The sequence below is a fragment of the Bufo bufo genome, chromosome 3, assembly GCF_905171765.1.
Source record: "Bufo bufo chromosome 3, aBufBuf1.1, whole genome shotgun sequence".
NCBI classification, from domain to species: Eukaryota; Metazoa; Chordata; class Amphibia; order Anura; family Bufonidae; genus Bufo; species Bufo bufo.
Window position 1 is genome coordinate 225,606,960 of NC_053391.1, and position 144,054 is coordinate 225,751,013.

Sequence of the window (144,054 nt, forward strand, 5' to 3'; positions counted from 1 at the left end):
AGCGTTTTACACCGCGTTCCTACGCGCTGTAAAACGCTCAACAGGCGAGAACCAATTATTCCCTATGGGAATGGTTCTCACCTGAGCGTTTTACAGCGCGTACGAACGCGCTGTAAAACGCCCTACGCCCCAAGAAGTACAGGAGCTTCTTTAGGGCGTAGTGTCGCGCGTTCCCGTATATAGACTTCCGGGAACGCGCGAGAATGGGTGTTCACTTACTTCCGGAGCCGCGTATGTGACGCCCGGAGAATCGCGCATACAGAGCGCTCAGGTCAGTACGCTGAGGTCTGAACCCAGCGTAACTGTCTGTGGACTGACTCAAGCTTTGTAGTCCTGGTGCCTTGAGCATGTGAAAACTGCTGATAAGCGGGAATGCCGATCTGATACTGATAACCTATCCTAAAGTTAGGTCCTCAATAAGGCTACTTTCACACTAGCATTTTTACTGGATCCGGCAGGGTTCAGCAAAAACACTTCCGTTACTGATAATACAACCCTCTGCATCTGTTATGAACGGATCCGGTTGTATTATCTTTAACATACTTCATGAACTCTATTGAAAGTCAATGGGGGACGTATCCGTTTTCTATTGTGTCAGAGAAAACTGATCCATCCCCATTGACTTGCATTGTTGGTCATAACGGATCCGTCTTGCTCCGCATCCCAGGACGGAAAGCAAACCGCAGCATGCTGCGGTTTGCTCTCCGTTATGAGATCGGAACTGTATGCATTTTGGGGCATTCCGTTCTGTTCAGTCACATTTTGTCCCCATTGACAATGAATGGGGACAAAACTGAAGCGTTTTTTTTCCGGTATTGAGACCCAATGACGGATCTCAATACCGGAAAATAATAGTGTGAAAGTAGCCTAAGTAAGTGCTAAAATCCCTTTAACGATTAATTTACAACTTCTTGGCTTGCTGTTTCACAACATCACATAAACAGAAGTGAACATATTGTTCTGGAGTTGTTAATATCATTGTCTTCACTTTTAAATTCCAGCATGTCCTTCTGCAATAGTAAGATGTAACATCCTTATACTACATTGTGCATCTTTGTACTGAATGTCACTTCTGTCTACATGGCCCATGTTGCAAATCCATTTTTCTTAGTCCCCTTACAAGAACACAAGCTAGTGTGGATAGCAGTTGCTATCTATTTCCTTTGTCTCTCAGCTGACCACAGCTGGTGACATGCTCATAGGACAAAGACTTTGATTATTGAAAAATTCCTTCTTGATCCGCACCTGAGCCTGACTGCAAAAGGAGTAACTCATGTTGCCAAGCAATGAACTCAGTACTTATGTAAACCTATGTTTTTTCACCGTGCTAACTTCTAAAATTGGTCAATGGGTAGGTGCCATGAATACTTTTTGGGCTGGATAATTGTAATGTGGGCATCCTTAATAAGGCATCATGCACACGGCCGTTGTTTGGGTCCGCATCCGAGCCGCCGCTATACTGTGGAGGAGATCACTGCTTGTAAATGCAGCGGTCTCCTTCGCTGACGAGCAGGCGATTGCCTGCTAAATTGTCCTGTGTATAGGGACCTTAAGGGAAGCCACTGGGGGAGAGGAGAGGGAAGAACTTTCTGAATGGAAGGTGAGCTGGGTGCAGCCAGGGTGCTTCTCTCCCCCTCAGTCAGCCACAGGGAGCCATGTCTGCGGCTCTAGTGACTGACTGGGGGTGAGAGAAGTCTCAGTGAGTTGCTGCATCTCACGCTCAGACAGCGCAGTGCTACTCTCTGAGTGTGAGCTACTGAAAGGGTGGACATCCTTGTGTCCGTCCAGGGAGCCAGAAAACCGGACGTCTGGCCACCCTACCTTAAGGAAGCTTAGGGTATGGCCACATGATGTTTTTTTTTTTAATGCAGTTTTTGAAGTTAAAACCCGGAGTGGATTAAAAAGGGGAAATAGTATCTCTCCTTAATACCGTTAGGATCCACACCTGATTTTGGCTTCAAAAACTGCATCAAAAAGCCTAAAATGTGGAAGCACCCTTAGGCAATTGCTTACTTCTCCTGCAGTAGCCACATGTAATAGTACATGGTGCCCATTTAAATAATGGGCAAGCACTTATAAAATGCTTGTGCTGCCTCCTCCAGAGCAGGAGCCATTGTTCATATTGCCTATGATGTCTATATAAATTAATCGAGGACATGGACTGGAGTTGTCATAATAGGACAACCCCATTAAGCTACATTGACATGCAGAAATAATTATGATCCAGCTCTGAGTATGGGTAGCGCATGAAAAGCATGGCATAAAGCAGACGCATGAATGCAATCTGAAAGTGAGCAGAGTATTGACATGATGCGAAAGCAGACACGTGAACACAGCTCTAGTAGTGAATGGAGTATAGGACAAGATGTAAAAGCAGACATGCGGACGCAGCTTTGGATGTGCACGGAATATTAACTTGATGTGACAGCAGACATGGAAAGCGGCTTTGGTGAGTGGGGTATATGACCTGGTGTAGCAGTAGAAGTGTGAACACAACTCTGGGTGTAAGCAGAGCATGTAATTTGGTATAACAGCAGCTCCGGTTGTGAACGGAGCATAACATAGATGTAACAGCGACATGAATGCAGTTCTTGAAATGGGCCTGGAAAGAACCTGTAGTAGCATAGGACGTGTGAACGCAGCTCTGGGTGCGAGTAGAGTAAACCTGATATACCGATAAACGTATGAATGCAACTCTGGTCGAGGGTGGAGTGCAAAAAATTATTTGACAGCGTAGTGTGAATGCACCTCTGGGTGTGGCCGAGAATGAAATTGGTAGAATAGAAGCTCTAAATGTGAGTGGAGCATAAACATGATGTAACAGTGAAAGTGAATGCAGCTCTGAAACAAGCCTAGTATGAACATGTTGTGACACCAAAAATAGGTCACAAACCCAGTGCTCTCACCACTTTCTGAGAAGGGGGCATGATGATGGTGGGCCAGTAGGGCCACCACATTTCTCTTCTTTTAGGTCAGTTCTCTGGCATAAATCAAGACTGAAATCTAAGGCAACTACAAGCTTCTGTAATCTTCTTTTTATGACAAGGATTGAGTCTCACCACTGAATTTTAACAAAGGCACAGGAAAGGAATCAATGTAGTGCAGCATCTCATGCATATGACAAGATGGTTTACTAACCCTAAAATCAAAGTGACCTAAACATTTGACACCTATTATACGCTCATTGACAAAAATAAATAATGCACCAAGGAGGAATTGTTGGAATTGAATGGAACTTTATATGTGTGAATATAAGGATGATTGTCACGGTGGGGAGTAGGGAAAACCCCCCACCGTACAATGTAAAGGGATAATGGGGAAGCAGCTAGGCCAGGACGCTGGAATCAGGGAGAAGGTCACCTCCTATTGCATCCCTAATCCTCACCCTATGAGCGGACCTGGATGGTAGGACTGCTCATACCAGGATACCTATGGCCCTGAGTCGCCCTGATAATCCCTCACATAGGAGCAGGGGAGAGATGACCAGTTCTTCCCAGACATGGATGAACAGGAGTCTCAAATGGCCTAGCAACAGGGAAAAGGGAAGCCCATACACAGCTAGAGGATTGGCAGGCAAGAACAACAAGACAACTCACTTACCTGCCGAAGCCTCCACAACTGGAACCCGTGCATAAGTACAGGAGCCCGAACACACAGCAGGTCACAGTACAAACAACCACACAGGAATCCAGCATACCAACTCTGCCAGAGCCCCCCATGCTCACACAGTGCATGGCAGCCCCAAGGAGCGCTGCATACAAGCTTATGGTTCACCCCTCCGGGAAACCAGACCCCACGCGGAGGTACAACACACACAGGGAAAACGTCTTGCACACATGCAGGGACAAACACCAACAACAGCCCAGACATGTAACAACAAACAAGACGTACAACAAACCCAGAACATAAACCCACACCAAACATACAACAAGTGAGGTTGGGTACATAGAGGATACAAAGGAGAAACTGGGAAGACTTTGATGACCACAAGGGTGGCCCTCACTGGACAGATGGTAAAGCCAGGAGCAGTGAACCACCAGCACACACCAAGCCTGGAGGAATGCTGAGCTACAGGCATCCAGCAGAAGCTAAATAGCCCAAAGCTCCCACACCCAATCAGGGAGTTAACCCTTACAGCAGCAGACAGGGGAAAGCTACAACTTAAAGGGGAAGTGCGAGACACTGCCACCACATGCCATAACAGCAACACGTTGCCACCGGCAACAGCATACATGGCAACCATGTCACGGCGCTCACAGCTAAAGCCGAGACACTGCCACCACATGCCATAACAGCAACACGTTGCCACCGGCAACAGCAAGCATGGCACAAGTGTCACGGCGCACACAGCAAAGGCTGTGACACTGATGTATGCATGTGATTGCAAAATTAGAGCAAAAGGATACGTTTATTGGGGAAAACTGTACAACATTGAGTGTTGTTATCTGCTGAGACATTTCCGTGTAACCCTTGCTGTGTGTGAATGAGCATTATCTGATGAAAAATGACAGTATGACAGTTGGATGCTCTGCAATGAGAGGCAACACAAGTGGCCGCAAGATATCCTGCACATATCGAAGAACTGTTAGTGTCCTCATATCACTACTAGGTGTGACTGACTGTAGTGTGTAATGGCTCCTCAGATCATCACACCAGCAGTTGGGACGATGTGTCACTCCTCAGCAAAGAAGGATTGAAACACTCACCATGAGGCCACCATGCTGGAACCCAACCATTGTTGGATCCCAAACAGAACCTGGATTTGTCACTAAAGATGATACATTCCAGTCCATAGAAGTCCAGGTTTCTAGTTTACAACACCACTGCAAACAAAGGCAAAGGTTGCTGGCTGCCAATGGCAGAACACATAATAGGTGCCGTGATACCAAATTACCTTCTGCTAAGCACCTGGAAATGGTCTGGGAAGACAGGAGTGTATAATGAAGGTGCCTCCTGTGTCTGGATGGTAGACAATAAATCTGTGGGAGCTGCTCATGCTTGGCAGATCAAACAATCATCTCTATTGGTCTCCAGACCCTGTGCACTGTGTGTGAATGCACTCAAAAAACACTGCTCCCAACCCCTCTCATCAGTTAGGTCAGAACGGCTTAGATGGCTGTCAATTCATCAAAACAACTGTGCTGTCTTCACTATTGCATACTGTTTATTTGTGTGCCTTCAGCACCATCTAGTGACCTTTATCTGTAAGTGCATCTTTTGCCTTGTTAAGTTATGCATATTCATTAGGTCACCTGACTTCCTGCTCACAGTGCTTTCTGGGAAAGAGACAGGCTCCTGCTTCCTTTTCTCCTCACCTCATGGAAGGAGCAGCTGCACATTGTGTGTCTCCTACTAAGCATCGTCGGTAAGGGATTAATTAATGTTTTTGTATTAGTTTTGTATACACTGTACTGTATATTCAGTTCTTGTATATTCGTTTTCTCATAGTTTACCTTATCTACTGCCGGTTAATAAAAACCACAGACTACAGAAACAAGTCTCATCTTATTAACTAGTAGAATGGTGATATCTGCCTGTTGAACTGCATACAGACCCCGGGGGTACATGTTGTGAGAACAGGACAACAACCATTCTGCTTCTTTCAGCCTGTCAACTGGGCAAATTGTCTTCAAGTGCGTTGTAGAGACATGTCAATGATTGTCTTTGAAGATAATGAACACAGAAATTTATGGCCTCAATACAGGGCGACACAGTTCTTCTAGGAATGGTTGATCAACTATATTGATACACATTAGCATCTAAGGTTGGTTCAGCAAACATAAACATTGCCCTTTCAGATTACTTGTCCAAGTGATGAAGAAAAATGATGGATACCAAAAGTAGTGTCTGATGGACTGTCCATATCATGCTCTTAAGGCCCCTTTACACTGTACAATGTAACAGTGTGTTCCTTCCCAGCAAGCGTCTGCTCATCAGTGAAGGAGACTGATGCATTTACATGCAGCAATTTCCTACACAGTATGGGGAGGAGCGGTCCCTAATGCCATTGCTCCTCCCCATACTGAATTATTGTTTTCCGGCAGCAGAGGCTCGTCACTCATTGGTTAATCCACTGCAGCTTTACACCAGTAGATAATCGCTATTGAGCGTTCCTACGAATGCTTGTTAGAGATTATCTGGCCAGTGTAAAGGGGCTTGTAGGGGCCATGAGATATAAATAGCTGGAATCAAGCATCCCTACCATATCTATGCTAATTAAAGGGGTTGGCCGGGTTCAGAACCCGGACATACCCATATTTTCACCCAGGCAGCTTCCCTGATGTTAGCATTGGAGCATCTCATGCTCCGATGCGCTCCCTGGCCCTGCGCTAGATCGCTCAGGGCAAGGGCTCTTTTGTTTACAATAACACACTGCCGGGCAAGTTTCCGCCCGGCTGTGTGTTCGGTGACATCCCCGGCTCTGATGGGCGTGCTTTAGCGCTGCCCTAGCCGTTTTACTGGCTACGGTAGTGCTAAAGCCCGCCCATGAGTGCCGGTGACGTCACCGGTCTTTCTGGCAGCCCCATGGAGAGCCCGGTTCGTCACCGGAACTCCTGAAAATGCCTTTGCCCTGCGCAATTTAGACACAAAGAAAAGGGAGCTAGGAGGACTACACCTGAGTATGTTGCATTGCCTGGGGGCAATAAGCACAAAAATACAACAAACCATCCGGGAATGAGGGAGAAAAAACTACTTATCGCAATACAACAATGATATATGCTTTCACAATATTTATGTCAATTGATATTGCATTTAAAAATGTTGGCATATGTACTATCATTTACATCCATCTTTTACTGGAAATATCCATCAGAATACACATTTAGCATAATAAATATCAGTTTTCCATTTTGGGCAGAAATTATTATATCAGATTTTGGCACATACCATATTTGCACTAACATTTGTGAAATTTTTGGAAAAAACAAACAGAAAAGAAGGCAAGGTTAGACAGGAGGGGTTGGACCACCATCAGTTTGTCAGATTTACTATAATTTACTCCAGAAATTTAGATAAATTATAGTGCATATCTATGTCTGCTGACAGCAGGTGTAGATGTCAATTCCTGGTGCACTGACCAAATTTATTATTAAACTTTTACCACTTGATAAATTGGTGCATTTTTAAGAATGGCATATGAAACTCCCGTCTTAGTAAATTTCAATGAAGGCTAGAATAGGTCGGAAAATTATACTAAGATAAAGATTTTAAAAACTAAATGAAAATACTACAGCATGAAAAATTCACCAGTACTGTATGCTGAATCCTGGGAGGCTTCCTCTGTAGATCACTGTAGTGTATATGGGAGACAGCGAGGCACTTGGGAGAAACAGCTTTTCCCCGGAGAACAAGACTTCGTAAGTCCATGCTGTGCGTAGTAAAGCATAATATATTTACAGCTCCTATCAGATCAACGTCAATAAGAATGTAACTAAGCAAATTTGTACTTTATCTTATCTTTTTTCATCTTTACTTTTTCTGCTGTTTGCTCTGTGACTACAGAACTTACATTAGGCGCCCTCATACAATACCAACCTAAAACAAGATAAACTGTGCTCCTACTACAAGCATGTCACTTTTAAAATACTGCTATGTTTTTTTTAAGAGTATTGAACTTAGTATTGCAGAATCTGTTGTAAGCTCTTCATATTCTCGTTTGCATATATTTGTACTGTCAATGTTTGTTAAGGTTTAATAATTGCAATAGGTCTGGACTAGGGGTGAGCCATCTTGGGACTGCGGAATGGTGCACGCAAAGAGGCTCTACTTCCGATACAAGAACAGCAACTACACATGTGCCACCATAAACCTTCAAAGAAAAACTTCCAGCACTTAGTAGGTAAAAAAGATTGCTTCGTCTTTATTCCATAGCACTGTCAACAATAAAAGTGCAGTGAACAAAACCTCCCGATACCTCCCGTCAGATCGACATGTTTCGAACCATAAGGTTCTGTAACGGCACCCCGGGCATAAAAGAGGGTAAACGCCGTTTAAGAGATATTCCCTTTCCAGATGCAAAGGCAGCTACTAAAGACACCAATTTCCCGAACTGGAAACCATATGAATGCTGCATACAGCCGAATAGGAAAAACCATATGGAACGTTTACACTCCTAGCAGTCGAACTGGAACAGCATACAATAAATCCCCCCCAAGAACGAGACATTGTGTTGAGGGTCAAGCAGTGGTCAGCCAGAGCTATGTGTTTATTGTTCTTATATACACATTCTTACACATTAGTACTACCCACAGGGTTTTGTAAAACAAACAGTAAGCCCATACAATACACTCAGACACTCCCACACAAAATCCTCCCCTCTGCCTGTGATACAATTAGGGTTAATGTAATTATCACAGGCAGGAGAATACACAGTTTTACACAAAGTCTTCTGTCCTGGAGACAATTGGGAAGTAATCCAATTTATCTCCAAGGACAGAGGCAGCAATGCAGGACACACAGACACAATACATCCCCACAATGCATCCTGGTTTCCTCCTCTCTGCCCTGGAGACAACCGAGAAGTAATTCAATTATCTCTCAGGACAAAGGGAAATTGCCCTTATACACGTGGGGACAACAGGACAAAAATCACTATTCAAATATACAATGTCACAATCATTACAGTAAACATAGACATTTAACATATCCCCAGATAGCTCAGGTCTGAGTGCATATTATTAGGTGAATGGCACTCAGACTACACGAATACAGTAGATGTCACGGCTGTATGTGAGCAACAATAGTATACACAGTAAAAGAGCTACTGACCGGACCCAAACTAGGGAGGATAAAGGGAGACCCCTGTCAGACCCTCAAAGCTCTCCCTATGCTGCTAAAGCACATGCCCGGATCCAAATGGCGGAACGAGGCATGCCCACGTACCTAAGACTGATGACCACTGTAACCCCTACAATAGTGGAAAGGGCACGGCCACCGGTGCCCTACTCAGTATATGGAGGGAACCGTGGCCACCTCAGATCCAGTCAGAAAATAATCAGGTACACAACAATGTCTGTACACTTAGCTGAAGGTGTTGCAGCCGCAGAGAAGACGGATCCAAGGACAGCTGGCAATATCCGGAGTGCTTGCTGCAGCAGAACACAGGTCCAGTGAACTGATAGCTACAAGTGAAGATACTAAAGCAAGAGCTACAAGTAGCTTAAGGCTGACTTGTCAGCCTGCATTTGTGGGAGGGGCGTAGGCGCGCTTAAAAGGAGGCACGCCCTCTCCTCATGTGCGTGCGTTTCCAGTGCCTTCCCGCCTTTGACGTCACGCCCTGTCCTGCCGTGCTGCTGTGCAGGTAAGTTGGTGGGGGTTCCCCTCCAACGCTCATCGCTCGGTCAAGCTGTCTGGGTAAGTCACCAACTGTCCTCCCGTACCCCTCTCCGGCGTGCTTCTCCCCCTCGGCCCGGTACGCTCGCTACCCACCTTCCACTCCAGGTGGTGCGGCCGGCACGTCCTCACTCCAGGCGCCGGCCTGGGCAAGTCACGTGGGATGCCGGGCAGCGCCTACGTTGCCTCGGCGACGGAGCCTGCGTCCCGGCCTGCCTCTGATGTCGGGCTCCCTCTCCCAGCTCCGGCCGCCGCAGCAGCTTGCCCCTTTCTTTTGCTGGTCCAGGCCCTGTCATTACGGGTGGGTCCGTCCAGACCCAGGGCCGCAACAGGGGTGCCGCTTCTCACTTCGACGCAGCTGCTGGCTGGCGGCCGGCTGCTGTCATTTTTCAATAAAGTTAAAAAAAAATTAAAAAAAATAGCTCTCATACGAATGCACGGTGCACACGGGAGCAGCGCAAATTCTAATCCACACTCATATCAAACACACACAGGAGCAATTTAGCTCATAGTAACTGCTACAGGGTCCCCACGTGCCCTCCTCTGTCATCCGGAGACACTGTCAGCTGGCGCAGGGAACCTTCCCCGCCCCCTTCCTCCCCTCATTCACTCCTTTGCTTCTGTCCACTCCAGCTAATAAAAAAAAAAAAAATATATATATATATATATATATATATGTGTATGTATATATATATGTGTATGTATATGTCTGTGTGTATGTATATATATATATATATATATATATATGCATGTGTATGTGTACATGAATAAATAAGTTTCAACACTTTCACGCTTCAGAGATAAGTCACTCCACAGGTCATCCCTTCACACCGCATGTTCAGCAATTCCCGCTACCCTCCACGTCAGGTCCCACAAACGCAGGGCATCCGCAGCCCACCAGAGTATTTCGTTAGATCACAGGGACGCATAAGGATCCCTGGGTTATGGGTCGGTAAATGGCGCAGTCTATCGACTACTCCGGGCCCTCCCCCCCCCTATGCCTGACTGTTGTTGCAGACCCTGGGTTTTCGGCCGTGCTAGCCATTTTTCGTCTGCCAAGGGTTTTCAGACAAATTCCGCCCGTGTCAACCACCGCCTGTTCCACTCTGCTACATCTGCGGACGTTTCGGTAAATACTTATTTTCAGTCACCGTTCTGTCACCAGTCACACGGCGGGTTTGCTTCCATGTCATCCCACCATGTTCGTTGCCGGGTTTTCTTCATGTTTCACGTATGTCATTTCATGCTCCAACATGTCTGTGGCCTGTTCCGTGTCAGGCTTACGCATTATTCATTACCATTTGTTGCCCATGTCGCCACGGGCTTACGTTTTTCCCAGACCATATCAGTTGCCAGTCACGCTTCAGGCTTACGTATTATTTGCCGTCAGTGCCGGTTCCAGGGTTATGTTTCTAATATATCATGTCTGTTGCCTGTTACGTTTCAGGCTTACGTTTTTCTTTTCTGTTGCCAGTTACGTTTCTGGCTTATGTTTCTAATCTATCATGTCTGCTGCCTGTCACGTTTCAGGCTTACGTTTTTCTTTCCTGTTGCCAGTTACGTTTCTGGCTTACGTTTCTTATCTATCATGTCTGCTGCCTGTTACATTTCAGGCTTACATTTTTCTTTTCTGTTGCCAGTTACGTTTCTGGCTTACGTTTCTAAATGTATCATGTTGCCTGTTACGCTTCAGGCTTACGTTTTTCTTTTATTTTTGTCGCCTGTTACGTTTCAGGCTTACGTATCCACTGTACCACGTCTGTTGCCTGTCACGTTTGTCAGGCTTACGTTTCTCTTATGTATTTATTCCCCGTTACGCTTCAGGTTTACGTTTTTCATCCATTACCGGTTACAGGCCAGGTTCATGCTGTTAATCACTATTCTTTGTCGCTATCATTTTTTATTCCAGATTCGATCAATATTATTTTCTACAGTACGACCCCAGTTTTGGTGTTCTTTTTCCAAAAAAAAAAAAAGGTTATTGTTGCAGACCCTGGGTACTCTGCCGTTAATCTTCAACCAGGGATCCATGCATCCTTACAGAGGTCATAAAATTCCCCACTCGGGGTTCAAACAGGTAGGTGCTGGGTTTTTAGTCCTTCTCACTCCAGTCACACCCAAAGTTTTATTCTCTCCACACAGTCAAGCAGCAGCATCGAAGTTTTAAAAAAAAAAAAAAAGATGGTTCCCTATGTCACGGTTGGGACGCATTGGCGCGTTCCGGCTGCGTAGTCTCCCCCTCACGTTGCCAATTATTTTTCAGTCCCCGGGTGCTGCGCCACTCTGGCTGCGCTCGTCAGCCAGGTTGCTCTCATTTGTCCCGTTTGTGCCGACCATCGCTTTCCACTCTCTACATCCACGGACATTTCCGGCAACTGCTTCATTTTCTACCACACATTTGCGGTCTTCCAGGCTACGCTGCTATGCAACTTCCTATTCCTTTGTCACCCGCGTCAGGGTCACGTCGTAGTCACCAGGTTGTCTCCAGTCACGTCTCAGGTCACTTCTTGTTCATGTCACCATGTTTTGTTTCTGTCATGCCTGTCCATGACAGGCTGTTGCTGTCACGTGTCAGGCCTATGTATCAATTGGCGGTCACGGCCAGGCTCACGCCTCGTGCCTCCCACGGCCTGTTCTGTCCAGGCGTCCGTTCCTTTCCCAATCATTGGCCTGTCACGTTTCAGACTCACGCTTTATTACCATTGCCACTTTTTGCGCTTCAGGCTCACGTGCACATCTCACCATGTCGGGTGCCTGCCCATCTGTTGCCTGTCACGTTCAAACGCACGTTTCAATCTGCCATCTTTTGCCATGTTTTATCTGTTGCCTGTCACGTTTCAGGCTCACGTTTTTCAATTCATCATCTGTTGCCTGTTACGCTTCAGGCTTACGTGTTATTTTCATTATCTGTTGCCTGTTACGTTTCAGGCTTACATTTTAATTCATCTCAGGTTGCCTGTCACGCTTCAGGCTTACGTGTTAGTTTCGTTATCTGTTGCCTGTTACGTTCAGGCTTACGTTTCTAATTTATCTTAGGTTGCCCATTACGCTTCAGGCTTACGTGTTATTTTCATTATCTGTTGCCTGTTACGTTTCAGGCTTACGTTTTCAATTTGTCATAGGTTTGGCTGTTACGCTTCAGACTTACGTTTCAATCAATCATCTGCTGCCTGATTGCGCTTCAGGCCCACGTGTTTTTTATTTTTCAGGTGTTGCCTGTCACGCTTCAGGCTTACGTTCATGTCACGCCGTGTCTGCCATCGGCTGCGCATCGATGTACGTTTCCAGTTTCCGTTGCCTCTTTCATTTAGGGTCCACGTTCGTCACTTCTCATGCCATGGTTATCGCGCTCAGGCGTACATAAGTGTCTGGATCACTCAAAGTCTTACGTGGTATCATTTATTTTCTGTTACCTGTCACTTCAGGTTCACACTGTTAATTTACTGTTTCTGTCGCCTGTCATGTTTTAGACTCGATTCGGTAGTCCTTTCTCCGGTACGATTTCAGGTTTGATGTTTGTTTTCTCTTTAGTTTTCTTTTTCCTGTCTGGGGCCAAGTACGGTTAGCCTTCTCACGTCATTTCACGCTTAGTCCATGGTCCCGCCGTTCAGAGCACTAGACACTCGCTAGTCCTCCTTTAACCACCATTCACGTCTCGGGTGTCGCTTGCAAGGTACGGGGCTTCCTGGTCAAATGTTATTTTCTATTTGTCACTTCGCAGCTGCAGTAGGTCGCATTTCCAACATCGAAGAAGGCCTATCTGTACCGGAAACACCCGCATCCAAGCGGCCCTAAGGAGTTGGTCAATTCCGAAGTTGGTTACGGAGCTTAACCGGAGAGGGTTCCATACCCTGCTTCCGCCGTAAAGCAGAGCTGTATAGGCTACTGATGGCTGAACCAGCAGCCCCGGACTTGGAGCAAGTCTCCATGTCCACCCTTCAGGTGTCCCTGGCGCAGCTACATGCCGGGATGAACTCCGTCGCCTCCTTGGTTTCGGACGTCCAGTCCAGCCTCCTGGCCGTCAAGTCCTACTGGGGGCTGCCACCTGTCCAGTCCACTCTAGCCTTGCCAATAACCTCCACCCTAGGGCCCGTTCCCCCAGGTAGGGTTCTGTACGCTACCGAGACTGCTCCCTCGCTTTTCATTCCCTGCCGCAGCCAAACTGCTTGTCATTACAACGAATGTAGGGCCCCTTCATGCATGTTTCAGGGCTCACCCCTAGCTGATGTGTCCTCAAGATCCAGGCCATCCTGTTCCACAACTATCCTTCAACACCATCAACGATATTTGGCCGAAGTCCAACTTTTCTCCATGTTGGAAGACCCCGAAAGTAGGTCGGGTTTTCTGTCTCAAACGGTTAGGGGGTGTTCAGAAGAGTAGTCACGCGGCTGTCCCGAGCAGGCAGGCTGTGTCAGGGGATTATTTAGAAGCTTTCCACCTCCCTAGTTGGTCTTCCTTTTGGGCTCCTTTCCAGCACTGTCTAAAGGCTGCCATGTACCTTAGTTCTGCAGGTTCTTAGGACACAGCGAATACACCCCCAGTTCAGCCAGGTCCAAGGGTTCAACCGGGGGTCAGCTGGTATGGCACGACGACCATTCCTCCTCACATCTTCTCACTTCCAACCTCACAGGTGGGTCCACCAGGGGAGGTGAAGTTATTCCAGTCCACTAACGCATGGTGCCGGTCCAGGTACTCAGGAGCTGGCTGGCGGCTCTGGGGGACTCCGCCCCTGGCCGCCCATTACTCCCGTTCCAGGCCTCGGCCCTCACGGCCTCGCAGTGCATCTCCCATGTTCGCACTCTGACGGCGGGCTTGGGTTTCAACCCCAAGACCATTTCAGGACACTCCTTCCATTTTGGAGCTGCATCCGCGGCTTCAAAGCACACGTCCCCGGCCACGTCATCCGCAAATGGGTCACTGACGCTCCTCAGGTTCTCACGTTACATTCCACTCTCAGGCCGAGATATCCCAGGCCTTCCACAGTTTGGTATTGTGACTTGGTCGGCTGCTTAAAGGTTTTTCTCTCCCTACTCTTATGTATTTTTGCCCCCTTTTAGGCTTACCCGCGGCATGGCTAAGGGCACCTCTCCAGCCATATTAGTTTAGGCAGGTTGGTTTCCTCTCTCAGGTCTCGGCACGTTCAGGGCACTCGCTCTCTGCCGTAGCCATGACCACAAGTAGCTTAAGGCTGACTTGTCAGCCTGCATTTGTGGGAGGGGCGTAGGCGCGCTTAAAAGGAGGCACGCCCTCTCCTCATGTGCGTGCGTTTCCAGATTTTATAAGGCCCAATAAACTTGGGACCCAATTTCCAGGAGGGAACCTTCAGTTTAATATTTCTTGAAGACAACCACACCAGATCACCCACATTCAGGTCCGGACCAGGCACACGTCTCTTATCAGCCACACGCCTATACCTCTCACTCATCTTTTTAAGATTACTCTGAATCTTTTGCCAAATGGTAGACAAAGACGAGGAAAATCTCTCCTCCTCAGGTAAACCAGAAAGAGCCCCTCCCGAGAATGTCCCAAACTGCGGATGGAACCTATATGCACCAAAGAATGGTGACTTATCAGAAGATTCCTGACGACGGTTGTTCAGAGCAAACTCAGCAAGAGGGAGAAATGAACACCAATCCTCCTGGTTCTCTGCCACAAAACAGCGCAAATATGTCTCCAGATTCTGATTGAGGCGCTCAGTCTGACCATTCGACTGCGGGTGAAAAGCAGAAGAGAAGGACAGCCGAACCCCCAGGCGAGAACAGAAAGCCTTCCAGAACCTGGACACAAACTGCATGCCTCTCTGAAGCGAACAAAATTCTCACTGCCCCCGGAGAACGTTTCCGGAAGTGAGACCTTTGGCTCGCAACAGACTCCATGAGCCGGAGCAGAGCCCAATGCTTGAAGCTGAGTCATAGATTGACGGAGATCCGCTACTTCCAAAGAAAGACCCTGCATGCGGTCAACCAGGCCAGAAAGCGGATCCATGTCAAAAAAAGACGGTTTTGGTGGATTATAATGTCACGGCTGTATGTGAGCAACAATAGTATACACAGTAAAAGAGCTACTGACCGGACCCAAACTAGGGAGGATAAAGGGAGACCTCTGTCAGACCCTCAAAGCTCTCCCTATGCTGCTAAAGCACATGCCCGGATCCAAATGGCGGAACGAGGCATGCCCACGTACCTAAGACTGATGACCACTGTAACCCCTACAATAGTGGAAGGGGCACGGCCACCGGTGCCCTACTCAGTATATGGAGGGAACCGTGGCCACCTCAGATCCAGTCAGAAAATAATCAGGTACACAACAATGTCTGTACACTTAGCTGAAGGTGTTGCAGCCGCAGAGAAGACGGATCCAAGGACAGCTGGCAATATCCGGAGTGCTTGCTGCAGCAGAACACAGGTCCAGTGAACTGATAGCTACAAGTGAAGATACTAAAGCAAGAGCTACAACTGAAATGAGAACTATAATCCACGCCCTACAATAGGAGGAGGGGTGATATAAAGAGAGGGAAATCAAAAGCATGAGGAACAGCTGGGAGGAAGGAAACCAAAAGTAAACAGAGCAGTGAGAACTCCTCCCAGCTCTAGTAGTGACATCATCACAGGGGTGGAGAAACAGAGCTGTGAGAACGTCCCAAAGCTCTGGTAGTGACAGTAGAATCGCCATGGAGCCAAAGTCTTTCACATAGTCTTTCGTTATCCGAATGGGCTCCATGGCATAGCTATCTGGGGTATCACTGTTCAAATAGGGCAAGTACCAAATGACCCGGCTTTCATGTCTTTGCAGGGGAAAATCAAGCGTTTCAACATGGGGCCATAGTCTAAAGGAAGCAGGCGGGCAACCAGGCTTCTCCAATGCAATGTGGCGAGATTGGTCATGTCACTGGTTCTTACTCATGATCTGATGACTAACTGAGTTTGAGTACCTTTATGGAGATCCACCCCCAATAAGATGCATAGGGAAGGGGAAGAGGGGGAGGGGAGGGAGAGGACGAAGGAAAAACACACAGGTGAAAGAAGGTTTAAAACCAAAAGAGTCCGAAACCAAAACAATCCCCACATTCAATATATACGGTATATATATAAAAATCACTATCACATAATAATCTCCAGTGCAATTAAAATCAAAGTTAGAGAACATACACAAAGAAAACAACATTGTACATGTATTGAACAATAAAATATCAACCAGGCTGTGTAATATAACATGGATTAAATCTCAAAAAAGGGTTAATGCACTTTTATTGATGCTGTGGAATATATTTATATTTATATAGTAGTTGTTTATTCGGGTGTGGGGGATCAGATAAAATATGCATGAGAGTTTTCCCCTCGATTTCATGCTTGGCAAGTTATCTCATTGAACTACATACACATCGTGCAGTTTATATAATTTCCAGTTTGATGTTATATTACACAGCCTGGTTGTCATGTCTTTGTGTATATTCTCTAACTTTGATTTTAATTGCACTGGAGATTATTATGTGATGGTGATTTTATATATATATATTGAACGTAGGGATTGTTTTGGTTTTGAGCACTTTTGGTTTTCCACCTTCTTTTACCAGTGTTTTTCCTTCATTCCCCTTTCCTATGCACCTGATTAGGGGTGGATCTCCATAAAGGTACTCAAACTCAGTTAGTCATCAGATCATGAGTAAGAACCTTATGGTTCGAAACATGTCAATCTGACGGGAGATATCGGGAGGTTTTGTTCACTGCACTTTTATTGTCGCGAGTGCTATGGAATAAAGACAAAGAAATCTTTTATACCTACTACGTGCTGGAAGTTTTTCTTTGAATGTTTATTACACAGAGCTGGCCTTGGCTTGTCCGTTGCACGGTGGATATCTGGTGAGCTGGACTTTTTCTGTTTATGTTTAGACTATTGTCAAGGTCGTCCGTGTCTCACCTTTCCGGCTATTTGTTGAGATTGCAAGTCGCACCATATTATATGATATAGCACTGGACTTCCTCCCTTTTTCCTCCTACTGCACTTGAACCCGACACATTATGGCTTCTGCAGCATCCGCGGACTGCAGATTAAAAGCGGACCGTGTATTTTCCACACAGGATCAACAAGTTTGTGATCATCTGGAGATGAAAAGAAAAGTGCAAGATCTTGAGAAATTGCTGGTACAGAAGTTGAGAATTTGGTGGGATCACACCACACTGGTCAAATATGTGGAGAAATCCATTAACCCCCATGGTCAGAGAATCCAAAAAATACCTACGACCATTTTGTACAGCGATGGAATGAGACACTAACACAGTGTTATTTACAATTGATGTCACTTATTATAGAACACGAAAATAGCAAGCTTGCACAGATTCAACTGGAAATAGAGGAAAATAAACATTTCCTGAAAAAATATTCCAATAGACCAGAATATGTGGCCTTGGAAGAGAATATGAGTTTGACCATTAAAGAAATGGAAGATAGCATTATGAATTTGAAACACAATAAATTTCAAAGAGATTTATTTGATTATTCCAATGACCAAGTTTATAAATTGGGTAGGTGGGAGAACCCTCACCGTACTCCTAAATCTATTTTGAAAAAATGGAATATCAACAAAAATAATAAAGCGCGAAGAGTTAGCTTTACATCTAATGATCTAGAGGATTCATGGATGACCAATGATTCACAGGATTCAGCCGAAGAGTTTCCTGACGAACCTCGGGAGACACCATTAACCCAGATCAAGCATTCATACTTTAAAAAGCCAAAAAACAAATCCAAATATGGCGATTCTACAAAAAACGAACAAGGCGTGGTGGACGTAAACATTCAAAAAAAACCTTATTCCATGACCACCAGAATTCACAAGGAATAGGTGCTCCTGTTTCACCGGACAAATCATTGGACATTATTAATTTAACGGATACTGTCATTAGGCTTGAATTTTGCTCCTTCCAATGATTTTGATTTGTTTAGTACTATTTTGGATGTTAACAAATTTATCGGGAATCTGGCACTGAGAAGACATTTTTCTGATATGATACATGTACAGAGCACCCCTCAGTCTAAGCCTCCCACTATTGAGAATGAATTAGCTGATTTATCCTTTTATGAACAGGTCTCTCTAGTTAATTTGATAGATTTACAAACATCGAGTGTAGGCCCCCAGGGAACTATTAAAAAACATGCATTTAAAACCAGCAATCCAAAATACTATCCAGTACAGTCACGAACACGCAGTATGGATATTTTCCACGAAACCCTGGAAAGGGAGCTTACATCTATTTATGTGAGGAATAGGAATTGCTCTAGTAAATATAAACATCACAATCTTAATGTAAAGCAACAGAATGCTCTTAAACATTTAAGTGACCGTTCCAACCTAATTATTAAAATAGCAGGTAAGGGAGGCTCAGTGGTGGTCATGGAGAAAGATGTCTATGGTCAGCAAATTTGTGACGTCTTGTACCTATAGAAAACTTGATTCTAACCCCTTACCAATATTCCAAAAAATATATATGTCCATTATGGACAAAGATAGGGTTTTTTTCAGCAGTGAGGAGTATGGGTTCCTGTGTGCTGAGTTGCCGGTAAAACCGACCATACATGCGCTGCCAAAGATTCATAAAAATTTTAATCCACCTCCCCTTCGCCCCATTGTCACCAGTTTTGGGTCCCTGACGGAACGACTGGGGGAGTGGCCTGATTCACTTCTCCAGCCTCTTGTCAGGAGACTCCCGGGATATATTAGGGATACCACAGATGTATTGAGGGCTTAATATTATAAATAATGGTGTAAAGAATATTCCTGGCTCACTTTGGATGTAGTCTCGCTCTATCCCTCCATTCCACATCAGGTGGCCATCTGGGCCCTTGAGTATCACCTCCATAGATACACCAGTCATACATCTGACTTTGTGGATTATGTCTCTGAAGTCACAACTTTTCTTTTGACTCATAACTATTTTTTATTTGACAGGAAATATTTCCTGCAAACGAAGGGTGTATCTATGGGGGCCAAATCCTCACCCTCCCTTGCAAACATTGTGATGGTGTATTGGGAGGAGCGCTACATTTTTTCTGCTGAAATCCCCTATGTTGGGGGTGTGGCTTAGTATGGCAGATAAATCGACGATTTGCTCCTTATATGGTGCGCAGATGTATCTGCCATACCTGATTTTGTGGAATATGTCAATGACAACCCCTACAATCTCAGATTCACACATCATGCAGATTCTCATACCATCTCTTACCTTGATCTCAGTTTAACTGGCATATATGGTTCAGATATCTGTACGCAAACATTTTGTAAAGAAACATCAGGAAACACCATATGTAAAGCCTCTAGTCACCACCCTTTACATACTATAAAGGCCATTCCGGTTGGTGAGTTCATCCGTGCACGCCGGAATTGCAGCACCGATGCTGCGTTTCTTATGGAGTGTACAACCATCCAGAATCGCCTTAGAACTAAGGGATATCCTTCCTGGATGTTGCAGAGAGCGTGCAATGTTGCCAGTAGCAAGGAAAGAGAGGCTCTGTTATTTAAAGGGATTCTGTCATGACATTTTAGGCCTATAACCTAAACATATGGCCAGGTCCGTACAAATAACATGAATCCGAAACTGTACTTATTAAATCTGCCTGTGGCTCTATTAGCACATAAAACAGGTTTTTATAACCTGTCATTCACCTACCTAAGGTGCCCAAGGGGACGTCGCTTCATACAGTGTGCCCGGCTGCACCCATCTCCGTCTGGTGCCCAGCGCCGCCTTCCCAGTTGAAATCGCCGCCCTCCCTGTCTATAGTGCCACCTTCCTCACCTCAGCGCCGCCTAGTGCCTAGTGCGCATGCGCGGGATCTGGCAGAAGCGGCGCTGAGGTGAGGTAGGTGAATGACAGGTTATAAAAACCTGTTTTATGTGCTAATAGAGCCACAGGCAGATTTAATAAGTACAGTTTCGGATTCATGTTATTTGTACGGACCTGGCCATATGTTTAGGTTATAGGCCTAAAATTTCATGACAGAATCCCTTTAAAACTAAAGGTAACATCAAACAGGATGCTTACAATAGCTATGACAAAAAAATAACGAACAAAAAAGATAAAAAATTGAAAGATAAAACCAAAGGTAAAGAAACGGCCACACCTACATTAGTTTTGACATACAGACGTCAGTTTTCAGAAATCCAGCAGTTAAAAGATGCCTTCCAATATTGTATGATGACAGTATTTTGTTTGATACCTTAAAACATGGTTGTCGTATAGTGTCCGGAGACCTAAGGTATTGGCCAATATCTTGTCTCCTTCATTTTTTTCTCGTGCTCCCACTATACATGGAGATACTTGGCTTAAGTTTATTGGTTTCACCAAATGTGGTGGTAACCCTTGAACATACTGAATGACCAGGTTATTCCATCAATTGATTTTTTCTTCCCTGATGGCACAGGCATATTCCAAGATGACAATGCCAGGATTCATCGGGCTCAAATTGTGAAAGAGTGGTTCAGGGAGCATGAGACATCATTTTCACACATGGATTGGCCACCACAGAGTCCAGACCTTAACCCCATTGAGAATCTTTGGGATGTGCTGGAAAAAGCTTTGCACAGCAGTCAGACTCTACCATCATCAATGCAAGACCTTGGTGAAAAATGAATGCAACACTGGATGGAAATAAATCTTGTGACATTGCAGAAGATTATCGAAACAATGCCACAGCAAATGCGTGCCGTAATCAAAGCTAAGGGCTTTTTTTTGGTGACGACTTTTGGACAGGCAGTGTATTTATATTTATATAGTAGTTGTTTGTTCGGGTGTGGGGGATCAGGTAAAATATGCATGAGAGATTTTCCCTCATGCTTTCCCCCCTCGTGCGGTTTTTTCCTCGTTTTCATGTTTGGCAAGTTATCTCATTGAACTACATACACATTGTGCGGTTTATATAATTTCCAGTTTGATGTTATATTACACAGCCTGGTTGTTATTTTATTGTTCAATACATGAACAATGTTGTTTTCTTTGTGTATGTTCTCTAACTTTGATTTTAATTGCACTGGAGATGATTATTTTACCGGTGTGTTTTTCCTTCTTCCGTCCGTCCCCTCCCCCTCTTCCCCTTCCCTATGCACCTGATTATGGGTGGATCTCCATAAAGGTACTCAAACTCAGTTAGTCATCAGATCATGAGTAAGAACCTTATGGTTCGAAACATGTCGATCTGACGGGAGATATCGAGAGGTTTTGTTCACTGCACTTTTATTGCCGCGAGTGCTATGGAATCTTTTATACCTACTTCGTGCTGGAAGTTTTTCTATGAAGGTTTATTACACAGAGCTGGCCTTGGATTGTCCGTTGCACTGTGGATATCTGGTGAGCTGGACTTTTTCTCTTTTTATGTTCCACCATACTCTTGTTGATAAGACTGATTGATTCTTGTGGACTGGTTCAGTCATCCCTAGTCTGGACCTTCTTAGTGGCCCTAACTCAATTGACGCTAACTATAGCAATGGCTATAAATCGAATTGCATTCTCTTAAAAAACAATAGATAGTGAATTACAAAATGCAGGTCCTAACAACGTGTAAGGATGTGGGGCAAGGGACCTTAAATGTATTACTCTGCATGTGTAAATTGTATAATTACTGCAATGTCTCACTTTGGTCAGTAGATGGCAGCAATGTGGTTATTCATATTACTCTTATAGGCAGCTCCATGTAGACTTTTAGCATGTTATCCTACAAGCGTTATAGCAGGCTGTATGTGCAAGTTTAACACTGCACTTAGCAAATGACTTGTTGCATCACACTCTCTCCCTGTGAAGGGGAGGAAGGGCCAAGAGGAGCAGGAAGTGAACAGATGGAGGCTGTGCTTGGTGCTGCTGGAGACCAAAAGAGATCTTCTCTGCAGATTCTGGAAGGGAATGGACCGTCTCACAGTGGAGACTGGCGACAGCACGAAGGGGAGGTATGCAGCGATGACCACAGGAGTGTAGTGTCTATAGGATCCAGTTCTGGAGTGGATCACAAAATAAGATAAATCACTAAGAACCTGCTCAAGGAACTGTAAGTGCGGCTGTGCCGCGTCACATTGCACCACACTGGTATAGTGGCATTTAGACAGACAATAAGGGACAGACATCATTTACCTATGGATTACAAATAGGTATGTCTGATTTAAAGAGACAGACATTTACCTGTGGATTACAAATAGTATTGTGCAATACTTAGGGTGCACCCCAACGAGGAACTTGTCCAGGAACATACAAGTGCAGCTAGGCTGCTTAATGGACTTTAGGGAAAACATCACATTTACTGGTTTATTGTTAGGCTATGTTAAATTCACTGTTGGTTTATTTTATGTGTACCAATTGTAGGATTTTACTAATTTATGACGTAAAGTCATGATTTTATGAAAGACACGGAGGCGAGTATTGCTTAACTCTTTCTTTACTTGATAATAGCAGCAAAGAAGATAATCTGAAAAAAACATTATCACAGAGGTAACATAAGCCCCTCCCCCTTAGTCCTCCATAAAGGGACCTCCTCAACATCTCGACTTCCTCTTTCTTTGGTAACGGATCTGCAAACCGAAACTGGAACCGCCGAGAACCAAGAACACCGGCGTGACTTCAAACGATGCCAAACAATGGAACAATCCCCAAACGAAATCCTGGTAAGACGTGACCACACTGGGGAACATCAATCACAGACTGCTGGGCCTTGTAATCAACCTGGAAAGAAACGTAAAAATAAATAGCAAGGAGCCGAGGAAGAGCTCCGAATAATCGTACCAATACAGTAATAGACAATGCAAAGGAAAAAATCATCAACTCTTAGTATTCAAAATAGTACAAACATATATAAATAAAGGGAGGGAGAAAGAGCGGGTGGGCAATACTCGCCTCCGTGTCTTTCATAAAATCATGACTTTACGTCATAAATTAGTAAAACCCTACAATTTTATATCAAGACACGGAGGCTTCATATTGCTAGTTTAAAGCCGACTCACAATGGAAGAAAACACATGCGGACCCGGTCTGAAGTAAAATTCCCTGAAAGTAGAAACTCGAGACCAGTCCGCCAGTCTCATGACGTCCTCCAATTTAGCTCCCGATAGGGTAAGGGACGTGGCTGCGGCACCCCGAACTGAATGCGCCGTGAAGATGGAGGTGTCAATGCCAGATAGGGATAGGATCCATTTAACCCAACGCAATAAAGTGACACTAGTGACCGGAAGGTGGGGCCGACGGAAAGAAATAAACAGCTGCGAACGAGAAGTAGTCCGCAGAGGCGAAGTCCGGGCTTCGTACTCTCTAAGACATGCAACTGGACATAGGATCAAGGATTCTGGAAAAGCCGGATAATCCACAGACTTAATACTGGTCCTAGTGCGACGTGAGATATTAAAAGTCACACCTTCCGGGGTGAACGAGCGAGCATCGTAGTCCAACGCCCGCACGTCCGACACCCTTTTACAGGAGACCAGACAAAATAAAGTAACTAACTTAGCCGAAAGCTGACGCAAAGAGAGGTCCGAATTGATCGGCCAAGACGACAGAAAGGATAAAACTATGGATACATCCCAAGAACTCGAAAAACGAGGACGGGGAGGACGGGTAAGGCGAGAGCCTCTAAGCAAACGACAAACAAGGGGATGACGCCCCGCTGGGCAGCCTTCGAACCCCCTATGGCCAGATGAAATAGCCGACCTAAACACATTGATGGTACGATAGGCCTTACCATCCTTGTACAAAGAAGACAGGAACAAGATAATATTATTCACCGAGGTTGTAGTGGGATCCAGATTCCTGAGCAGGCACCAACCAGACCAAGACTGCCATGCCGACTTGTAAGCTCTTCTGGTGCCGGGGGCCCATGCGCTCTCCAATAGGAATCTAGCCGTCTCCGAAACATCCGTGGGTGGATCGGGGTTCCCGAAATCCTGCAAGCCAGCAGGCGCAAGGAATCCGAGACTACAAGAGGGTGCGATTGATTCAACGGCCCCCGTAAAAGGGCCGCTGAGTGGGGCAATAGCAGGGGATAGTCCACCAACAGCTCCAGGAGCTGAGGGAACCACGATTGAGTGTTCCAAAACGGGATCACTAGGACCAATTCCGCCAATTGGTAACGCACCATGGCCAGGACCCGTGGAATCCGGGAGAAGGGTGGAAAAGCATACATCAGACTCCCTGACCACTGTTGTAAGAAGGCATCTACCGCCTCCGCGGACGGGTCCGGCCTCCAACTGAAGTACCTGGGGAGCTGGGCGTTCCAACGAGACGCGAAAAGGTCGATGGAAAAAGGACCCCAGAGGGATAACACAGAGGCGAAGATTTCCTCGTCCAATCTCCAATCGCTGGAGTCGGACATGAAACGAGAGCTCCAATCGGCCCGAGTATTGTGGAGCCCCGGTAAGTACTCCGCCACCACCAAAATGTTGTTGGAAAGGCAGAAGTCCCAAAACTCCTTGGCCAGATGAGTTAACATCCTGGAACGAGTGCCTCCCATGGAGTTGATATACCGGACCGCCGAGACGTTGTCCATCCGTAGACGTACACACGCCCTGGCTCTTCCGTTGGTAAAACTGCGGATCGCAAAGGATCCCGCTAGGAGCTCTAGGGCATTGATGTGCAGGGATGATTCCGAGGACGCCCAAAATATCGTCCAGATATACTATGAGCCTCACACCTCGGCTGCGGAGCCAGGCCATAGCCGGACGAAGTAACTTCGTGAAGCACCACGGGGCGGATGACAGGCCAAAGGGAAGGCACGTGAACCGCCACAGGGTGTTCCGCCAACGGAACTGCAACAGATCCCTTGAGGATGGAGCAATCGGTACCGTAAGGTACGCGTCCTTTAGGTCTAGTTTCACTAGCCAGTCCTGAGGCAGGAGCATATCCCGAAGGAGGTGGATGCCCTCCATCTTGAAATGACGGTATCTCACAAAGGAATTTAGTGCCTTTAGATTTATCACTGGTCGAAACTGACCCCCTTTTTTCTCCACGAGGAAGATACTGCTGATCACTCCCCGAGGGGTCCGGGAGGCTGGCTCTATGGCTCCTTTCAGGAGCAATTGATTCAATTCCTCGTCTATGAGGGATTGGGCCGACAGGGACGCCTGAGTGTGTGGGGAAGACCTTAGAAGATATGGGTTTGACACAAGTTCTATGTGGAAACCTAGTATCGTGGACAAAATCCAAGGATCCGAAGTGATAGTGGCCCACACATGGGAAAAGGAACGGAGTCTGCCCCCTATACATGGGTCCAAAAAAGGGAGAGGAAACCGTTGACTTACCGAAAGGGCGTCGAAGGTTCGGTTGTCCACGATAGGATCTGCCTCGTCCAAAAGAACCCCGCGCCGGGAAGAATGATGGAGGTTGCCTGGGGTCCTGACTGAAGGACCGGAAGGACGATGAAGAGGGACCTCGTCCCGAGCCTCGGGACTGGAAGGAGGAACAGCCGGCCAGACGGCCCCTAGAACTGCCAGCCCTGGAGGAAACCCGGTTACTGAAAACCTTGCGCATAGAGGTTATCAAGGGCAGTAAATGTGCCCACAAACTTTCCCAGCTCCTTAATAAAGGGATCACCAAAAAGGAGTCCCTGGGCGTCTTTGCCCGACTCAGTCAGGGCCATGTTGGCTAACTTAGGTTCCATCTTGATTAAGATGGCCTTCCTGCATTCTATGGCAATAGAGGTATTGGCGTTGCCCGCCAGGCATATGGCCCGGTGGACCCAGCCTCTGAGTTCCTCAGGGTCTACTAGCCTGCCCTCAGACTTAGCCGATTCCGCCAAATCAAAGATTTTGGCTAGTGGCCCCATAATGTCTAATAATTTGTCCTGGCACGCCCGAAGGGCTGAGTCCAGGCCTCTACGGGGACTAAATCCCGATTTCGACAAAAATTGTACGACCTTAGGGTCGACTGCGGGTGTTTCACATACCCTGTTCGGTATAGTCGGACGGGGGCACTCAGCCCGCAGTTTGTTTCTAGCCTCCTTGCTAAGAGGCTTGCGGGCCATGGACTCAATGTAGCCAGCGACATGGGGAGCCGGCAGCCACTCGGATGACCTGGGGTGATGGAGTGAGTCCGGGTCAAATAACGGGGCACCGGATGGATCCGTGAGGGGTGCCTGCGCGTCGGTCGTCGCAGACGACTTAGCAGTAGACGGCCGGGAAACCGGATCAGGTTGCCCCTCATCCAAGTCACACTCATCTCCCTCAGAGTTAACTGGGGAATGTATCTCAACCTCCTCCTCAGACTCCTGAGAGTCAGATTCTGGTTGCGGCTGGGCTCTAGCCGTTTTCCAGTTCCGTGCACATTCTGCCTTGCGCGGATAGGCTCTTTTGCGCGACCGGAGCGCGCTGTCAGATGATGGAACTAAGCCATCGGTCAAGGAGTTTCTGGAGGTGTTAGGTAAAGACACAGTAGTATCCTGTGTCAAGGTGACTGTCTGGGCACAGAGGACCTGTGACAGGGAGCTGGTGAGGGCTGAAGAAACAGAGCACATAGCAGACAAAATAGCGTCTGAAATGGACTGCTGTAAGGCCCTAGCTTGGGCATCCGCCATAGAGGGCATGGCTGCCCCAGAAGGGGGGGCACAGTCTGGGGAGCAGCATTATTACACTGCGTGCAGAATTATTAGGCAAATGAGTATTTTGACCACATCATCCTCTTTATGCATGTTGTCTTACTCCAAGCTGTATAGGCTCGAAAGCCTACTACCAATTAAGCATATTAGGTGATGTGCATCTCTGTAATGAGAAGGGGTGTGGTCTAATGACATCAACACCCTATATTAGGTGTGCATAATTATTAGGCAACTTCCTTTCCTTTGGCAAAATGGGTCAAAAGAAGGACTTGACAGGCTCAGAAAAGTCAAAAATAGTGAGATATCTTGCAGAGGGATGCAGCACTCTTAAAATTGCAAAGCTTCTGAAGCGTGATCATTGAACAATCAAGCGTTTCATTCAAAATAGTCAACAGGGTCGCAAGAAGCGTGTGGAAAAACCAAGGCGCAAAATAACTGCCCATGAACTGAGAAAAGTCAAGCGTGCAGCTGCCAAGATGCCACTTGCCACCAGTTTGGCCATATTTCAGAGCTGCAACATCACTGGAGTGCCCAAAAGCACAAGGTGTGCAATACTCAGAGACATGGCCAAGGTAAGAAAGGCTGAAAGACGACCACCACTGAACAAGACACACAAGCTGAAACGTCAAGACTGGGCCAAGAAATATCTCAAGACTGATTTTTCTAAGGTTTTATGGACTGATGAAATGAGAGTGAGTCTTGATGGGCCAGATGGATGGGCCCGTGGCTGGATTGGTAAAGGGCAGAGAGCTCCAGTCCGACTCAGACGCCAGCAAGGTGGAGGTGGAGTACTGGTTTGGGCTGGTATCATCAAAGATGAGCTTGTGGGGCCTTTTCGGGTTGAGGATGGAGTCAAGCTCAACTCCCAGTCCTACTGCTAGTTTCTGGAAGACACCTTCTTCAAGCAGTGGTACAGGAAGAAGTCTGCATCCTTCAAGAAAAACATGATTTTCATGCAGGACAATGCTCCATCACACGCGTCCAAGTACTCCACAGTGTGGCTGGCAAGAAAGGGTATAAAAGAAGAAAATCTAATGACATGGCCTCCTTGTTCACCTGATCTGAACCCCATTGAGAACCTGTGGTCCATCATCAAATGTGAGATTTACAAGGAGGGAAAACAGTACACCTCTCTGAACAGTGTCTGGGAGGCTGTGGTTGCTGCTGCACGCAATGTTGATGGTGAACAGATCAAAACACTGACAGAATCCATGGATGGCAGGCTTTTGAGTGTCATTGCAAAGAAAGGTGGCTATATTGGTCACTGATTTGTTTTTGTTTTGTTTTTGAATGTCAGAAATGTATATTTGTGAATGTTGAGATGTTATATTGGTTTCACTGGTAAAAATAAATAATTGAAATGGGTATATATTTGTTTTTTGTTAAGTTGCCTAATAATTATGCACAGTAATAGTCACCTGCACACACAGATATCCCCCTAAAATAGCTAAAACTAAAAACAAACTAAAAACTACTTCCAAAAATATTCAGCTTTGATATTAATGAGTTTTTTGGGTTCATTGAGAACATGGTTGTTGTTCAATAATAAAATGAATCCTCAAAAATACAACTTGCCTAATAATTCTGCACTCCCTGTAGAGTCCAGCAGGGGGCTGCTAATGACCTGAGATGGGGCTGGAACCAGGGACATGATGAGCGATATTAGCAGAGCAATGGGCAAACAACAGTACCTAAATTAAGGACCCTGAGGCAAGAATAAAGCGACCGGACAGGAGCGCGGCAAGCCTAAGTGACCGTTGGTGAGGTACTGACAAAACTTCCAAAATCTCGCGCGATCTCGGAGCAGGGAGGGCAGGAAGACAGCCGGAGAGTGCTCGCGCCCGAAATCCCGCAATCGCAAGATCTCGGGCGCACGCAAAATGGCCGCCGAAACCTCGCGATACTGCCAGACGCGCCAGAAGCGATGAAGAAGGAGGAAATGGCGCCCGGCAAACAACCGCTGAAGATAGCAGGAGACCCCTCAGTGGCCGGTAAGTAAACCAGAAGTCGCGGTGTGGTTAGCGACCACCGGAGGGCGAGAAATAAGCCTCACAGGAGAAAGTATGAGGGGGAACAAAGCGGAACGAGAGAACAAGAAAATCAAGAAACTACATAAAATATATATATATACAATTATGGGGAGAAACGCGACCCATAAAGTGCAAACCCTAAGGAAAAAACAGTTGCGGAACACAGGCAGTATAAATTAACAAAATCAATAATATAGATAAAATCCTTCACCCACAGCCCAGAGGACTGTGGAAGGGTACTTATCTGAATAGCAGCAGCAAAGAAAGAGGAAGTCGAGATGTTGAGGAGGTCCCTTTATGGAGGACTAAGGGGGAGGGGCTTATGTTACCTCTGTGATAATGTTTTTTTCAGATTATCTTCTTTGCTGCTATTATCAAGTAAAGAAAGAGTTAAGCAATATGAAGCCTCCGTGTCTTGATATAAAATCAGTTTTATATATTCTCAGCTTCTTGTTCACTATATTGTTCAGTAAACTCAACTGCTGGGAAAAAAACGTTGTCTGTGTCCGTGTGGCATCGTGTACCCTCTGTACTTGTGGGCCCAGGTACCTTTACATGCTAAAACGTTTGGTAATTGAATGAAACATGTTGTTAGGAACTCTATTTTGTAATTTATCTGTATTGGTCTTTTTTTGGGTTTTTTATTAATTGCAATAAATAAGATTTATATATGAGCCACTGCTATTTCCTTGGAGTTAGCGCCACTAAGAAGGTCCATAACTATTGCAATCATTGAATGCATCCATACCAGAGAAATAAAGGGAGATTTAAGAAAATGACCAGGCCTGCTGATTCTCATGACAATGAAGGCTTCATAACCACATTGACTGTGTTTTTTGATAAGGTGAATGTAGCCTCTGTACTCATCATCTCATCTTTTTTGTCCCGCACATAAAGTGCTCTCCTCCTAGAGTAATATTGTTTACTAAGTGGTTTGGATATGCAACAGTGGCAGCAATGGTCTAGAAATACAACAGTGCCAATAGAGGCCTGGATACAATAATTGTTCTGCCCAGCAGGGTTTGAATTTAATTCTATTTCACATCAGCCAGGGTTTACTAGTTCTGTGGTGATTAATGTGGTAATAGGATCTTGTTTTTTTGTTTCAAAGACTGCTGTATTGTGGGTGGTGCAAAGCATTCAGGGAGGGCAAAGAATCCTGGGAAAGAGAAGTCTCCAGGACACAGTACAAAGCTGTCCTCCTGCATATCTCCTTCTTAAACTCCTCCATCCTGGTAAAAGTATATCTGGTGAGAGATCTATCTTTGTTTCAGGGACATTATGTTATGCAGAGCTGTTTAGTCAGTTAACATTGTCTCAGGGAAGTTGTTAATTCTGCTAGCTAGTCATGTAATCTTTGTACAGGCAGCCATTTTGTGCAAATGTCACAGTACATGCTATGCTATATACTTATTCATGTTATTTGTATTCTTATAGTTTTACCAATCTCAAATACTCTTGTTTTGCCAATAAACAAGTTAGACTACAAAGAACAGTCCTCTTATTTGGAAGACAGGAATGATTTATGCTGAATGTCCAACTGCACACTGTATGAAAGTGTATGAAGACAGAACAATAATAGCAACAGCTGTCTAGGTATACAACAGTGCTAGCAGTATAGATACATAATAGTGGCAGCAGTGGCCTGAATATTTAATAGCAAAAGAAGTGGTCTAAACATACAACTGTGGCAGCAGTGGTCTAAATATAAAACAAAGGCAGCAGTGGTCTAGATGTACAGCAGTGGTCTAGATGTACAATAGCAACAACAGCGGTCTAGATGTACAATAGCAACAGCAGCAGTCTAAATATACAACAGCAGAAGTGGTCTATATAGAAACATAGAAACATAGAATGTGTCGGCAGATGAGAACCATTTGGCCCATCTAGTCTGCCCAATATACTAAATACTATGGATAGCCCCTGGCCCTATCTTATATGAAGGATGGCCTTATGCCTATCCCATGCATGCTTAAACTCCTCCACTGTATTTGCAGCTGCCACTTCTGCAGGAAGGCTATTCCATGCATCCACTACTCTCTCAGTAAAGTAATACTTCCTGATATTACTTTTAAACCTTTGTCCCTCTAATTTAAAACTATGTCCTCTTGTAGCAGTTTTTCTTCTTTTAAATATTCTTTCCTAGCATTGGTCTAGATGTACAACAGCAGCAGTATTGGTCTAGAGTCCTGCTCCATGACATCATCTGTGATGCACAGGCCACAGGACTTTTCTGGCCTGTGTTTCCTGCACAGGCAGTGGCGATTACTTCATTGTGACACCTGTGTTGACATGTCCTCTCATAGGTTTCAGACCTAGTTACCCAGTCTATGAGAGTGAACAGTGGAGATGGGTGCCATTGGCTCCCATACCATGCAACAGTATTCAACTTGTGACATAGCAAGGGGTTTTGCTTGGGAAGGCAGGTATTTTCCTCCCAACATGGGCGGCTGGGCTGATTTCCAGCCAGGTGAGATCAAATACCGGACTTGAGTTTAAGTGCCGGTTCGGGTTTTGGCAGCACCTGGCTGTCCTTCAAAGGGATTCTTTCACCAGGATTTACACCACAGAGATATTCATATGCGCCCATCAGTCTCCTTGTTTTGTATTAAATTATCCCACTCTTACTGCTCTGTGTGTCTTTTATTCGTCAAAAAAGCGATTATATTGCTATGTAAATTACCTTGATAAGGAGCCCAAGGGGTTGTCCCACGATCCGTTGGAGCCTGGCCGCGCCCATCGTTCCGGAGCCCAGAACCGCCTACCAGTTAATTTATTAACTGCACTTGCCCTGACGTCATTCCTTCCAAGTGCCGTAATCTCGCGTGCGCAGGGAGCCGGCGCATGCGCAGTTGGATCGAGCCACGGGCGCAGACTACTGTGTACATTGTGCCTGTGCGAGATTATGGCGCTTGGAATGAATGACGTCAGGGCAAGTGCAGGGAATAAATTAACTGGTAGGCGGTTCTGGGCTCCGGAACGATGGGCGTGGCCAGGCTCCATACAAAACAAGGAGACTGATGGGCACATATGAATATCTCTGTAGGGTAAATCCTGGTGACAGAATCCTTTCAACCACCTCCCGTCACACTAACGCCGATAGGCGTCAGGACGGTGGTGCTCTCAGGTCTCGATGACGCTAATAGGCGTCATCTCGTGAGACCCAAGATTTCCTATGAACGCGCGCGCGTTCATGTCAGAGCCATAGAAACAAGTTTAACTACAGCCTGCCGCCAGCGATCATTTGCTGGCAGGCTGTAGATTTTTAAAAGATCCAATGAAATTAGTATATCCGACGCTATTTTGTAAATAGCGTCTAATATACCTGCTACCTGGTCCTCTGGTGGTCCCTTTTGCTTGGATCGACCACAAGAGGACACAGGCAGCTCTGTAAGTAGCACCAATCACCACACATACACTACACACCCCCCCTGTCACTTATTAACCTCTTATTAACCCCTGATCACACCATATAGACTCTCTGATCACCCCCTGTCACCCTCCTGTCATTGATGACCCCCCTGTAAGGGTCCCTCATCACCGCCAGGTAGTTAGCTACCCCCCCCCACCGCAGTCACTGATTAGTCGCTGATTAGCGTCATCGCTGTCGCTAATCAGCACTAGTACTATATAGTATCTGTAAATGATCAAGACTGATCGCAATCAGATCTATATAAGTACAAATCGGATTCCAAAAAATTCTAATATTTAGAGAGGGCTCACCTGCTACTCAAGAATGATATGGGTGCACCTGCAAAAAGGATTCACCCAATCCTCTAAAATAATTAAGGAAAAAAATTTAAATAGTAGGGCACACCACCACTTGATACCACACGGAGAGTTGGTATAAAGATATTTATTTATTAAATCGTTATAACATATAATGTTTGTGACATATAATGTTAAAATTTACTAAAACACATAGACTAAAATTATTACTATAAAATTCCTAAAACACAGTCATCAATAGTGTAATCTGCTGGGTTATAAACAAAATCTTTTATGCAACAGTCTCTCCTAAGGGTTAATTGACCCAAATGGTATCCCAGGAGGGGATAATGTACATGGAAGACTCAATCCGATGATCGGATATAGTATTTAAAAAATAGTCACTTGTATTTTTTGTGGTTTAGTTGCCACTTCTCCTGAATCGCAGTAATACCGCAAATAAGTCGCTGCCTAGTTGCAGAAATAAACCAGAATTTTTTTTACTCACTGTAATTTTTACCATACGCGTTTCAGAGTGGGCTACGACTCCTTCTTCAGTGGAAGAAGGAGTCGTAGGCCACTCCAAAACGCGTATGGTAATTAATCCCATGAGATAAAAGTACAGAACCGGAGGAGAATAAGCGCTTCAAGAAAGGGATCGGTGAATTTGTGTTTCGTTATAAAGAAAAGCTGGATACCTGTCATTCCTCGCTGAGATCTATCTTCCTGGTGAAAACCAACCCTGCGTATTACGAACAAACAGCGCAGAAGGTATCTGTCTCCAGGTGATCTCCAAGACAGCACAGCTACATATAATCACTGAGGATCCCGAAAGTTTTTTCACCATTTCTGCAGCAAGTTAAAACCGCACCATACTGCAGCCTATAAAAGATCTTCACTACACGTGGGACGCCACGAGTGATATAATAAAACCGGCATTACCCAAAAACAGTGAGTAAAAATTATTCCGGTTTATTTCTGCAACTAGGCAGCGACTTATTTGAGGTATTACTGCGATTCAGGAGAAGTGGCAACTAAACCACAAAAAATACAAGTGACTATTTTTTAAATACTATATCCGATCATCGGATTGAGTCTTCCATGTACATTATCCCCTCCTGGGATACCATTTGGGTCAATTAACCCTTAGGAGAGACTGTTGCACATAAGATTTCGTTTATAACCCAGCAGATTACACTATTGATGACTGTGTTTTAGGAATTTTATAGTAATAATTTTAGTCTATGTGTTTTAGTAAATTTTAACATTATATGTCACAAACATTATATGTTATAACGATTTAATAAATAAATATCTTTATACCAACTCTCCGTGTGGTATCAAGTGGTGGTGTGCCCTAAATTTAAAATTTTTTCCTTACGGATTCCCAAAAAGTTGGGACACTAAACAAATTGTGAATAAAAACTAAATGCAATGATGTGGAGATGGCAAATGTCAATATTTTATTTGTAATAGAACGTAGATGACAGATCAAACGTTTAATCCGAGTAAATGTATAATTTTAAAGGAAAAATACGTTGATTCCAATTTTCACGGTGTCAACAAATCCCCAAAAAGTTGGGACAAGTAGCAATAAGAGGCTGGAAAAAGTACATTTGAGCATAAAGAAGAGCTGGAAGACCAATTAACACTAATTAGGTCAATTGGCAACATGATTGGGTATAAAAAGAGCTTATCAGAGTGGCAGTGTCTCTCAGAAGCCAAGATGGGTAGAGGATCACCAATTCCCACAATGTTGCGCATAAAGATAGTGGAGCAATATCAGAAAGGTGTTACCCAGCGAAACATTGCAAAGACTTTGCATCTATCATCATCAACTGTGCATAACATCATTCGAAGATTCAGAGAATCTGGAACAATCTCTGTGCTTAAGGGTCAAGGCCGTAAAACCATACTGGATGCCCGTGAACTCCGGCCCTTAAACGACACTGCACCACAAACAGGAATGCTACTGTAAAGGAAATCACAGAATGGGCTCAGGAATACTTCCAGAAACCATTGTCAGTGAACACAATCCACCGTGCCATCCGCCGTTGCCAGCTGAAACTCTACAGTGCAAAGAAGAAGCCATTTCTAAGCAAGATCCACAAGCTCAGGCGTTTTCACTGGGCCAGGGATCATTTAAAATGGAGTGTGGCAAAATGGAAGACTGTTCTGTGGTCAGATGAGTCACGATTCGAAGTTCTTTTTGGAAATCTGGGACGCCATGTCATCCGGACCAAAGAGGACAAGGACAACCCAAGTTGTTATCAACGCTCAGTTCAGAAGCCTGCATCTCTGATGGTATGGGGTTGCATGAGTGCGTGTGGCATGGGCAGCTTGCATGTCTGGAAAGGCCCCATCAATGCAGAAAAATATATTCAGGTTCTAGAACAACATATGCTCCCATCCAGACGTCATCTCTTTCAGGGAAGACCCTGCATTTTTCAACAAGATAATGCCAGACCACATTCTGCATCAATCACAACATCATGGCTGCGTAGGAGAAGGATCCGGGTACTGAAATGGCAAGTCTGCAGTCCAGATCTTTCACCTATAGAGAACATTTGGCGCATCATAAAGAGGAAGGTGCAACAAAGAAGGCCCAAGACGATTGAACAGTTAGAGGCCTGTATTAGACAAGAATGGGAGAGCATTCCTATTTCTAAACTTGAGAAACTGGTCTCCTCGGTCCCCAGACGTCTGTTGAGTGTTGTAAGAAGAAGGGGAGATGCCACACAGTGGTGAAAATGGCCTTGTCCCAACTTTTTGGGGATTTGTTGACACCATGAAATTCTGATTCAACATATTTTTCCCTTAAAATGGTACATTTTCTCAGTTTAAACTTTTGTTCCGTGATTTATGTTCTATTCTGAATAAAATATTAGAAGTTGGCACCTCCACATCATTGCATTCAGTTTTTATTCACGATTTGTATAGTGTCCCAACTTTTTTGGAATCCGGTTTGTACATTAGGGTCACCTTAGGCTCTACAAAAAACGCAGTGTTCGCCCGATCAGGCCTGATCTTGTGCGCACACTTGCGTTCAGTCCGCTCCACCGCAGTGACAGAATTTTTTTTTTCTGATCACTGCAAAAACACTGTAAAATCGCTGTGCCGCTATAAAGATCACTTTTGAGCTTTTTGGATCTTTATTAGCGATCGCAGCTTTACTTCGCAAGCACTCCTTTTTACTAGGCAGGTGTGCTCTTTTTTCTGGGTAGTCTCAGAGGTTAGTCCAAAATGGCAAAAAAGGGGTATTCCACTGAAGAGGCCTACAGGATTCTGGCCCTGATGGATGAAAGCGATGGGGACGCCTCACCCGCTGAATCCAGTGGTTCAGAATATGAACCTGTAGACAGCAGTGGCACTCTAACCGCTAGTGAAGATGACGAGGTTGAGGTCCCTGCTACGGTCAGGCGTACCTGACCCCATATCAGTGTTCTGCCTACCCCGCATGATGAGCCTCATTTGCAGCAGAGTGGTGCTAGTGCTGATCTTGTTTATGGTGCGGCATACACCAGCAGCGCAGCACATCCTGGACCTTCTACCAGCACTGCCGTATTCCCTGGTGAAGTGGCGAGCACCAGAAGGGCAGTTCAAGCTGGTACGGTGGCACGTGCATTAACTCCCCCGTCGCAGCCACCACGTTCACAGGCCCGTAGAGCCCTTAGTATCCAGAGGTGCTGGCAAACCCAAATTGGCAATCCCCTGCTTCCGCCGCACCCGTATTGCCCCCTTTCACCGCCCAGTCTGGAGTTCACATGGAGACAGCTCATTTAGGATTGGCCCTTGAGTTTTTTGAGCTGTTCTTCACCGCGGATCTCTGTGACTTAGTTGTGGCAGAAACCAACCGCTACGCCACAGACTATATAACCGCCAATCCGGAAAGCTTCTATGCCCAGCCTTACCGGTGGAAACCAGTCACAGTTTCCGAATTTAAAATATTTTTGGGCCTTATCCTCAGCATGGGTCTAAGTAAAAAAAAATGTATTGCTGTCCTATTGGTCTAAAGACCCAATACATTACATGCCCATGTTCTCTGCTGCAATGCCCAGGACACGTTTTGAGGTCCTCATGCGCTTTATGCATTTCGCTGACAATAAAACCTGTCATCCAAGAGGTTATGACCGGCTCCACAAAATTCGGCCCCTCATAGACCATTTGTCATCCAGATTTGCAGATGCGTATACCCCCAATCAGAACATCTGCATAGACGAGTCCCTTATACATTTTACTGGGCGCCTTGGCATCAAACAGTACATCCCCAGCAAGCTCGCACGGTATGGGGTCAAACTGTATAAGCTCTGTGAAAGGGCCACAGGCTATACATATCGTTTTAGGGTCTATGAGGGAAAAGACTCAAAACTGGAGCCGGTCGGATGCCCTGACTACCTGGGGAGCAGTGGCAAGATTGTCTGGGACTTGGTGTCACCCTTACTCGACAAGGGGTACCACTTATACGTGGACAATTTTTACACAAGTGTGGCCCTCTTTCGGCACTTACATCTAGTCGGAATTCAATGCTGTGGCACCGCGCGACCTAGTCGCCGGGGCTTCCCCCAACGGCTCATTAATACCCGACTTGCACAGGGGGAGAGGGCTGCCTTGTGTGACCAAGAACTGCTCGCGGTGAAGTGGAGGGACAAGAGGGACGTTTACCTTCTGTCCACCATTCACGCAGACACGACAGTAGAAATTGAAAGGGCAACTGGAGTCATTGAGAAACCCCTCTCTGTCCACGACTATAACCTTCACATGGGAGGGGTGGACTTCAATGACCAGATGTTGACTCCCTATTTAGTGTCCCGCCGCACCAGACGCTGGTATAAGAAGGTGTCTGTTTATTTAATTCAATTGGCTGTCTATAATAGTTTTGTTCTCTACAGTAAGGCTGGGAGAACAGGATCCTTCCTAAAATTCCAGGAAGAGATCATTTCGGAACTCCTGTATCCAGGAGGGTCCGTGCCGCAAGTCCCTGATGTAGTGAGCCGGCTACATGCCAGACACTTCCCGAGTGTCTATCCTTTTACCCCAACTCACCGTTCCCCAAGAAAAAGATGTCGTGTCTGTAGCAGGGCTGGGATAAGGCGTGACACCACCATTTTTTGTCCTGACTGTCCTGACCAGCCTGCCCTATGCATAGTGGAGTGTTTCCGCAAGTACCACACACAGGTACACTATTAGTGTAGGGATTGCGTGACACAGGACAGGCATACAGGGGTCTTAGGGCCCTTTCACACAGAGCTGCCACAAACCTCTCCTTTCACCTGGGACAAAGTGCATAATGTACTTCACCACATCTCTGGGCGATTTGCGCTTTGCACATTGTCCCATGGGGAAGGAGAGGTTTATCCTCTAAAGGTAAAAAAATATATATCACAGGTAAGCAAAAAAGTTAATGTTCTGTTTCAAATGTTCAATAAAGTTTATAAAAGTTAATGTTCTGTTTTAAATGTTATATAAAGTTAATGTTAATAAATTTATTGCCTGTTTGCAATAAATTTATTGATACGTTTGCCGAGGCTTATGAGCTGAGGGGCGGCATTCATATGCCTTGGCAAACACTTTGTATAAAAAAAATTATAATAATTCTGGCAATGATTTATTCATCCACATCGATTGATGTGAATGGAGAAATCGGGTTTGCCAGGGCATACGAGCTGAGTAGGTTTGGATGTTGGGCGGAGCCCCTATGTCCTGGCAGACGCCTTTCCCACATTGATCGATGCGAATGAAGAAATCTGTGCCGTTCATTTTTTCTTTCAGCCCAGAGGCTGAACGGGAAAAAAAATCTCATTACCCGTATGCTCAATATAAGGAGAATAGCAGAAACTCCTAATGCTGGCCATACATGTAATGATTGTGGAGACCCTCAAATGCCAGGGCAGTACAAACACCCCACAAATGACCCCATTTTGGAAAGAAGACACCCCAAGGTATTCGCTGAGGGCATATTGAGTCCATGAAAGATTGAACTTTTTGTCCCAAGTTAGTGGAAAGGGAGACTTTGTGAGGAAAAAAAAATAAAAAATTTCTGCTAACTTGTGCCCAAAAAAATAATCTTCTATGAACTCGCCATGCCCCTCACGGAATACCTTGGGGTGTCTTCTTTCCAAAATGGGATCACATGTGGGGTATTTATACTGCCCTGGCATTTTAGGGGCCCTAAAGCTTGAGAAGAAGTTTGGAATCCAAATGCGTAAAAAATGCCCTGTGAAATCCTAAAGGTACTCATTGGAATTTGGGCCCCTTTGTGCACCTAGGCTGCAAAAAAGAGTCACGCATGTGGTATCGCCATACTCAGAAGAGGTAGGGTAATGTGTTTTGGGGTGTATTTTTACATATACCCATGCTGGGTGAGAGAAAAATCTCTGTAAATTGACAACTTTGTAGAAAAAAAAAAAGGGAAAAGTTGTCATTTACAGAGATATTTCTCACACACAGTATGGGTATATGTAAAAATACACCCCAAAACACATTGCCCTACTTCTTCTGAGTACGGCGATACCACATGTGTGACACTTTTTTGCAGCCTAGGTGCGTAAAGGGGCCGAAAGTCCAACGAGTACCATTAGGCTTTACAGGGTTGCTCACAATTTAGCCCCGCCCAAAATGCCAGAACAGTAAACACACCCACAAATGACCCCATTTGGGAAAGTAGATGCCCCAAGGTATTCACTGAGGGGCATAGTGAGTCCGTGGGAGATTTATTTATTTTTTTGCCAGAAGTTAGCAGAAATGGAAACTTTATTTATTTATTTTTTTCTCAGAAAGTGTCATTTTCCGCTAACTTGTGAAAAAAAATTAAATCATACATAAACTCACCATGCCCCTCCGCAAATACTTTGGGGTGTCTTCTTTCTAAAATGGGGTCATTTGGGGGGTATTTATACTATCCTGGCATTCTAGCACCTCAAGAATCATGACAGGTGCTCAGAAAGTCAGAGCTGCTTCAAAATGGGGAAATTCACATTTTTGTACCATAGTTTGTAAACGCTATAACTTTTGCGCAAACCAATAAATATACACTTATTGGATTTTTTTTTATCAAAGACATTTAGCACAATAAATTCTGACACAAACTTGTATAGAAATGTAATTATATTTGAACAATTTAACCAGAGAAAGTTAAAAATACACTTTTTTTTAGAAAATTGCGGTCTATTTTGATTAATATCAGAAAAACTAAAAATCTCAGCAGCAATCAAATACCACCAAAAGAAAGCTGTATTTGTGAGAAGAAAAGGAGGTAAAATTCATTTGGGTACCAAGTTGCATGACCGAGCAATAAACCGTAAAAGTTGTGAAGTTCCGATTTGTAAAAAAGGGCCTGGTCACTAGGGGGGTATAAACCTGTGGTCCTAAAGTGGTTAAATAGGCAGTTGGGCTCAGAATCTGAGTCTCTGTTTTGGGATCTGAAGCAGGGTGCTGTGCTGGAGGGTTCAGAGCCGCATGAGGGCTGTATGCTGGGAAACAGGCCCCTAAAGCCTGCTGTGGACTGCCGGGGATAAAACGGCTAGCAAGGTGACGTGTCTGTTCTATGGACTTTTCATTGTGTGAATTAACACCAAGCCTGTTATGAGTTGTTTTTCTTTTGCCTTTTGTGTGAATAAACACTGACATTTTGATTTACGAACTTGTTTTGCCTCTGTACTGCGTCTACAGAGCAAATCCTCACAAACTGTATCTACATCCTGCGAATTACATTACAGTTGTTGACGTGGTGGCCTCTACTTTGGGGCATTGTGTTTAAAGGGGCCTTTAGACTGGTTAGGTTGTCAATTTCCTAATGCTAAATGGAATAACTGCTTCTGAGCTACATGCACTGTGAATACCTTCACTTATCATTCCCATGCTTTAACACTATATCCTTGAATCTGAATTTCCATGTACCTAAAGGTTCTGGACAACTTGAGATCATTCTTAAAGTGTTATCTTATTTTTAACTTCAAAACATAGAAAGCTACAGGATGCCAACAGTGGAACTTGATTTGGTCAAAAATCTGCCGTGAAGATTGTTCAGGAGAGGAGAGAGATTGGCTGGAGATCAAGCCATCAGACAGTCGGTGTAACAGATTTGCCCATGAACAGCATTCTGCAGCTTGCTAGGTAATTTAACAGATGCAAGCTCCAGAAGCCAATTGGCGCAACATTTGTAACAGAAAACTAGTACAAAAATAATTTTAGCCCACAATAAGTTATTTATAAAAAATAAAAAAAAGAGAGCCCAAAGCCTTTAAGTCTTGTCCATAGATAAAGGAAGATTAATCATGGTGAATTACTTTACCGTAGGTGTGTAGTCCAGGGTCTGAATTAAGGGCTCAGGCACACGACCGTATGTATTTTGCAGTCCACAAAAAACAGATCCGCAAAAAATAAGGATGACGTCCGTGTGCATTCCGTATTTTACACAACAGCTGGCCCCTAATAGAACCGTCCTATCCTTATCCGTAATGCGGATGATAATATGACATGTTCTATTATTTTGCGGAATGGACATGCGGAAACGGAATGCACATGGAGTAAGCTCGTTTTTTTTTTGCGGACCCATTGAAATGAATGTTTCCGCTTATGGTCCACGCCAAAAAAACGGAACGGACACAGAAAGAAAATACGTTCGTGTGCATGAGCCCTAAAGAGGTTATTCTCTGTACACCGCTGATGCATGGAAATGAACAGTATATAGTGTGACGGAAAAATTAATCCAGCCAGCAAAGGAGGCAATATGGACAATCACAATACATTAGTAAGTGCCTTGTATTAACTTTCTCTACATGATAAATGCCACCTGCTGAAGTGAGACAACCCCTTTAAGGCTACTTTCACACCTGCGTTCAGTTGTCCACTCGTGAGCTCCGTTTGAAGGGGCTCACGAGCGGTCCTGAACGCAGCCGTCCGGCCCCAATGCATTCTCAGTGGAGGCGGATCCACTGAGAATGCATCCGCCTGCCAGCGCTCAGCCTCCGCTCCGCTCAGTGAGCGGACACCTGAACGCTGCTTGCAGCGTTCGGGTGTCCGCCTGGCCGTGCGGAGGCGAGCGGATCCGTCCAGACTTATAATGGAAGTCAATGGGGACGGATCCGCTTGAAGATGACACCATATGGCTCAATCTTCAAGCGGATCCGTTCCCCATTGACTTTCAATGTAAAGTCTGGACGGATCCGCTCAGGCTACTTTCAGACTTAGAAAATTTTCTAAGTAATAATGCAGACGGATCCGTTCTGAACGGATGCAAACGTCTGCATTATAGGAGCGGATCTGTCTGATGAAACATCAGACGGATCCGCTCCGAACGCTAGTGTGAAAGTAGCCTAAGCCTTCTCAGCAGTATTACTGTTTGGATCAAGTGACACAAATGCATTATGCTTTTTTTGGTTGTTATTCCTTGCTATATCATGGTTTGGATTATCTCTGTTGTGTGACATCACTGTACGTGTTATCACTGTGCTGTCACTTCTTTGTGCACATTATTTCACTACTATGACATCACTGTGTGCATTATTACTGCACATTATAGAGAAATAAACATAAATCAAAAGCTTTTCATGTTCTGAACTTGCTGCTAAAGGTGGTCATGGTGTAGCGGGACATCAATCCGAGTCTTGCTTTGGGGTCCCCAGGCTACTTGCTATGATGTATAGAGAAAATGTAATCCAGCACCAGATTTTGGAGTCATCAAACAGATCACTGCATGGATTCAAGGCTTGTTCATGTCCTTAGCAATAAGTGATTTGAAGGCAGAAATTGAATGCTGCGTGATGTCAATAAAAATCAGTCCTTTATTATGATAAATCGCATAAAAAATGGTCTATGATTAAGACCGCTTGTTGGTCAAACTCGTCAGATGACAGCGGGGACGTGCGTTTTTTATGCAATTTATCATAATAAAGGATTGATTTTTATTTGCAACTCGCTGGATTTCTTTTCTACCTTCAAATCGCTACTTCTTATGTCCCTGGTCATGACAATTGTAACTTAAAGGGCTGAATAAAATAATAATATAGTAAAACATTTCTTCACTATATAATACACGATGTGATGGATTAATAATGCCATAAATTACAGCAGAGCAATAACAATAATGAATCTCATATTACATTTCGCCATTTCAGCCAGTATGACCTTTACCCCCTTATGCTTAGCATCACAGCTCCTGTCCTTGTTGAGGTTTGGGAACAATTTTTGTTACGTTGATACTGAGAACCAAGCAGGGGCACAGTGTGGGAAAGTATCATGCAGCCAGTGAGAAGCAGCCCTAGCTTCTTGACATGAGGTTTAAACTCTTAAATCTTCAGTGTTCAAGACGTGATGGGAAGGAGAGGACAGAAGGGTGCAGACAGGTCTGCGAAGCGAAACGGTTTCACACAGAATGCAGGTCACAGCAAGTTGCCAGTGACTGCAATAGGAAAGTGAACTCTTCAATGTCCCTTTAAAAAAAAATCTAAATATTGTATATATAAAAAATAAAGTAGCAACCTAATTATTATTAAAGGGGGGCCCCAGCTTAATGTGAATAAAGCTTAATTACTATAAATTTAAAAAAAGTTCTACAAGTTTCTAATGTACTTAAGGTTTCAATTTCTCACAATTTTCAAGACTTGCTGTCAGAGAGAGTCAGCAAACTCTACATACAGATGTAGCAGGGGTAACACACACACTCTTAACTCAAATTTCTTAACTCATGGCGTTATCTAGAAACAAAAGCCATTGAAAAGCAATTGCTTAACGCATTTAGTTGCATTTAGTTTAGATAACATGTCTCATAAAGCATTTGTGTTAACCCTGTTACAGCCGTACCTAACACTGTTTCCAGTTGAGAAGCGGAAACCATTGTATAAAGTTTAGGCAATGCTCTGTGAGCCTTAACACTCTGGACTCACACATTGAGGATTTACTAATACTGTCTTATACAGTGTAAAACTAGGAGGTAATTGCACCAGAAAAGTGTGGTGTTTTTATCTATTTTTGACGATGGAGCAGGGGCATGTTTGCAACATTTAAGGGGTAATATATTAAAATGCAACTTTTTGCAATGTTTTGGAGCGTATGCTTGATTCGAAGACAAATTGGGGACAAATTAGCAAAATGGCATTGTTATATTTGTTGCATTCAAAGCAGTTAGACTATCTCAGACATTGATGTCATATCACTATAATATGCCATCAGTGTCAGATAGGTGTGAGTCTCCCCTCTCTGACCCGTGCCTATCTCCAGAATGGGGCCCTCAAAGTGAAAAAGAGCACAGTGTGCATGTGTGAGATCGGTAAACAGCTCTCATTGTCTGAACAAAATTAAGTTAAATGATCTGGACTGACATTCTGCTGTTTAGCCACAAGATGCCGCTGTTTCCTAAAAATCAGCTAACAGACTGCATATTTACATATTCATGAGCGGTGGTGTTATAGAGCCTGGAAAGGAAGTAAAGGATTCTCCATCTTAGGCTACTTTCACACCAGCGTTTTTACTGGATCCGTCATGGATCAGCAAAAACGCTTCCGTTCTGATAATACAACCGCATGCATTCGTTATCAATAGATCCGGTTGTATTATCTTTAACATAGCCAAGACGGATCCGTGATGAACTCCATTGAAAGTCAATGGGGGACGGATCTGTTTTCTATTGTGTCAGATTTAGACAGATCCGACTTGCTCGGCACCACATCGCGGACAGAAAAAAGCTGCTTGCAGCGTTATTCTGTCCGCGATGGGGACGAAACCAAACGGAACGAAATGCATTCTGGTGCACTCCATTTCCTTCAGTTCAGTTTTGTCCCCATTGACATTGAATGGGGACAAAACAGGAGCGTTTTCCTCTGCTATTGAGATCCTATGACGGATCTCAATAGCGGAAAGCGCAAGTGTGAAAGTAGCCTTAGAGGGAAGCTGAGAGAGACACTGAGGACAGAATCCATCAACATCTAGGTGTGGGAGCATCCTTCTGTGACCAGAGCTGCAGCCAAGTGAAGCTGATCATGTCCAAGACCCTGATCCTGTCCAGAGAAAGGAGGATTGCTTCCAGGAACACTGATGAGAGCTGAGGAGCAAAGCAACATAAACTGCAGTACTGCATGCTTGTTGGAGAAGCCTTTGTTCAATTCACAGTCACCAGCTGATGCAGAGCAGACCCGGGTCGGTAAGATCGTGCACGCACCTCATTACAGTGTTGGCGCCAAGGATTCTAGTTGCTGACACCAGGCCTCTAGTTAGTTAGTTAGGAATTCTGTGTCAGACCACAAGGATTGTCAACTGTTCATTACAAGGACTTCACAGTTAAAATTACAGTTCAAACCGGAGATCTGATAAGCTGCACCAAATACCGCTTTTACCTTCATAATCCACCAGAGGGCGCCACTCTGTGCAGCACAAGGCTATCAGCCATCTGGCTGGGTGTATGTAAATTTATTGTAGGTTGCCAGCATTTTTAGTCGTGTTTGTTACCAAGTTAAAGTAAAACACTGTTTTGGCAAAGTGGGTGTTGGAGTTTCTTTCCTTGTTCGTGACTTCGCTGGATCCCGGGGAGCCCACCCCGGTACATGGCTTAAACATGAATTGCATACTCTACATTCATTGTTATGGGACTTCCGAAAATAGCCAAGAGAGTGGCCACTCATGCATGGCTGCTTTCTGTTCTCTTCAGGGGCCACATTCTGCAGATAGGAGTGGGTCACAGAGGTGGCACATCCTAGTAATATGCCATGAATGCCTGAGATGGTCCAACCCTTTTAATACCTATGGATGTTACAGTCTAAAATCTAATGTTTATCACAAAGGCTCCATCAGTTTGTACTCCACCAGGGGATTAGAGTACATGTGGCTAGTTTTGTAAAATCTGGCTGAAACGTAGCTTTGCCCACAAAACATCTGTTCGCTACTTAGTTAATGCAAAAATGCTGGGCATGGCTTAAACTTCCCTAAAAATGGTTCAAATATGTCATAAAATTGGCACTAACGTCTACTCTATTGACAAAACAGGCAATATCACTCCGACACAGTGCACTTGATATATTACCATAGTTTGCAACAATCCCAGCATTTTGTGTTTGCCAATGCTTGTACAGATGTTTTGCTGATAGAGTTAAATTTTTAGCCATATCTATCACTTGCAATATTTTGAAATGACATAAAAAAGGTGTAAGTTTACTGCAGTCCACTGGTGACGTCAAAATTGATGGCATCATTTCAAGATATAGGGCTCCAAATTAAAAACTGGCAGGAAACATTTCTCAGATTTGGTGCAACAAAAATTACACAGCTGACACTCCAAAAAATTGACTCCAAATATTATAGTCAATTACCCCCAAAGTCTAGACAAGCTAAAACTGTGGCAAATTTATCACAGTGGCTGATGCTGGATGAAAAATGTGTTGCACCTATAGACTATATAGTCAAACTTTACACCACCTATAAGTTGATTTACTTTACACAAGAATCGTTTGACAAAATTTGGGTGTTTTTTTTTTTTTTTTTGTGCATCTTAAGCCATGACCTTTTTATGGCAATCAACATCCCTTCCTGTTTGTCATATGAGTCAGAAAAAGCCTCTAAATATGTATAGTACACTTAAGCAAATGTGTCACAGATTTTTTTTCCCTTTCTGCCAGTTATAAACAGATAGTGAGATATCTTTTATTTTTTTCTAATCGGTTTTAGTTTTATGATTGCAGATCATTTTTATGCTATTTCCTGCACATGATTATGGGGGCTGCCATATTGCCTGACCTCACTGACTTCTATGGGAGAGTTTTCTATGCATGTTCTGTGACCTGTGATGAGGTCAGGAGAAACTAGATAAGATGTGACCATCTCCTATTGTGAACGATGGATCCTGTGTTTTTTGTATATAGAGGAGCTGTCATTCTAATCCTGCCTGTAATGATAAGGAGATAACTGCAGTAAAGTCATCTGTATAGATCACGAAGTAACGCCTATTATTAAGCTTAGTGGCCAGTGCGAAAACTGAAGGATTTTATGTTTTGTTTTGTCTTTAAATAAAAACATTGAGATATTGACACGGAAAATGAAATAATAAGATATATAGTTTGGAGGGCACTCAGTTATCTGATGTTGCACAGAATCATCCAATACGTGATCATGCTTATATCATTTATTCTAAAATTAACAAATAGAAAATCAATATAAAACCAATATAAAATATAGAAAAATGCATAAAAAATGCATATAATGTGGACTCTATCTGAATGCAACTATAGCAAAAAGGAAATCAGTATAGCATGATTGTATCTCAAAATTATGATGGTTGGATATTCGATGAGTAAAACACTTCAATTGATATTTAACCGGCTGATAATAGTGGTGATTGATGAATAAATGTCCAATATTATACATATGACACCTTTTGTAAAGTTTGTAGTTCCACTATTATATACACTCACCTAAAGAATTATTAGGAACACCTGTTCTATTTCTCATTAATGCAATTATCTAGTCAACCAATCACATGGCAGTTGCTTCAATGCTTTTAGGGGTGTGGTCCTGGTGAAGACAATCTCCTGAACTCCAAACTGAATGTCAGAATGGGAAAGAAAGGTGATTTAAGCAATTTTGAGCGTGGCATGGTTGTTGGTGCCAGACGGGTCGGTCTGAGTATTTCACAATCTGCTCAGTTACTGGGATTTTCACGCACAACTATTTCTAGGGTTTACAAAGAATGGTGTGAAAAGGGAAAAACATTCAGTATGCGGAGGTCCTGTGGGCAAAAATGCCTTGTGGATGCTAAAGGTCAGAGGAGAATGGGCTTCAAGCTGATAGAAGAGCAACTTTGACTGAAAAAACCACTCGTTACAACCGAGGTATGCAGCAAAGCATTTGTGAAGCCACAACACGCACAACCTTGAGGCGGATGGGCTACAACAGCAGAAGACCCCACCGGGCACCACTCATCTCCACTACAAATAGGAAAAAGAGGCTACAATTTGCACGAGCTCACCAAAATTGGACTGTTGAAGACTGGAAAAATGTTGCCTGGTCTGATGAGTCTCGATTTCTGTTGAGACAGTCAAATGGTAGAGTTTGGCGTAAACAGAATGAGAACATGTATCCATCCTCTGATGGCTACTTCCAGCAGGATAATGCACCATGTCACAAAGCTCGAATCATTTCAAATTGGTTTCTTGAACATGACAATGAGTTCACTGTACTAAAATGGCCCCCACAGTCACCAGATCTCAACCCAATAGAGCATCTTTGGGATGTGGTGGAACGGGAGCTTCATGCCCTGGATGTGCATCCCTCAAATCTCCATCAACTGCAAGATGCTATCCTATCAATATGGGCCAACATTTCTAAAGAATGCTATCAGCACCTTGTTGAATCAATGCCACGTAGAATTAAGGCAGTTCTGAAGGCAAAAGGGGGTCCAACACCGTATTAGTATGGTGTTCCTAATAATTCTTTAGGTGAGTGTATATGGATACTGTATCAGAGATAATTACTGTCTCCTCTGTAAATAAATGTCCAATTTAGCTCTTATGACACCTTTTAGAATTTAAAGTTCCACTGATATAAGTATCAAAACTGTGTTAATTGTAACGGTCACGTTCACACACACAGGGGGAGGGATAGTGACCACTGCACTCCACCCTCACCCCTGGCCCTGCCTACTTGCCTCACGAGTCCTGATGACAGGGGACAACTGGACGACAGTCCCTAACTTAGGATACGTGCAGGGAAGACAGACAAGACAAAATACGGAACATGAATGGACCGGGTCAGAACCAAGAGAGCTACGCAGTATAAAGGGTTAAGCAAAGAATGGTCAGGAGAAGCTGGGGTCAAATACCAGGAGAGCAGAGAAGTACAAGAGGAGTCCAAAGAGAGTAGTCAGGTGGGAGCCGAGGTCACAATACCAGGACGGATCCGCAGTACAGGAGGAGCAGGCAAAGGATCGTCAGGGAACGGAATCAGGTGAGTCTTCAGTAGTCCAACAAATAGCCAGGAACCTAGAAATTAACAGGCAACCTGTGACAAGCAGGCTGCCTGTATTTATAGTGGGGAGTGAGGGTCATGTGACGTGGCCAGCGTCACATGACCGACAGACCAACCAGTTGAGCACCGAGTGATCAGCTCGGCGCTCAAGGCAGACTTAAGAGCAGGGAGTCACCCAGCAGTAAAGCCACCCTGGGAATGAGGTCAAACACAGATCCTCATTCCCAAAGCTAAGCAACAGGTCTGCGGGTAATGGGGGACCGAGTGCACCTTCGGAACCCCGTTACAGTACCCCCCCTTTTACGAGGGGCCACCGGACCCAAGACTTCAGGCGATGGCTTTTCAGGGTGTTCTAAATAAAATTTACGAACCAGTCTAGGAGTATGAACCTCCCTGGCAGGTACCCAAGATCTCTCTTCAAGTCCATACCCCTTCCAGTGAATCAGGTACTGCAAGGAATTACGCACCTTCCTGACATCCACTATTTTACACACGACATACTCGACAGCATCATTAACAAGAACCGGCGGAGGCGAGGCTTTCGATGGTACTACCGGTTCAAAATATTTTTTAAGTAGAGATTTATGGAACACATTATGAATGTGGAATGACTCGGGCAGCTCCAACCTAAATGATACCGGGTTAATCACCTCCGTGATCTTATATGGTCCAATAAAACGAGGAGCAAATTTTCTAGAAGCTACCTTGAGAGATAGATTCTTGGAGGACAACCATACTTTATCCCCAACCTGAAAGTTCACCCCCCTTGAACGTCTCCTATCGGCCTTGAGTTTTTGAGAACTTTGAGCCTTTTCTAGGTTCGATTGAACCCGGGCCCAGACTGTGCACAGTTCGGAGGAGAATTTATCAGCTTCAGGGTTAGAGGAGGAGACGGACGACCCAGAATGAAAACGGGGATGAAAACCATGGTTACAAAAGAAAGGGGAGACCCCAGCAGAAGAATTGACACGGTTATTCAAAGCAAATTCAGCCAACGGAAGGAATTTGACCCATAATTGCTGGTAATCAGCAACATACAACCTCAGGAATTGTTCCACAGACTGATTAAGGCGTTCAGTCTGCCCATTACTCTCAGGATGGTAGGCGGAAGAAAAAGACAACAAAATTTTACATCTTTGACAGAAGGCCCTCCAGAATTTGGACACAATCTGCACACCCCTGTCAGAAACAATATTTTCCAGGATGCCATGTAAACGAACAATCTCTCTCACAAAAATAGACGCCAGGGTTTTAGCATTCGGAAGTTTAGACAGGGGAATGAAATGAACCATCTTGCTAAACCTATCGACCACTACCCAAACCACAGTCTTACCCTCCGCCAGCGGTAGGTCAGTTATAAAGTCCATCAAGATATGGGACCAGGGTCTACTGGGAATGGGTAGGGGTCATAGGTTACCAGCAGGGCGAGTCCTAGGTGTCTTAGACCTGGCACAAACCTCACAGGCTGACACGTAGGACTTGACATCCCTGGTCAGAGTGGGCCACCAATAAGATATAGAAACCAGATCCTTAGTGCCCTCAACACCCGGATGTCCACAAAAGGCAGAATCGTGACACTCACCCAACAGCTGGAGACGAAATTGTACGGGGACAAACAACTTATCTGTTGGGGTGGATGCTGTGGCCAGATGTTGTTCAGCCTTAATGCGAGCCGAGAAATCCTGGGTTAGAGCCGCTAAGAAGATGTTTGCTGGTAGGATGGATTCAGGCGGCGTCTCAGTGGGTTGAAAAGCATGGAAGCTCCGAGATAATGCGTCTGCCTTCACATTTTTACTTCCCGGCCTGAACGTAATGGAGAAATCAAAACGGGTAAAAAACAGAGCCCATCGGGCTTGTCGGGGATTCAACCTCTTAGCCGACTCGAGAAACATTAGGTTTTTATGATCAGTGACAACAGTTACTCGATGCCTTGCCCCCTCCAAAAAATGCCTCCACTCCTCAAATGCCCATTTAATAGCCAGCAGCTCCCTATTCCCTACGTCGTAGTTTCTCTCCGTGGGAGAGAATTTCCTAGAGAAGAAGGCACACGGTCTCAGGTTAGTGAGGGTAGCAGGACCTTGTGAAAGGACTGCTCCTGCGCCGTCCTCGGACGCATCCACCTCCACAATAAAGGGTCTCTCCTGATCAGGCTGAATCAGAATGGGAGCGCTACTAAATGCCTTTTTTAATGTTTCAAATGAAGAAATGGCCTTGGTAGACCAATTCTCCAAATCCGCCCCTTTCTTAGTAAGGTCGGTCAATGGCTTAGCAATTACAGAAAAATTCATGATAAATTTACGGTAGTAATTAGCGAAACCCAAAAACCGTTGTAAAGCCTTTAAGGATGAATGCCTTACCCATTCCTTAATTGCTAAAACCTTACCAGGATCCATCTTAAAGGCGTGAGGAGTCAAAACGTGCCCTAGAAACAGTATCTCCTGTACACCAAAGACACATTTCTCTTGCTTAGCGGATAGCTGGTTCTCCCGCAACACCTCTAATACTTGTTTGACATGAGACACATGAGATTCGAAATCAGGAGAGAATATCAAAATGTCGTCCAGATAGACAATAATAAATTTACCTAAGAACTCCCTAAGAATATAGTTCATTAAGTTTTGGAACACAGCTGGGGCATTGCTGAGTCCAAAAGGCATCACCTGATATTTAAAGTGTCCTATCGGAGTATTGAATGCTGTCTTCCATTCATCTCCCTCCTTGATTCGGATTAGATTGTATGCACCTTTCAGGTCAATCTTGGAAAACCAGGTTGCCCCCAAAACCTGGTTAAAGAAATCCGGAATCAATGGGAGAGAGTATCTATTTTGGACAGTGATTTTATTTAATCTCCGGTAATCAATACAAGGCCTAAGACCACCATCCTTCTTTTTAACAAAGAAAAACCTTGCTCCCATAGGAGAGACTGAAGGTCTAATATGCCCTTTAGCAAGGCTCTCCTTAATATAATCTTCCATAGCCTTGCGTTCGGGCCCTGAAAGATTATAAATTCGCCCTTTAGGAAATTCGGCACCCTCTATTAGCTCTATGGCGCAATCATAAGGTCTATGGGGGGGTTGAACCTCTGGAGTAGGGGACGAGAACACATATGAATATTCTTTAATAACAGAGGGTAATGTATTAGACCTTACTGAAACCCCAGCCTGGACCACGGACAAGCATGAGTCACACTTAGGTCCCCATTTCACCAACTCTCCTTTGGACCAATCAATTGTGGGGTTATGTAAACGGAGCCAAGGCAACCCTAGTACCACCTCAACCGGTAGGTTGTCCAGGACTAGAAGAGAACATCTCTCAGAGTGGCACACACTCACGGTTAGAGAAATTTCAGAGGTACATGACCTCACCATACCACCAATCAGGGGAGTAGCATCAATAGCCATGACATGGATAGGTGTAGGTAAAGCAAACATTGGAATACCCAATTTACTAGCAAACTCAAAGTCAATAAAGCTGGCTGCTGAACCGGAATCAATAAAGGCCTTACCCGGCCACTTATTAACCCCCAGAGAAATTGTTATGGGTACCAAAAGCTTACATTTAGAAAAATCAGGGTGTACCTGGTCTTTAGGTTGTCTTGCCTTAGGAGACTTGTCAGAGAGGACCCTTTTAGGACACTTGTTGATCCAATGGCCAGGATCTCCACAGTAGAAGCACTCTCCGCGTCTGCGACGAAGATTACCCCGGGTCATGCCAACCTGCATGGGTTCCTCGGTGGAGACCTCAGTGTTGTCCCTGGAAAAGGCCTCTGGCTGGACCACCATCTGAGAACAGAACTGTTGTTCTTGTCGTCTCTCTCTAACTCGTCTGTCAAGTCGGACAACTAGGGTCATCATCTCCTCTAAGGTCTCAGGAATTTGATAATTGACTAATAGATCTTTTAAATTATCAGATAGACCAGACCTAAACTGACTCTTCAGGGCTGGTTCATTCCATCTTGAGGGGACACACCACCGTCTGAATTGGGTGCAATACTCCTCCGCAGGGAGATGGCCCTGAACCAGTGCCCTAAGAGCCATCTCGGCTACCAGGGCCCTGTCTGGTTCGTCATAGAGGGTACCCAGGGCCTGAAAAAACCCCTCCACAGAAGTTAGACAATTGGCCCCAGGAGGTAACGAAAATGCCCAGTCCTGGGGATCACCCTGTAGTAGAGAAATAATAATCCCCACGCATTGGCTCTCGGGACCGGAGGACACGGGGCGCAAACGGAAGTAGAGTTTGCAACTCTCCTTAAAGGAGAGAAACCTCTTCCGATCTCCAGAAAAGGGTTCTGGGAGCTTGATCTGGGGTTCAAAATGTGGACTGGAGGGCAGAGGAGTGGAAGAACCTTGCCCTAACTCAAAAGAACGGAGTTTCCCTCCTAGCTCCTGCACCATCTGTGTCAAGTTAGAGACATGGTCAGTCAGGGTAGTAAGAGGATTCATGATACAGTGGTTATTGGGCCTGTTAATCTGTAACGGTCACGTCCACACACACACACAGGGGGAGGGATAGTGACCACTGCGCTCCACCCTCACCCCTGGCCCTGCCTACTTGCCTCACGAGTCCTGATGACAGGGGACAACTGGACGACAGTCCCTAACTTAGGATACGTGCAGGGAAGACAGACAAGACAAAATACGGAACATGAACGGACCGGGTCAGAACCAAGAGAGCTACGCAGTACAAAGGGTTAAGCAAAGAATGGTCATGAGAAGCCTGGGTCAAATACCAGGAGAGCAGAGAAGTACAAGAGGAGTCCTAAGAGAGTAGTCAGGTGGGAGCCGAGGTCACAATACCAGGACGGATGCGCAGTACAGGAGGAGCAGGCAAAGGATCGTCAGGGAACGGAATCAGGTGAGTTTTCAGTAGTCCAACAAATAGCCAGGAACCTAGAAATTAACAGGCAACCTGTGACTAGCAGGCTGCCTGTATTTATAGTGGGGAGTGAGGGTCATGTGACGTGGCCAGCGTCACATGACCGACAGACCAACCAGTTGAGTACCGAGTGATCAGCTCGGCGCTCAAAGCAGACTTAGGAGCAGGGAGTCACCCAGCAGTAAAGCCGCCCTGGGAATGAGGTGAGACGTTCTCACAGCTCTGTTTCTCCACCCCTGTGATGAAGTCTTTACTTTCTGTTTCCTTCCTCCCAGCTGTTCCTCCTACGGTTGATTTCCCTGCCTTTAAATCACCCCTCCTCCTATTGTAGGGCGTGGATTATATTTCTCATTTCAGTTGTAGCTCTTGCTTGAGTATCTTCACTTGTAGCTTTCAGTTCACTGGACCTGTGTTCTGCTGCAGCAAGCACTCCGGATATTGCCAGCTGTCCTTGGATCCATCTTCTCTGCGGCTGCAGCACCTTAAGCTAAGTGTGCAGACATTGTTGTGTACCTGGTTATTTTCTGACTGGATCTGAGGTGGCCACGGTTCCCTCCATATACTGAGCAGGGCACCGGTGGCCGTGCCCCTTCCACTATTGTAGGGGTTACAGTGGTCATCAGTCTTAGGTACGCGGGCATGCCTCGTTCCGCCATTTGGATCCGGGCATGGGCTTTAGCAGCATAGGGAGAGCTTTGAGGGTCTGACATGGGTCACCCTTTATCCTCCCTAGTTTGGGTCCGGTCAGTAGCTCTTTTTACTGTGTATACTCTTGTTGCTCACATACAGCCGTGACAGCAGCAGGTCTGCGGGTAATGGGGGACCGGGTGCACCTTCGGAACCCCGTTACATTAATTATGTCTCCTCTATGACGATAACATAGTATGGTTTATATATTCATAACAAATGTTGATCACTATGCAGCAGTTGTAACACCTTGGCGGTTTACGTTACCGATCCTTGTAGTTATAGACCGCCTCGGCTGCCGGGGTAGAGCTGTATTGGAATGGCCGCTGACCCTAGCCAACTTTACTTCTCTGGCGTCCCACGTGGCCTTCCACGTGTTCGGGAGTTGTGGCTTTGATCAGCCGCGGAGAGCCAGCGTACATGCACCTTGGCGTGAGTACTTAACCCCAGGAAACCAGCGTGGGCATAGTTGGTATAAATTGCTCCTCTTCCGCAGAGGTAGTTAATTATATAAAGGCAAAAGTTCGATCCCAACAATGTGGAAGACTGCAGTCAATTGATAGCTGCTCTCGTGTTCTGTCATGAACTCCACTGAAAGTCAATGGGAGATGGATCCGTTTTCTATTGTGCCAGATTGTGTCAGAGAAAACAAATCTGTCCCCATTGACTTACATTGTGTGCCAGGACAGATCCGTTTGGCTCAGTTTCATCAAGCGGACAGCAAAATGCTGCAGGCAGCGTTTTGGTGTCCGCTTCCAGAGCAGAATGGAGACTGATCGGATGCAAACTGATGCATTCTGAGCGGATTCTTTTCCATTCAGAATGCATTAGGGCAAAACTGATCCGTTTTGGACCGCTTGTGAAAGCCCATGGCGGATCTCACAAACGGAAAGCCAAAACGCCAGTGTAAAAGTAGCCTAAGTGGTCATTCACCTTAATGTCCCACATAGCAGTCAAAATAAAACATAAATATACCATACACACAACTGTGGATTTAGTGGAGCTTCTAATTTAAATAGTTTGAATGCAATGAACTGCTGTACAAGTTTATCAAAACATAATAAAAAAAATCGAAATCACAAAAAAAGACACAAACCCTGCCACACAAAAAACGCACCTGCATTATAGTGCTTTTTTAATGCGTTTCTTGCATTTACGCTACTTATAGGTAGCTAGAGGGATTTCCCTAATCCTATTCATAATTTAATACATATTAAGGTGTCACTCTATAAAATAATTCATGATCACGAATTTTGAACATGATGATCATAATTTCCTAATGGGAAAAGAGTCATTCCTCAAATAATGGCATATAAGTTCTTCAAATACCCCTACAAGTATCTAGGTAGTTCTATATACTTAATATAAGCATATTATGATATTATTCCTCCTCTATCCTTTTTTCTTTTTACTTTTTCATTTGTATTTTTTTCTTTTTTCTTTTTTCTATCTTTCCTTCTTTTTCAGATGCTTTTTCGACATATGGAAATACTAACTGAAATGGAGAGGGAGAAAGAAGAAAGAGGGGATGGGGGCCTACCCAGGAGGGGAGATCAAAGTGCTGGTAAAACAGCCGGACTTCGATGTCCCGTCCCAGATTGGCACACATCCCAGATCTACAAGAAACCGATTCTTTAGTGTACGTTTCGTTCTTCCTATATATTGTTTGTGGCATGGGCATTTCAATATGTATATTACATCGGTTGAGTCGCAGGTGAGATGATCTTTAATCTTAAAATGGCAAGTATTGTGTATTGATCGTATTTCCGTGTTTTTTTAGGAAAATTGGTAATTTTGCAATTACTGCATCTACCGCATCTATGAAAGCCTTTTAAAGATAACCCATTGGATTTTGTCCCACATATTTTTCTTTTTATGGTTGGTGCAATTTTTAAACCCAGGTTTGGAGCTTTAGTATATGTTATTTGGGGAGTAGTAGTTAATATAGATCCTATAACTTTATCTTTTAAAACGTGGTGCCAATGTTTATTGATTATTTTCTCAATCACCCTATATTGTGCATTAAAGGGTAAAATAGTACGAAAATTGTCACTGTTTTTTTTTTCGTTTTTAGTGGTCATAAAAAAACTCTCTCTGTTCATAGCTTTAACTTTTTCCGAAGATATATCAACTACCTTATAGGGGTAATTTTTTGCTATAAACCGTTGTTTTACTTCTATAGCCTCATACTTGAACTGTTCGTTATTTGTACAATTACGTTTGATTCTCCAGAATTGACTAGTTGGAATATTCATGAGCCACCTAGGAAGGTGACAGCTTAAATATTGAATATAACTATTTTTCATAACTGGTTTATGGTATGTGCTACATATCAATTTATGGTTATCAATTTTAATAATTAGGTCTAGGAACTCAACTTGTGTTTTACTTATATTAGCTGTAAAACTGAGATTTCTCTTATTAACATTAATTTCTTGAAGGAAGGTGTTTAAATTGTCCTCTGTATCTTGCCAAATAAAAATAAATTAAATAAAAAATAATTTCATCAATCTAACGACGCCAGAGTACCAGACTGGTCCCCAGCCTAGACCAAACCACATCCTCCTCCCACTGGGCCATGAAGAGGTTGGCATAGCTGGGGAAAAATCTAGTACCGATGGCTGTTCCCCTTTCCTGAACATAAAATTCAGATTCATATGTAAAATAATTAAGAGTGAGTATATATTCAACCACTTCTAATATAAATGCAATTTAATCCTTATGTAATGAACTATTTGTTTCAAATTGTTTTTTCAGAGCTTCCATACCCATATTGTGTTCTATAATCGTATACAATGAATTGATATCCATTGTACCGAGAAACCAATAGTCCTGAAATTCTAGTTTTTCTACTATTGATATAATGTCTGTTGAATCTTTTACGTATGATAGTATTTGTTTAACAACAGGTTGCAATATTTTATCTATATATAGTGATAAGTTTGAGGTCACAGAGCCAATACGGGAGATAATGGGTCTTCTGGGGGGGTTATTGCAATTTTTATGTATTTTGGGAATACAATAAAAGACCGGTAGTCTTTTTTGAGTCCCAACCATATATTTATTTTCTCGTTCTAGAAGAATTCCTTTATTGAGTCCCCTATTACAATTGTGTGCCAGGACAGATCCGTTTGGCTCAGTTTCCTCAAGCGGACAGCAAAATGCTGCAGGCAGCGTTTTGGTGTCCGCCTCCAGAGCAGAATGGAGACTGATCGGATGCAAACTGATGCATTCTGAGCGGATTCTTTTCCATTCAGAATGCATTAGGGCAAAACTGATCAGTTTTGGACCGCTTGTGAAAGCCCATGGCGGATCTCACAAACGGAAAGCCAATATTGGATTAATTCTTTATGATATTCATTAGTGGGTTCATATTTTAATTTGTGGATTGATTTAATAATTGTCATGTAAATAAAATAACCACCCACATTTTTTTAAATTATGTTTAACATAAAAACATGATTTAAACAATAGGTAATTTTCTAACTAATAAATGTGGTGTAAGGCATGTATGCAAAATTTTTGTTGAAAATTGCTTCAGATAAACTCATGCTACGGAGTTAAATTTTATGATTTACTGGTAAAGTACTTTTTGGACTATCTTTGGGCGTATTTTCTAGACTATAAGACGCATTCCAGGTTTAAAGAATAGAAAATTAGAAAAAAATATATTTTCTACTTATTAAACCTTCCATGGTGGTTTAATGAAATGAAGGGGTCAAGGTCACTAACTTTACACTCTGCTGCATGCACAGCTGATGTATAGATGTGCACACACAGCTCTGCTGTATATACACCTGACAAACACAGCCATACTACACAGCTGACATCTACATACACACACCACTGCTGCATGCACTCCTGACAAACACAGTTTTGCAACAGAGGTGACATATACTGTATACATACACACAGCTCTATGGAATATATACCTAACAAACACAGCCTGTATATATACACACACAGCACTGCTACACACACCCTAACACAGTCTACTACATAGCTGACACAGCTAGTTTCACATCTGTGGAAGAGTCTTTAGCAGGGCTGTTCTGGTACAGAACAGCTTGCTGGAGTTCTCTTGATCCGGATACTTTGCCCGATACTGCTGTCTGCCCGCTGGACCCCATTAACTATAGATCTGGCAAAGTTTTGCTGCCTGCACTGCCCTCAGACATGTTTTATGAATTAGCACAAACTCTGTCTGCTCTGACCTCGGCCTGTGCCTAAGTACTGTTTTACCTTATTGCTCGGTGCTCTACATTGGTGTCTCTGATCCCCCTGGGTCAGCTGTCAACCACATCGTAACTACTCCTGGAGGTAGTGGCATGGTGGCTCCCCAGCAGCAAAGTCCAGATCCTTATATAAGGGTTAAAGAGTGATTACCAGGGGACTGCCAGGATAACGCCCTTAGGTTTAGCCCAAAGTCAAACCGGTTGGTTGACACACCCATGGACTGTTACAATAAACACTAATAGTACTGTACTGTGCCTGTTGAACACTGAAGCTGATCAGCAGAGGTGCAAGGAATCAGACCCTCACCAATATGTTATTGATGGCCTATCCTAAAACCCGGAAGTCTTGGAAAAAATATTTCAATGTAAATGATGTCTTACTGTTGTTTGTATATAAGTTTGCTTCAAATATGATTTTGATAGTGTTCCATCACAGAAATATCAATCTGATTTATATGCTTTTAATTAAAAATATCTTTTACATCAAACTGATGACGTTTGTCACTTCTGCTATGTTTGCTTGCGTACTGTATTGATAATGACAATGATTAATAGGGCTACTGGGGCTTCCCTCAACCTTTGGCTGCTTGGTTGCAATTTCCATTTCCTCTCCTACCATTTGAATCTCTTTGTGTGTTTTCCCACGGGGGTGATATTTTGACGTATGTTTTAATGGTGGGTAAAGACCTTAGATTGGATAAACAGCAGGAACAGTCAGATCCCACCAATCCCATGCAATTAGTTAAAACCATTCACTCGTATATAAGAGAGCAGTGTGGACAAGAAAATTCAAAGAGGTTAGATAGAAATAGATAGATAGATGTGACCGGTTAGTGCAGACTGAAGGATAGTTAGAAAAACCTAGTGAGATACAAAGAAAAGCAACCACGATTAATAGCACAGCCAGAAGAGAGAGCACAGAAACTCAAGAAGAAGAAGGAAAATATACAGCTAGAAACCAGCGTGAGATATCCAAGTGTCTCAAGAAAATTCCTGGAAGACCAATGCCAGCAATTGCCATGAGAGTATTCTTATTTGCTTTCTTCGTGGTATCCTGTGATGGACTCAGAAGGTAAGCCCATTTTTAAATGTTATAGTTTCTTTTTTTTTCTGGTTTCTTGTTGATTTGGATGCTACTGTCCTGCAAATTATGAAAAAAAGTGATATCTAATGCTCTGTTCACAAGGGGCAAGGGGTATTATGCCATACGCTCTAGAGTTCTGGCTTCAGTAGGTGGCAATAGATCCAACTTTTGGACTTTCTTGTGCAAAAAGTTTGTGACATTTTGCATATTCACTCCAGTTTTGAAAAGTTGGGTGGAAAAGTTGCCATAGTTAGCCTGTTGAGATGATTTAAAGTAATTGTCCAGCCTTTACTAAGTGATTGCTTATCATCAGGATAGGTCATCACTAGCTGACTGGTTTCAGTGCAAGCAGCGCTGTAGTACCACTCTCCCTCCACTAAATGGTTAATGTTGCTCTATAGTTCTAGCGTGGACTTCTGGCAACCACAGAACAGCTGATGGGCAGGGGTGTGGGATATCAGACCCTGCCGATCAGCCAGCGGAGACCTATCTTGAAGAAAGGCCATCACTTAGTAAAGGCTGGACAACCCCTTTAAGCCAGATTTTTAAAAGTTACAAAAATTGATGCAATTTTACTCCAGTAATAAAGGGATGGTGTAGAAAATGGTGTAAACTCTTCAGACAGAAGTGTTAGACTTAGGCCTCTTTCACACTTGCGTTGTTGGGATCCGGCATGCACTTCCGTTGCCGGAGGTGACCGCCGTATCCGGAAAAACGCAAGTGTACTGAAAGCATTTGAAGACAGAACCGTCTTCCAAATGCTTTCAGTGTTACTATGGCACCCAGGACGCTATTAAAGTCCTGGTTGCCATAGTAGGAGCGGGGAGCGGGGGAGCGGTATACTTACAGTCCGTGCGGCTCCCGGGGCGCTCCAGAATGACGTCAGAGCACCCCATGCGCATGGATGACGTGATCCATGTGATCACGTGATCCATGCGCTTGGGGCGCCCTGACGTCACTCTGGAGCGCCCGGGGAGCCGCACGGACGGTAAGTACACTGCTCCCCCGCTCCCCACTACACTTACCATGGCTGCCAGGACTTTAGCGTCCCGGCAGCCATGGTAACCATTCAGAAAAAGCTAAATGTCGGCTCCGGCAATGCGCCGAAACGACGTTTAGCTTAAGGCCGGATCCGGATCAATGCCTTCCAATGGGCATTAATTCCGGATCCGGCCTTGCGGCAAGTGTTCCGGATTTTTGGCCGGAGCAAAAAGCGCAGCATGCTGTGGTATTTTCTCCGGCCAAAAAACGTTCCGTTCCGGAACTGAAGACATCCTGATGCATCCTGAACGGATTTCTCTCCATTCAGAATGCATTAGGATAATCCTGATCAGGATTCTTCCGGCATAGAGCCCCGACGACGGAACTCTATGCCGGAAGACAATAACGCAGGTGTGAAAGAGCCCTAAGCTGCAATATACATGATAAATTTATTAAATATGTCAGCACCCGGCATACCTGGGCAAGTGCCGGGGCCCACAGCTCCTGCAGGGGCCCACCGCACAGCTGCCAGAGGCCAGTAGCAATGAGCGCTTCCATCAATACAGATGGAAGCACTCATTGCTGGAGTGCTGGGAGCTGGGTCCTGTCACTCACCGCTCAGCTCCCCGCGCTCCTCCCCTCCTTCAGGCTTCTCCCTGCTCAACCATTAAAGAGGACCTTTAATCTGTTTAGCCCTAGTCTAATTAAGGTCTTACCTTATAGAGCGTCCCCCACTGATTCATAGCACTTATTTTTTTTCAAAGACCCCTGTTGCCCCCATTAATTTCGGCACCTTATATTCTAATGAGCCGACTTGGTTATACTAGGCGGAGACTGTAGCGGTTCACTTCTCCCTAGCGCATCCAATCAGAGTGCACCACTCATAGCCAGGGAGGAGCTCATTCTCCCTGGCTATGAGCCGTGCGCTCTGATTGGATGCGCTCACAGCCAGGGAGAAGAGAACCAGTCCAGTCTCAGCCTAGTATAACCAAGTCAGCTAATTAGAATATAAGGTGCCGAAATCAACGGAAAAGTGCGATGACATCAGTGGGGGGCCGCCCTATATGGTAAGACCCTAATTAGACTAGGGTTAAACAGATGAAAGGTCCTCTAAGCCTGCAGACACAGATTGCTCTGCCGGCCTGTGTGGGCGGAGGCTGCAGCCCGGTAATCTGCATAAGCCCCGCCCACACAGTGCTGCAGAGTGATCTGTGCCTGCAGGGAAGAGAGGACTGTGAGCTTGCTTCAGGAATGGGACAAGGTGAGTAGTTACTGTGTTTTTTTTGTTTTTTTTTAATACAGAGGGGTCACAGAGAACTTTATTACTATGGAGGGGGCACAGAGGACTTTATTACTATGGAGGGGGCACAGAGGTATTTATTACTATGGAGAGGGCACAGAGGGCATTTCTATTATGTAGGGGGCTCAGAGGGGATTACTACTCTGGAGGGGCCACAGAGGGCATTACTACAATGAAGGGGGCACAGTGGGCATTATTACTGTGAAGGGGGCACAGTGGGCATTATTACTATGAAGAGGGCACAATGGGGATTATTACTGCGAAGGTGGCACAATGGGGATTATTACTATGAAGGGGGCACAATGGGGATTATTACTGTGAAGGGGGCACAGATAGGGCATTACAACTGTGACAGGGGCACAGAGAGGGCATAAGTACTGTGAGAGGGCACAATGTGGGCATAACTACTGTGAGGGGGCACACATCTGTACAAAACTACTGTGAAGGTTGTACAGTGAGGGCAATACTACTGTAAGGGGGTACAATTTTTTAAAAAACATTGGGGGGGGGGGGGATGCCAGAGAAAGGACCCAGCCTGGCCCGCCCCTCTACATAACTTTGGCGGATCCACAGACAGTGCAGGGCCTTATTAAGACCGGTGTCTAAAATGTGCCCCTATATTTCCTACAAAATAATATACTCGTAACAATCTGCTCAGCTCCTCCTACTCTGCAGCCCAGACACCATGTTCCTTGTGACAGATGTCCTTTAAATATTACATTAAGGGATTGTGGTATTAAAAGGTCTCAGTCATGCTGTGAGTGCATTCCTATCTACAGTTCAAGCAATATGTTATAGAGCAGGGGGAGCCGAGCAGATTGATATATAGTTTTATGGGAAATGTAAATTAATAAATTACAAGCAAAGGCCGTAGACGGCCCTGGCTAATAGGAAGAAAGACGGGAGCCGGCATACAGCTGATCGGCGGGGGTGTCGGGTGTCGGACCCCCGCCGATCTGATATTGATGACCTATCCTGAGGATAGGTCATCAATGGTAAAAGCCCGGACAACCCCTTTAAACATGAACTTGAACTGCCCCTAAGCAGGAAGCAGGACCAGCCCACTCCTACCAAGAGGGAGTAACGAACTATACCTTGTCATGTTGGTGTAGATTCATAACATAGCAAAATGTAACATAGCAATTGCAGATACCCTCAGGTGTGGGGTATTGCACTTGGGGTATGAGGATTTTACTTGAGTAAAGAGAGAAGTTTATTCTTTAACTTCTGTCCTGGTTTTCTGACTCTTATATCATATGGTGGCATTGCACTCACCGTGGCCTGCCTTGCACCCACACAGACACTTAACAGCACAGGCACCCCAAATACCATCAGGCAAGAGCCCCAGAACCAGGGTGTTTCCCCTGAGGACAGAAAGGGTTTGCCCTCCTTTCACTGCATGGCCCTAGGGAGCAATGGTGTGAGGAAAGGCATTATGATTGACAGCCAGAGCCAATAGCATCCTCCGCTCCAGCTCCTACCAGGCTGTGGAAATAGTACATAATAAAAGGCCATCTAAGGCTACTTTAACACTAGCATTTAAGTTTTCCGGTATTGAGTTCCGTCATAGGGGCTCAATACCGGAAAAAAATTCATTCATTGTCAATGGGGACAAAACTGAACAGAATGCTCCAAAATGCATTCCGTTCCATTTAGTTGCTTTCCCAGACCAGAGAGCAAACTGCAACATGTTGTATTTTGCTTTCCGTCCTGGCATGTGGAGCAAGATGGATCCGGCATGACCCCCAATGCAAGTCAATCGAGATGGATCCGTTTTCTCTGCCAGAATAGAAAACGGATCCGTCCCCCATTGACTTTTAATGGATTTCATGACGGATCTGTCTTGGCAATGTTAAAGATAATACAACCGGATCCGTTCATAACGGATGCAGATGGTTGTATTACCAGTAACTGAAGCGTTTTTGCTGAACCCTGCCGGATCCAGTAAAAACACTAGTGTGAAAGTAGCCTAAAACCTTGAACTTTTGTATTATTCTTGGGACTGATCTCAATAAAGATAAGTATCTGAATGTTCTGATGATGTCTGGACAGAGCACACTGTTTCTACTCTCCAAACAGAACAATAACATTGACTCAGTGGAAAAAAAGCAGAGATGTCACCACTGTCCTAACATTTTTTCAAAAATTTACATAGAAAAATACACAAGCTAGGATATTCGATTCCTCACGTAATGAGGCAAAAATGGTGAATGAGTAAATTTCTTTACTGAGAATTTTCAAATAAATAACATAGCAATTACATAAGGCAGCACAGAACGCTAGACACAAATCACACACATATAACACATTATATTTAAAAGGGTATTATGGTTTAAGCAAAAAAATTATAATTACAAGTTATACATTATATTTTTGGATAAATTCCTTACAGTCTTTAATATTTCTACTTAAAGTCATTTAATAGGAACCTTCAATATTTACTTAAAGTGAATATAAATGTGTCCTGACTATGTGAACATGACATGACCATAACAGGTTTTTATCCACTGTGGGGTTTCGCTCTGGTAGATAGGGTAAGCGGAAGCAGTCCAGAGGGAAAAGACAAGTTCTTAACGCAAAATGTCAGTGTTTTATTCACACAAAACAATGCATTACTTTGCAGTCTTGGTGTTTACTTCACACACAATGGAAAGTACATCTTGGTGTTACTTCACACAAATTGGAAAGTTCATATAAGACAAGTCACCTTGATGTCAGTTCTGCCTCCAGCAGTCCACAGCAGGCTTTAGGGGGCCTGTTTCCTTGGCCCATGGGTCTCAGCCCTCCAACCTGGCACTAAGCCTCTGATCCCAACACAGAGATCCTGCTGCTTAGCCCAGCTGCCTATTTAAGGACAGCCAGGTGCTGCCAAAAACCCAGACCGGCAATTAAAATCCAGTCCGGTATTTGACCCCAACAGGCTGCAAATCAGCCCAGCAGAACACGCTGGTAGGAAAATAACTGTTTTTCCAAACCATTCCACTCACTGTTTCACATACCACCCCCCCCTTTGTTTAACCCTGAGGGGTGAACACTTGCCAGACAATGTACTCGGGACAGGGCATCCGCGTTTCCCTGCAACTGGCCTGCCCTGTGTTCCACTATAAATTTAAAGTTCTGTAGGGAAAGGAACCATCTGGTGACCCGGGCATTTCTGTCTTTGGCCTGGCTCATCCACTTGAGAGGGGAGTGGTCGGTTACCAGATGGAATTTTCTCCCCAACAAATGATAACGGAGAGACTCAAGTGCCCACTTAACAGCCAGGCACTCTCTCTCCACTATACTGTACCTGGTCTCGGCTGGGGTGAGCTTACGGCTGAGGAAGACAACGGGATGCTCCTCCCCGTTGATTTCCTAAGACAGTACAGCACCGAGGCCTACTTCTGAGACATCGGTCTGTACTATAAATTCCTTTTTTACTAGGGTCACCAGGCGTCACCAAAACCAGGGACCCGCACAGGGCCGACTTTAAAATGGAGAAAGCTCCTTCCGCCTGATGATCCCAGCGAACCATCACCGCCCTGCGTCCCTTCAAGAGCCCTGTCAATGGCGCGGCCACCGTAGCAAAGTGGGGGACAAACCTCATGTAATAGCCCACCATTCCTAAGAACGGCTTTATTTGCCTAGTAGTGACAGGTCAGGGCCAATTTCCGTATCGCCTCTATTTTGTTCACTTGGGGTTTGATGACTCTGTGCCCAATGACATACCCTAGGTATTTAGTCTCCTCTAACCCTATCGCACATTTTTTTTGGGTTAGCGGTTAGTCCAGCCTTCCGAAGGGAGTCCACTACGGCCTGCACTTTGGGTAGGTGACATTCCCAGTCGGTACTGTGGATAACAATATCGTCCAGGTAAGCCGAAGCGTACCGACGATGTGGACGAAGCACAATGTCCATAAGTCATTGGCAGGGCAGGGGCGCCATGCAGACCAAAGGGTAACACCTTATATTGGTACAGCCCCTCTGATGTGATGAAGGCAGTTTTCTCTTTCACAGCCTCTGTCAAGGGTGTCTGCCAGTACCCTTTGGTGAGGTCCAAAATAGAAAAATACTGAGCTTGTCCTAACCTCTCGATAAGCTCATCCACCCGGGGCATGGGATACGCATCGAATTTGGAAATTTTGTTTAGTTTATGAAAATCGGTACAGAACTGTAACGTCCCGTCCGGTTTGGGTATTAAAACTATAGGACTGGCCCACTCATTTTTAGACTCCTCTATAACATCTAGTTGCAGCATTAGCTGCACTTCCTCCGAGATGGCTTGTCGCCGAGCCTTGGGCACCCGGTATGGTTTTAATCAGACTTTTGCCTGAGGCCATGTCATGCTGGATTATGGAAGTGCGTCCAGGGAGGTCCGAGAACTCATCCGTGTTCCGACTAACGAACTCCCTGGTGTCCTGAGTCTGTTTAGAGGAGAGGCTGTCAGCAATTTTTACTGTGGCAGCCTCCTCTCTTGCATCAGACAGGGGGGCCGGTACCTCTTCTCCTAGAAAACCCGGCCGCGGGCTGTCTTCTGTACAGGTTTCCCTATCTTTCCATGGTTTGAGTAAATTCACATGGTAAACCTGCTCCGGCTTTCCCGCCCTGGCTGGTGTACCTTGTAGTTTACACCTCCAATTTTCTCGAGTACCTGGTAGGGCCCCTGCCACCTAGCCAGGAACTTACTGTCCACGGTCGGCACCAGAACCAAAACTCGATCACCCGGGTTAAAGATCCGGACCCAAGCCTGCTGATTATAAACCCGACTCTGGGCTCGCTGAGCTGCCTCCATCTCCTCCCTAACAAGAGGCAACATTGTCTCTATCCGATCTTGCATCTGGGTAACGTACTCAATGACACTTTTATATGGGGTGTGTTGTTGCTCCCACGCCTCTTTGGCTATGTCCAACAGACCACGAGGATGTCTGCTATATAGCAGTTCGAAGGGCGAGAACCCAGTAGAGGCTGGTGCTCTTCTTGCACTGCGAACATAAGGTAGGGCAAAAGGAGGTCCCAGTCCTTCCCATCCCTGGACACCACTCTTTTTAACATGTTTTTTAATGTTTGGTTAAACCTTTCTACCAGGCCGTCAGTTTGCGGATGATAAACGGACGTCTGTAGCTGTTTGATGTGCAGCAACTTACAGAGTTCCCTCATGACCTTGGACATAAAAGGGGTCCTCTGGTCAGTCAGAACCTCTTTAGGTAGCCCCACTTGGGAAAACATCTCCATTAACTCTTTATCTATAAGTTTGGCCGATGTATATCGCAGTGGCACCGCCTCCGGATACGGAGTGGCGTAATCTAGGACGACCAAGATGTGTTGGTGTCCTCTAGCGCAGTGGTCCCCAACCTTTTTTGCACCAAGGATCAGTTTCATGCAAGACAATTTTCCCAGGGACCGGGTGGGGGAGAAGGGGGTGGGGGTTCTGGGGTGGGGCTTAGGGGGTAGGTGGGGCTTAGGGGGTGCTAGTCAGCGCTGACTGATTCACGCGCATAACAAAAAACAAGGTGCATATTAAAATATATAACACTATATAACGACTATATAAACTGACTAGGGTCTCTGCTGCACCTGGTCTCTGCTGCACCTGGTCTCTGCTGCACTGGTCTCTGCTGCACTGGTCTCTGCTGCACTGTACCGTATTTTTCGCCCTATAAGACGCAGGTTTTAGAGTAGAACAATAAGAAAAAAAAAATTTCATTACACCTCAGGTCAGACCAGCAATCAGACCCCCAATGTTAATCAGACCTCAGATCAGACCCCCAATGCCTCAGATCAACCCCCCAACCTTTAGCCATCTATCAGCCCCTTATGTCAGCCATCAGCCCCTTATGTCAGCCATCAGTCCCTTATGTCAGCCATCAGCCCCTTATGTGAGCCATCAGCCCCCAGCCCCCCATGTCAGCCATCAGCCCCTTATGTGAGCCATCAGCCCCCAGCCCCCCATGTCAGCCATCAGCCCCTTATGTCAGCCATATGTGAGCCATAAGCCCTTATGTCAGCCCCCAGGGCAAATTAAAAAAAAAACCACTTACCTCTCGTCCGCTCTTGTAGATAGGGTAGGCGGACGCAGTACAAAGGCAAAACACGAGTTCTTAACACAAAACTTCAGTGTTTTATTCACACACAATGGAAAGTACATCTTGGTGTTACTTCACACAAATTGGAAAGTTCATATAAGACAAGTCACCTTGATGTCAGTTCTGCCTCCAGCAGTCCACAGCAGGCTTTAGGGGGCCTGTTTCCTCGGCCCATGGGTCTCAGCCCTCCAACCTGGCACCAAGCCTCAGATCCCAACACAGAGATACTGCTAATTAAGGACAGCCAGGTGCTGCCAAAAACCCGGACCGGCAATTAAAATCTAGTCCGGTATTTGACCCCAACTGGCTGCAAATCAACCCAGCAGCACACGCTTTGAGGAAAATACCGGTTTTCCCAAACCATTCCCCTCACACCACTGATCTGCCAAAATGTTAATACTTCACATTCAAGTAACTGTGGAAGTTTTGGAAGTGTGGGACTATAAAGTACCATAAGTTACTGTAAACTAAAGGGGTTGTCCGAGTTACAGATTTTAATGACCTATCCTGAGGATAGGTCATCAATATCAGATCGGTGGTGTTCTGACTCTCAGCACCCTTATTGATCATCTTTTTTAAGGGTGTCACAGCGCTTGTGTGTGTCCTCTTCAATGTTTACCTGCATTTTGTCAAGACTGTAGTGGGGGTGCAGGTCATCAATATCTGTAGCCCGGATAACCCCTTTAAGAAAATTTGAAAATGTTTACATATTATAATTTTCTTGTCTGTCAAAGGGGTTGCCTCACCTCAGTAAGTTACATTTATCATGTAGAGGAAGTTAATACAAGCCACTTACTAATGTATTGTTATTATCCATATTGCTTCCTTTGCTGGCTGGATTAATTTTTCCATCGCATTATACACTGCTCATTTCCATGGTTACGACCACCCTGTAATCCAGCAACGAAGGCCGTGTCTGCACACTATAGGAAAAAGCGCTGGCCTCCCTGGTGTCCAGGATCATGTGAGCTCACATAGGCTAGTGCTTTTTCCTATAGTGTGCAAGTACGACCACCACTCATGGATTGCAGGGTGGTCGTAACCATGGAAGTGAGCAGTGTATAATGTTATGGAAAAATGAATCCAGCCAGCAAAGGAAGCAATATGGATACTAACAATACATTAGTAAGTGCCTTGTATTAACTTCCTCTAAATAATAAAAATGCTATTTGCTGAAGTGAGACAACCCTTAATTTAATTTATCTCTCCAGGTACATTAAAATGGTTTTCCAGGATTGTTATACTGATGACCTATCCTTTGGATAAGCCATCAGTATCTGATCAGTGCCAATCAGCTATTTTGAGAAGGCACTGGCACTACTTCTCGTAGCTTGCCAAGAACAGCACCGTACATAGTATAGCGGCTGTGCTTGGTATCGCGCTCATCTGGGGTTGATCTGCTCCTAGGCCACGTGAATGATGAATGTGACGTCACTAGCTTAAGAAAAGCAGAGAGAAGCCTACTGCCTTCTCAAATAGCAAGGGGTGAGCGAATCGACTTCGGATGATACATCCGAAGTCGATTCACATAAAACTTTGTTCTAATACTGTATGGAGCAGGAGCTCTGTACAGTATTAGAATGTATTGGCTCTGATGAGCCAAAGTTATTGCTTTGTTTAGTCTTGCGAGACTTCGCGCAATAACTTCATTAATTAATTTGTACTGCAAAAAAACATTTCCTGAACTCGGGTTCAGTTCCAAGGTACCACTTGGAACCAAACCCAAGTTCGGGAAATGTTTTTTTTACAGTAGAAATTAATTTGTGAAGGTATTGCGAGACTTCACGAAGCAATAACTTTGGCTCATCGGAGCCAATACATTCCAATACTGCACGGAGCTCCTGCTCCATACAGTATTAGAACGAAGTTTTATGCGAATCGGCTTCGGATGTTTCATCCGAAGTCGATTCGCTCATTCCTACTGATGACCTATCCTGAGGATAAGTCATCATTATTAAAACCCCTTTAAAAAAAAATGAAAATATATTAGAAAAGTTGCTATGCTGTCAAATCCCCATAAGAAAAAAGTGTTCCTTGAATGAGACGACTAGTTAGTGTACATCTGGCTTGGGTTATTCAAACAGTTGTTTGAAGTCACATACTGCAAAGCAAGAAGTGTGCATTTGTAAATCTAGATTCTGGATCTAAATGAGCACCTTGCATCAGTAAGGGTGTGGACACACAGCACAGCCATGGTATGGTTCTGACATGGGCTCCTTGCGGACAAGTACCATTGTACATTCAGTCTGTCACATGTGCGACCGGCCGCTCCGGTCATTACAGGGATGCTGAATGGGGTATGGGACCCCCGTTCTCATGATCGGTGGGGCTCTCAGCGGACCCCCAACAATCTAATCGTTATGCCCAACTGGAATACCCCTTTAAGTATGCTGCGGTCTTTGTCTGGCCACCTCTCTGCATATTTGCCATGCTGCAGTCGCATTTCCCGCCCGTCCCCATTATAGTGAATTACTATGGATCCGGCAGGCTGTTCCCCTGCTGGACAAGCCTAACGCTAGTGTGAAAGAAGCCTAAGTTAGTGGGTGTAACGTGAAAAAATGTGGAAAAGTTCAAGGGATATAAATTCTTTTGAGATATAATGTGAGAAATAGGGGACATTGGGGAGCAGACAGTGTGAGAAAGAGAGCGGCTTGGGGAGGAGTCTGTGTTAGAAAGAGGGGTCATAACCAGGGGCGGATTGGCCATAGATCTTACATGGAAATTTCCCAGTGGGCCGATGCCCAGGGGCCCACCTAGGGCCTCCTCATGGCCGGCCAGTGGAAGTTTTTGGGGATGTATTTTGTGCTGCTGGCAGTATTTTGTGATGGACTGTGGTATTTGGTTCTGTTGGGATACTAAAATGTGCCACAGTAAGGTATTTCTGGCCCTGCCTTCCATCAATTTGGACCCTACTACAAAACGGGGCCACATTTAGTGTTTTTTCCAGGGCCACTTTAAGTTCCCAGTCCGCCCCTGGTCATAGGGGAACTGTCACTGACAGAAGTAGGGGTCATTGGTGATAACTTCTGTCCTATAACTCACACTGTAGAGTGTCAGTGTATTCTATAATGTGGCTTCAGTCTGTCTCCGCTGTCTCCACTTTCTGATAGCTTTCTCACTATCGGCTCTTACAAGATGGAGGAGAACAGTGTTAAGCAGTACTACATAGAAATGATGTGAAGATTCTGCACACAGCACACATAAATATGTAGTGCGAATCCGAGGAGTTGTATAACTCTTCAGTTAATTATTGTAGGGATTCACGTACTAAATCGCCAAACTCCTGCTTTCTTAGATATCTTCAGCAGCACTTTATACACGCAAGGATATACAGAGGAACAAGGAGATGGGTAGGCAGAGGTGGTGTCTGATTGCTGTCAGGAAGTATTTGATAGGAGATAATGCAATTCTGTGGATCACAGGAAGTCAGCCACACAGGAGAGACAGCATCTTGTCTACACAGCAAGTTCAGGAATGGAGGTCAGACTGGATATCATATGAGCAGGCACCAATAATAAAAATGTATGGATGCAACTGAACAAGAATTAAAAAAAAGATACTAGTAGAATATTAGCGCTGTAGAGCCAGATTACTGTGGACTTTTTTAAACTGCTTTTAAATATTTATATATGTTTTATTTCCATCTACAGCCAACTTTATACACATCAGCGATATATTTGTTCAGTTTTCTTTTAGACTTTAAGCCAGTGTCGGACAGAGGTTCACTGGGTCAACAAACTAGACCCTACAGGCAAGTAATTAGCTCCAAAGGCAGCAAATGTTTCTTATTCTCCTGGGCCTTTGGGGCTCACTATATTGTCAAAGCCTGAGCCCAACAGAGGATTCTCTGGCACTCTGGTGGGCCAGTCCTACTCTACCTATATTAACAAGAGAATATACTTATGAGTAAATCATTTTGTTTAATATCAGGAATGTATGGAGGACCTGAAACAAGTTTATGAGATAGGCTCCAAGGGTTGAACTAGGTGCCTGTTTAGAAAATAAAATGGAGGCGTACATATAGAGGCGAGTAGCAATCACCCCTAGATCCTACTGCCCAAGGGGTCATAAGAACACTTCAGTATTTTAAATGACACAATAGACAAGACCCTGCTTCAGATTTAGCACTGAGCCAAGACATTTCAGGTTTCACCTCTTAATGGCCTCCAATCTACCAGAAAAGTCAAGAACCAGATTTGTATGTTATAGAAACCTTTCCTAGTGACAATTAGTGCTTCTCCAGTATCCCACAGTACTTTGCTCTAAGGTTTTTGCCTTTTTTATTCCAAGGAGTACATATTTTAACCAGAAACTTGTACACAGAGTTGTACAGTGTGAAGTGCCTCCTAATGAAAGGCTTTCTAAATGTAACTTTGCTTCCTTTGATTCTGAGGTTTTACAAGTGCCCGTGGTATAAAAAGAAAAAAAAAAGAAATAATGGCGCACAATTATTCACAGGTTCTTTGCAGCGATACATTTTGTTAAAGACTAGTGTTGATCGAGCACCAAAGTGCTCGGGTGCTCGAGTAGAACACTTTGGTATGCTCGGGTGCTCTACAGAGCACCCGAGCGCAATGAAAGTCAATGGGAGAACCCGAGCAGGGTGTCTGGTTCATAGGAAAAGGTCAGAAATTGATGGAAACACCACTGAAATGGTTCTGGAACAGCATGGAGAGGATGTCTGGATGCATCCTGGACTCCCAGGTCGCTTCTGGGAACGATGTTGTCCGAAAAGTACGCCACTTTTACAGACTGACAATAATACGCACAAAACCGAAGATAAAATCGATTTTAGAGGAAAAATTGTTCGGAAACATTCTTTCCTGTATATTTAATTGTATATAAAGTGCAAGTGCTGCCAAAAATTACAAGGAAGAGGCACTCCGATACAACCTGTATATCACATAAAGGAGGGCCTCATTGTTCAGGTAGTGGGACTCCTACACTCATAAAGCCTATGCACTAAGTGAAAGGGCTGCCAAAAATTACAAGGAACCGGAACTCCAATACACCATTTATTACACATAAAGGAGGGCATCATAGACACCCTTGAAAAATTATGATTAATGGCCTGCTGGTGACCCTCAAAAACATTAGGCCTTGGAGAGTTTTGCTCTGCCTCTGTTGGAACTGCTGTGTGTTCCCCTCTTCTCCCCTCCTCGGTTGCCGAAGGATATACGTACTCTGCCGGCAGCAATGTCAGCTGGAAATTTTGGAGGCAATTTTTCCACAAGGACCTTCTGGTATTCCACCATTTTTCTAGTCCTCTCCACCACAGGAATGAGAGATGAGAAGTTCTCTTTGTAGCGGGGGTCGAGAAGGGTGAACAACCAGTACTCCTTGTTGGCCAAAACGCGTATAACGCGAGGGTCATGGGAAAGGCAGCATAACATAAAGTCAGCCATGTGTGCCAGAGTCCCAACAGACAAGACTTCGCTGTCCTCGTCAGGAGGATGACTCTTAATCTGCTCTTCCTCCTCTTTGGCCCATCCACGCTGAACAGATGGAATAAACCTGCTATGGGTACTACCCTCTGTAGCGGAGGCAACCATCTCCAGCTCCTCCTTCTCCTCATCTAATTCGCGCTGAGAAGACGAACTGAGGGTGGTCTGGCTATCATCCTGTCTACTGTTTTCCCCCATTTCCATCTCTTCCACATGCAAAGCGTCCGCCCTCATTGTGAGCAGCGAGCGTTTCAGTAGACACAGAAGTGGGATGGTTACGCTGATAATATCGGCATCACCGCTCACCATCTGTGTTGATTCCTCAAAGTTGCGTAAAACCTTACAGAGGTCAGACATCCATGCCCACTTGTCGCTTGTGAAGAGCGGAAGATGACTGGTAAGGCGACGACCATGTTGCAGCTGGTAATCCACTACTGCCCTCTGCTGCTCACAAAACCTTGCCAACATGTGGAACGTGGAGTTCCAGCGCTTGCTCACATCGCACAACAGTCGGTGAGCTGGCAATTGCAAGCGCTGCTGCAGCGTTGCCAGACCGGCGGCAGCTGTAGATGACTTTCGGAAATGGGCACATACGCAGCACACCTTCACCAGTAGCTCAGGCAAATTGGGGTAGGTTTTGAAAAACCGGTGAACAACTAAGTTGAACACGTGGGCTAGGCATGGTATGTGTGTGAGCTTGCCAAGCTCCAAAGCCACCACCAAGTTACGGCCATTATCAGACACAACCATGCCTGGTTGTAGGTTGAGTGGCGAGAGCCACAGCTCAGTCTGGTCCCTTATACCCTGCCACAACTCTGCGGCGGTGTGCTGTTTGTCACATAAGCAAATTAGTTTCAGCACGGCCTGTTGCCGCTTCCCCACTGCAGTGCTACACTGCTTCCAGCTCCCGACTGATGGCTGACTGGTGCTGCAAGATGATAATTCAGAGGTGGAAGTAGAGGAGGAGAAGGGGGGGGGGGGTTGCAGCCACTAATGTAGGTGGTGGCCGAAATCCTGATGGAAGTAGGGCCCGCAATCCTTGGTGTCGATAACACCTGTGCCATCCCAGGGTACGACTCACTCCCGGCCTCCACACCGTTCACCCAGTGTGCTGTCAGGGAGATGTAGCGTCCCTGGCCAAAAGCACTTGTCCATGTGTCAGTCGTTAAGTGGACCTTCCCAATAACTGCGTTGGTCAGGGCACGGGTGATGTTACGGGACACATGCTGGTGTAAGACAGGGACGGCACACCAGGGAAAATGGTGGCGGCTGTGGACTGAGTAACGAGGGACCGCTGCTGCCATCAGGCTGCGGAAAGCCTCAGCGTCCACAAGAGTAAATGGCAACATTTCCAGGGCCAGGAATTTGGAAAGGTGCACATTTAGTGCTATGGCCTGTGGGTGGGAGGCTGGGTATTTGCGCTTTCGTTCAAAGGCCTGGGGTATGGACATCTGTACAATGCGCTGGGACACAGAAGTGGATGTGCTAGATGATGGTGCTTGAGAAGGTCCAGGTGGGAGGCATCCGGGCCTGCGTCTTGGACAGGGGATTGGCCAGCATGTAACACAGGGGAAGAGGATGCAGTGGTGTGACCCTCAGACACTGATTGTGATTCTTGTGCTCTGGCAGCAGGCACTGTTTCACCGCGCCCAGGGCCACGGCCTGAGTGCACCATCAGCAGCACGGCCACTTCCCTATCCCTTACTGCTAGCCTTGAGCATATTAAATGGTATATATGCTTGCAAGTATGTCACACGTACAGTAGAGCAGGTTTTGTAAGTGTATGCACAAATAAATTAAACTGAATGTCACAGATATTTAGGATGCTCAAACGTTATACAGGAGATGTAGCACAGGTATTTTCGCTGTCACCAGCAGTGAAAAAATTTAACTGAATATCACTGATATTTATTATGCGCAAACGTTATAGAGGAGATGTAGCGCAGGTAATGTTGCCGTCACCAGCGGCAAAAAAATTAAACTGAATGTCATTGATATTTATGATGCGCAAACGTTATACAGGAGATGTAGCGCAAGTAATGTCACTGTCACCAGCAGCAAAAAAATTAAACTGAATGTCACTGATATTTATGATGCGCAAACGTTATACAGGAGATGTAGCGCAGGTAATGTCGCCGTCACCAGAGGCGAATTTTTTTTACTGAATGTCACTGATATGTATGATGCGCAAACGTTATACAGGAGATGTAGCGCAGGTAATGTCGCTGCTGTCACCAGCGGCTAACGTTATACAAAAGATGTAGCGCAGGTAATGTCGCTGCTGTCACCAGCAGACAAACAATTGCACGCAATTTAGCGCACATTGCGCTAATATATTTCGCAGCCAGATAAAACAATAGTCTTTAAAAGGATTGTTGGGTCTCTAACACCTTTCAACATTCAAAACTCTCTAAAAAACACAATTCCTCTCCCTACACTATCTTTCCTTCTGCTGCAGCTCGCCCTAAGTCTGAGCTGAACCACGTGTTATCGGGTGCTATATAGCACCCAATGACACGTTCCGGATAGCCAATCACTGTAATGCCAGTAACCAACATGGCTATGGCATTGCAGTGAGTGGCACCACTTTCCCGCACGTTCATTTGCTGCGTAGCATCACGCTCGAGCACACGCAGTATTCGGCAGAACACCGCGATGTGCTGAGCATTGCGATGCTCGAGTGAAAAAGGTGTTCGGCAGAGCATGCTCGCCCAACACTATTAAAGACCAATGCCTACTTTACAGAAAGGCGGAGGTTGTTTTTCTCTTAAAATATCCCAAAACACTAAAGAGGTATAATTTAACCTGTTGGGGACACATGACGTACCGGTACGGCATGATGTCCCGGTACTTAAGGACACATGACGTACCGGTACGTCAAGTGTAGTTCCGATCACCGCCGCCCTCAAATCATTTAGCAGGCACCCTGGGACAATGCGCGGGGGGGCTTTTAGGGGAGTTGCGGCGGACGGTCAGAGGTGCCATCGGGTCCCCGTGCGGCTGTAAGGGGGACTCGATGGCATGGAAGGCAGCGCGATGCCTTCCTTAGGCATCGGCGCTGCCTTCCGGTGACGAGCCTGTGAGATCCAGCCCCCTGGATCTCACAGGCAGGAACCTGTATGAGTAATACACACTGTATTACTCATACAGCCAATGCATTCCAATGCAGAAGTATTGGAATGCATTGTAAAGGAGATTAGACCCCCAAAAGTTGCAGTCTCAAAGTGGGACAGAAAATAAAGTGAAAAATAAAGTTTTCCCTCCAAAAAATTAAAAGTTTCAAGTAAAAATAAACAAAAACTTCATTTTCCCCAAATAAAGTGAAAAAAAATTGACATATTAGGTTTCGCCGTGTCCGTATCGACCAGCTCTATAAACATATCACATGACCTAATCCCTCAGATGAACACCGTAAAAAATAAAAACTGTGCTAAATAAACAATTTTTTTGTCACCTTACATCACAAAAAGTACCACAGCAAGCGATCAAAAAGGCGTATGCCCACCAAAATAGTACCAATCTAACCGTCACCTCATCCTGAAAAAAATTAGCCTCTACCTGAGACAATCGCCCAAAAAATACAAAAACTATGGCTCAGAATATGGAGACACTAAAACATCATTTTTTTTGTTTTAAAAAAGCTGTTATTGTGTAAAACTTAAGTAAATTAAAAAAAGTATACATATTAGGTATCGCTGCGTCCATAATAACCAACTCTATAAAAATATCACATGACCTAACCCCTCAGGTGAACACCATAAAAAAATAAAAAAGGTGTAAAAAAAGCCATTTTTTGTCACCTTACATCACAAAAAGTGTAATAGCCAGCCATCAAAAAGTCATATGCACCCCAAAATAGTACCAATCAAACCGTCATCTCATCCCGCAAAAATCATACCCTACCCAAGATAATCGCCCAAAAACTGAAAAAACTATGGCTCTCAGACTATGGAAACACTAAAACATGATTTTTTTTGTTTCAAAAATGAAATCATTGTGTAAAACTTACATAAATAAAAAAAAAGTATACATATTAGGTATCACTCCATCCATAATAACTTGCTCTATAAAAATATTACATGACCTAACCCCTCAGGTGAATACCTTAAAAAAATTAAAATAAAAACTGTGTAAAAAAAGCCATTTTTTGTCACCTTACATTAAAAAAAGTGCAATAGCAAGCGATCAAAAAGTCATACGCATCCCAAAATAGTGCCAATCAAACCGTCATCTCATCCCGCAAATATCATACCCTACGCAAGAAAATCGCCCAAAAACTGAAAAAACTATGGCTCTCAGACTATGGAGACACTAAAACATGATTTTTTTTTTGTTTCAAAAATGAAATCATTGTGTAAAACTTACATAAATAAAAAAATAGTATACATATTAGGTATCACTCCATCCATAATAACTTGCTCTATAAAAATATTACATGACCTAACCCCTCAGATGAATACCTTAAAAAAAATTAAAATAAAAACTGTGTAAAAAAAGCCATTTTTTGTCACCTTACATTAAAAAAAGTGCAATAGCAAGCGATCAAAAAGTCATACGCATCCCAAAATAGTGCCAATCAAACCGTCATCTCATCCCGCAAATATCATACCCTACCCAAGAAAATCGCCCAAAAACTGAAAAAACTATGGCTCTCAGACTATGGAGACACTAAAACATGATTTTTTTTTTGTTTCAAAAATGAAATCATTGTGTAAAACTTACATAAATAAAAAAATAGTATACATCCCCAAAAAATAAAATGTCATTCCCAAAATGATCCAAACATGAAGTAGACATATGGGGAATGTAAAGTACTAACTATTTTTGTAGGTATTACTATGTATTATAGAAGTAGAGAAATTTAACATTTATAAATTTGCTAATTTTTCCAAATTTTTGGCAAACTAGGTATTTTTTTTATAAATAATAATGAATTTTTTGGACTCCCTTTTACCAGTGTCATGAAGTACAATATGTGACGAAAAAACGATCTCAGAATGGCCTGGATAAGTCAAAGCGTTTTAAAGTTATCACCACATAAAGTGACACTGGTCAGATTTGCAAAAAATGGCCTGGTCCTTAAGGTGAAAATGAGCCCAGTCCCTAAGGGGTTAAGTATCATTCAAGTGGAATTAACAAAATAATATATTTTCTGGGATACAATGGTAGCCAAAAATAGAGTACAATGCAGGCTGCTAAGGTAGGCATAATGCACAATTCTTTCATGTACTGTATGTTAAGAAACTCTGTATCCATGAAAAAAAGGGGTCCATGAGATTGTGTCCACCATGGTATAAAGAGCTTATGTAAATACATCCTCTGTGGAGGGCAGCAGATTATGTGAGGGGACCAACAATGGTAAGACTGACAATGCTGTAAAATTGTGGCAATACCTCATCTTTAGAAAATTTAGATGGATGGAGTAGTGAAATGTAGGTTGTTTGCCTATGTTATGAAAATGAGTTATTTTTCAATGTAATTCTCAAGGGAAAATGTAGAAAAATATAGTCTCACTGGGGAACACATATTAAAAAGGTAAAGCGATGCTGCTCTGAAATATGTTTGGTCAATTTTCTTGTATACCTTATATTGCATATACAAATATAGAGAAAATACAGAGTATAATCCAACAGTTTATGAAATTCTGAAACATCATCCTAAATGAAACTCATAAATATATATTAAAATATGATATACCGTACATGTAAAGTAGATGAGTAGCATGGTGTATGGGTTCTTTTGATGGTGTGGAAGAGGCAAGTAAATTAATAGCAGCAACAATACATTTTTACAGTATAATATACAGTATATGTACATTCTTTCACTCCACAGGAGGCAGTACACTTTGAAATGTAGCAAACACATATTAAAGTCTCTCATAGGTGGGCAAGTAGCTTAGCGGTTGCAGTCTCGTGGCACACAGGTCTTAGCGGTTCTCACTCAGAGGCACAATCTCTTAAATCCTTACAGTCCTTAAAACAATAAAAACTAGTCCAAAGCGGGACATCCCTGCCACAGGAACATTTAGGCCACTAGGCTCCAGGTGTCATGCTTGGGTTCTCCACTCACTTGCAGTCTCCAAGACCTGCTCAGGGCAATACTCCTCCTGCTGCTCTTTATTGTTCACAGGGGTTGATGCACTGACCGGGGCCTTTGCTTCTCATCAGCCTGGTGGCACTAGCCCATACCACCTCTTCTCCAAGGGAACCTGGCTCTCACTTGAAACTTTGTTCACTATTCCTCGTCCCAGTCAGGCCTGGTCTGTGATATTTTCCTTATGGACAGATTACTGGTGCTCCTGTGTCATCTTGGTACAGTGCATTTATTCACAGTAGGGGTTACCTTCTCCTGCTACACAAACTGAATGCCTTTCACCCACTGATGTAGCTGTTTCAGCAAGTCTTTAGTGTCATGGTTCCCTTGGCCGCTCCTGCCTCCATGCGGCAGCAGCATCTGGCTGCCAGGGGAATCAGGGCTGCTGGGCAGCCCTTGCTGACGTCAGAGCCCCGTGCCAATGAGGAGATGAGCAGGGGCTCCCGAGCATCATGGCGCACGGCCGACAGCTCCACCTGGCATGCAGGCAAGCCAATGTGAGCGGCAGGTGCTGGTGAATTTCTTGCTCTCTAGCTCCCCCTACTTTTCCCTTGCGTGTATTGAAAACTCCTTTGGCTTGGATTTCTGGATGTGTTATTGTGACTACGTTTTTAGCTTCTGGCGTTTTGGTATTGTACTGGTTTTGGTTTCTCGTTTGCCACTGCACTGTCTGACTGGCATTTCACCATTTTTCTGTACGACTACTCTTTTAGTGTTTCTCTGTTTGTTTGTCCGCTTGTGTGTTGCCTCTTCACATATTGCAGTAGATGGACTGTTGACCAGTTGTGGGGTCTCTGCTTTGGGTGACCGTGCAAGTAGGTAGGGATAGTGGGTCTGGGCAGTTTAAGGGCTGCACTATGCTTTTGTGTTTAACGGTAGTCGTTATCCTGACATTGGGTAAGGGCTCCCCCCAGTTGTAGGGGGAGGATGAGGGCACAGTATGTGGCTTACTGCTGCACTCCTCTAAAGGTGCCCAGTCCAGCATTTATATTTACTCCTCCCCCTTGACCAACATCACCGCACACTATAGTAACAAGGGCCAGCTATTGTCCTCCTTTCTGCTCTGGTTATCTCAGCAGAATGGTGTCTCAACCTTTAGTAGGCAATGGCAATTGCCCCTGCAACCAATCACTGGCCACAGCAGTGAAGCGCTGGCTTGGCCACAGGGGGAGGTCAGCCTGAAAGGCCTGAAGATGGAAAATCCCTTTAAGGCCAGTTACCAACAACGTAGTTTGGTGCTGTTTTTAATGTGTTATTTTTTTTAACCAAAGCCAAGACTATATTTTAAAAGGACAAAATTATATGTTTTAGGTAAAAAATATTCTATAAAATTTTATTTTAGAATTTATTAATCATTTTGTCATTTATGTTGTAGGATACCACTCCGAAAAATGCCATCAATTCGTGAGACCCTGAGAGCAATGGGAGTAAAAGTTGCTGATGTATTTCCACAGTTAAAAATGATAGGATCTGGAGATCCTAACAATGGAACAGCCCCAACACTTCTTACCAACTACTTGGATGTGAGCAATACAATCTGAATGTTTTCCTATAAATCTATATACTAATCTGCTCAGATCCTCCTGCTCTGTAACATGCGTAACTCTGCATTTTCTTTGACGACAGGTTCCCTTTAAGTGTGTGTTATGACTGGTAGAGATTAATTGTACAGTTTGGGGAATAGGGAATTGTATACACATTCAGAAAACTCTCTCTCTTCAATTCCTCTCAATGAGCAGAGACATTAGAGATAATTGATTGGGTATACCTCAACAACCTCAACTCAGCCTCCTGCCTACCAAGTGCCATCTATAATATTGGGGTCTTCTTATATGCAGAGAGGCCTTTGGGTGTGATTTCTACCTCTGTACCCCTTATAATATGGCCCTGTTCGTAGGAAAGTTGAAAAATAAAGTTTACTTAGCTTTATACAATGCAAATTCTAATAATGCGTTTTTATGGTTTATCTTTTCAGACTCAGTATTATGGTGAGATCAGCATTGGTTCTCCTTCACAAGTATTCAAGGTTGTTTTTGACACTGGATCAGCTAATTTGTGGGTGCCATCCAGTCGATGTTCCCCATTGTACAGTGCCTGTGGTAAGCCATTGTATGCTTGAAAGTTGTTGATAGGAAGTGGTGAGTCCATTCCCATGATGGTCAATTTACTAAAGGGCAACCTACCTTGAGTGCTGAGGTGGAGTCATTGCTGGAGATGGTTTCACAGTTGGTCGCAGTGTAGCCTGGAACCCCTATGTTACATAAAGACAGTTAAATTATAGAAATAGGAAACTAGGGGGTTCAGAGCAGTAAATTGGATGGATGCAAATGGCTCTCCAGATGTGTTAGTCTTCACCCAAGCTTAAGTTGAAATGTTGCTCAGTGTGTTGCTGATGGCCTGAAGAAAAGACAACCTAATGGTACTCTTGCTTCTTTTATCTAGTAGAATTTGAAAGACCCTGATCTGTAACTATGTTATCCCAAAGAGCTGAAATATAATGGGTTGAAGAGTGTATAGCAGGGATCAGCAACCATTGGCTCTCCAGCTGCTGTCAAACTACAACTCCCAGCATGCACACTTGGCTGTTCTTGTAACTCCTATACACATGAATGGAGGATTTTGGGAGTTGTTGTTTCAGAACAGCTGCAGTGCCGGAGGTTGCTTATCCCTGGTCTTATAGGATCTAAGATCATTATAACTTATAAGCAAAATAGTTTGTGGTTATAACATGAAAATATGTCAAGGGGTGTGAATATTTTTTCAAGGCACTGTAGGTTGGGTTTATACATTTAGGTTTTCTGATGCAGCTGTGGAGCCACATCCTTTACACTTACTATGTCTTTCTAATCTACAACTTAGTTTAGCTTTAAAAACTGCACAACAAAATCGAAACTTGGAAACCCAGCCTTATTAATCTAGTCCTACAAGCTGGAATATTGTGTAAGCCCACCTTCTTCTCCATATTATCTGAATTGCATGTTTAACAGCCAGCATTCCAAAGACAACCCTGTAGGGCCTGAAACCCATCTTTCTGCAGGCTGTTTTACAACATCCTGTGTCTGCGCATTGATCGATTGTATACAGGTTGCTATAAATGGCTATCACTATGAGAAATTTCAATACCTATCAACGTTACCTTTTAACCCCCATTTAGGATCAGGCCATTTCCCATTTTTTCATTTTCATTTTTTACTCCCAGCCTTCCAGAGCCATAACTTTTTTTATTTTTCTATTCACATATGGGGGCTTGTTTTTTGCAGGCCAAGTTGTACTTTCTAATGGCAACATTTACTGTTGCATACAATGTAGTGGGAAGCTGGAAAAAAAAATTCTAATTTGGTGGAATTAGAAAAAGAGCACAATTCGGCCACAGTTTTATGGGTTTTGCTTTTACAGCGTTTCCAATGAATTGTGATCTTTATTCTCATGTTCAATACAATTATAACAATACCACATCTTGCATTTTAATACTGAAAAAAACATAAAAAAAACTTGGAAAAAACAAATGTTTTTCTTTGCATCGCCATATTCTGACCCCCATAACTCTTTTATTTTTATGTCTAAGGAGCTGTGTGAGGGCTTATTTTTTATTTTTTATTGATACCATTTTGAAACAATGATTTTGATGTTTTTTTCTATTATGTCTTATGGAATAAATGTTTTTATATTTTAATAATAACGGCATTTTCACAAGTGGCAAAGCCTAAGATGTTTATTTTTTAATTATTTATTTTTACAAAAATTTGAGGAAAAGGGTGTTATTTGAATGTAATATATATATATATATATATATGTATTAAGGCATTTGCCTGGATTTGTGGGAGGGGCTGAGGTCCGCCTCCAGCCTATTTAGGGCACCCCCCTTACCTGGCTCCTGCACCGTCCGAGGTCTGAGCTTTGTGAGAGGAAGTCGCTTGTTGGAGTTCTGAGGGATTTACCTGCGAGCCGCTGATTTTCTGAGAGCTTTTTTCGTCGCTGTCTGGTTCTGGTTGTGGAGCATTGCTGTTCTTTTCCCAGCTTCTCTCGGTTCACTGTGGGTCGCGTTTGCCCGTCAAACTGTGAGTTATTTCGTATGGGTCAGCAGGGCCTCACGGTTGCCCCAGCACCGGTTCATCTCATTTCATCAAGGCACACCAATGTCACGGTTTCATGCAAGTCACCAACATTCATTTCTGTCACACCTGTTCATGCGTTCTCATTTACAATCCGCACCACCAGTTGGTCATACACACTGGCAGCATGCGGCATGGTTCCTGGTTCAAACACCCCCCCTTTTCTGTTGTTTTCCACACGCTGCACCCATGTCACCAGCAGCTCCTTTTCAGGCCCTCTGGCGTCTCCACAGGGCCGTCATGCCGGCCAGCAACCTGCTGATCCCAGCACATTCCCCGGTTGGTTCACCCCAAACAAACATTCATCATGCGCAGCACAGTGGGCTGCTGCCGTGCACCCCCCCCATTCATTTTTCACTTTTACTGGGCTGCCGTTCGTCCCTTCCCTGTCGCCTCCTGCCTGTTGCCGCTCCTCCTGCCGCGCGGCCGATGGCGCCCGACCGCGTCCTGGGGCCTGGTCTGCGCATGCGCGGCCGGGGGTTCTGCGCATGCGCGGCTTTTTCGATGGCGCATGCGCAGTGTCCCGACGCCTCCGGACGTTTGTGTTCAACACACTGATTCTTCCCAGCCTCCACATGTCACTCCTCAGTCACAAACCCCCCCCCGGTCATTCATGTGCGCAGTCGTGGGGGCCAGCAGCCCCCCCCCTTTCCATTCATTACCTGCACTGGGCTCACCGCGGCCGTAACATCCCCTCACCACCTGCTGGCTGGTTGCCGCTCCCCCTGCCGCGCGGCCGGCCGCGTCCTGGGGCCTGGTCTGCGCGTGCGCGGCCGGGGTTCTGCGCATGCGCGGCGGCTCGTCTGCGCATGCGCGGTGTCCCGGCGGCCGTGCGCGCGGCATCTGTGTCCGGGGGGCCGCCGTCGGGCGGCAGGGGAGGCCACACATTCCCCAGGAGCCCCAATAAAGTCATGAAACACATCACACCCATGAAATAAACAGGGAATCATGAGCAGGCCCCTCTTGGCCAAAATCGTACATGATCTCACCATGCTGATCGCCGGAGGGGCATAGACTTCCCATCCGCATTCAGCTACAGTGACTGTCTCTAAAGGGGTCGTCACCTTTTCACAACCGTGTTCAAAAAAAAAAAAATAATAATATATAATATTTATATTTTTGCTTCATATTCAATAAACATGTGGGAATTGCGGGGGCACGTTCCAGAAATGTTCCAAAAAAAAAAAAAAAAACCCAAGAAAATATTTTGCAGGTGCACACTTTCCGCCTGCCCATGGCCACGGCACGCACTGGTCTCGTTCACATCAGGCGCAAGCTGTCATTTCATGTGTAACCGCCATGATCCTCCCGGTCATACATATGTACCACATGCATTTACGCTTTTCATCACGCTATGTCATGTTTACCCTCCCCCTTATTTTTTAGGCGGTCAACCTATACTGTTTTACACTACCGTGTATCCGGAGAATTTTTCTTGGTACCAGGTACGTTCACCTGCTCATTTACCAAAATCTTCCTTACATTTCGGATGGTCCCGTTAGGGTCAGCGTGCTGGCTTTAGGGGCACGATCATCCCACTAGGTAACCCCCCCCCCTTTTTCTTGGCTTCGCCGACAGTTAGTGGTCCCGCGAGGCCGACACCCCGCCTCAAACGTACGGAGGCACCTGCCCAACGCGCCACCTCGTTAGTAAGCCGCCTCGCATGTTGCATAGAGAGGGCCTCACCTGTCACTCCCTTCCCCTAGTCCTGTCTTACAGTCACCGAGAGGCCAACGCTCCTGCCGCTACCACGAGTGGCCTCATTACCCCCTCGCGCCAAATCATAGGTAGAGCCTCTCAAAGCCGCTTGGCAATTAGCAGGGCCTCATCTGTCACCATGCAAGTGTAATTTTTCGCCATTTGGCCTAGCTAGCCAGCACGATCCTGCATGGCCTCAAATTAATCAACTTTTTTATTGTAGTATGTCGCTGGATGGGTTGGAAAACTTCTCCCTACCTGGCACCCCTGCTAGATCTGTCACTGCCACTTCGGGAGACGATCTAGCCAGTCCAGCGTCCATCCGGTCCTGGACAATTCCTCGCATCACGGCGGAGTTGAGGAAACGGCATGTTCCCTTCCCCGCCACGGCTAGGAAAGCGGAGCTGTTCCGGCTGTTACGCGCTTCAACCGATACTAGCGATGCGGGGCAAGGACCCAGCCAGTCCGGCACCGGGGACATCCATGCCATGCTAGCCTCTCTGATGACATCCATGTCAACAATCAACGCCAGGCTGGAGAGGCTGGAAACGGTCACCACGACCCTCTCCTTGGCGGGTCCGCCACCGGCGGCATCACCGGCACCGGTCGGTTTGCCGGTGGTCACACCATCCACTAGCGTGGAGGACCGGGAAGTCAACCCGGCGCATATGATTCCTGAGCACTTGAAACGGGATATCCTGGAAGGTAAGGATATAAACCTGGCCTCCCTTCTGATTGCCTCCCAGGACGTGGTCGAAAACACGACGTACGCCTATGACGAGGTGTCAGTTGTGGTCAAGTCCAGGGATGCCCGGCTCAATAGGAAATTGACCATTCCCGAATTCGTGTTGGCCTTCGGAATCTACAGAGAGGTCATCTGTGCGGTCTACCCCAACAGAAGGGAGGAATTCGACCTCTACTTACACAAACTGGTGGATTTGGGCAACAAATACGGAGGGTCAGCGTTTATGACTATCACAGGTCTTTTTCGGCAAAGGTGGCAGGGGCTTTCTCCCAGTACGGAGTCCGCTCCAACTGGGCGAGGATCGACACGGTCATTTTTTGTCGCCACTTCGCAGGCCTTAGGACCCCAGCCTGTGCGCACTGCTCCTCCACGGCCCACACCACCAATTTCTGCCCGAACACGTCGGTCAGACAGGGCCCCTCCCAGGCAGCTGGTCCCTCCGGGGTCCCGGAGAGACTGGCCCGGGACAAACTGGGTCGGCCGATCAAATTTCTAGGCAAATCGATGATTTGCAATAATTTCAATGAGGGGTCCTGTAATTATAACGGATGTAAATTGTTACACATATGCACCAAATGTTTCCGGGCACATGCCAAGTCCATGTGTCCAAATAAAATGTTTACCAAACCGTATCTAACAACTATCAACATGCCAGTTTTTACCGCGCTCATGTCGCAACACCCCTCCAGGCATCTATCAGATTTCCTCGTTTCAGGATTGACAGAAGGATTTCACACGGGCATCCTGTATATGCCAACAGGCACCCTGGAATGTCCCAATCTTTTATCCGCTCTACACAACCCCACCGCCATTGACGCCCTCATAGCCCAAGAGGTAACAGAGGGTTTTGTGCTAGGTCCTTTCAAGACTCCCCCATTCGCCACATGGCGCACCAACCCCATTGGCGTCGTCACTGGGAAATCTTCCCAGAAACAGAGGCTCATCATCGACCTATCGGCACCTCACGGGACGGGCAACCCCAGTCTCAACTCCCTCATTCCCTCGGAGGAATTCTCTCTGCAGTATACCACCATAGATCACGCCATCACGGCCATCAGTCAAGCAGGGGTGGGGGCATGGCTCAGCAAAACCGACATCGCCAACGCCTTCAAATTACTTCCGATTCACCCTACACTGTGGCACCTGCATGGCATCAAGTGGTCTGGGGATTATTATTTTTTCTCCCGATTGACCTTCGGGTCCAAAAGCAGCCCGGCCATCTTCGACGTGTTTGCGGAAGCATTATGCTGGTTGCTATTGAATATAGCAAGGTGCCCGCTGGTTTTACATTACCTTGATGACTTCCTATTGGTGGAAGAAAACACTTCCCCTCCTTCCAGCCTCAGAGCCACCATCAAGCTGTTCAAGGAACTGGGGGTCCCCCTCTCCACCAAGAAGACAGAGGGGCCGGACACGATCATCACCTTCCTGGGTATCCAGTTGGATTCAGCTTCAATGCAAGCCAGTTTGCCGTCCGGGAAGATCCAGGACATCCTCACCCACATAGACGGCTATCTTCAACTCGGCACCTGCAACCGCAGAGAACTACAGTCCCTGCTGGGCTCCCTGGACTTTGCCATGCGCATCATACCCCAGGGTCGCTCGTTTATTTCACGGCTTCTGCACCTCTTCCCCTTGTTTCTACACGACTCGCACAGATTGTCCCTGGATGCCCACGCTGCGGCGGATCTGGGTATGTGGAGGAGATTTCTGTCCACCTGGAATGGTAGGAGCTTGTTTCTCCCTCAGCTGTCGGACTCTTCCCCCTCTATCTGGTCAGATGCGGCATCTACCACAGGCTTTGCGGCCATATTTGGGGACGATTGGCTGTGGGGCAGCTGGCCTCCTGAGGTCCAGGGTCTGGAAGGATTCTCCACTACCTCAGCGCTTTTTGAGATCTATCCCATCGTAGCGGCTGCCGTGGCGTGGGGTCATTTATGGGCAAATCTGGCGGTCCGCTGCTACTCGGACAACCAAGCAACCTGCCAGATTATAAATAAAGGTCGTTCTAAATCCCTCACAATCATGAGGTTCATGCGAAGACTTACTTGGCTGGCCGCCTGCAACAATTTTTTCCTGCATTGTTTCCATGTCCCAGGGGTGTGCAATTCGGCTGCTGACAATTTATCTCGCTTCAAATTTCAGGCTTTTCATCAGGATCTCCCATCAGCATCACCCACTGCCTCCAGCACCCCGTCATTTCAGCAACTCATTCTGGACTAGAGGCCATCATGCGGCATAGCCAGTCTTTGTCCCACTTTTCACTATCAGTCAATACACATAGAGCATACAACAGAGCATTCACGCTATTCAACAGATTCCTGGTAGAACACAACATCACGCACCCTTTCATCATGACGTCTGTTTTGGGATTTGCTTCTTTTGCCACCTCAAACTAAAAATGTCATACAACACCATCAAACTGTATCTTACTGGCATTCAACATCATATGCTAATCTTGCACCCTAACTACACCAGCTTCATGGCCTCCCACCAAATCAAAACAATACTCAGAGGCATTCAGAAGACGGAACCCGCACGTCCAGCCCAAAGGCTGCCCATCAACAGTCATGTTTTCAAGGCATTATCCGACCTGCTGGACGCCACGCCTTTTGATACAAATACCAACGCGGTCATCAAAGCTGCTTTTTACTTGGCCTTCTACGGGTTCCTGAGGCCCGGGGAATTCACTACCACCTCCACATCCCAAACCTCATCTTGTCTCCTTGTCTCCCACTTATCTAAACACCTGGATCACTACGTCCTGACCTTACCTCACTCCAAGAGTAGTCAGCGTTCACCTGTCAACATCTCATATTACCCCACGCACAACAAATGGTGTCCGGTGAGGGTGCTGGACACATACAGTCAGCTTCACAGGTTCCTACCCTCTCAACCGCTACTTCAACTTCATGGATCGGTGCTCACCACGACCACCTTCATGATCCATGTCAGATCATTTCTCACCCAACTGGGCCTTGACGCGGCCAACTACTCGGGGCACTCCTTTCACATCGGAGCTGCATCCACGGCCTCCAGTGCCAACATCCCTGCCCATGTTATCAAGAAATTGGGACGCTGGAAGTCGTCCGCTTACGCACGATACATTCCCAATCCAGCGCAAGAGTTAAGGGTGGCTTTCCAAAGCATGTCGGGTTGAGCTGTTTACATGTTTTATTGGTTACAAATAAACTGGTTTATTTCCATTTTTGCCCTCTTCTTTCTTAGGCCTACCTCGTCCTCGGTTTCGGCACACCACAACCGACTGCATTTCTTTCCCTGCTTCCCAGGGCTCTTCTCTGTACTACCGTAAGCACCTAACACAAGTATTAAGGCATTTGCCTGGATTTGTGGGAGGGGCTGAGGTCCGCCTCCAGCCTATTTAGGGCACCCCCCTTACCTGGCTCCTGCACCGTCCGAGGTCTGAGCTTTGTCCCTCCCACCACTCCACTCATTTACAACTCATTTCTTTTATGTCTTTTTCCTTGGGTGGGCCCTCTTCTTTCTTAGGCCTACCTCGTCCTCGGTTTCGGCACACCACAACCGACTGCATTTCTTTCCCTGCTTCCCAGGGCTCTTCTCTGTACTACCGTAAGCACCTAACACAAATATATATACACACACACATATATACATATACATATTGTGGCAGTGAAGCTGCCAGAGGGACATATGAGGAAATAGTGTTTTTTTTCTCTGTGTGGATCAGCTAGGCTGGTAATGAAGATAATTAGCAGCCAGCTGAGGAGCTCAGGTAAATGTAGGCTGAGCTCCTCAATCAGGGCTCCCAGTCTGGGGAAGAAACAGGCTGTGCCGATGCCTGTGGGAGCCGGGACCCTTTAACCCTGGGCAACTACTGTGTTGTGTTTTGGGGAGCTGGGTGGTAGACCCAGATCCCGATAGAGAGGGATAAATACTGTGTAGTCAGTGGCCAGACGGCCTGGGATTTTTGTGTATGATTTATGCTTGGGCTGCTGTAAAAGTGACAATAAAGTGGGTTGTGGCCAGTTTGCACCCAAATCTGCAGTGTTGGAGTAGCTTCTTGAGGTGTGCCACCATCTAAGGTGAGAAGACGGCGATCCTGGAGAGCTAAATGATTCTGAGTTGTCACAATATATATATATACACACTATCACATTTAATGTTTGTGTGTGTTAAAAGATATTGAAGATATTGACTATAACAGTGACATCTACAGTACCTTGCCCCTTTAACAGTGACCCCCACAGGCCACCACCCCTTAACACTGACCCCCTTAACTTTGACCTTCACAGCAGCCTGCCCCTTTAACAGTGAGTTCCACAGCACCCTGCCCCCTTGACAGTGACCTCTACAGGGGCCCGCCCCCTTATCAGTGACCTGTACGGCACCCGCCCCTTAACACTGACCATAGGTTACAGTCCCCTTAACTGACCTCCACCATTCCCGGCTCCCTTAACAGTGACCGCCACTGTACCCTGCTCCCTTAACAGTGGCCTCACAGTACCCCACTGCCCCTTTAGAAGTGGTCTCCACAGTCCCCTCCTCCCTTAACAGTAACATCCACAGTGCCCTCCCCTTTAACAGTGACCTCCACAGCGGCTGCCCCTTTATTAGTGACCGTCTCATTAAAGGTGATTTACACAATAACCTGCCCCCTTAACAGTGATCTCCACAGAGCTCCGTTCCCTTAAAGGGCTTCTGTCACCCCACTAAACTCTTTTTTTTTCTCTGTGTACTTATAATCCCTATCCTGCCATATTGCCATACATTATGTTATTAATCATTTTCGTTCAGTAGATTTAGCAAAAAACTTACTTTTATGATATGCTAATTACCTTTCTACCAGCAAGTAGATGACGTCTTCTCTTTCGGTGACATCATCGGTGCAGGCGCCCTGAGGGAGTGCTGAGGAGGCGAGCCTCCTTATCTCAGAGCGCCTGCGCCGAATCAACACAGGCGCGCGATTTTTGAAACGCTGACAGGGCTGGCCGGAGGAGGAGATCGCGGCTGGCCCTGTCAATCAACAAGAGGAGGGGGTGGTTTTCTGCAGCTGCTACCAGCAAGTAGACGCCCTACTTGCTGGTAGAAAGGTAATTAGCATATCATAAAAGTAAGTTTTTTGCTAAATCTACTGAACAAAAATTATTAATAACATAATGTATAGCAATATGGCAGGATAGGGATTATAAGTACACAAAAAGAAATAATGAGTTTAGTGGGGTGACAGAAGCCCTTTAAAATATGACCTCCACAACACCCCGCCCCCTTAACAGTGGCTTCTACAGCACCCCTGCCCCTTAACACTAACCTCCATAGCAGACCGTCCCCTTAACTGTGACCTCCACTGTTCCCTGCCCCCCTACCAGAGACCTCCACAGCACCCGCCCCTTTAACAGTAATTTCTACAGCATCCTTCCCCTTTAACAGAGACCTCCACAGCAGCCGCCCCTTTATTAGTGACCTCCACAGTACCCCATCTCCTTAACAGTGATTTCCACAACACTCCTCCCCCTTAACAGTGGCCTCTACAGCAATCTGCCCCTTAACACTGACCTTCATAGCGGACCGTACCCCTAACTGTGACCTTCACAGCAGCCTGACCCTAGGGTAGTCAGAGGTCCAGTTTTAGGTCGGACAGTCTTGCCTTCAGACTCCCTGTCCTCCATCCAGTGCAGGGCCTGGATGGACACAGGGATGTCCTTTTGAACAGCTCACTCTCAGACAGCAGCACTGTACTGTCTGAGTGTGAGCTGCAGGGAGAAAGTTATCCTCCCTCCTACCCCTGCAGCTGACAGTTGATTTTGACCTTAATTTTTTTCAATCCCCGTTGGCTGTGGAGTGGGAGGAGGCATAGCTTAGCGGGACCTGGTGGTGGGGCTTTAAGTCCATCTTTTGAGGGTTGCCTGAATGGCCACCCTACCTGCCCCTATTAACTGTGACCTCCACAGCACTCCGCTTTCTTAACAGTGTCACCAACAGCGCCGTACCCCTTTAAAGGGAACCTGTCACCGGGATTTTGGGTATAGAGCTGAGGACATGGGTTGCTAAATGGCTGCTAGCACATCCGCAATACCCAGTCCCCATAGCTCAGTGTGCTTTTATTGTGTAAAAAAACAACAATTTGATACATATGCAAATTAACATAAGAGTCATATCTTACATGTGTGACCAGAGAAGAGTCATATTTTCAAGCTCTGACTCATCTCAGGTTAATTTGCATATGTATCAAATCGGTTTTTATACACAATAAAAGCACACAGAGCTATGGGGACTGGGTATTGTGGATGTGCTAGCGGCCATCTAGCAGCCCATGTCATCAGCTCTATACACAAAATCCCGGTGACTGGTTCCGTTTAAAGCTGACCTACAAAAACTTTTTTTCCTTACTTTTACACTTTTTAAAAATGTTCCTATGGAGACCTGCTTCTGGACACTGTGTTTTTACAGCAAAAAAAATGCCCAAATAATGCAAGTGTAAAAAACACCACTAAAAATGCAGAAAAATGCCTGTAAAAACCCATATGTGCAAACATCATTCAGATCTGATTGCTTTCAGTGAATTATTTTACAACTAGAGAGATTTGTATTGCTCATGTGTGTAGCCAGACTACTCTAATATTTCTCATATGTATTTAATAAATGATATATAGTTTCTTTCTTACTTGAATTAGCTATTAACATATGATTCTTGAATCACAGCGTCTCACAATCGATATGACTCATCTAAATCTCACACCTATGTTGAGAATGGAACAGGCTTCTCAATACAGTACGAATCTGGAGGAGTAAGAGGTTTTCTAAGCCAAGATATTGTTACTGTGAGTTTAAATTATTATTATTATTATTATTATTATTATTATTATTATTATTCAATTCAAGATATCAAAACTGGTAAGCAAGAAAAAATATTAATATTTTTTACTCTCCTGAAGAAATAACAGTGAGATACAAGTGGAATTAAAAAGAGGATCTGTCATGTCACTTCTATTGACATGTCTGCTTTAGTGACTACTTGCATTCTGGAGCATCAGCTTTTCATACGTAACACTATGTTGTGCCAGCGTTTTTTGTGCAGCCTCTTTTCTGCATATTTGCCAGGTTGCCGGACCCTATTCAGTTGGCATCCAGTAATGCCAGATCCAGAGAGCGGCCAATTCTCATTAACGCTAATGTTAAACTAGCCTTACGCCTCAATGTGAAAGTCAGAGAAGTTTCCTTGAGGCTAAGTTCGCAAAAATAAAATCTGCTGCAGATTTCATGGTGGAAAACATCTGTCTTCTGCTGTTAAATCTGCCATCAAAACGGCATCAATGCACATGGCGCCATTTTATTCCCGCCGCTATATTGAGATCCGCTTTAGAAGTGGCATGTTATTTCTTAGAAGCGGATTGTTAGCGGATTTTGTATTGCAGTCAATGGGAAGGCTGAAAAAACATTCTAGTGGTTTTAGAAGTAGTTTTACAAACATACTAAATCCCCTTCCAAATCCTCCACCCAATGCTCTTCTAAAATGCTTGTGCACATGCACATGAACGTTGGCTGTTTTGCGGTCTGCAAATTGCGTATCCACAAAACATGGATACCGCCCGTGTGCAATTCTGTATTTTGCAGAATGGAAGGTCTGGCCCATAATAGAACAGTCCTATCCTTGTCCATAATGCGGACAATAATAGAACATATTCTTTTTTTTTTCCGGAACGGGCATGCAGACATATGGACATGGAATGCACATGGAGTCATTTCCGTTTTTGTGTGGTCCCATTGAAGTGAATGGTTCTGCATACAGAATGGACACGGAAAAAAAATGATATGTTCGTGTGCATGAACCCTAATATTCCTCTATGGCTACTTTCACATCTGTGTTGTGCTGTCCGGTTTTGAGATCTGGCACAGGCTCTTAAAACTGCAGCTTCATTTTGACCCCATTCATTGTCAATGGGGACAAAACTGAACAAACCGGAACGGAGTGCACCAGAATCCATTCCGTTCCAGTTTGTTGCATTCCCATTCCGGACACAAAACCGATGCAAGCAGCATTTTTGTGTGTGGCATGGGAAACTGAAGAAGCCGGATCCAGCACCAAAAACCATGGACGCCAATGGTGCCGGATCCGTTTTTTTGGACACAATTAAAAAAAACAGATCTGGCGCCCATTGACTTACAATGGATCCGGTTTCTTCATTTATTTATATAATACAATCACATCCATTCAGAACAGATACAGTCGGTTGTATTATTATAACGGGAGCGTTTTGTAGTGGTTTTGAGATCCGATGCCAGATCTCAAAACCGGACAGTAAAAGCGCAGATGTGGACGTAGCCTAAATCCACCACCAAATGAGAAATCTGCCACCAAAAAAAAACTTCTTTCAACTACTAATCTGCTACTGCTTTTGCCATGGGAATTTAGCCTGCCCTGAGAGTTGGAAAACCCTATACATATTCTACATGAGAATTGAATGTGGATTAGCTATACATTAAAATCCCCCTGTGTAGCTTGTATATTGTGAATGACCATACAAACACTAAGGGCACCTTCACACGCGGCAGATTTTGTGGCAGAAAATTCTGCAACTGAAAATCAGCCCAATGGAGCTTGCAGAAATCCATGCGCTTGCTGCCCCATTTAAATGAATGGAACAGATTTTCAGTCGCAGAATTTTCTGCTGCGTGTGAAGGCATCCTAAGCAAAATGCAGAAACACGGGCATGTTCAAAGCATAGCAGTTATATTCTCATGCAGTGTATGGTCCGCAGGGGACACAGAGAGACATAAATCTTATGTTATACAAGTAGCATCAGTGCAAGGAAATTGCAGAAGGACTTACATGTACACAATATTCAGACAGCACTCCAGTATGTAGTGTTAAGGTGAAGGATTCTTATTATTCAGCCGGACAGGTAAGTGCACATCAGTATAGCAACGTTTCGGGCTTATGACCTTTAGAGCCCTTTATAAGCAAGTATGTGCATCTAAGTAAGAACGCCGGCTGCAGTGTCGCTATACTGATGTGCACTAACTTGTCCGGCTGAATAATAAAAATCGTTCGCCTTTAGACCTCTTGCACACGGCCGTTGTTCGACCGTTTCGTGCATTGGGGACTGCAATTTGCGGTCCTCAATGCACCGGCGCCATCCGTGCGGCTAACGCGACGGATACAGACCTATTCAACTTGAGCACAAGTGAATGGGTCTGCATCTATGATGCGGTGAGCACATGGCCGATGCCTGCATATTGCGGACCCGATGTTTTGCGGGCCGCAATACGGGCCATAGCTGGCAACAGCCATGTGCATGAGGCCTAACACCTTACATACTGGAGTGCTGTCTGAATATTGTGTATCTGGAAGATATTGATCCTGAGGTGGACAAGGATCAAAAAGGGAAGGGCACCCTTATAATTGAGTGCTGTGGCCCCTATCAGTAGACCGATGGACTTACATGGTGATGGTAAGGCAGGGAAACTTTGGTCCGTCACACTATAAGACCTCATGCACACGACTGTAATTATTTTGAGAATCAAGAAATGATCAGCCGGCACTCTGTTCAAGAGGCGTGGTGCACGGGTCCGAGACAACGATCCCACTAGTATAGATAGAAAAGACCGGCACTCACTTCAACTTCTGCTGGTTAAATCTCTTTATTCGTCACATACAAGATGAACTGTGACGCGTGTTTCGGCACCAATTTTCCAAGCTCCATTTTATTGCAAAAATTTTTTTTTTATGTGATTTTTTCAGAAAACGTGAGGAACCCCCAACCGCATCATCTGAATTGGAAGTCGCCATGATCATTGAAAGAATTCCGTATGATCTTCAAATACTACTAACTTGATTGATGCTTCTGCAGTTGGGTTGCTTCTCACGTGTTTCTGATGTTGCTTTAATTTTGTTTGATTGATCACTATGGTTACTTCATGTCACTTCCGCTTAGGCGGTCTATTTAAATCCTGTATACTGTGTCATTTTGTATGCTATATCTGTTTGAGAAAGACTCGTATTGGAGGCCGAAACGCGCGTCACAGATCATCTTGTATGTGACGAATAAAGAGATTTAACCAGCAGAAGTTGAAGTGAGTGCCGGTCTTTTCTATCTGTAATTATTTTGAGGTCTGCAAACTGTGAATCCACAAAATATGGAAGTGGTCTATGTGTCTTCCACATTTTTTTTTGTAGACCTATTGACTTCAATGGATCTGTGGTCTGCATTTTAAGGACAAACATAGGACATGTTCTATCCTTTGCGGAACAGACATACGGATGAAGTCAATGGTTCTCCGGAAGGCACATGGAACGCTTTTGTATTTTGCAGATCCATGGTTTGCAAATTACCAAATTTCTTGCGCTCGTGTGCACGAGGCCTTATACAGCTATTCTCTTAGGGTGAAATGTGATTGCAAACCCCCTAAAATTAGTGCTGTAGTCAGGATTTTGTGCTTCTGTATTTGCTAGTGGTTTGCATAGGATCTATAGCAATAAACCAGAACTTTCCACTATTTACAATGTACATCATTCACAGAAGATTGCATGGTGGCATTGCTTATAAAATCATCACCTCTTTTGATTTCATATGTGACAGGTTGCAGATATTCCGGTCATCCAGGTTTTTGCAGAAGCTACAGCACTACCTGCATTTCCTTTCATCTTCGCCCGCTTTGATGGAGTACTAGGAATGGGATTCCCGGCGCAAGCGATTGATGACATCATGCCTGTTTTTGATCGGATTTTGTCTCAGAAAGTCCTGCAGGAAGATGTCTTCTCGGTGTATTACAGCCGGTGAGAGGGAATAGAGCAAAGCTGCAGAAAAAATGAAATTTCAGAATCCATATTATAAACTACAGTCAGATGTGCCCCATATCCACTTCATCATACTTCTGTACAGTATTGTCACACTCACATGCCTGCACATGCCTTAAAGAGAATGTTTCATCAGAAAATTAGCTATTGTTTGAATAACATCTTTATTTTAAACATTTTTTTTTTTTTTAATTTTGGGTGTTTTTTTTTTATTTCCCATCTCACTATATTTAAATAAAAATCTCAAAATCGTGCAGTTTTCACACTGGCCACTAAGACTAATAATTGGTCATCATGACATCCTGTTCTGTACAGGTAACTTTTCAGTAGCCATTATCATTATCACCACAGGCAGATTTACAATGACAAGTAACACCTCTATATAGATAAGACAGGATCCACCATTCATGATAGGCGATATCACAGCTTATCAGCTCCCTCCTGACTGCTGCAGGTCATAGAGCATGCCTAGAAAACTCTCCCATAGAAGTCAAAAGGGTCCTCTCCTGTCCATTGTGTTTATGGCCCATGGAGTTGCTCTAAAGACAGGAAGTATTAACATATTTTAGGCCTAGTGGCCATTGTAAAAGCTGCAGGATTTAAGGATTTTCTTTTAATATAGATAGTGACAAGAAAAATGAAAAAAAAAAAATCTAAAATATCTTTAACAGAGTTTTCTAAGATATTTTAATTGATGACCTATCCTCTGGATAGATCATCAGTATCTGATCGTTGGGAGTTCGACACCTGGGAACCCCGCCAATCAGCTGGTGCTTGATATAACACCGCGGCCTTCTCGCAGCTTTACCTAGGCCATCTGATATCACATTCATCGGTCCCATAGCCGAGGCGCAGCTAAAGTGAATGGGGCTGAACTGTGATACCAGGCATGGCCGCTGTACAATGTAAGGAGCTGTGCGCGGCGGTGTCTTCTCATCAGTATCAGATATGCAGAGGTCCCAGGTGTCGGACCCCCACTGATCAGATACTGATGACCTATCCAAAGTATCTCGGGAAACCCTTTTAACATGAAAAACTTGATCATTTTCTGATTATACATTCCCTTTAATAATTAATAATAACTAACACAGTCACAATGTTATCCTCCTGGTAGCTTTAAATCACTTATATTCACTTCACCTGCTTTAGCCCTTTTGATAACATGCCACAGCTGCTTCCGTAACCAGAATCTCCTTTCTTTGCAGACAATACAAGTGAGAAGATAAGTTCCCATCCCCTTCCTATTGATGTCACTCACACTAACATGGTTCCCCAAGTGGTAACAAACTCTAACCCGATGCCCAAGAGATTATTTTCAAGAGACTGCTCTGCTATACACCTTTTACTCAGATTCTTTTTCACCATACCCCATTTACATGGAGCATATACCCAAAGTTCAGATATGGAAAGGCAGATAAGATCCTAGGCAAAATACAGATGATTTGTTATAGCCACGTTATAATGACATAAATAGCCCTAAAGTGTGTGCATGCAAGAAGCAATGAATCTAAAAATAATTGGCATATACATCAATTTAAATTTGGATTGGAGTATCAAGACATGTTCACTAAACACCAACCACTAGATGGTACTAGTAGAATAAAGGATGAATTGGTTGTTTTACTTGAAGAAAATAATGAAGGACTCTGCTTGATGTAAACAAACAAATCCTTCGAAAAGAAAGTTTTTGCAATTTGTGTTAGAATTCTCGAATGTTCTCAATAGTAAATCTTTCCCAACTTACACTATACACTCAAAATTGCCATACGTTTATATATTCTGAAGTCATTTTCAGATACTTATTTTTTTCCACAAAAGAGAAGTTGCAAATATGTCTGTCCTTTACATGTTTGCCAATGTTACATTGAGTTTAAAAACTATCCACTAGATGTCGCTGTTCTCCAGGAAAAGCTGGTGTCATGATTTAAAGGGGTTCTCAAGAAATAAAAACTTTTGATCTAATGCCTGTAGCCTGCCTCCGTAAATAAAAGATTCATACTTATCTGCTCCCCGTCGATTTGTTCCTCCATGATGGCTCCCGCATGTCCATGTTCTGGTCGTTGGACTGTTTACATCTGGTGCTGCATAGGCATGGTCACAATAACTGGACACAAGCAGCACATCACCACTAAAGCTAGTTATTGGCTGCAGCGGAGCATGTAACCATACCCATGCAGCACCAGATATAAACAGTCCAACCACCACAACTGAGCGGCAAGCCGCAGACGAGGATGAATCTTCTATTAATGGAGGCAGGGCATTAGATAAAAAGTCTTTGCTCATGGAGAACCCCTTTAAATACACTCACTTACAAAAAAAAAATAATGCCCAAGAAGGAGGGGATGGACTCAAATTAAACTTTATATGTTCATTTATAATAATGATATAGGTGATATAATGATTACAATTTTAGAGTGAAAGGATTAGTTTATTGGGGAAAACTGTACAAATGATGGAGGCTCTAGTATCCTGTTGGGCCGCCTCTGGATACAAGATGAGATATGGTTAGGCATGGAGGCATACAGGTTCTGTAAGATATCCTGCAGGCCATTTTCGCACTGATATTGCAGCCTGGTCTGTAGATCCTGTACGTAGGTTGCCAAAGCTGGTGTCCTTGCTGGTCCCATAAATGCTGAATTGATGATAAACCTGGTGAATGGGCAGGGCAATTCATTGAAACGACCATCCTGCTTTTCGGTTCAATGATGTGCTCCATCTCAACTGGATAAAATGTCTTTCAGTGCATCGTAGAGGCATGTCTAGCAGTCATAGATATCTCACAACAATGTACCCAAAAGTAGCCTCCGAGATCCTTTTTATAGGGGAGCAGGGGAAGCATTTTTATGCCACCTTGCGGCAAGACCCAGTGTCTAATCAGACCATATCTGTAATGATTTACATATCTGCCTGAGACCTAACCGCATGCCGAGTTTTGCAGCAATCAGACATTTCTTTTTGGGCGTGTAATTTTTATTTATTTGGCATTCGGTGTACTTCAGTAAAGCACATGTAGCCATTTAGCAAGAGCTTTCCTTCTTGCTAGCGCAGTCCAGTCTAGTAACAGGACCCTTGTACCAACCCCTAAGTGTTAAACATACCTTCTCTTGTTTTGGTGAGTTTTTTTTTTTTATTCGTCAGACTCTTGTTATAAACAATTCATTGAATATGTTTAAAACCACTTACACAGTATTACTTGTATCTTACTACAGGGATTCCCATCTAAACCCCGGAGGACAAATTATCTTTGGTGGCTCTGATCCTTCTTACTACACGGGTAGCTTTCAATATCTCAACCTTAAGAAACATGGATACTGGCATATTAACATGAAAGGGTAAGAAAGGAGGGGATAACTAGATTACTGTACATATTATTAAAGGGAAACTGTGACAATGAATATGCCGTCCAATCTGCTTTCCCTTTAAAGGGATTATCCAGGAATGGATAATAATGACCTATCCTCGGTTCTGGTGAGTGCATTTGGTTCCCAGCAGCTCTCCAAGCACAGCGCCGCACAGTGTCTGTGCTTTGTATTGCAGCTCAGTCCCATTCACTTCAAGGTACAGTGATGTCACATGGCCTAGGAAGACTATATGTACATATAATATTACATTCTCCATAAGTGGCCATGCCAGGTTACTGCAGCTCAGCTCACTTCACTTCAATCGGAAATGAGCTGCAGGAACCTTCCTGTTACTTCCTGTTCCATTCAAAGTGCTAGTTCAGCACCAGAGGCTTCAGGGGACAGCTGATTGGTGGGGATGCCTGGTGTCGGGCCCCCAATCATCTGCTATAGAAGACCTATCCTAAGGATAGGTCATCAATATCAGTAGCCTGAAAAAACCCTTTAAGCTCTATTACTAGGATTTTCCATCAATTCCTGATTGGCGGGTTCTAACGTCCATGAGTCTCAGAATGGAGAAGTCGCAGCGCTAGTTGAAGGGGCTGTCCTGAGATAGGGAATACATTTATATCTACCTGATAATGGATAAGTGTCTGATCTTTGGGAAATCAACTACTGGGATTCCGACTGATCATGAGGGGTCCTGTATAAATGGAGAAGTGGTGGCACATGCCACTCCATTAATCCCTATGGTACTGCAGCAGTCCCATAGAGATGAATGGAGCAGATGGAGTGTTATGTTACCATTACGGTCATTTACACAAAGTAAAAAATTATGTTTGGAAGGTACTTTTAATGGGAGCCAAAAACCTAGCACAAAAGACAGCATCACCTCTTACAGCTGCTTGTGACCTCTGAATGTAGAAAAAGCCCAGCAAGCCAACTACATGGAGTTAAAGGCATGTGTTGCGTGTGTGGTATGTATGTGGCGGTATGTGTTTTGGTTGAGGTGTAAACCCTTTCTTTTTGCCTAAGCCTGGCTTAACAAGAGTTCACAAAATATTTCTTAACCAACTTAATGTAATGGTCTACAGGGTGTCAGTTGGTGCAGAGGTCCTGTTCTGCAAAGAAGGGTGCACAGTGGCAATAGACACAGGAGCAGCTTATATCACTGGCCCTGCTGGTTCAGTATCTGTTCTGATGAAAGCAATAGGAGCCATACAGCAACCTGAAGGAGAGGTAATGAAAAATCACATTTATTTCCTATTTTTTCATCTATATGAATAAAGTTGTAAGATGAACAGAAAACATACAGCTCTTCCAGCTCCTCATATAGATATAACAGGAATCTGAAATCTACTGAGTAATATTTACAAAGGCAGACAAGGACCATCTCCTATTCTTCTATTGGTCTCTCTGATCAGTGTAGGGGAATTAAAGGGGTTATCCAATACCAAAGTCTTTTTAACAGACCTCTTCAGAGTGGCTGACCTGCAGTGGGGTTCATACTTACCTGGCACCCGCTGCTGGATTCCATCTGCATTGCACCATGTCCACCTGGTTAGGTCCCAAGAATCAACATCCTGTTGACAGGTGTCATGTGACCGCTGTGGCCAGGGACTGCAATGGTCACGTGATGCCCGTCAACAGGAATTTGATTACCAGAGACAAGGGACATGCCCAGAGGGCCATGAAGCGATGCAGCAAGAATCCAGCAGCAGGAACCAGGTGAACCCCACCGCTGGTCCAGACACTCTGAAGAGGTCTGTAAAAAATGTTTAGTCTTGGATAACCCCTTTAAACAGCTGACTGCAGTAGGAGGGGCTATGTCTTGACAGTTAAAGGGGTACAGCTTCAGTAAATAAAGTTATAAAAGTGTCCAACATTTGTCAAAGTTTTAAGATCTTGGCTTGCTGTCACTTGATTACTTTCACTGGAGCATGATCTTTCCTGGTCACGTGATGGACACCCAGGAGCAGGTCTCTGATAGAGATAGCTCTGATTACTGAATTCTAACTGTAACCAATCCTGCACCTTTGTGTCCATCACATGACCAGAACAGATTATTATCCACTGGAAGTAAACAATGAAGGCCACTACTGAATGACAGCAAGCAGAGAACTTGAAAACTGCAAGTAATTGATAAAGTAAATACAATGGCAAATTGTATAATAATTTTGATAGAATAGCACTGCATGCATTGCCATTTCCCCAATCAAATATGATGGATTCTGCAGGGGAGGCTCTGAATGGGGCCTCTGACACACATCTGGACAAAAACACCAAACCTATATCCCCACCTATAATCAACCCATATACACCATAGAATAGAACACCAGTAGAAGTATATGTGGTTCAACAGTAAAAAACAAGCTATTCACACATCATGATGAATGTGTGAATAGCTTGTTATTTACTGTTGAACCACATATACTTCTACTGGTGTTCCACACATCTGGGCAAAGCCTGCAGCTGAGTACTCCTCACCCCCAGCCTTTACAGAGGATTTGTCACCAAATTTCACAATGCAAACTGTAAATGTTATTAAATAAATCTATTAGGCCTGATGAGGCTGGTGAACTTACCATGTCAGAATGGCAGTGTCATCCTTTTTTAAGGTTTTTGAACCTGATATTAATATTTTATAGGTCCACGTAGAGAGTGAGAGAGCTCATTAGTCCTGTGTGTTCATGAGCTAAACTTGATCTCTGAGCAAAAAAAGTAAAGTTTTTCAAAAAGGGGCAGAATGTTTTCTTAAAAAAAAACTAAGCTCGCTGATTCCCCAACTGCTGCTGTTCTGACCCTTACTGGGTCCCTGTTGTTCTCCATTTCCTGGTCCAGGTTCGACACTCAGAAAGCCCACTCAGCCAATCGCTGGCCACAGCAGTGACCTCTCTGAGCCAGTTATTGGCTGAGCTGGTATTTGTTGACATTTTCTGTGGGACTATGAAGCAGAGAACAGCAGGGGCATGGCAATTATTTGTACGATAGCATCGGGGAAATGTTGCGTGTGTATTGGGCTTTTTTCATTAAAACCATTCTGCCTGTAATTGCACAATTAAAACTGCAGTTAGAAGATGTCTAACTTGAAAGTACACCTGCCACATCAGGTTTAAGAGATCTACTCGATGCATTTAAAAAAAATATACTGTAACTAATTGCTTTCCAACTTGGTATATTGCAATGTATTAGACAATGTGTTTCTATTTTAGTAATCATTAAAGGGAATTTTTGTCCTCCTAAGTACATCATAAAGTGTCCCCTTTTTGTAAACCCTAGCAATCATCTGTAATCTGTGAAGAAACATGGCAGTGAATGTTCAAATTTCAAGTCACTGTAGCACCTCCACAAGAGAAAATACTAATTCTAAAGAATCGTTTCTTATGACTCTATGTTGTGCCACCCTTTTCTTATTCCTGCAAGAGATTTATGGATAAAGGTACAGGTGGGTGGTACCAGTTGGGGGTTTGTCCCTGGACAGCCACTGGCAGGGAAACCCCATTTGTACCTTTATGCATAAACTTCTAGCAAGAATAGAAGAAGAATGGCACAACAATAGAGTCAAAAGAATAAATGTTCCACATGTGTAAATTCATGTGGAATACAAATAGAACAGACACATGGGACAGGTGACAGACCCCTTTAAATATTGTATATATCAATTTGACAGTGGCAGAGTGACAGTTGACAACATGGGTAAGTGTCTATCCCTTTCAGCCCTGGAGGATTTTCCATTTTTGAATTTACGTTTTTTTACAGTTTCCTCAGATCAATTACCTTTTTATTTTTCAATTGACATAGCCATATGAGCGCTTGTTTTTTGTGGTACAAGTACTTTCTAATGACACCATTTACAATGTAGTGGAAAGCTGGAAAAAAATCCAAATGGGGTAGAATTTAAAAAAAACTCAATTCTGCCTGAGTTTTATGGGCTTTATTTTTGCAGCATTTCTATGTGGTAAAACGAACCTGTTGCCTTCATTGTCTGGGTCAAAACAATTACAACAATACCACATTTATATAGTTTTTCTTGTCTTTTGATACTGAAAAAATTAACGCCACATTGCCTATGACTGTGATGGCTAACCTCCGGCACTCCAGCTTTGGTAAAACTACAACTCCCAAGATGCACACTTGCTTGGCTGTTCTCATAACTCCATAGAAATGAATGTCGAATGCTGGGAGTCATAGCCATCACTGGCCTATGATGTTTATTTTTTTAATTGTTTATTTTTATTATTTTTATATATATATATATATATTTTTTTTTGTCTTTATTACTTTTTTTTCAAAACTTATTTTTTTTTATTATCACCCTAGATCAGTGATGGCGAACCTTTTAGAGACCGAGTGCCCAAACTGCAACCCAAAACCCACTTATTTATCACCACGGCAATTTAACCTGAATGCTACAGAATAGTATATCTTCCATGTACTTTATCCTTTAGCTATAATAGCCGGCCTATATTCAGTGCGCTGCCTGTGCTGTTTGTAGTGCGCCCTGCGCTGATGAATGGCAGGAAATGCATATTGGTACACCATAGACTTTTTCCAGGGCGTGGGTGCCCACAGAAAGGGCTCTAAGTGCCGCTTCTGGCACCCGTGCCAAAGGTTCGCCACCACTGCCCTAGATTACTACAATAAGCAATCATTATATTGCTTCTACAATATATTGCATTGAATTGAAATCTGAGATGCCATGGTCACACTTAACCACAGCATCTGAAGAGCGAAATGTCTGTCTCTAACTATCTCCGATCACAGACATTAGTCCCGGGTATCTGCTGTTTGAAACAGCAGGCACCTGGTGGTTATGGCGCTCGCTCTGCTCCAGAGCAGGCGGCATCTTCAAAGAGACAACTTGCGCTGTACATGTACGGCAGTGGTTGTTAAGAGGTTAACAGGAAAAAGCAAAGTAAAAAGAAAGTAAATTCACATATATGACTCAAAAAAAATGCCAAACTACTGATCATTCAGAAGAATAAGAAGGTAGGTATTTTTGCAAAATGCAAAACCCCCTATTTCTCAGTTCTCATTTACCATGATGCCCTAGTTCTTAAAGGGGTTGTTTCAATTTCAAATATTACACAACTGTTAAATCAGGATAACATTTCTTTCAGTTGGAACAGTTTTTTAAAAATGCTCCTGTTTCACCCTATTGCTATTATTCCATGGTGCTTCCTTCTGATCTTTTAACACCTCTCAGAAGGTCCACTAAATGTGTCCTGTGTTGAAGAGACGCAATCTCTTTTACAATAGCTGAAATCACCCTGCCACCCATGTAGGACCTGGCAGTGGGTCTGAGCTACTGAGCATGTGTGACCACCAGTACACATAGGTGGATGTTCTAAGAGGGAATCAAAAGAGCAGCAGTGGGTGCAATAGTATAATATATTTTTGGCAGGGCTCCCCCTTTAATGTTTTCTCCTTAATTGATGTTGATGTTTCTCTTTTCTCCAGTATACCATGGAGTGTGATAAAATCTCCCAGCTTCCTGATATCTCTTTTCATATGGGGGGGAATGAGTATACACTAAAAGGGCACGCATACATCCTGCGGGTAGGTAATACACGTGATTTTTTTGACACCTTGTATACGGAGTAAAATTTTAATTTAATAAAGTGTCCTGTGTTGGCTGCACACGCACATTGTACTGTTTGAAAAAGTCAGATTTGACAGAAAGAATAGTGCAGCACTCCATTATAAGTCAATCTGTTCGTTGGGTGCTGTGCAGATCCTATGGTGTAGCCAATATATTGTTGTGGCTTCCATTACATCATATGCCATAAATGTTGAACCCATTTGGTTGTAATTTGCAGGTGCACTTTGTACAGTTACTAGTCGGTTTATTTTAAGAACCTACTTAATACTTTGCCGGGGCACCTCAGTCTATCTTTCTACATTGTAATGTCAGGTATTGTACTTAAGAGGCTGAGACAGTAAATGATGCATGCCTGTTTACCTGTACAAGATTTACCGTACATTCCTCCTCTTAGGACATGTATCCAAAAGTCATTTACCGACAGATTTATACCCTGTTTTATTGTCTTATGATACACCCTATGGTAAAAGCTGAAAGTCTGTTGCTTATCCATTATGTACTAAACACTAGTGGTGAAACAAGATGTCTGCACCCAACTTCACCATTCAGCCTTGCAGGCACAGATCAAGCTGCAGCACTGTGTTGGAGGATCGTGCAGGCCTGGGAATCTTCCTGTGCACTCCTCCCATACAGTGCTGCAGCACACTCTGTGCCTGCAGGGGAATGCTGGAGGTGATCTGATCATCAGGAATGGGACAAGATGAGTATTTACATTTTTTTATTTTATTAACACTGTAGCATTACTACTGTGAGGGGGCACAGAGAAGGCATTACTACTGTGAATGGGCATAACTGTTATGAGGGCACAGAGAGGGCATATCTACTTTGGGAGGGCACAATGAGGGGCATACTTTGAAGGGGGCACAGAAAGGACATAACTACTGTGAGGGTGTCAAAATGAGGGCATAACTACTCTGAAGGAGGACAGAGAGGGCATAACTACTGTGAAGGGGCATAGCTATAATGGGGGCACACAGAGGGCATATCTACTGTGAGGGCGGAACAATCATGGCATAACTACTCTGAAGGGGGGCACAATGAGGGCATAACTACTGTGAAGTAGTTATAAATACTGTGAGGGGGCACAGTGTTGGCATAAATACTGTGAAGGGTTGCAATGAGGGCATTACTATTGTAAGGGGGCATAACTACTGTGAGGGGGCACAATGTTTTAAAGTATGCTGGGGGGAGGCAGAGAAAGGACCCATCCTCAGGTGCCAAACACCGTAGGCATGCCACTGTTTTTATCTAATCTTTGTAGGTAAGAGGGTTGGTGGAAACCTTCACTGGCCTTGTTAGTATCTCGCAAGTTTGTTGTGAGCAGAGCCTGTAAAGAGGGAAAGCCTTATTTAAGTTCTTCCCACCCATTTAAGAAAACCTGAGTTGGGCTTCGTCCCCTTGCATCCTGAGAGCATTCACAATGCCTGATTGTATACTAGTCTTTGCATTGCTAAAGTATTATGTTGAAAGGCCATTGTAAAATATTAAACATTAATGTGAAACCTGAAAGGGGTTCTCTGGGCCTATACCTAAAAAGTCTCTTTCAGTCAACAGAAGACACTTTGAGCAGTACTTACCTTTTCATCGCTCCACTGATTCCACAATCCTGGCTGGGATTATATGATAGACCGACTCTCTGTGGGCTCTTCTTCTGACGTCACTACCAGATGCAATACGCACTTGAACAGAAAGAAAGAGGAGCACATCTGTTTGCAACATCAGAGGAAGAGCACACAGCCATTTGTGTGGTCACCTGATCCAAGCTGAGATCGTGGAATCAGCGGAGCAATGGAAAAGTAAGTACTTCTCAAAGTGACTTCTCTCTGCCAGTTAGGCTACTTTCACACATGAGGTAAAGGTATACGGTAGGCTGTTCAAGCAAAGGAAGGGCTTGGCAGAGTTCACCCTACCCGGCATAGCCAAATAAGGCCGTGCACCGCCAAACCCCATTGACTATAATGGGATCCAGCAAGGAGTGCTGATTTTGACTGGACAAAAAACAGTGTATGATCTGCAGGGGTGCACCTAGCCTTACTGTTTAAGACATACTTGGAAAACATTAATTACAGAGCTACAAAACATACAGGGTAATACAGCCACGTACCTCTTACATCTAGTGATGTGTCCTTTGATGTAGACATTCTCTTTCTTTATCTTCTCCATTCAGACCAGACCACCATGATGATTTCTTTTAACCATGTCTTGCAGAGTTTGACAAACAGACATCTTAGTTTCCTGCTTTTCCATCCCCCTCCCCACCTTCTGAACACCCCGTCCTGCTACCTCTAATACTATGCCCACTGTTCCTCCCAATACTATACTGCAGAAACAGATTCTCCCCCCCCCCCCCCCCCCCCCCCCCGAAAATACTATTACCACACAGATACCTGTAGTTCCCCTTCTATATTGGCACACAGGGACCTAAAGAATAACTGCGCCCAGCAAATAGTGTCCCTAAAACTTATAGTGCTATAAACATAGTGTCCTCCAAAAATAATTGTGCTAAGCTGATACTGTGCCAGGGTGCCTCACAATGTAACAGTCCTCCCAAAAGTACCACCAATAGTAATAATTCTCTGCCAGAGTGCACTATGTGGTAACAGTGCACCCAATACTAATAATGTCCCTCATTTTGCCCCCAGAAGTAATAATGCCCCTATAGTGCCCCCAGTTATTAGTAATAACTGGGGGCACAATATGTGCCTGTACAAAAAATACCCCCTTATGAGGGGCGTAGCTATAGGGGGTGCAGAGGTAGCAGTCGCTACCGGGCCCAGGAGCCTGAGGGGGCCCAAAGACCCTTGTGCCGCATGTGAAGACAATGGTATTATAGAAAGTGCATGCTATTCAAGTTACACCTCTGGCTAGAGGGAAGGGGTTAGGTCAAGAATTTGGTATGGGAGGAGGGTGCCGTTTCAATTTTTGCCTCAGGCAGCACAAAGGCTATGTGCTTCCCTGCCCCTGGCCACAAAGCACTGAGAGAAGGGGGGCTCAAGCTGAACTCTTGCACCAGGGCCCATGAACCTTTAGCTACGCCCCTGCCCCTTATAATGTTTGCCAGTAAAATAATTCCCACTTGCAATGTGTGCCAGTACAAAAATGCTCCTTTATAATGTGCTCCAAGTACAAAAAATTCCCCCTTATGTGCCAGTACAAAAATGCTCCCTTATAAAAGTCTTTTTAGGTACAGGTCCCTTTTTAATTTTAAATTAGTAACCAAATAAATTAATGAATAAAACTTTAAATGCAAAAGTGAATACATTTGCTAGTACGGTATGTGCTGCATGTCCTATTTTCTGTTTCAGCAACTGCATTTTGGAGAAGAAGTCTGCTACGTTGCATTCTCTGGTCTGGATATTCCTCCTCCAACAGGACCTCTTTGGATTTTGGGAGCTACATTCATCGGACAATATTACACAGAATTTGATCGCCACAATAATCGTATTGGATTTGCTACATCGCTCTGAAAGCACATTATTTTATTTCTCTATCATAGCCACACAGATTTTTAAGTCTATTTAAAGGGACTCTGTCACCACTTTCTAACCCCCCCTTTTAAAAGTATTGTTCTCTCCATGGCGCCCTTGTGATTACAAAGGTGTTGTTATAACATAAATTCGCCGTCTCGTTTTGATAAAAATACCTTTTATCTAACCTGTCAATCTTGTGGATAAGGTGCCCAGGGCGTTTCTGAAGGTCTGAAGCTGCCGCCCGCCGCCTGAATGTAAAGAAATCCGCCTCCGGCTCTCGCTCAGTGCCCCCTCCTCTTTTTCAAAGATCCCGCGCGTGCGCACAGGCCTGTGCCTGATGCGCCCGTGCGGACATTTAGAATCAGCCTCATTGAGCGAAGTGCGCATGCGCGCACTTCGCTTAACCTCCTCATAAGACGAGCACTGCAGCCAGCCACTCAGAGCCTGCGGCTCCATACAGCGCTTGGCAGGCTCTGAGTGGCTGGCTGCAGTACTCGTCTTATGAGGAGGTTGAGCGAAGTGCGCGCATGCGCACTTCGCTCAATGAGGCTGATTCTAAATGTCCGCACGGGCGCATCAGGCACAGGCCTGTGCGCACGCGCGGGATCTTTGAAAAGGAGGAGGGGGCACTGAGCGAGAGCCGGAGGCGGATTTCTTTACATTTAGGCGGCGCTGAAAGGATCAGGGGAGGAGCTGGGCACCAACGGCGGCGGGCGGCAGCTTCAGACCTTCAGAAATGCCCTGGGCACCTTATCCACAAGATTGACAGGTTAGATAAAAGGTATTTTTATCAAAACGAGACGGCGAATTTATGTTATAACAACACCTTTGTAATCACAAGGGCGCCATGGAGAGAACAATACTTTTAAAAGGGGGGGTTAGAAAGTGGTGACAGAGTCCCTTTAAGCTTGTAGATAAATATTGTAATTATTTTTGTATCTGTATTTGAATAATCATTAGAAATAGATCATGTGTATCCATTATGAGGGACAAAGACTGAGCTAGGGAAGTGCTGGTGCTTTAGGGCTCCAAGAAGCTACTCTGCCTTCGACAGGGTATTCAGATGCATGGCTAGGGCAGCAAAGGGAATTTTTGCCTTGCAATAAGGAAAGCCTATCTGAAACTCGGGTTTGAGTGTACTGAAAAATAGGGGCAGATATCGGACTTTGATTACCATAATAAGAAATCAATGCCTGCTGACTCAAAGCTTACATAACCTTGTAGCTGGGTTTCTTTCTTTATAAAGTAGGTGCAAACGTAAACTAAATTACTTATAATAATTTAGCTTGAAATTCCTAAGAACCACTAGTCTCCCTTACTTTTCTCGGTAGTTGAAGGAAGGAGTCAGCAACGTTCTCCCTATTAAACAAATTCCAGTAACGGGCACACTGCTTTTTGTCCCTGGGCAGAGGTCCAGTTGCAGAAAACATGAACTTTGATGCAACACGTAAATGAGTTGCCCTGTTTTTATTGGTCACTTGCTTCATTTGTTTATTTTTTATATATTTTGGTGAAAGTGATTATGATTATTTTTGCAATATACTTTAATAGGTGATGTTATACTTTTTATTAGCCCTTTCAGCCCCGGAGGATTTTCTGTTTTTGCATTTACCTTTTTTCACTCCCTGCCTTCCCGGAGTGATATCATTTTTTATTTTTATTTTTTTTGTTCCCATAGCCATATGAGGGCTTTATTTATTTTTTTGCAGGACAAGTTCTACTTTTTAATGGCACGTTTATTTTGAACACTATGTAGAGGGAAGCCGGAAAAAAAAATCAAAATGGGGTTGAATTGGAAAAAAATGCAATTCTGCAACAGTTTTACAGGTTTTGTTTTTACAAAGTTTCTTATGTGATAAAACTGTCCTGTTACCTTAATTCTCAGGGTCAGTATGATTACAACAATACCACATTTATATCGTTTTTCTTGTGTTTTTAATACTGAAAAAAATAAAATCTCTTTATTGTCATATTCTGATCCCAATAACTTCTTTAGTTACATCTACGGAGCTGTGTGAGGGCTCATTTTTTGTGGTGAGATCTGTAGTTTTTATTGATACAATTTTGCCATGTGTATGACTTTTTCATTCAATATTTTTTGGAAAGTGAAACAACAAAAAAAATGTTGAATCAGCCATTTAGATTTTTTTTTCTGTTACGTCATTCACGGTACAGGACAAATCCGTTTATATTTTATTAGTTTGAGCATTTTTGTATCTATGGCAATGCCTAGGGCTACTGTTACATTAGTGTTAGCAGGGTCCGGCAGGCTGTTCCGGCAGGGGAACAGCCTGCTGGATCCATACTAATGCTAGCCCATGTGTGCCGCCGGAATTCCGCTCCAGCGCCATTCACTATAATGGGCAGCATGCTCAAACTGCAGCATGTTAAAAACTGCTAGTGTTAAAGTAGCCTAAGGGCTCTTTCACACTTGCGTTCTTGTCTTCCGGCATAGAGTTCCGTCGTCGGGGCTCTATGCCGGAAGAATCCTGATCAGGATTATCCTAATGCATTCTGAATGGAGAGAAATCCGTTCAGGATGCATCAGGATGTCTTCAATTCCGGAACGGAACGTTTTTTGGCCGGAGAAAATACCGCAGCATGCTGCGCTTTTTGCTCCGGCCAAAAATCCGGAACACTTGCCGCAAGGCCGGATCCGGAATTAATGCCCATTGAAAGGCATTGATCCGGACTTAAGCTAAACGTCGTTTCGGCGCATTACCGGATCCGACGTTTAGCTTTTTCTGAATAGTTACCATGGCTGCCGGGATGCTAAAGTCCTGGCAGCCATGGTAAAGTGTAGTGGGGAGCGGGGAGCAGTGTACTTACCGTCCGTGCGGCTCCCCGGGCGCTCCAGAGTGACGTCAGGGCGCCCCAAGCGCATGGATCATGTGATCACATGGATCACGTCATCCATGCGCATGGGGCGCTCTGACGTCATTCTGGAGCGCCCCGGGAGCCGCACGGACTGTAAGTATACTGCTCCCCCGCTCCTACTATGGCAACCAGGACTTTAATAGCGTCCTGGGTGCCATAGTAACACTGAAAGCATTTTGAAGACGGTTCCGTCTTCAAATGCTTTCAGTACACTTGCGTTTTTCCGGATCCGGAGTGTAATTCCGGCAAGTGGAGTACACGCCGGATCCGGACAACGCAAGTGTGAAAGAGGCCTAAGAAATGTATTTTTTATTGTTTATTTATTTTTATTTTATATAATTATGGGGAAAGGGGCATGATTTGAATTTTCATATTTTTTTTATTATATTTTAAAAAAAACATATTAACTTAGCTTTTAAGTCACCCTAGTTGACTATAACAAGCAATTAATAGATTGCTTCTCCTTTACATTGCAAGAAATTGCCCCAATTTATTGCAGATTCGCAATATTTTTTAACCTGTAGGGCTCCGTAGGAACTACAGTTGTAACTGCCTTGGTTTCTTCAGAGAGACCAAGGCTTTTACATAGAACCAACAGCTTCCCTGATCTCCAATCGGGGATGCTATTTAAACCCTGGGAGCACAGCGCTCCCAGGGAAAGCTGCCTCAGATGCTGCGGTCACAACTGACCATGGCATCTGAGGGGTTAAATGTCTCCGATCCGCATTATCGCTGACTGCAGACATTATCCCTGGGTCTCTGCTGTTTTGAACATGTACTACATGTACTGCTTAGTCGAGAAAGGCTTCTAAAACTGTCTCTGAAGTTATACCTAACACATCTCCGGTGTTCAGTACAGTGAAGAAGCTCCCAGCTCACTGCTGTTACCCTCAGTGCCTCCATCCTATACATTTATAGAAGTGACCTTATATACTATAACAGCACTTCTCAGCTGTTCCCTTCATCTACACTGTTAGTTGTGAGCGGTGACAGGGTGTCTGTGCTTCCCGGCACACTTACTAACTAACTAGCCACACCATGCTCGCCATAGACAGTCCGTATAGAAGGCAGGAAGAGAAGGAGAAGCAATTCTACAGTGTATAGGGACAGTTCTATAAATCACCTTATAAAGTATATTGCAAAAATTCTTATAATCACTTCTCCTACACACTAAGAAAAAAGTTCAATGACCTTTACATTTTAAAATCAAAATTAAGCAACTTTCTAAATAGTCTGCACTAAAAAAAATGTCCTACCATTGCGGTTCTATCGAGTTTGTGTATATCCATCACATAAGTAGCTGTCATGCTGAATTTGACATAGAAAAAGCAGCACACCACTCCTGGTTGTGCCCTTCCTTTTCACAGGGTAAGGCTACATGCACACGACCGTGCCGTTTTTTGCGGTCCGCAAACTGCGGATCCGCAAAAAACAAAAGCTGCCCGTGTGCCTTCCGCAATTTGCGGAACGGGCGGCCATTGATATAACTGCCTATTCTTGTCCGTTTTGCGGACAAGAATAGGACATGTTATATTTTTTTTGCGGTGCCGAGGAACGGAGCAACGGATGCGGACAGCACACGGAGTGCTGTCCGCATCTTTTGCGGCCCCATTGAAGTGAATGGGTCCGCATCCGAGCCGCCAAAACGGCGGCTCTGATGCGGACCCAAACAACGGCCGTGTGCATGAGGCCTAAAGCTGACTATACAATTTAGACCTGACCTGCCAATACACATGCATACTCATCACCGCCAAGCGTGTTCTCAATAGACACATTATCTTTCATCAGAACAAAGTATCTGGCATGTTGAAATTCAATATACCTGAAATTTATTTCCCCCAACATCTGCCATGGGAATAGTTGGGACACGACGATGCACATTAGATGGTCGTCCGATCTTGCCAGAATCACCATGTTCTGCCCAGATTTATCACCTCACCTTCTGCAAGAGACATGCCCCCATGAGAAAAGTCAGAAACTAGGAGCAAGCTAGTGAAATCATGGGAATCAGAAAATTAAGGAGTGATGATTGAAGCCTTAACTACTAAACTAATATGGCCAAAATCATTTTTCCACGTCAGGGGAGTCCATAGCCTTTAAGTTGTAGTTAAATAAGTTGCCAGGGCTATAGATATTGAAGACATTTCCTCAGGAGAGGTCATCAATATCAGATCGGTGGGGGTCCAACTCCCAAAACCCCCACTGATCAACTATTTCCAAGGACCGCAGAGCTGATGTGAGCACGGCATCCTCTCCAATGTTTACGTGCATGCCGTCTCCCTTGTAACGTCGGTGCGGTGTAATTACACCTGTTCATCCCATTCATGTGAAGCTGTAAGTACAGTGCACCACACAAAGTAGACAGCCTGCAGATAAACACACGGGTGCCGCGCCAACAGCTGATCAGTGTAGGTGCCCGGAGTCGGACCCCCAACGATCTGATATTGATGATCCTGAGGAAAGGTCTTCAATATCTGTAGCCCAGACAACCCCTTTAAATTACTGATAAATGAAACAACTTGCAGAACTTTTTGAATCACGTGGTCCCTATATTTTTTCCAGAACAAATTAAAAGCCGACCAGGCTGCAACATTTGAATATACAAAACCTTGTAATGAAGAATTGTCAGAGAAACATTTTGGATGGATGGGGTGGAGTGGATCTTTATACATGTGATGCTTTGGTCAGAACCTTGAAGTGTGCCCTTTATATAATACAGACTCATAGGACAGCTTGTCAAGACAGTGGAGGGAGAGTAAATACATGTTGTAAATGCTATCTTCCATATTGAGCATTGTGGCAGGTGTTTAGCGGAATTCGTTTTACCTCTGTCAAAGATCAACAACTGCTGTAGTAATAAAGGGCAGTGTGCTCTTTTCTTATTCTTCTACCATGTAATCCAGGAGAGATGTGTCTTGCTTGCTCATTTCCTAAATGGTCACCAAACCTATCTTATTTAAAGAGCATCTGTCATCATAATGCTGTTTTTGTGTGCTAACATAAATCACACTAGAATTATAGAATTCGATTTTGAACAAGATGACTGTTATATTTGTTAAAAACCTTAATTTCTAATCCCACCACTTTAAAAGTGTATCCCCATCTTTCCATAAATGTCTGATAGATGTGGGCGCCTCTGGGACCCATCTTGAGAAAGGGGCCTCGTCTTATGACTGCTGTGAATGGAGATGGCACACATACATGGCTCCCTCCATTCAGTTCTATGGGCTTTCTGAAAACCCAAACTTCCTAACTCATCTATGTTCAGAACTCTCATCTAGGGGAATGGAAAGAGCCACACATTTACAGGGGCCACGACACAGGAACCCATTCTTGACATATGTGTGGGTCCCAGAGTTGTCCTATCAGATGTTTATGGCATATCCTTTGGGTATGTGATAAATGTCCATCCAAATGTTGTTATTTCATCAAAATGGCTACTTGTAAATACTTTTAATGCTTGCATTGCAACTTGTTGGACTGTACTTGTGCCATTCTTTCAACCTGTAGCCATGCCTCATAGGCTTTCCATTCCTGTCCAATCCCATTGGAATAATTTAACTTCCTCTGAAGGGTGGCAGCTTATGAGCATGGCATTACATACACAAATGAGCCATATGAAGATGCCATTATACAATAAGTTTGTGTATTCCTCTTAAAAATGATTCTTGTGCTCAATGCAAAAATTCGATTTGTAGCATATAGGATTGTGTCCCTCAGACTAAGTCCTCATGCACACGGCCGTTGTTTTGGTCCGCATCCGAGCCGCAGTTTTGGCGGCTCAGATGCGGATCCATTCACTTCAATGGGACCGCTAAATATGCGGACAGCCCTCTGTGTGCTGTCCGCATCCGTTGCTCCGTTCCGTGGTCCGCAAAAAAAAAAAATAACCTGCCCTAGCACGCGGACGCTATCTGTGTTTTGCGGATCAGCGATTTGCGGATGGCAAAACACACAACGGTCGTGTGCATGTAGCCTAAAGAGAACATTATCCCATCCAGGAACATTTCAACTAAACTTGAAGGCCACATACACACGCATACAATGCGGAGATTATCTTGCAGAAAATCCATAGCCAATACAGTACCAGCTTCTTGAAACCTCATCTACACAGTGTGGAAATTCTCATTTTCAGAAAATTGACCTGTGGTACTGATTGTGAAACCTGCAGCATGTCAATTTTTTGTGCAGATTTAGCCCTTTTCAATACAAAGGATGAGATCAGGAGCAAATCTGTAAAAATTAATGACAAAATCCTAAAGTAACATTTGGATTATATTGAGGATTTGGTGCACAAACAGGACAAAACCCACACAGAAAATCTGCTTAAACTACCCTGCCGTGTACCCTAGAAAGAATTCAGTTGTGTTCTCTTATTTCCCTGCCTGCACTGCCAAGGTGAACACCAGAGAAGAAGCTGAGCAGGGCAAGTCCATTTTTGACACTCACTATACATATGTGACAGGCACATAATAATATCCACGGCGGTGCGTATCAGAAAAATACAATATTGTAATTACATTCACACCATGATACATTAGCAGCCTTGCTGTATGAAATAATAACTACTATCACAGTAACAATTTCACATTTTTGTAATTATATATGTATTCATGATTATAAGAATTAACATGTATTTTGGGCACGGTGATCCTTTATGTATGTGCTGGATTTCTGAAAAAGTCTAAATTTACCAGGACTTTGTTCGTGAGGAACAGGTGCAGGTTGTGATTTGGGGGACTTTCTCCGCTTACACTGCAGTAATCATAAAGGTTTTACACAATTTTTATACACTTGTTTTGCAATTTTTTTTGTGCACTAAATGTGTAAAATAAAAGCAACACAAATTACAGCTTTGTCGTTTTCTTTGTGATTTCTTGCTTGCGTGTATTTCTCCGCATCTTTACATAGAGCTATCTATACAGGAAAGAATGCCACCAACGGGGGAGACCTAATGACGACAGATATATAGATAAGACTGGAGTCTAGTATCCTGCATCAAGTCTATCCTATGAATTGCTCTGGAAAAAAGAATACTGTATCCATTTTATCCCATTATTCCATTAGTCTATTTTCTCTTCTCTCCGTTGCAGTTCTTTTAGAAACTTGTAATGCAATGTGTTAAAATCAGAGCATTATGACAAAATTGCAATATGGGATATCTAGAAACTTTTGTGGAAAACATGTCGTACATCTCAATAGTTCTTCCATTTAGCATAGATTCATTCGAGAAATGTATTCTTATCTCTCAGCAAATATATTCATTCTCCTTTTATATGTATATGCAGTGAAAGAGAGACATAACTTTAAATGGGTTTTCCAAGTTAATGATTAAATCCTCAGGATAGGTCATCAATATCAGATCAGTGGGGGTCTGACACCCGACACCCCGCCGATCAGCTGGTTGAAAAGGGCCAGCGCTGCCTTCTCTTCATTGTTTACCTGCTGTTATAAATTTTTTGTAATGGAATCCATAGACAACTTGACCTGCAGTGCAGGTTTAAATTCCACTGCAAGTCAATTTATGTTGCGTATTTCAATAGTGAATTTAAAGGCTATGTACACCTAGGGGGCCACTTTTTTTATTTTTTATTATTGCATTATACCAGTGGCGTGCCCAGGGTTTTTGGCACCCAGGGCGGGTCATTTCTCTGGCACACCCGCCCTTCAATACTTGACCACATACCTCTTACATCCAGGGACGTCTTCTGTCATGTAGACCTTCTCTTTCCTCTTCCCCTCCGTTAGACCGCCATGAAAAATTCTTTCAGCCGCATCTCGTCTCTACAGAGTATGTAACACAGACACATTAGATTTCTAAATTTTTCCATCAACCTCCCCATCCTGGTGTCCCCACAGTGTCACCCTGCTGCCACCCCCAATACCTGTGCCGTTGTGCTCCCCAATGTCCCAGGTACTATACTGCTGAAAAAATAGTGATCCTAATAGACATAATTGGGGTCATTTATCAAACTGGTGTAAAGTAGAACTGGATTTCCAAAAGAGCTGTCAAATATGAAAGGTGGAATCTGATTGGTTGCTATGGGCAACTAAGCCAGTTCTACTTTACACCAGTTTGATAAATTACCTCAAATGTCCCTATAGTGTCTACAGCAGCTATAATGTCCCCTAGAGTGCCCCCAGTAATAATAACACCCTATATTGTGCTCCAGGTAATAATCCCTCTATAGTGTCCCCAGAAATAATAGACTGGCCCCTACAGTGCCTCCCCAATAGAAAGGCCCCCATGCTGCCCCCCTCACAGTAATGTCCACCACACAGTAATTTCCACCACACTGCCCCCCACACAGTAGTGTTCCCCCACACAGTAGTGTCCCCCCACGCTGCCCCCCACACAGTAGTGTCCCCCACACTGTAGTGTCCCGCACACAGTAATTTCCCCCACACTGCCCCCCACACAGAAGTCCCCCCACACAGTAGTGTCCCCCATGCTGCCCCCACACAGTAATTTCCCCCACACAGTAGTCCCCCCACACAGTAGTGTCCCACATGCTGCCCCCCACACAGTAGTCCCCCACGCTGCCCCCACACAGTAGTCCCCCACGCTGCCCCCACACAGTAGTCCCCCCCACACAGTAGTGTCCCCCACACAGTAGTGTCCCTCACACTGCCCCCCACACAGTAGTCCCCCCACACAGTAGTGTCCCCTCACGCTGCCCCCACACAGTAGTGTCCCCCACGTTGCCCCCCACGCAGTAGTGTCCCCCACACAGTAGTCCCCCCACGCTGCCCCCACACAGTAGTCCCCCCACACAGTAGTGTCCCCCACGCTGCCCCCCACACAGTAGTGTCCCCCACGTTGCCCCCCACGCAGTAGTGTCCCCCACACAGTAGTCCCCCCACGCTGCCCCCACACAGTAGTCCCCCCACACAGTAGTGTCCCCCACGCTGCCCCCCACACAGTAGTGTCCCCCACGCTGCCCCCACACAATAGAGTCCCCCACGCTGCCCCCCATACAGTAGTGTCCCCCATGCTGCTCCCCACACAGTAGTGTCCCCTACACTGCAGTGTCCTCCACATTGCCATCCCTCCCATAATAAATTGTCCCCCCACTGTGTCACACAGTATCCCACCATATTCCCCCCACGTCCTCCTGTGTGCACCCCCCTCATGTCCCCCAAAGTTGCCACAGTAATTTCCCCCACACTGCCCCCACACAGTAGTGTCCACCACACAGTAATTTCCCCCACACTGCCCCCCACACAGTAGTGTTCCCCCACACAGTAGTGTCCCCCCACGCTGCCCCCCACACAGTAGTGTCCCCCACACTGTAGTGTCCCGCACACAGTAATTTCCCCCACACTGCCCCCACAGAGTAGTGTCCACCCATGCTGCCCCCACACAGTAATTTCCCCCACACTGCCCCCACACAGTAGTCCCCCCACACAGTAGTGTCCCACACGCTGCCCCCCACACAGTAGTCCCCCACGCTGCCCCCACACAGTAGTGTCCCCCACACAGTAGTGTCCCCACAGTAGTCCCCCCACAGTAGTGTCCCCCACACAGTAGTGTCCCCCACACTGCCCCCTACACAGTAGTGTCCCCCCACACAGTAGTGTCCCCCACATTGCCCCCCACACAGTAATTTCCCCCACACAGTAGTCCCCCCACACAGTAGTATCCCCCCACACAGTAGTCCCCCCACACAGTAGTATCCCCCCACACAGTAGTCCCCCCACACAGTAGTGTCCCCCACACTGCCCCCCACATAGTAGTGTCCCCTACGCCGCCCCCCACACAGTAGAGTCCCCCACGCTGCCCCCACACAGTAGTGTCCCCCACGCTGCTCCCCACACAGTAGTGTCCCCCACACTGCAGTGTCCCCCACATTGCCATCCCTCCCATAATAAATTGCCCCCCCACTGTGTCACACAGTATCCCACCATATTCCCCCCACGTCCTCCTGTGTGCACCCTCCTCATGTCCCCCAAAGTTGCCACATTATAAAATAAAAGTTTGCCCCCACACGTCCTCTGTCCTGTGTGCACCCCGGCCCCCTCATGTCCCCCAAAGTTGCCACATTATAATATAAAATAAAAGTTTGCCCCCACACGTCCTCTGTCCACCCCGGCCCCCTCATGTCCCCCAAAGTTGCCCCCCCAGTAGTGTCCCCCACGCTGCCCCCCACACAGTAGTGTCCCCCACGCTGCCCCCACACAATAGAGTCCCCCACGCTGCCCCCCATACAGTAGTGTCCCCCATGCTGCTCCCCACACAGTAGTGTCCCCTACACTGCAGTGTCCTCCACATTGCCATCCCTCCCATAATAAATTGTCCCCCCACTGTGTCACACAGTATCCCACCATATTCCCCCCACGTCCTCCTGTGTGCACCCCCCTCATGTCCCCCAAAGTTGCCACAGTAATTTCCCCCACACTGCCCCCACACAGTAGTGTCCACCACACAGTAATTTCCCCCACACTGCCCCCCACACAGTAGTGTTCCCCCACACAGTAGTGTCCCCCCACGCTGCCCCCCACACAGTAGTGTCCCCCACACTGTAGTGTCCCGCACACAGTAATTTCCCCCACACTGCCCCCACAGAGTAGTGTCCACCCATGCTGCCCCCACACAGTAATTTCCCCCACACTGCCCCCACACAGTAGTCCCCCCACACAGTAGTGTCCCACACGCTGCCCCCCACACAGTAGTCCCCCACGCTGCCCCCACACAGTAGTGTCCCCCACACAGTAGTGTCCCCACAGTAGTCCCCCCACAGTAGTGTCCCCCACACAGTAGTGTCCCCCACACTGCCCCCTACACAGTAGTGTCCCCCACACAGTAGTGTCCCCCACACTGCCCCCTACACAGTAGTGTCCCCCCACACAGTAGTGTCCCCCACATTGCCCCCCACACAGTAATTTCCCCCACACAGTAGTCCCCCCACACAGTAGTATCCCCCCACACAGTAGTCCCCCCACACAGTAGTATCCCCCCACACAGTAGTCCCCCCACACAGTAGTGTCCCCCACACTGCCCCCCACATAGTAGTGTCCCCTACGCCGCCCCCCACACAGTAGAGTCCCCCACGCTGCCCCCACACAGTAGTGTCCCCCACGCTGCTCCCCACACAGTAGTGTCCCCCACACTGCAGTGTCCCCCACATTGCCATCCCTCCCATAATAAATTGCCCCCCCACTGTGTCACACAGTATCCCACCATATTCCCCCCACGTCCTCCTGTGTGCACCCTCCTCATGTCCCCCAAAGTTGCCACATTATAAAATAAAAGTTTGCCCCCACACGTCCTCTGTCCTGTGTGCACCCCGGCCCCCTCATGTCCCCCAAAGTTGCCACATTATAATATAAAATAAAAGTTTGCCCCCACACGTCCTCTGTCCACCCCGGCCCCCTCATGTCCCCCAAAGTTGCCACATTATAATATAAAATAAAATAAAAGTTTGCCCCCACACGTCCTCTGTCTACCCCGGCCCCCTCATGTCCCCCAAAGTTGCCACATAAAAGAAAAAAGAAGGAAAGAAACCCTAAAAGCTAAATACTTACCTGCACTTGCTTGCAGAGTCCCACTCCCAGCACTGTGCTGCTGAGTCCCGGTGTTCTGCCAAATCTCTATACATTGCCAAAAGTCTATACCGGAGATGACACGGCCGCACCGGACGTGACGAGATTGCCAAGGAATCAGCTGGAGGAGGGTGTGCGCGGCGCAAGCGCACATCCACCGGCTTAGTTAGCAAATAATTATTTCACTACCGGCCTGAAGCCTATTGCGGTGATCGGCGGCTGGGCAGGGAACTATGCGCTCCGCTCCCTGCCGCAGTATGTGGGACTGGGTCATGGGTGTCAGCGCTTCAGTAATGAGCGCTTCCATCTGTATTGATGGAAGCGCTCATTGCTTCTGGGCCTGCTGCCACCCCCGTCAGAGCTGGCACCCGGGGCGGGGCGGGGCGGGGCGCACCGCCCCCCCCCCCCCCCCCTCCCCCTCCCCCTCCCCTCCCCCCTGGGCACGCCTCTGCATTATACTTATTTTGAGCTAAAAATCATTTTTTCAATTGGTCTTTATTAACAATTTTTCTGTACAGAGCTGACATGCTCTACTAGCTGCCTGTGGATTTTTTTTTTCCTTTCCAGTCACCTGAGGAGCAGACGGATTTCTTATCTCTGTTCTCTCACATCATAAACACTTATTACAGCTCAATCCTTATCTTACTGATAAGAATGTGGCTTAAATAAGTGTTTATGACCTCACAGTAGTTTAGAGATGAGAGTAATTAGATGAGGGCACAAAGTGAAAGTGCCAGTCACACAGTTAGAAAGACAGTTAAGGCTACTTTCACACTAGCATCGGGGCTCCGCTCGTGAGCTCCGTTTGAAGGGTTTCACAAGCGGCCCCAAACGCATCCGTCCAGCCCTAATGCATTCTGAGTGGAGGCGGATCAGCTCAGAATGCATCAGTCTGCCAGCGTTCAGCCTCCGCTCCGCTCAGCGAGCGGACACCTGAACGCTGCTTGCAGCGTTCGGGTGTCCGCCTGGCCGTGCGGAGGCAAGCGGATCCGTCCAGACTTACAATGTAAGTCAATGGGGACGGATCCGTTTGAAGTTGATACAGTATGGTGCAATTTTCAAACGGATCCGTCCCCCATTGACTTTCAATGTAAAGTCTTGACTGATCCGTCTGAACAACTTTCAGACTTAGAACTTTTTCTAAACTATAATGCAGACGTTTTCGTTCTGAACTGCATTATAGGAGCGGATCCGTCTGTGCAGACATCAGACGGACCCGCTCTGAACGCAAGTGTGAAAGTAGCCTAACCTTTTGTGACTGAACAGCTCAATATTTTTAATAAAGGCCAACTGAAAATATGATTTTTAGCCAAAAATAAGTAAAATGCAATCATAAAATAAAATTGACTGCAAAGGTGTACATAGCATTTAACCCTTACCAATGCAGATGCTGCAACAACTTTGTGAAGCGACCCACAGGGGGATAGCTGGGTGGAGGGGAGTGGTAATTGTGGCACTGATGGGAGTGGTGGTGGTTCACAGTGTCTGTCCTCACTCAAACATGCTCTGGGGCTGTGCAGTAAATGGAGGGGCACAACCCTTCTTTCACTTGGGCCACACCCTGGTGTTGGGGCTCCTGCCTGATGGTGGATGGGGTGCCCTTGATGTTAAAAGTGTATGGTGAAGGGGCACAAGGCAGGGGGCCTGGATGATTGGGGCAGGAGGATGGGTGCTGGAGTTAATGACCAGGCCCGTTTGGTTGGAACAAGTACAGTCTCTCTTTACTAAATCAAAGATGGCAGTTGCAGTACATATAGCAGCAATAGACACAGTTCTGAGGTATATCAGAGTAGGCTTTTCCCAATATTTGCGTATAGGCAGTAGCAAAGATGGTATTAATGCTCCCGGAGTCTCTTTCTGTAAGGCCTCAGGCACACGACTGTTGTTTGTTTGGCGATCCGCAAATTGCAGATCCGCGAAACACGCATGCGTTCCACACATCAACCATGTGTTTATCCATAGATATGTCAGTGACATGATATACTCATCTCTAATATAAGACTTAGGCTTCATGCACACGACCGTTGTGTGTTTTGCGGTCCGCAAATTGCGGATCCGCAAAACACGGATGGCTGTTTGTGTGCGTTCCGCAATTGGCGGAACGGCATGGACAGCCATTGATATAACTGCCTATTCTTGTCCGCAAAACAGACAAGAACAGGACAGGTTATATTTTTTTTGCGGATCATGAAACGGAGCAACGGATGCGGACAACGGATGCTGTCCGCATCTTTTGCGGCCCCATTGAAGTAAATGGGTCCACATCCAAGCCGCCAAAACTGCAGATCGGATGCGGACCAAAACAACGGTCGTGTGCATAAGGCCTTAGTGTTAGCAATCTTCACAAATAACCACAGGCATGCAATTTGATTCTCATTAATACTTTCTCTCAAACATAGTCTCTCACTTTAGTTGCTTCTCTCTGGCAGCTCTTCCAGTCTTAAGGATTAAAGTTCCCAGGACTAGGTTTCACCTTAGGCCTACTTTGCAGCAACTCACACAAACATGTTGCCTCTAGCTCTGATAGCTAGGCACTCTCAGCTCTACAAGCCAGTGGGGCAGGATCAGGCATTCTCCCGACAGCCTAACCAGGCCTGCCAGTGTTAACTATTTACAGCCAACAGACAACTATTAGGGATACATGGTGCGTAAAGAAATGCAACAATTAACAATGGATCAGAGCATTAACTGTTCAGTATGAGATTAACTCTTTAGTGGTAATCCCAGATGACTTTAACCCTTTTTCAGTGATCCTCTCGGTCACTGCATCTGCACCAATACATCCCATGTGGACATACTCTAAGCTTATGATGACCTGCTCAGGATAGCAATTGGCATATCCAGTGTGTATTTTCAAGGAAATCCATGGTAGAAAACTTCTGCTGCAGATTTGAATATGGATTAGGTCAATTGACAGCAATGGAGCTAGACCACTACATTTCAACTTGTAATCCATATAAATAATGAACAGCGGGGGTGGGAAAATTTAATATTGTGAAATGGATACAGATCTTCATAAATTGTCTGGTGTGGAGTGATGTAGCTCTGGTCTGTATTCCTAATTAAAAGCCACTGGATAAGTTAATTGGATCCTATAATCCCCCAGTAATAATACCCCTATGGTGTCCCAGTATTAATAATGTCTGCTGTCCAGAGACTTCTGTGGCAGCAGGTAATCTTATCCTTCAGTGAGCTGAAAGTCCATATCGGTCTCTCAAGATGGATTTATCAAATAAATCAGAGTGAATGTAAGTTTAGGAGAGGAAAAGACGAGGAAAAGAGAGATAAGGGGAGAATTAGGCATTTGTCCCTGATAAGATATATTGCAAATTGAATATATTGAAATCGAATCCTGGCTTTCTTCGGGACAACTGAAAATCGGAACCATGGTAACCGACAACGGGAAAAACATGGTGTCGGCGCTGCGTCAAGGAGGGCTGAGCCATGCGCCCTGCATGGCACACGTGTTCATTCAATCTGGTTGTCAAGCGGTTCCTGAAGTTATCCACCCATCTGCAAGACATCCTAAAAATTGCCAGGAAACGTTGCATGCACTTCAGCCACTTGTACTCAAAGCACACCCTCCTTGAGCTGCAGTGTCATAACGACATTCCCCAACATAGGCTGATATGCTACATTTCCACCCGTTGGAATTCCACCCTCCATATGTTGGACTGACCATACGAACAGGCCATAAACGATTTCTTGATAATCCAAGCGGACAAGAGTACTCCTCTGTGTAACATCGATGTCAGCCAATGGCAGCTCATGCGTGACACCTGCCGTTTGCTCAGGCCCTTTGAGGAGGCCACGTTATTTGTCAGTCACCAGGACTACGAGATGAACAACGTCATTCCACTGCTTCATGTCCTGGAACAGATGCTAGTAAATCTGGCTGGTCAGGGGATTGGAGACATGGCGCCTAGATCTCATGGCTACATGAGCCCTGGGGGGGCTGAACTGGAGGAGGAGGAGGACATTGGAGCACAAGCAATGTGTAGCGAAATGGGTGGTTTTTCTACACAGGTGACAGGAGAGGAGAAGCAGGAGCAGACAGAGGAGCTACAGGGCGATGAGGAAGACGAGGCAGAGGACCCAGACACACCGTGGCAGTATGCAGTGGAGATGGAGGCAGGGAGTCCCTCCGAGTCACTTGCACAAATGGCCAGATGCATGCTCACTTGCTTGTGTAGTGACAGCCAAATAGTCACCGTTTGGCAGAGGGATGCTTTCTGTCTCTCCACCTTGTTGGACCCTCCTCGCTAGCTGTCCAAAATGGGGGCCATTTTTACACCCGCTGAGAGGGAGAACAAACTGAACTACTAAAGAGACATCCTATGTAGTCCTATGTAGCCTATCTGCGCCATCGTCCATCTTCTCTCAGGTCTGACCGGGGGGCCTTGTGCGCTCACATTGCTCTTCCATGGCTACTGTGGCAGGGTGGGACGTAGGAGCAGTTCCAGCTCCATCAGCAGCAACTTGAGTCTAGAGTCGCTGATGAGCAGCTTTTTTCACCCGCCTAGTGAAGAAACTACTCACCAGCAGCTAGACAAAGAGCAGAACCTGAACCAGCAGGTGGTGGCATACTTGGAGTGCACCCTGCCAGCCGTCATTGAAGATCCACTGGACTACTGGGCAGCTAATCTGGATTTGTGGCCGCAACTGGCTGAGTTTGCCCTGAAAAAGCTGCCCTGCCCGGCCAGTAGTGTGGCAGCAGAGCGGGCGTTTAGTGCGGTGGGGGCCATAGTTACCCCAAGAAGAACTCGCCTGTCCACCCAAAATGTGGAGAGACTGACCTTTATCAAGATAATTCAGGCGTGGATCAGCCAGGATTTCCACCCACCAATGCCTGATGCATCAGACTAGATCATCCATGGGGCAACACCAACACTTTGACAAAAGAGAGCGGTTTCTTCTGACAACCTGCCTCAGCTACTATTCTGATGCTGTCACCCGCCTGATGCCAAGTGCTTCTTCTTTTACCCACCATCTTCAGCTGGTACTGGTATTGCCACTCACCTCCACACTATGACATTGTGCCACTCTGTGGTCTCCTCATGCTGCTGCCACCTCCACACTATGTCACCTTGCCACTCTGTGGTCTCCTGATGCTTCTGCCACCTCCACACTATGTCACCTTGCCACTCTGTGGCCTCCTCATGCTGCTGCCACCTCCACACTATGTCAACTTGCCACTCTGTGGCCCCCTGATGCTGCTGCCACCTCCACACTGTCAATGTGCCACTCTGTGGCCTCCTCCTGATGCTGCTGCTGCCGCCACCTCCATACTCTGTCATTGTGCCCCTCTGTAGCCTACCGATGCTACTGCTGCCACCTCCACACTGTCATTGTGCCACTCTGTGGCCTCCTCATGCTGCTTCCACCTCATCACTATGTCATAGGGCCACTCTGTGGACTTCTCATGCTGTTCCCACCCTCCCCACTTCATGACTGGGACACTATTTAGCCTTTCGGCCTGGCTGACATCATAATTTTTTGACCCTTCTTCTGATCTGTCAGAAGGAAGGAAAAATGAGATGCACAACGGATTCTGTCTGTGTAGCAGTTGTAAGGCCTATATGGTTCCATAATAACTGGCTTGTCATTTGGTAGCCAAAAGCAGGAGTGGGTACAAAACACAGAAGACATGAAATATTACATTCATGTGTCATCTCTGTTTTGGATCCACTCCTATTTTTTGGGCATTAGCATTACTGATGGATTACTGAACAAATGCTGACCGAGTGATGGCGGATGCTCCACAGACAGGATCCGTTTTTTGGGGGTTATTGTTCTGGCGGATCAGAGGAAGGGAAAAATAATCAGTGTCGTTGACACAAACTTACTACTGACACCCTCTCCACTCTGTCGGGAGGGCTCTACTTATATAAGCGTTTAATAGAACAGGTTCTGTAGACATCTATGTGGAATCAACTGATGACAGTGTAAAGGGAGTGTTCTTCTTCTTGGTGCTAACATCGACCTGTAAGGCTGAGTTCATACTTGAGTTATTTGGTCAGTTTTGGCCCCGTGACTGCCCAAATAAGTGAAGTGTCAGTGATTCTAAGAGCGACTCCTGTCATACGGACTCACAGTATTTCATTACCAGAGCAAACTCCCTATGCATGTTACTGCAAGGCACAGTGTTCTACACCACTATAAAGTCTCTCTGCAGGCAGGAAATAGTTTTTTTACGCGATTCGCAGCGAATAAATTCAGATCGAACTGAATTTTTTCTCAAAAATTCTGCGAAACGGCGAATCGCATTTTTGAAAAATTTGCTCATCTCTAGTTAAGACCACCCTGCGATCCATCAGTGGTGGTCGTGCTTGCACACTATAGGGAAAAAAAAATAGCCTATGTGAGCTCCCATGGTTCCAGCCACCAGTGAGGCCAGCGCTTTTTCCTACAGTGTGCAATCATGACCACCACTGATGGATTGCAGGGTGGTCACAACCATAGAAACGAGCAGTGTATAATGTGATGGAAGATTAAGCCAGCAAATGGAGCAATATGGATAATCACAATACATTAGTAAGTGCCTTGTATTAACTTTCTCTACATGATAAATGCCACGTGATGAAGAGAGACAACCACTCTAATGAAAACCTCAATACAGAGTGTGCGGTATGCCAGACCTAACAGGGGAAATATACATGAGACCAGCAGGAGGACCAGAGAGTCTCAGGTAGATGCACACATACAGGAATACAGAAGTTATACATCCTGGACACATTGTTATAACTTTACATTAATCTGATCTGTAGCGCTGAGACCTGAGACAAGCAGAAGGAAGGGGCTTCCACATTTACAGATGGGGGGTTACTAGTGGTAGGGGAGGGGTGCTAGCCGCCATCTATCCTGGGAGCTAAGTTCCATGTGAGAGACAACAAGCCATTCTGTCTTGGTCAGGGTATTTAGATACAGGGCTGGGGCAGTGAAGTGTGAATTAGGCCATACATGGTCCAATCTTAAGTGTTTCATGTTATTATAGGAAATATTTCTAATCCCCCGATAGTGTCCTGTATGAGTTGTCAGCAGAGCCTGTGCATGGAGAGAATACAGGCTGTCATAAACAGCAGCCTATAATATGTACAGTACACACTGTAACAACCCTGCATGCACAGGAGTGACCCTGATACATGGAGCAATGTGCCCCTAATGGAAATGATTAGAAGTCGTCAGGAGCTCCATGGCCATATGTACAAGGCCACATGCCTAGCCCATGTCTACACATCACTGACCTCCAAGGTGACTTCTAATATTCTTAATAATGTATTCTAGGAAGTGCATTACTCCTTGTGATACACCCTGCATCTGCTGCAGAACTTCTTTCTTTAGGCCACTTTCACATGAGGATTTTTGTAAGTCAAACCCAGGAACAGAAAATACATAAGAAATGTAGAGTTTTCCATGACCCTTTCTCTCTGTGTTTGTTCCTCTCTGGGTTTAGTCTCACAAATACTGACCCCAAATACTGACCTGAATATGTAAGTGGTAATGAGCCCCCCAGTAATGGACTGGGAGGAGGTCTGCAGCATCTGAGCTGTGTAATGCTGTTCTGCAGCAGCTTTGAAAACTGTATTTATTTAGGTGGTTTGGGGTCTATATGTGTATTATGGGGTGTGTATTTACTCCGGGGTTTGTATTCAGGGGTCTGGTCTGCAAGTTTTTGTTTTTATGGTGTTCACTATAAAAATGATGTTATCTGTATCCGGCCGGTCATTACAGTCATGGTGATACTAAATATGTGTTTACTACATGTGCAAAATAAAATATTCCAAAACCCAGAACTTTCGTATTCATTTCGACAGGCCTTTAATTTTTATTGGTACCAAACATACAACTTTTTGACCACTTTTTATTCCATGTTTTGGGAGGTGAAGTGACCAAAAAGCAGCAATTCTCACATTGTGTATTTTTAAAATTTTGACTGTATGGAATATTTTAATAGGTTGGAAGTTTACAGACATGGTGATACCAGTTATGGATATATGGTTATTGTTTTCATTTTTTATGATAAATGTGAAAGTAGTTTTTTTAGTGTTTAAAATATACTTTTTAAATGTTATGAAACTTTTTTTATTAAACATTAGACACCCACTATGTATGGAGTCTGCCCTATATACTCCCCTGCGAAATGTGTCATATGGTATATGTATGTCACATGTCAGGAAGGGTTAAAGGGGTTGGTCCGCCGTTCCTTGTCATTAGAGATGAGCGAAATTCGTTCACACTTTGTTTGGTGGTAAAAGCAGAATTGTATTATGGATTCCGGAACCACCAAAATCCATAACGCATTTCTGCTTTTACCACAAAACGAAGCGTGAACGAATTTCTAAATATGAAATTCGCTCATCTCTATTTGTCATATTCATTTATAGATCATAAATAATTAAGCCCATTTGGCTCTCACATGCCATTAGAAAATAATCCAGTGAAGAGTTCTGATGATTACTCACATAGTATAGCACCAACTGGTGTTGAGAGTGTATAGCAACGTGCGCGTCCATCTACTGAGATGAGTGCTGCTGGTCACACATGCCCACTCTCTCCAGAGCCAGGTCTCTGCATAGTAATCCTGTGTTCATGGCAGAGCAGCTGAAGGAAATAGCTTTCTGCATGGAAGAAGCCTTTTTATTAGCTCCTCTGCAGTGGACACAGGGAAGAAAGCCATTTCTTTCAGCTGCTCTGCAGTGACCAGTGAAGAGACCCAGCTATGAGGGGAGTGACTGACCTGTGACCAGCAGCACTCAGCTCAGTAGGTGACCATTAAACACCAGAAAAAAATAATCACCCAAAAAATAAATGAAAATAACTTACATATGTATGAAGATCCAAACAACTTTATTGTAAATATATATAAACATATAAACAATACATACATATATAATAAAACAGGCAGCACAAGGCGGGACACACAGATGAGTAGCAGGACCCAAGGAGAGGCCGGGAGATCAGTGCACGAAATAACAGGGAAAAAAGAATGCTAGCTGAAAAAGCATATCTCAAAACCTCATAGCAGCAACGCCCCAAACAAAGTGCAAAGGAGGCGATTGTAGAGATTGAGGTTGAAATAAAAAGGACAAAGTATAAACATACCCTGAATGGTGCAGAGATCTTTGCACCATTCAGGGTATGTTTATACTTTGTCCTTTCTGGTGGCTGGGACTGCAGGAGCGAGCATAGGCCAGCACTTTTTCCATTAGTATGCAAGCACGGCCACCACTGCAGGATTGTAGGGTGGTTGTAATCCCTGGATATGAGCAGTGTATAATGTGATGGAAAAATGAATCAAGCCAGCAAAGGAAGCAATATGGACAATCACAATACATTAGTAAGTGCCTTGTATTATCTTTCACTACATGATAACGGATTCTACGGACACAGGGGGAGATTTATCAAGACTTTAGCTTTCTGCACCAGTCTTAATATCCCCTGCGTTACTCCTGCAGTCTCTTGTACTATTAACCAGTTGCCGCAACTGTAACGCCGAAAGGTGTCATCGCGGCGGCTCCCTCAGGCTACGCTAACGCCGATTGGCGTCATCTCGCGTGAGCCGAGATTTCCTGTGAACGCGCGCACACAGGAACGGAAGGTAAGAGAGTTGATCTCCAGCCTGCCAGCGGCGATCGTTCGCTGGCAGGCTGGAGATGTGATTTTTTTTAACCCCTAACAGGTATATTAGACGCTGTTTTGATAACAGCGTCTAATATACCTGCTACCTGGTCCTCTGGTGGTCCCCTTTGTTTGGATCGACCACCAGAGGACACAGGTAGCTCAGTAAAGTAGCACCAAGCACCACTACACTACACTACACCCCCCCGTCACTTATTAACCCCTTATTAGCCCCTGATCACCCCTGATCACCCCATATAGACTCCCTGATCACCCCCCTGTCATTGATTACCCCCCTGTCATTGATCACACCCCTGTAAAGCTCCATTCAGATGTCCGCATGATTTTTACGGATCCACTGATAGATGGATCGGATCCGCAAAACGCATACGGACGTCTGAATGGAGCCTTACAGGGGCGTGATCAATGACTGTGGTGATCACCCCATATAGACTCCCTGATCACCCCCCTGTCATTGATTACCCCCCTGTCATTGATCACCCCCCTGTAAAGCTCCAATCAGACGTCCGCATGATTTTTACGGATCCACTGATAGATGGATCGGATCCGCAAAACACATACAGGCGTCTCCCTGGAGCCTTCCAGGGGGGGTGATCACCCCATATAGACTCCCTGATCACCCCCCTGTCATTGATCACCCCCCCTATCATTGATCACCCCCCCTGTCAGGCTGCATTCAGATGTCCGTATGATTTTTACGGGTTCCACGGATACATGGATCGGATCGGCAAAACACATACGGACATCTGAATGGAGCCTTATAGGGGGGTGATCAATGACAGGGGGGTGATCACCCCATATAGACTCCCTGATCACCCCCCTGTCATTGATCACCCCCCCTGTCATTGATCACCCCCCTGTCATTGATCACACCCCTGTAAAGCTCCATTCAGACGTCCGCATGATTTTTACGGATCCACTGATAGATGGATCGGATCCGCAAAACGCATACGGACGTCTGAATGGAGCCTTACAGGGGCATGATCAATGACTGTGGTGATCACCCCATATAGACTCCCTGATCACCCCCCTGTCATTAATTACCCCCCTGTCATTGATCACCCCCCTGTAAAGCTCCATTCAGACGTCCGCATGATTTTTACGGATCCACTGATAGATGGATCGGATCCGCAAAACACATACAGGCGTCTCCCTGGAGCCTTCCAGGGGGGGTGATCACCCCATATAGACTCCCTGATCACCCCCCTGTCATTGATCACCCCCCCTATCATTGATCACCCCCCCTGTCAGGCTGCATTCAGATGTCCGTATGATTTTTACGGATCCACGGATACATGGATCGGATCGGCAAAACACATACGGACATCTGAATGGAGCCTTATAGGGGGGTGATCAATGACAGGGGGGTGATCACCCCATATTGACTCCCTGATCACCCCCCTGTCATTGATCACCCCCCCTGTCATTGATCACCCCCCTGTCATTGATCACACCCCTGTAAAGCTCCATTCAGACGTCCGCATGATTTTTACGGATCCACTGATAGATGGATCGGATCCACAAAACGCATACGGACGTCTGAATGGAGCCTTACAGGGGCGTGATCAATGACTGTGGTGATCACCCCATATAGACTCCCTGATCACCCCCCTGTCATTGATTACCCCCCTGTCATTGATAACCCCCTGTAAAGCTCCATTCAGACGTCCGCATGATTTTTACGGATCCACTGATAGATGGATCGGATCCGCAAAACGCATACGGACGTCTGAATGGAGCCTTACAGGGGCATGATCAATGACTGTGGTGATCACCCCATATAGACTCCCTGATCACCCCCCTGTCATTGATTACCCCCCTGTCATTGATCACCCCCCTGTAAAGCTCCATTCAGACGTCCGCATGATTTTTACGGATCCACTGATAGATGGATCGGATCCGCAAAACACATACAGGCGTCTCCCTGGAGCCTTCCAGGGGGGGTGATCACCCCATATAGACTCCCTGATCACCCCCCTGTCATTGATCACCCCCCTATCATTGATCACCCCCCCTGTCAGGCTGCATTCAGATGTCCGTATGATTTTTACGGATCCACGGATACATGGATCGGATCGGCAAAACACATGCGGACATCTGAATGGAGCCTTATAGGGGGGTGATCAATGACAGGGGGGTGATCACCCCATATAGACTCCCTGATCACCCCCCTGTCATTGATCACCCCCCTGTCATTGATCACACCCCTGTAAAGCTCCATTCAGACGTCCGCATGATTTTTACGGATCCACTGATAGATGGATCGGATCCGCAAAACGCATACGGACGTCTGAATGGAGCCTTACAGGGGCGTGATCAATGACTGTGGTGATCACCCCATATAGACTCCCTGATCACCCCCCTGTCATTGATTACCCCCCTGTCATTGATAACCCCCTGTAAAGCTCCATTCAGACGTCCGCATGATTTTTACGGATCCACTGATAGATGGATCGGATCCGCAAAACGCATACGGACGTCTGAATGGAGCCTTACAGGGGCATGATCAATGACTGTGGTGATCACCCCATATAGACTCCCTGATCACCCCCCTGTCATTGATTACCCCCCTGTCATTGATCACCCCCCTGTAAAGCTCCATTCAGACGTCCGCATGATTTTTACGGATCCACTGATAGATGGATCGGATCCGCAAAACACATACAGGCGTCTCCCTGGAGCCTTCCAGGGGGGGTGATCACCCCATATAGACTCCCTGATCACCCCCCTGTCATTGATCACCCCCCCTATCATTGATCACCCCCCCCTGTCAGGCTGCATTCAGATGTCCGTATGATTTTTACGGATCCACGGATACATGGATCGGATCGGCAAAACACATACGGACATCTGAATGGAGCCTTATAGGGGGGTGATCAATGACAGGGGGGTGATCACCCCATATAGACTCCCTGATCACCCCCCTGTCATTGATCACCCCCCCTGTCATTGATCACCCCCCTGTCATTGATCACACCCCTGTAAAGCTCCATTCAGACGTCCGCATGATTTTTACGGATCCACTGATAGATGGATCGGATCCGCAAAATGCATACGGACGTCTGAATGGAGCCTTACAGGGGCGTGATCAATGACTGTGGTGATCACCCCATATAGACTTCCTGATCACCCCCCTGTCATTGATTACCCCCCTGTCATTGATAACCCCCTGTAAAGCTCCATTCAGACGTCCGCATGATTTTTACGGATCCACTGATAGATGGATCGGATCCGCAAAATGCATACGGACGTCTGAATGGAGCCTTACAGGGGCATGATCAATGACTGTGGTGATCACCCCATATAGACTCCCTGATCACCCCCCTGTCATTGATTACCCCCCCTGTCATTGATCACCCCCCCTGTCAGGCTGCATTCAGATGTCCATATGATTTTTACGGATCCACGGATACATGGATCGGATCCGCAAAACACATACGGACATCTGAATGGAGCCTTATAGGGGGGTGATCAATGACAGGGGGGTGATCACCCCATATAGACTCCCTGATCACCCCCCTGTCATTGATCACCCCCCCTGTCATTGATCACCCCCCCTGTCAGGCTGCATTCAGATGTCCATATGATTTTTACGGATCCACGGATACATGGATCGGATCCGCAAAACACATACGGACATCTGAATGGAGCCTTATAGGGGGGTGATCAATGACAGGGGGGTGATCACCCCATATAGACTCCCTGATCACCCCCCTGTCATTGATCACCCCCCCTGTCATTGATCACCCCCCTGTCATTGATCACCCCTCTGTAAGGCTCCATTCAGACATTTTTTTGGCCCAAGTTAGCGGAAATTATTATTTTTTTCTTACAAAGTCTCATATTCCACTAACTTGTGTCAAAAAATAAAATCTCACATGAAGTCACCATACCCCTCACGGAATCCAAATGCGTAAAAATTTTTAGACATTTATATTCCAGACTTCTTCTCACGCTTTAGGGCCCCTAGAATGCCAGGGCAGTATAAATACCCCACATGTGACCCCATTTCGGAAAGAAGACACCCCCAGGTATTCCGTGAGGGGCATATTGAGTCCATGAAAGATTGAAATTTTTGTCCCAAGTTAGCGGAAAGGGAGACTTTGTGAGAAAAAAATAAATAAAAAATCAATTTGCGCTAACTTGTGGCAAAAATTTTTTTTTTCTATGAACTCGCCATGCCCCTCATTGAATACCTTGGGGTGTCTTCTTTCCAAAATGGGGTCACATGTGGGGTATTTATACTGCCCTGGCATTTTAGGGGCCCTAAAGCGTGAGAAGAAGTCTGAGATCCAAATGTCTAAAAATGCCCTCATAAAAGGAATGTGGGCCCCTGTGCGCATCTAGGCTGCAAAAAAGTGTCACACATCTGGTATCGCCGTACTCAGGAGAAGTTGGGCAATGTGTTTTGGGGTGTCATTTTACATATACCCATGCTGGGTGAGATAAATATCTTGGTCAAATGCCAACTTTGTATAAAAAAAATGGGAAAAGTTGTCTTTTGCCGAGATATTTCTCTCACCCAGCATGAGTATATGTAAAAAGACACCCAAAAACACATTGCCCAACTTCTCCTGAATACGACGATACCACATGTGTGACACTTTTTTGCAGCCTAGGTGGGCAAAGGGGCCCACATTCCAAAGAGCACCTTTAGGATTTCACAGGTCATTTACCTACTTACCACACATTAGGGCCCCTGGAAAATGCCAGGGCAGTGTAACTACCCCACAAGTGACCCCATTTTGGAAAGAAGACACCCCAAGGTATTCCGCGAGGGGCATGGCGAGTTCCTAGACTTTTATATTTTTTGTTAGCGGAAAATGATGATTTTTTTATTTTTATTTTTTTCCCTTAGAAAGTCTCATATTCCACTAACTTGTGACAAAAAATAAAAACTTCCATGAACTCACTATGCCCATCAGCGAATACCTTGGGGTGTCTTCTTTCCAAAATGGGGTCACTTGTGGGGTAGTTATACTGCCCTGGCATTCTAGGGGCCCAAATGTGTGGTAAGGAGTTTGAAATCAAATTCTGTAAAAAATGACCAGTGAAATCCGAAAGGTGCTCTTTGGAATATGGGCCCCTTTCCCCACCTAGGCTGCAAAAAAGTGTCACACATGTGGTATCTCCGTATTCAGGAGAAGTTGGTGAATGTGTTTTGGGGTGTCATTTTACATATACCCATGCTGGGTGAGAGAAATATCTTGGCAAAAGACAACTTTTCCCATTTTTTTATACAAAGTTGGCATTTGACCAAGATATTTATCTCACCCAGCATGGGTATATGTAAAATGACACCCCAAAACACATTCCCCAACTTCTCCTGAATACGGAGATACCACATGTGTGACACTTTTTTGCAGCCTAGGTGGGCAAAGGGGCCCAAATTCCAAAGAGCACCTTTCGGATTTCACCGGCCATTTATTACAGAATTTGATTTCAAACTCCTTACCACACATTTGGGCCCCTAGAATGCCAGGGCAGTATAACTACCCCACAAGTGACCCCATTTTGGAAAGAAGACACCCCAAGGTATTCGCTGATGGGCATAGTGAGTTCATGGAAGTTTTTATTTTTTGTCACAAGTTAGTGGAATATGAGACTTTGTAAGAAAAAAAAAAAACATCATTTTCCGCTAACTTGTGACAAAAAATAAAAAGTTCTATGAACTCACTATGCCCATCAGCGAATACCTTAGGGTGTCTACTTTCCGAAATGGGGTCATTTGTGGGGTGTTTGTACTGTCTGGCCATTGTAGAACCTCAGGAAACATGACAGGTGCTCAGAAAGTCAGAGCTGCTTCAAAAAGCGGAAATTCACATTTTTGTACCATAGTTTGTAAACGCTATAACTTTTACCCAAACCATTATTTTTTTACCCAAACATTTTTTTTTAATCAAAGACATGTAGAACAATAAATTTAGAGCAAAATTTATATATGGATGTCGTTTTTTTTTGCAAAATTTTACAACTGAAAGTGAAAAATGTCATTTTTTTGCAAAAAAATTGTTAAATTTCGATTAATAACAAAAAAAGTAAAAATGTCAGCAGCAATGAAATACCACCAAATGAAAGCTCTATTAGTGAGAAGAAAAGGAGGTAAAATTAATTTGGGTGGTAAGTTGCATGACCGAGCAATAAACCGCTAAAGTTGTGGAGTGCCGATTTGTACAAAAGGGCCTGGTCTTTAGGGGGGTATAAACCTGTGGTCCTTAAGTGGTTAATGGAATACTTCTGTATTACTGCAAATAGTTATTTTTCATGCATTCTTCTGCAGCGTGTACAAGGTGTAATAGTTGAGGTCACATGGCAGTAGAATGCGCCAGTTCCAATGAATGAACCACCATGTAGAATTTGGTCACATTGAGCCTATAAGAGTTCCTTCTGTCACCTTCATATGAAAGCCATTTATCAGAAACATAAGGGCTACAAGGCACGTCTGTCCCTACAGCAGCAGATGACTTTGTGGTTACAGTTTATCTGCAGCTGGATGGAGGCAGGACATCTTGTCCTCATTCAGCTAAACACCTTGTGTGACTCAATACTACGCTAGACCGGCAATGGCCACAGCCTGAGCACCTGCAGTGGGGGTTTATAGTATAAGCCGTGTAGTCACTCTTCTCTTCTTTCTGGCAGATGCTGGCTGAGGAGGAGTATAGCGTCGGAGTGGACTGGTATTCATTTGGTGTCATCTTAAATGAAATGATTACCAGTCAGTGCACTTACCATCCTGCACTATTTGACACAACACGCTCCGGCGCTAAAGACATCATTAAAAAGGTTAGTATGTTCCTACATGAATAACGGAGTTAGTGATTTGTTAATTACATTTAAAACATAACTTTTAATAAAGATAATTTAGAAAAATAGGCCCAAAAATACAAAGATAAACAATTAATAATCAGAGCGGCGGTATACCGGTTAATTGTGCACGGCGGCACCCAATATATAATAAGGGGAATGCTCGGCGGCACCCAGGAATAAACCGTACTCCTACCACTCAGTAGTCTGCGTCCAGGGTGCAGAATGCGTCCAGATGATGTCACGTTGGTTGACTCCTATGTAGGCGCTATTCTGCTGTAGGGATGGCGGGGTGCAGCTATGGCCCTAGTTTGCCCTATAAACGTGGTCTATGGCTTGCCCTGATACTAGTGGGGGATAGCAGCCTAACCACAGGGCACTCGTCCTTAAAAGGGCGACCCCGTCCGGAACCTTGCCCTGTCGCCTGGCCCTGAATTGCCCTACTCTAGTCCCGCTCCCTACATGCACATTTCAGCAAGATAGCATCATCAGGGGAGATGTATAGGACTCTAAAGGCTTTTAAAGATCAGTGATGCTAAATGATAATTTCATCACTGATCCTATGTGGACTTTTTGTGGAGTACTGGGTAAAGCTCCACCATAGAAACGGGCATCCTTAGATAAGCCACGGGCAGTAAATCGCACCCGCACTCTCTTGCCGCCAGAATTTAAACGCCAGATACGGCTCTCACCTGTCTAGCGTGCCGCGTCATTGATTCAATGCGTCTGACGTGGTTCAGACCCATGCGCATGCGCAAAGGCTAGGAATCAGACTCGTGTGTCATATCGGCCGCGCATGCGCTCTGGTCCCGCTCAACGGTGATCACGTGGGGCGCCGCTCAGACTAGATGACGTGAGCGCGTCCTCTCGTCCTGTGGTAACAGGGCGGTCAGCTAAGATTGGTTGCCATGGAGCTGGGCGCGTCCCCAGCAACCAGTCGCTGGTCGGTCTAGTGATATAGACCTCAATAGATAAGAAGGCATTTACGGCATATTGATCACGGGTTAAATGATACAAGGATAAGGGGACTGGAGTTCAAAACTCAGATCCCTGAGAATCGAGCAGTTAGGTAAATGCAGACAGATGTTACTACATAAAATTTATAATGCTTATCCAATGGCCTCGGTGTGCGTGTACCACGATGATTGATAATGATCACAATAGTACGCGCTTCACAGGGCTCATGATACATAGTAGTACGTGCTTCAACGGGCTCATGATAGTACGCACTTCACAGGGCTCATGAAGCATAATTAGAATAAAATTCACCTAGTCCATTTCTATTTTTGTATATATAGGAAACGTTAATCAGAGACGTTCGTTTGGGGGTTCATTTTTGAGGGGATGGTTGGGATACTCAAACAAAACAGCTAAAGTTGAGTTGTTCGTTCAGTCCGGAAGGTGAAACTGTCCGCAACCTAAAAATCCATCTGGTCTTATGCTGTAGTAGTAAACGATCCCAATTACCTCCTCTTACTGGTTGTTTGACCAGTTCGATCCCTGTGGCTCTCAAACATTTGGGATTCCCATTGTGGGCTTCATGTATATGCCTCGAGACTGCTGTGTCTCTCTTGTTCGCTATATCTCCCAAATGTTCCCCTATACGTCTACGCAGCTCCCTTTTAGTTTTCCCCACATACTCCATTTTACACGTGCATGTTAATTTGTATATTACACCGCTGCTGCGGCAATTAATGAAGTCGCGTATTTCAAAGGAGCGTTGTAGGTTTGTGCTCTCAAAAGTCTTGCTCGGTTTGAGGGTGCCACATGCCACACAGTCACTACCACATCTGAAGCAACCCAGAGGTCTACGGTCTAACCAGGTACCCTTTGCCGGTACAGGCTGGAGGTGGCTGTGGACTAAAGCATCCCTGTCTACACTGTGCCCATCACGTCAGACTCCGAACTGTACAAGGGAGAAACGGATGGCTATCAAATCACTGAAAGATGACTCTACATGTATTATCAAACCTTCTGATAAAGGAGGCAATGTGGTGGTTATGAATCGGTTGGATTACGAAATCATGTGTCATCAAATCCTGAAGGACAAGGACAGCTATGCTGTCTTGCCCTCGAACCCAACAGACTCATACCTGACTGAATTGAAAAAGATCCTTACAGAAGCTAGGAATGACCGCCTGATCAGTGATGTTGGATATGACTTCCTCTTCCCTAAATTTCCCATCATGGCGACATTCTACAGCCTTCCCAAGGTGCATAAAGGGACCAAACCACTGAAAGGTAGACCGATAGTGTCTGGAATAGGAAGTATCTGTCAGAACCTGGGCATTTATATAGATAAAATTCTTATGCCATTTGTCATTTCACTTCCCTCCTATACAAGGGATACAACAGATCTGCTCAAGAGACTAGAAGGTATTACTATAGATGCAGATTCGTGGTTGGCCAGCATAGACGTGGAGGCGCTGTATTCGTCGATTCCCCATGAGGCAGGCCTAGGGGCGGTACAACATTTTTTGAGTATGAGGGGACAGCAGTATACTCAACACAATATCTTTGTTTTGAAACTGCTGCGATTTCTCCTCACTCATAATTTTTTCCTCTACAGTGGAAGGATTTACCACCAGCTCAGGGGCACGGCAATGGGATGCTCATGTGCGCCATCCTATGCCAATCTGTTCCTGGGCTGGAGGGAATCCACCACTGCTTTTTCTGAGGAGGGGTCGTCGAGTACCGGGAACATTTTATTATGGGCCCGGTACATCGACGACATCTTCATTATCTGGAATAACTCCAAGGAGGCTTTTACCGAGTTTGTTGGCGGGTTGAACTGTAACTCTGTGGGCCTGAGATTCACCCACGAAATAGAATGGAGGTCATTACCATTCCTAGACGTATGTATATCCAGGGGTGAATCGGATGAGATACAGACCACGATTTACAGGAAACCCACATCCACCAACTCGGTACTCCACTGGACCAGTGGACACCCCACACCATTGAAAAAGGGTATCCCAGGTGGACAGTATTTGCGCCTGCGTCGTAATTGTTCCAATCACAATGAATTTGTTAGGCAGGCAAGAGACCTTAGACAGAGCTTTCTTTCTAGAGGTTATCCGGACAAGGTGCTGCGACAGGGCTACCAAAAAGCCATGGCAGTACCCCGCATTAATCTCCTGTCACCTAAAGAAAAAACAGATGGAGACCATAAAATTCGCCTAATCGGGACGTTCGACAATATGTCACACAGTGTTAGACAAATACTACAGAAGCATTGGCCCATTCTTCTGATGGACCCGGACATCCGGGACAGTGTCCATGACTACCCGCAGATCACGTTCAGGAGGGGGCAAAGTTTGAGGGATGCTTTAGTCCACAGCCACCTCCAGCCTGTACCGGCAAAGGGTACCTGGTTAGACCGTAGACCTCTGGGTTGCTTCAGATGTGGTAGTGACTGTGTGGCATGTGGCACCCTCAAACCGAGCAAGACTTTTGAGAGCACAAACCTACAACGCTCCTTTAAAATACGCGACTTCATTAATTGCCGCAGCAGCGGTGTAATATACAAATTAACATGCACGTGTAAAATGGAGTATGTGGGGAAAACTAAAAGGGAGCTGCGTAGACGTATAGGGGAACATTTGGGAGATATAGCGAACAAGAGAGACACAGCAGTCTCGAGGCATATACATGAAGCCCACAATGGGAATCCCAAATGTTTGAGAGCCACAGGGATCGAACTGGTCAAACAATTTTATTCTAATTATGCTTCATGAGCCCTGTGAAGTGCGTACTATCATGAGCCCGTTGAAGCACGTACTACTATGTATCATGAGCCCTGTGAAGCGCGTACTATTGTGATCATTATCAATCATCGTGGTACACGCACACCGAGGCCATTGGATAAGCATTATAAATTTTATGTAGTAACATCTGTCTGCATTTACCTAACTGCTCGATTCTCAGGGATCTGAGTTTTGAACTCCAGTCCCCTTATCCTTGTATCATTTAACCTGTGATCAATATGCCGTAAATGCCTTCTTATCTATTGAGGTCTATATCACTAGACCGACCAGCGACTGGTTGCTGGGGACGCGCCCAGCTCCATGGCAACCAATCTTAGCTGACCGCCCTGTTACCACAGGACGAGAGGACGCGCTCACGTCATCTAGTCTGAGCGGCGCCCCACGTGATCACCGTTGAGCGGGACCAGAGCGCATGCGCGGCCGATATGACACACAAGTCTGATTCCTAACCTTTGCGCATGCGCATGGGTCTGAACCACGTCAGACGCATTGAATCAATGACGCGGCACGCTAGACAGAAGAGAGCCGTATCTGGCGTTTAAATTCTGGCGGCAAGAGAGCACGGGTGCGATTTACTGCCCGTGGCTTATCTAAGGATGCCCGTTTCTATGGTGGAGCTTTACCCAGTACTCCACAAAAAGTCCACATAGGATCAGTGATGAAATTATCATTTAGCATCACTGATCTTTAAAAGCCTTTAGAGTCCTATACATCTCCCCTGATGATGCTATCTTGCTGAAATGTGCATGTAGGGAGCGGGACTAGAGTAGGGCAATTCAGGGCCAGGCGACAGGGCAAGGTTCCGGACGGGGTCGCCCTTTTAAGGACGAGTGCCCTGTGGTTAGGCTGCTATCCCCCACTAGTATCAGGGCAAGCCATAGACCACGTTTATAGGGCAAACTAGGGCCATAGCTGCACCCCGCCATCCCTACAGCAGAATAGCGCCTACATAGGAGTCAACCAACGTGACATCATCTGGACGCATTCTGCACCCTGGACGCAGACTACTGAGTGGTAGGAGTACGGTTTATTCCTGGGTGCCGCCGAGCATTCCCCTTATTATATATTGGGTGCCGCCGTGCACAATTAACCGGTATACCGCCGCTCTGATTATTAATTGTTTATCTTTGTATTTTTGGGCCTATTATTCTAAATTATCTTTATTAAAAGTTATGTTTTAAATGTAATTAACAAATCACTAACTCCGTTATTCATGTTATTAGATTTATAGTGATTCATATCATAGGATTTTGTCCACATTTTGAATTCTCTATGTTCCTACATGACACTACTGTACTGTATACAATGTTACATGACAACCTGTGATAGGAGACATCTCCCCCTACAATCCCCCATAGTGCACCATGATCTCCTTCACTAATACTCACCACTGTAGTTGTTCAGGAGGGGTCGCCCCTCAGAGGTGCTGCTAGGATAGCAATATACAACCAGCACTTCTGTAGTATACAAGGTGACAATACTGGTCTCCACAAGAGAGGATGCCGAATAGTCACCCCTGGAGCCACAACTTCTCCAGCACAGACTCAGCAATAGAACAATGTCTCCCAAGAGTCCCAAGGACTGCCCTGGAGCAGCAGGAGCTGCCATTTTTACCAGCAAGGAGGCAAACATTATAGTCGTTCTCCAGTGGTGACATCGGGCCTAATGGATAATTGGAATAAGAGTTTCCCTTTAAAGTAAGATCCTGGTGGTAGGGGTTGTTACATCTGTGATACATCCAGATCAGTCAGGGTTCATACCATCTAAGTCTACTGCAATTCATTTCAGAAGGCTATTCCTTAACATGCAGGCGGTCCCGGGGGGTTCCCTCGGTAAAGCAGTGATGTCACTAGGTGCTGCAAAAGCGCTTGATAGTGTTGAATGGGGTTACCTGTGGGCTGTCTTGTGATGTATGGGATTTGGGCCTAAGTCCCTGTCCTGGGAACAGTTACTATACATTGCTCCTGTGGCTAAAATCAGAGTCAATAATGAGTTTTTGGATAGTTTCAGGTTGGGAGGGGGGTGTCATGGTCTTACCTGCTTGCTGCTCTCCTTCGTTTGACATGTGCTGGCGGCCATCTTGGGTCCTGGGTTTCTTGTAGCCTTCCACCCTGCGGCTCCTCCTTCCCCTGGGAGGAGCTGGATGCCTAGCTCATATATATAGGAGGTCTGTGGCTTCAGTTCCTTGCTTGGTCCTCTTGTGTTCACATGCTTCTAAGACTGCTGCTGCTTCTGGTTCCTGATCCTGGCTTCGTCTGACTACCCTGCTGGTTCCTGATCCTGGCTTCGTCTGACTACCCTGCTGGTTCCTGATCCTGGCTTCGTCTGACTACCCTGTTGGTTCCT

At 45.1% G+C, this 144,054-nt stretch overlaps 1 protein-coding gene across 1 annotated transcript; it reads left to right on the forward strand.

The window, feature by feature from the left end:
* The first annotated feature begins 59,329 nt into the window (after positions 1 to 59,329).
* REN (renin) lies at positions 59,330 to 109,114 on the forward strand. The gene is made up of 10 exons (XM_040421849.1): positions 59,330 to 59,441; positions 80,709 to 80,856; positions 81,309 to 81,432; positions 92,570 to 92,688; positions 96,448 to 96,644; positions 97,871 to 97,879; positions 99,875 to 99,997; positions 101,101 to 101,245; positions 105,467 to 105,565; positions 108,914 to 109,114. The coding sequence occupies exons 1-10, from the start codon at positions 59,374 to 59,376 to the stop codon at positions 109,073 to 109,075; spliced, it is 1,194 nt and encodes a 397-aa protein (XP_040277783.1). The 5' UTR covers positions 59,330 to 59,373; the 3' UTR covers positions 109,076 to 109,114.
* The last annotated feature ends 34,940 nt before the right edge of the window (positions 109,115 to 144,054 follow it).

Excerpts from the sequence above, each read along its gene's own strand:
- REN (XM_040421849.1), top strand. The coding sequence starts at position 59,374 with ATGCCAGCAATTGCCATGAGAGTATTCTTATTTGCTTTCTTCGTGGTA. Across the intron at positions 80,857-81,308 it reads TTCTTACCAACTACTTGGAT|ACTCAGTATTATGGTGAGAT; the intron begins GTGAGCAATACA and ends TTATCTTTTCAG. Across the intron at positions 92,689-96,447 it reads TAAGCCAAGATATTGTTACT|GTTGCAGATATTCCGGTCAT; the intron begins GTGAGTTTAAAT and ends CATATGTGACAG.